The sequence below is a fragment of the Myotis daubentonii genome, chromosome 9 (assembly GCF_963259705.1).
Source record: "Myotis daubentonii chromosome 9, mMyoDau2.1, whole genome shotgun sequence".
NCBI lineage: Eukaryota > Metazoa > Chordata > Mammalia > Chiroptera > Vespertilionidae > Myotis > Myotis daubentonii.
Genome location: NC_081848.1, coordinates 76,871,220 through 77,014,776, shown reverse-complemented (window position 1 = coordinate 77,014,776; position 143,557 = coordinate 76,871,220). Strand labels below are relative to the sequence as shown.

At 45.9% G+C, this 143,557-nt stretch overlaps 2 protein-coding genes and 2 long non-coding RNA genes across 9 annotated transcripts; 3 read left to right on the top strand and 1 right to left on the bottom strand.

The window, feature by feature from the left end:
• Nucleotides 1-31,476: 31,476 nt before the first annotated feature.
• Nucleotides 31,477-36,841, top strand: LOC132241961 (spermatogenesis-associated protein 31E1-like). Its single transcript, XM_059710909.1, has 5 exons — nt 31,477-31,734; nt 32,493-32,568; nt 33,013-33,073; nt 33,316-34,168; nt 34,631-36,841. Exons 1-5 carry the CDS (start codon nt 31,477-31,479, stop codon nt 36,839-36,841), a joined length of 3,459 nt encoding a protein of 1,152 aa, XP_059566892.1.
• A 27,705-nt stretch (nt 36,842-64,546) lies between these two features.
• On the bottom strand, nt 64,547-68,041 carry LOC132241270 (uncharacterized). 2 transcript variants are annotated; one of them, XR_009454474.1, is made up of 3 exons: nt 67,633-68,041; nt 65,453-65,668; nt 64,547-64,678 (listed from the first exon to the last, which is right to left on the bottom strand). It is a non-coding gene; the product is annotated as an uncharacterized LOC132241270 (long non-coding RNA). The 2 variants fall into 2 exon arrangements; XR_009454473.1 differs by lacking the exon at nt 67,633-68,041 and adding an exon at nt 66,926-67,300.
• EHF (ETS homologous factor) lies at nt 66,637-108,782 on the top strand. Of its 5 annotated transcripts, none has more exons than XM_059709709.1 (9): nt 66,637-66,789; nt 88,153-88,252; nt 92,271-92,516; nt 94,974-95,036; nt 97,628-97,696; nt 97,814-97,882; nt 102,855-102,917; nt 104,140-104,335; nt 104,436-108,782. In XM_059709709.1, exons 2-9 carry the CDS (start codon nt 88,156-88,158, stop codon nt 104,533-104,535), a joined length of 903 nt encoding a protein of 300 aa, XP_059565692.1. In that variant the 5' UTR covers nt 66,637-66,789; nt 88,153-88,155; the 3' UTR covers nt 104,536-108,782. The 5 variants fall into 5 exon arrangements, with proteins under 5 accessions (XP_059565692.1, XP_059565689.1, XP_059565694.1 ...); XM_059709706.1 differs by having other exon boundaries at nt 66,776-66,910; XM_059709708.1 differs by lacking the exon at nt 66,637-66,789 and adding an exon at nt 66,889-66,910 and having other exon boundaries at nt 102,858-102,917.
• Nucleotides 108,783-110,927: 2,145 nt separating this feature from the next.
• On the top strand, nt 110,928-123,263 carry LOC132241271 (uncharacterized). The gene is made up of 2 exons (XR_009454475.1): nt 110,928-118,914; nt 120,254-123,263. It is a non-coding gene; the product is annotated as an uncharacterized LOC132241271 (long non-coding RNA).
• Nucleotides 123,264-143,557: the final 20,294 nt, after the last annotated feature.

Here is a 143,557-nt window from a genome sequence, read left to right as displayed (position 1 = left end):
AATTCTGCATGGAACATCTTTGTAGATAATCATCGTGAGCTCATCTGGTTACCTTGAGATAACCCCCTAGAAATGAAACTGCTGGGCTGTAGGGGATGCACATTTTTTTAAAAAAAATTTTTTGATACATATCTTGACAGTCTTCCCATCCTGCTTCTAGTACTAGTGTCATTGCTTGGCTCTCACTCTGCTCCAGAGTGTCCTCATTCCCAGAGGCTGTCCCACCTTCAGGCTGCCCTCGCCTTCTCTATGTCCAGTAGTGCTAGTTTGTGGCAGGATGACATGTGACAAATTAACTTACGGGTTGTGACAACCTCCACTTTCCACTTGCTCACATCTTGAGGACCTTTTCTCGTTCTAGGCATGATGGAACTTCCAAACTGATGTGGCACAGTTTTAAGTTCAAGTGCCGAGGGTTCAGATGGAAGATTTCAGAAGCAGATGTGATCCGCCATTTCCTCCCCTCACTACCAACCTCTGGTCCTCAGGGAAGAAGAGAGGTGAAGACGATGTAACTGGGTAAGGCGTGAGTGCTAATGGCCCTGTCTCCGTGGTCGGCAAACTGCGGCGCGCGAGCCACATGGGGCTCTTTGGCCCCTTGAGTGTGGCTCTTCCTAAGCCTTAGGAGTACCCTAATTAAGTTAATAACAATGTACCGACCTATATAGTTTAAGTTTAAAAAATTTGGCTCTCAAAAGAAATTTCAATCGTTGTACTGTTGATATTTGGCTCTGTTGACTAATGAGTTTGCCGACCACTTGCCTATCTCATGTCTCCCTCCATCTTGCAGGATGAGACTTGGCAGGGGGGCATGATAGAATTTGCCTGGAGGTCACGAGGACCCGTGACAAGCATGCCAGAGTATAGTCTGGGGAGCCGTTAAGGAACAGGTAAGTTCTCTATTTATCAGAGAAAGGCTGCCATAGAGTAGAAATGTATAGTATAGTAGGTCTACTGGGGAGAAAAGGGTGTAAGGACAGAATTCCAATTTTCCCCAGGCCTAAGAGTATTGAGGATTAGACATCTGAATGTCCCTGTGGCATCAAGTTGGTGTACAGAGGAGAAGAGAGAGGAGGAAAAGGAGAGGAAGATGAGAGTATAGAAGAGAGAGAAATGAGAAATGAGAGCTGGGAGGCCTACATGAGCCCCTGACCGAATGTGTGTGGACCCCATGGCAGAGGTTGGAACGTGGGTCATGCTTCCAGGCATCTGAAGAGGACATGATTGCACCTCAGAAAATTTGCTTACATGGGACACAGGTAAGGACCAGCTGAGATGAGTTACATTTGGAGCCAAAGGCCACCATGGGACCAAGACATTTGCAGATAGTGAGGTAACTGTACACAGGGTGACGTTCTCTCTCTCTCTCTCTCTTTCTCTCTCTCTCTCTCTCTCTCTCATTTAAAAACACCAATTTTGACTTCGTTTACTTGAGAGTAATTAGATTAATTATTCTATTTGACCAGAATAGGGATCCCAGGTAGAAAGTATACTCATTTGAGAAAGAGCGGGGCGGGGGCGGGGGGGGGGGAGATTGAATTCTTGGTGATTGACAATTCTTAGCAACTCAACTTATTTCTTTAAACTATGTCCAAAGAAAATGTTTTTCAGATTTGAGCCTCAACATATCTCCAAACAAAAGCTCCTTTTGTTTATTTCTATGTTTTATATGCACAGTAGTTATCAAACTTTTTAAAGTCCCAGTTTGTTCAAACAAAAATTTTTATGGATGGCCATTATATAAAGCAAGTACAAATCAGCTGGTGGGGTGGTGGTGGGGGAGTGGGGATGATTTTCATCAATAATTTGAGGTTCATCAGGGGGATCTATAGAACCCCGAGGAACCAACAGACCCAGAGTTGCCGTGTATGGCTGTGCAGTGTGTATACTGCAAAAACCTGGTGGCCAAAACCTGTATGACGAGGCAGCTTAGTGCTAAAAGGCCATTGGTACAGAGACTGTAAATCCAGTCCGTGTTCTACTCAAGACGTGGGCTCTGGCACGGGGCTGTACGTACCTGGGGAGAGGAATGCATTTTCTTTGCACAGAGTACAGTCTGCTTATAAGCCATGTGTCCACAGAGCCGGGTGCATGCACAGGATATTTCTTTTCAAATACATCCACCCAGATGGGGCAACTCTTGCACACAGGCCACATACAGGCACATGGTGGTCCTGCATGAGCATGCTTTGAAAACCACAATAAGCGTTTACTGGTACATAGACTTTGACTTTGTAATTTTGAGTCTCCAGTTTGCTAGTAAATGTTAAAACAAGTTCAGTACATTTCCTTATCGCAGACTTAGGACATTACCGCGAGCCTGTGGGCAAGGGGACCACAGCCTATTGGAAGAGCTGTGACTGGCACTGTCATTGAACCGTGGAGAAATGTGTCAGGCAAGATTTTCTCTGGGAAGAATCCCTTGCTGTGATTTTTAGGGTAACTGTAAAAATCAGAACTAGGAGACCAACAGATCACTTTAGTGAAACATCCTTATTTTATGATCAGGGAATGGGGGGCCTGAGAAATTATGACTCATGCTCAAGGCCACAAGATTCTAGGTGGTGGAGCTGGAACTCAAATCTAAAGCTTCCTGGCTATGGCCCCAGGGCTCCTTAGTTGGGGTCCTGCTCACTGGCCTCCTCTTCCGAAGACAGATATTTACCTCTTGGAGATGCTCTGGGCATGGTCCTACTCTGAGGGAGAATGCCCCCCACCCCAAGGGGAGCCTAGCGAGGTGCTATCGTGTGGTGTCGATGAAATGGGTGGTCTCTGTACCAATGGCCTTTGTAGCGCTAAGCTGCCTCGTCATTCATCCCTGGTGCTGAATGCAGCCCTGTTTCCTGGGCTGCACCAGGGCCACCTCAAGCAACAATAATAACAAACTAATGATGGCGAGCACCATCATCATCATGCTTGTCTGGGCAGAGGACCTTTGATCTGGGGATCTCTAAGCATGTTGCCAACATAATCCAGCAGCTAGTGTCATTATACCCTTTTTACAGACAGAGAAAATAAGGCACACAATGTTTAAGCGAGAGGCTCAAGGTCACACGGGGCATCATTAGTGGAGACATGTGAGGAACTCAGGTTAACTCTGAAATAAAATCTCTAGGCACTTAACAGGCTTTGGTTGGCAAAGGCTGCTCTTTATGAGGGCTGTATATGTTTATAAACCACGCCGTAAAAGCGAATACTGATCATTAGATTTTATTGAAAGGGTGTCTTTCACAATCTTAAATGCTGTGAGCATGCGGCAGACGCTGCCCTGCTCCCAGCAGCCAGTGCCACATGTAGTCCTCTGTGATCCTCAGGTGGGTCCCCAGTGGATCAGGAAGGGGAGCTTTCTCTAGCAAGACTCAAAGCTGTCATCGTACGACAGAAGGACCATTGGTCAGAGTCTCCGGGGACCTCAATTTGTTTTCTCCTCCCCCTCAGCTTTAATGAGGTATAACTGACAAATAAAACTGTATTTATTTAGAGTGTTCAATGTGATGATTTGACATACTTTGCGAAATGGTTACCACAATCCTGTTAATTAGCTCATCCATCGCCTCACAGTTACCTTTGTGTGTGTGTGTGGTTTGAATGCTGAAGGTCTACTGTCTTAGCAAATTTCAAGTGCACAGCACAATATTATTAACTGTCCATCAGATCCCCAGAGATTATTCATTTTATACCTGAAGCTTATAATCCTTCGACTAGCTTCTGCCCATCTCCTTTGCTTTCCAGCCCCTGGTAACCATCATTCTACTTTCTGTTTCTGAGTTTGACTTTTTTTTTTTTTTTTTTTAAATCCACATATAAGTGAGATTATATGTATTTTTCTCTGTCTAGCTCAGGGGTGGGCAAACTTTTTGACTCGAGGGCCACAATGGGTTCTTAAACTGGATCGGAGGGCCGGAACAAAAGCATGGATGGAGGTTTGTGTGAACTAATATAAATTCAAAGTAAATATCATTACATAAAAGGGTACGGTCTTTTTTTTTAAGTTTTATTCATTTCAAACGGGCTGGATCCGGCCCGTGGGCCGTAGTTTGCCCACGGCTGGTCTAGCTCGTTTTATGTAGCATAATGTCCTCTAGGTTTATCCATTTTGTTGCAAATGGCAGAATTTCCTTCTTTCTTATGGTTGAATAAGATTAAAAAATAAGATTGTTTTCTAAATTTCTCTTTTTGATAGTTCATTGTTAGTGTGTAGAAATGCAATAGAGTTTTATAAATTGACTAGAGGCCCAGTGCATGAATTTGTGCATGGGTGGGGTCCCTCGGTCTGGCGGGCAATCGGGGCCTATTGGGGCCCTCTGGCGGTGGTGGGGGGTTGGGGGGGAGGGACTGCGGGAGGTTGGCCAGCCATGGGAGGTTAGCTGTGGGAGCGCACGGACCACCAGGGGGCAGCTCCTGCACTGAGTGCCTGCCCCCTGGTGGTCAGTGCACATCATTAGCGACCTGTTGACAGGGTCGTTTGGTCATTCAGTTGTTTGGCTGCTTAGGCTTTTACATATATAGATTTTGTATTCTGCAACTTAACTGAATTTGTTTATTCTAACTGTGTTTTGGTGGAGCCTTAATGGTTTTCTATATGTAAGATTATGCCAAATGCAAACAGATATAACTTTACTTCTTCCTTTCTGACTGAATAATTTTTATTTCCTTTTCTTGCCTGATTCCTCTGGCTAGGACTTCTAGTACTATGTTGATAGAGGTGGCAAAACTGTACATACTTGTCTTGTTCCTGATCTTAGAGGAAAAGTTTTTAGTTATTAACCATTGAGTATGTCATTACCTGTGGGCTTGTCATATATTGCCTCTATTATGTTGAGTTACATTCCTTTTATACTTAATTTGTTAAGAGTTCTTACTATGAAAGAATGTTGAATTTTGTCACTTGCTTTTTCTGCATCTATTGATGATCATACAACTTTTATTCTTCATTGTTTTAATATGATGTATCACATTTATTAATTTGCATATGTTGAATTGTCCTTGCATTCCAAGGATAAATCAAAATTGATAATGATGTATGATTCTTTTAATGTGCTGTTGAATTCTGGAAGCTAGTGTTTTGTTGAGGATTTTTGCATCTATATTCATCAGGGATATTGAAATGTAGTTTTCTTTTCTTGTAGCATTCTTATCTGGCTTTGGTATCAGGGGCATGCTGGCCTTGTAAAATGAGATTGCAAGTGGTCCCTCAGGTTGTAACTTTTGGAAGGTTTTAAGAGGAATGAGTAGTAATTGTTCTTATAATGATAGAATTCATCAGTAAATCTGTCAGGTTATAGCCATCATATACATTTCATTGTTCAGCAGGTATTTGTGAAGAAACTGCTATGCAGATTCCATTTGGTCCTTACAACAACCCTGGTGAATGGGAAGTAAAGGGTGCTAGTAAGAGATGGCTGCACACCTGGGGACCTGCAAGAGTGAGAAGTTCCTTTCCACCCCTAGGCAGTATTTTGACCCCATGTGAACATTGGGGCCATGGGATAGGGACTGCTACATGGGAACTGTGACTATAGCTCAGGGGACACGGCTACTGCCACAGTAGGAAGGGAGTGGGGGAAATAGATCACCTGTCTCTCTCTCCTCTGTCTCCCAGTCTCCTCCTAGCACTGCCCATTGGCCGAGTGTAACTAGAGGGCAGAGGGCAAAGGAGGCTGGTAATGCAGTACATAGTGGCTGCCCTTTGAGGCCCAGAGCAGGAGAGTTTTCAGAGCTGGAAAGCAGAGCAGAATCAATACCAAGCAAGAGGCTCTTCACCTGCAGAGCCTGGGGACCAAGAATCAAAGTCCCCACCAGGGATTTGCTTAAACACATGCCCCTGGCCTCTCTTACTGTCTCTCCCACAGCAGCAGTAAAAGACCCAAGGACCAAGGGCTGGTGGGCAGAGAAATGCCTGCCAGAAGCCTGATTTCTTTGACCTGTATTTCCCAGAAGATGAGGGGGCAGGCACGGACCAGCCCTTTCTCCCAAGACAAATATATCTTTCCATTCGAGGGAAGGGTAGGGTGGACAGACATTTGTCAGATGTCCACTACATGCGGGGCACGGAGTTTGCCTGTGTGCATTCAGGTTGCCTCTGAATCCTTTGGTGATTAACTTAAGAAAATCACCAGCTACGGAGACAGCTGCCTTTGGAGGAAGCAGGCAGGTCGAGCTCTAGGAAAGCTGGTGACGCTAACGCAATTTGCCTGGGAAGCCTTCCCTGCTCTTTCACTCCTGTGAGGCCCAGCCCAACACCATGGGCCAAGCACCCACACATCTCTCCCATGAGGAGAAAAACAAATGTCTGATGGAGTTATTCACTCCAGGTGTTAGGGACTTAATGTGTTACCCCTCCCAGGAGAATCCGTGGTTTCCAGCATGGCCAGAGCGTGGGTGGTGCTGAGCCCAAAGGAGTGAATCACTAATAGTGGAATCCCAGGCATTTGAGGAGGTCATCTTTCTGGGGTGGGTTCCTTCCTGACATTGTTCATCTTATACAAAGGCGGCAGCCACACATATTGTCCTCCAAGAAGATATTGTCCCTGTGGGTGTAGTGATGGTGGTCTGGCTTTCAAAACCAAATCCATCCCTTTGCATGAGAGGTCGCTTAAACATCCGCACGGCCTGCCCCAGAGTAGAGGCGAGTCCCTGCCCTCCTCTCTCTCTGAAACTGGGTTCCTGTCACCCGGAACCCCACGCTGTTGTTATGCAACAGCCCTGTTGGCAGCAGTGTGTGGGCCCCTTGTTTTCAGGGCCAGGCCATTTCCAAGAAGAGCCGTGGCCTTTGAGTAGGACTGGGCCACTGAATAGGGACCCTGGTGCCAAGGGAAGGAGCCAAGAAAAGGCAGAGAGGAGGAAAGTCCTGATTTTTACACGAAGATGAGACAGCTGCCCCCGTGGCAGCCAGATGGCACCCCTGTGTCCTGCAGCAACCCTGGGGTCAGACTGGGGCCCGGGAGGGCTGCGAGCAGGACAGAAGAGCAAAGTCTCCAGCATCTCGGTGGGAGGGTTCTGAGAAAAGCCACCCTCATCAGGGGCTGGAGGCTTGGGAGAGAATGCCCCTTGGCATTCAAGTCCAGCACCCCATGGATTTCTAAAAGCCAGGCTCATGGGAAAAGTTTTTCCTATTATATTCAGCAACATCATCAACAACAATAATCACTACTCCCATTTATTGAGCACTTACTCCAAAGCCTTCACCTATTTACATAAGTTCTTACAAAGGTCTTATTCATTCACCAAACACATATTTATTGAGTTCCTACTTGGAGTCACGCACAAATCTAAGCACTTAAGGCAGATCAAGGGACGGTGCGGACAGAATCCCTATCCTCATGGCAAGAACATCATGTGCAATTAGCAATGCACAACTCTAGGCTATTTTAGGAATTAAGGTGCCCTGACATTGGGCAGCCTGGCAACCCCTCTCTGTGGCGCTCCCATTCTAGTGGAGGTCACAGAATACCAGTGAGGTAGGTGTTACTACCCTCTGGTTACAGTGTGAGACATAGAGGAGGTAAGCAACTTGCTGAGTTTTTCAGCCAAAAATGACCGAGCCATGATTTATTCCCTAAGTCAGCCTGACCTAAAGCTCTTGCAATGTACCCATGTCGTGTACGTGCCATTCTCTCCCTGGGGGTACAAGAATGGGGCAAACACTTCGTAAAGCACGTGATTGTCTAACCACTCTGCCGTGCAGTGTGAAACGAATACAAAATAATATTGAATGTAAACGGTAACTGAAAAATTAAAATAAATTAAAGAAAAATACAAGAAATGAGTACATCCTTAAGACAGTTTGTCATAAGCTCCCTGGAGGAAATGGAGGGCTGAAATACTAGTGAGGGAAGAGAGAGCTACTTGGGTGCTGGAGACGGGGCTGGGGGGCTGGGGGCGAGCAGGGAGATGTCAGAGGAAAGCTTGGTTTGCTCCTGGCAAGTTTCACCTTCCTCTCCATGTTGCCTTAGACTGAGTTTACCTACACAGCCTCCCTTTTTTGGAAAAATAATTTTCATGACAGTTTGGGCAAGGGATGGCAAATGCCTGGCACAGTTACTGCCACCCCCCTTGTCCCCACACGTTCGCACAGACACCGCTTTTCCTGCTTGGTGGGATTGTAGCCTCAGATCCTCCTCAAGGCAGCATTCCGTGCAGCCGCTGCCAATCAGAGCTGACGTTGGAGATAAAGCCCGTTCCCTCTGCTGGTTCAGACATTTCGCTGACTCCTGTATACTTGCTCATGCCCGAGGCAGCCCATCTCATTGCGGAGACCTCCACAGAACTTGGGAACTCAGAGCACAGTTCTGTGTTGATTCCCTGAGTGTCCCCTGGATCGATGGCTTTCGGTGTGGACTACCCTTGACTGACTCATGGTATCTATTTGTCTCCTCCACTGACCAAGCTGGTTCTCAGGGCTCTGCCGAGATCTCTCATTGCTCCACGTTCTATTACTAATGAGGCGTTGCTCCTTAATTACTAGGTGTTGGACACCAGCATTAATTTCCTTTATTTCAGTGCATTTAACAAAGAACTCATGAGTAGTTCCGCGCTTCACACGAACTGCCCGATTTTTCATTTCCAGGAGTGCGAAGGTCCCGTGGCTGGCAATCAGGGCAAACGAAAGACAGCTGGGAATCGGAGTGACGGGGGACTAGGCGAAGGGATGCTATAGCATCAGCAGATGTGAAACCCATCTTCATCCTGGGAGCACTCGGACTCTTTGATACAAGGACTCTCCGCTGCCTTATTTAAAGTGGAAATCAACCAGGATGTGGGAGTAGCAGGTGCTGCGGGTAACACCATATTCTAATGGGTGAAAATGAGCAAAACTATGATAGTAAATGGCTAATAGCTCTCCTATAAAAAGTCATTCCAACCTAGATGAGTCTAAATTTTCTACCCGAGGCTGTTCTACCTCCTGAGCATAGCTGAGCCCTTAATGATTCAGAGTTTCAAGGCCCCAGGGTCCCAATTCTGAGAAGCGCAGAGTGGGGAATGTTTGCTGCAATGTGTTTTCTGGTTACAAAATCCACCAAGAAATTGTCTGTTTGGATTAAATCCAAGATTTAAAAACAAAACTAAAACGAATGGTTTCTTTCCCATGAAAGCCAAAAAGTTAAGGAAGGTAGAGACTCGTTGGATGCTAATGAATGAAAGGGCTCTTTCTCTCCGCTTTGGAGAAACTCTGCTCTTGGTGATTAGCGTTGGGCATGTTCAGCATAAAGAGCCCGAGGCTGCGGTGGTCATTATCATCGATACTCTCAGTGATCCTGAGTGGCCACCGCACCTCTCTGAGCCTCAGTTTCCCCCTCTAGAAAATGGGCAGAGATATCAGGCAAGGTAGAGTATTAACCTAAGTGTATCATTGTTACCCTAAACATCTTTAGAAAGACATTGAACATGCTTTTTATTCAATCACATGTTTACATTTGTTTTTTTAAAATGTGGTTTATTGGATTTTCCATGATGGACTAACTATATTCATTGTATACATTTTAGAGAATACGAAAAAGCAGAAATAAGAAAAGTCACACAGAGTTCTTCCGCCCATATACAGCTTCTCTTAAATTGTAGTTTATCTCCTTCTAGCCTATTTTTGTGTATTTTTATTGCAGCAAAATTTACATACCATCAAACTTACCATTTTAACTGTTACTAAGTATATACAGTTCAGTGGCATTAAGTATATCACATTGTTATGCAACCATTACCACCATCCATCTCCAGAACGTTTTCATCCCAAAATGAAACTCTGCACCCACTAACCAATAACTCTCCATTACCCCCGTCCCTTGCCCCTGATGGCCACTATTGTAATTTTTGTCTCTATAACTTGGACAATTCTAGACGCCTCCGATAAATAGGATCATTTCCAGTAATTTTAAGAATAGGTCTTCTTAAAAGATATGAATTGAACATAATAAATATGGAATTCAGTGTCCCAATTTCTTAACATTTTTAATATTATAAACATCTTTTTGTATTGCTTCATTCTTGATACGAAAATATTTTTAATGGCTGAGCATTATCAAATCGAGCGAATGCCTCACCCATCATTAATCTTCCGCAATTTCCAATCGTTGGCCATTTGAAAGAATGTTGTGGAAACATGGTTTTGAGTAGAACTTTTGTCATAGTGAGGGTCACCTTCTTTGTGCAGATTCAAGAAATTCATCTCTGGCTTCAGCGGAATGAGAATGTTTTCAGGCTCACGGCCTCTAGTACCAAATGGCTAGGGAGAGCTTTTCAGGCAGTGCCATTCACAGCTGGCCTGGGCTTTCTCCCGGGACTTAGGGATGCTGATCTCTTCATCAGGGCTGACTAGCGTTTTCCTTGAAGCAGCATTTGCAGAGCAAGCCTTGTTTTCCCTTTAGATTGTGTGTTTACTTGGGGTGACCTGGATGTTTGCTGATGAAGGTTATGAAGTGCTAAAGCCACCCCCCTAAACCACACCTTGGCTCCTCCATCAGGGCCCCAGGGACCTTTGAAACCTCTCCCACCTGAGTTTCTGTGATTCCAGGGCTCTGCCACCACACAGCCCACCAGCTGGACCCAACTTCAGCTTTCTCACGTCAGCTTTCTCATCCATACCTCCCAGAGTCAGGGAGTGTGGACCCGTGCTCGCCCTTCCCAGGGAAGCCCATTCGCAATGAGCACTGCTGTGCATCCCCCCAATGCTTTCTTGGTAGCACCGTCTGCTAACACTGCTCCCTCCCGTGCCCTCAGCTGCTCTCCAAGAAGATGTCACGGAGGCCAGAGATCCCAATCTGCCTCGTTCTCCCTGCGGCACTGTGTGCTCCGGCCCTGCCAGAAAGCCGGCCTATTTTTACCTATCATTCTGATACCATCTCGGGGTGTAATTGGAATTGAGCTCTCTGTGTGGAAACTCTTAGTCAGAACACAAAGGATTGAAGAGCGCTCGGAGGCTGAACTCCGGGAGGACTCTTGCTGGAGGCCACTTGGCAGGGGCGGCTCTGGTTTCTTGGAGCCACAGTATGGCCCACAGGTGGATGTTTCCTTCGGGAGAGATTTCCTGGTGTCTCAGTAGCTATGGGCCATGGTGAGCACAGCCACCTCCTGCCTTTTCTGCATTATTTGATGACTATGTGGGTGGGCTGTCCTGTGGTTTAATTCCAATGGCAGAGCACTCACCGTATGTTGGTTCTTCTTGTCCCCGTGGGAGCCCTGGTCTGCATGGCAATGTGTTTCCCTGGAGATGTTGTCTGGGGTCCTTCAAACTGCATCAGGCCCCTCTGACTGAGGACACCCGGATGTCAACCAGATTCTAAGTCCACGGTCTTACCCTGGAGAGCCACCTGGGTGTGAAAAGTTTTATGAGTTTTACCCACACCAGTAACATCCGCTCAAAATTGTTCTCTAAGAATATTTATTTCAATGATTCAGGAGGTTTCTTTCCTGAGTTTTTCCCTGCACAGTACATATGCAATGATTTTTAAAATCAGATCCAGTGTAGTCCTCCTCTTAATTGTATTTCTCCTGTGAGGTCGATTCCAGCACAATAGCAAACAAATGGATGCTCATTTACTGGACAACGAGTGATTTCACGGATGGAAGGGAACACCGTGATTTCTACGGATCCACATTGGATCCGTCTTTTTATTTCTCAGGTGAGATGTCAGTTCTGACAGTGCTCAGTAGAAAAAATCAAGTCGTGACTTTTATTTTTCTTTTTTCTTTTTACATTTAACTGTGATGGAACTAGAGCATGCACAGAAGTTGGCAGAAAAACAAATAGAGTTCTATCTTCAAGCTTCAGGAATGATCAATTCTCGGCCAACGGGGCCCCTTTTCTGAGCTTCTCCCTGACAGTGTCTGATCCCCAATCCACTCCCTGACTGCAGATTCTTCTGAAGCATATCTTAGACATCATGTCATTTCACACCTAAGTATTGCATTATTATCTCGAAGAGGTAAGCATTACCTTTAAAAATAGATATACTGGTATCTACTTTGTAAATGAAGAAAAATTCGAGACATTTCACAGAGGACTCAGGAAGGGATGGGACTCTATTTCTTTCATTAAAACATGTATGAGACAGCGAATCTATGTTTATTGTTTCCAACCTACGCGCCTTTGTAATTTGTTAGATAAAATTAAAGAGGGGCTGTTATGAAAGGCATTATTATAATTTTTGTTGAAACCAAGAATTTAATTCTGCAGAACACAATTATTATCATGATTCAGAATTATACACATGAAATGTATTTTCCCAGAGGTAAGCTCAGATCCGGTCGATTTAATTTTCCGTTTGCCCAGCTGGGTGGTTAACCATGTTAGTTTGGTCCAGATGGGTGGTCTCTAAGATTTTTTGACTGCACATTTTTTTCAATCAAAAATGAAGCGTGTATTCATAATATGAACTATTTATTTTTAAATTGAATATAAACTCTATTATGGTGGTAAATGAAGTTTACTATAGAACATAAAGTAGAGACTAAAGGATAAAATGATAAGCAAAAATGAATAGCAGTTCTAACATTTTCTTCCTGCTCTCAATGAAAGTACTCCAATTTGAAAACCACTGGGAAAAGCAGTGAGAGGCAACATACCCCACACAGAGGCATCATCACAAAGCTGGGCTGTCTGGGTTCAAATCCTGCTTCACCACGCCTTAGCTGTGTGCTCTTAGGCACATCGCTTAACCTCTCTAAATCTGTCTTCCTGTCAATCATATGAGGGCGTTAATACCTCACAGGGTTTTGTAAGGCTTAATCCTTATGCAGGGCCTGGTACATGGTAAGCATTTGATTCATTGTAGTTAATGATAATTATGATCATAATAATGACAATAGTAGAGGGCTGGGCTGTATCTAAGTTTTTATTGATTTTTGAAAAAGTTCTCTTTATTGTTGAGAGTATTACAGATGCCCTCCTCTTCCCTCCCACCACACACACACTGACTCCCTTCATCCCACTATTGTCTGTGTCCGTGTATTGGTTATGCATATATGTATACACGTTCTTTGTAGGTTTTTATTGATTTTTATAGAGTACACAGCATGATGCACACATTGGCCCTTATTCAAGTGTTGTGGTGCTGGTGATGCTGTGATGATCGGTACAGGGCTGGTCATGCTGAGTGTGATCAATAGCACAGTGTACATATCCTCACTCACTCAGTTTTATTTGCGCTGATGATAGAGGTGACAGTGTGATGACGGTTACAGGGATGGTCACATTGGGGTGGATGAATATGACCAAAAGAGGAAGTCAGTCCCTACCGGATCTACGTCATCAAACTTGCACCCGCCTTTCCTAAGAACCCTTCCCTTAGCCACCCGACAAAAATGCTGACTAACTTGTTTGGCCGTGTCTCCCTTCCTGGCCTCTGGTTCTTGCTGATCTGTTTTGCTGCTGGGCCCTCCTGCTGTGTTCCTGATTCTCTGTCTTTCTCTGCTGCGCTTGCCTGAACACAGGCTTCATAGATGGAGCGGAGCTCTGCGCACTGCAGGGCCATTCATCAGCCAGTGGCTATGTGGTACTCACGTGGAGGAGCCTGCCTCTCCAACCCTCAGGACGATGGGTAGAGTGCCGGAAACCTGCCCCGTGTGGCCCTCTGTGGCCTCATGCAAGTCGTGGCTCATGTCTTTCCTGTTGAGAGAGAGAGCAGACATTGTAGGGAGCAAACTCATATACTTGGGCAAACTGAGGGCAAATGCCCAAACCTGGTCAGGCGGGAGCACCTGGAATGCACTTGTCCAGGGAATCTGCCACTCAGCTCTGCAGCTTCCACTGCCCAGGGGTCTCAGGGGCCTCCTGGGAGGGGCTGAATCCCCAGTGATATGGATCCCCAGAAAGCTTTCTCCTTTCCAAAATCAGGACAAAGGAAGGCTAGTGTTGTGCCCAGTGGTGCCAAAAGGTAAGGCTGAATTAAAATAAAAATGCGCCTTCAGCTCTTTGTCTAGGGACTTGCGTTGTTCCGTTAACCCTGTCTGCTGGGCTTTAGGGAAGTGTACCCCCCGCCTTCTCCAGATTGTATATTTTGAAGAAATTTAAGAGTCTGAGGTTGATCCATCAGCGGAAGCACCCAAACTCTTTTGTTCTAGACATTGATTTGGGAATTAATCTCTTTAGCAAATTCCAACCCAGTGGCACCTCATGACCTCTCATTTTTTATTTTTACTTTTCTGTAGACCACTTTGTGTCCACCCAGGGCGTCTGAAAATGAGCTGTGACACCTAACAATATATGCTTATTTCTTTAAATCAATTTTCCAACTGGGGTGTTGCCCAAGCCTCAAAATTACCAGGTTCCAATTCTAGGGGGTGGAGTAGCCATTCTATAGAATGAGATGACATGTTCTTAGAATTCTAACTGTACACGGATTATTCTTTAACACAAAAATATTATTCTATGGATTTTAAATAGTTTATCAGTTCTATACTTAACTCTAAATATTCTTGGGGCTAAAACACACCTATCTAATAATAATCAAACAGTCATGCGATTCCAAACAAGTTGGAATTGCCTTCCCAAACTTTTTTGTGGGGGGTGGGAGGGTTGGGGGGGGGGGGTTCCTCAGCTGGCTGAGAGACCCCAGGCAAGGGAAGAGGAAGAAATTTCTTTTTGTGACTCTAATGGAATGGACTACATCATTTTTTAAAAAAAAATATTTTTATTGATTTCAGAGAGGAAGAGAGAGGGAGAGAGAGATAGAAACATCAAGCATGAGAGAGAATCATTTATCGGCTGCCTCCTGCACGCCCTTACTGGGGGTTGAGCCTACAACCTGGGCATGTGCCCTGACCAGGAATTGACCCATGACCTATGAACCATGGTTCATAGGTTGATGCTCAACCACTGAGCCACACCGGCTGGGCACAGAGCTTATTTTTTAAACTGAGGTAAGAACGAGTGCCAGGCTGCTGCCTGGCTGGTGAGCTGGAGCTTCCACCAGGACTTAGTGGCATTGTTTTGGCTAAACGTGCTCGCCTCTGGGAACAGGACCTGAGCTGTTTTGGTTGGTTGGTTTGCCTCTTTGTAGTTATTGTAAGCCTTTTAGTCCCAGGAACTGCTTTGAACAATGTTGAAAAGAAAAATATCAGTTAAAGACAAAAACGAGTTAAAAACGTGTCCGTGTGGAGTGCGTCGATGGCATGCGTATGTGCCAAGACTGACCGGTTGTGGTGACCTTTCCGTAGTCACGCCACAAACGAGTGCAGGTCCTCAAAGTCGTTGCTGGGCATTGGACATGTAGTGTGTGCCAGGCGCCCCGCGTTATCTCAGGGAATCTTCACAACAACCCGGTGATGGAGGCTCTTAACCTGCTCTTTGCAGACAAGTAAACAGAGAGGGAAGTGCCCTGCCCGGGTCCTGCAGCCAGCCAGCAGCTCGTAGGTGTGGAGCGAGGACTCAGAGCGGGTCTACGAGACTCAGCAGCTCACATGCATCACCTGACAGGTTTACTGCCTTTCCTCTGCATCTTCATTAGGTATTTTTAGCACCTAATTGCCCCTGCCCTGAGCTGGGTGCTGTGAAGGGGAGTTACACAGGCGCACAGGCCCTGTGACTGTGTGGACACCCACTGACTCAGCCCTGGGACACAGCGAGGCGGAGGTGCAGAGAGTCCCCAAGGTCCTATTGTTGGGGGGACCTGGATGCTAACGTGCTTCAGGGATGGGGGGCTGGTGGGCAGGGATGTAGAGGAAGGAAGGGGCCCATTCCTCTTCCTCTTCAAGCCTGGTGTTCTTCTTTAGGTCTCAAAAGCTGATTTTGTTTTCCTTTCGTATGAAAGAGCCAGGTGGACACCCAAACACATTTGAGAAATATAGAAATAGAAAAATAAATGACTCCAACACTGCTTGCCATTTCTCAGCCTTGGTTACTTTCAATGTATTGTTATTTGTTTTACCAAACAAATACGTGTTCATAGTTTAAGACATTCAAAGAGTACTTCCTATAGGCCAGTGGTTCTCAACCTTCCTAATGCTGCGACCCTTTCATACAGTTCCTCATGTTGTGGTGACCCCCAACCATAAAATTATTTTCGTTGCTACTTCATAACTGTAATTTTGCTACTGTTCTGAATCGTAATGTAAATATCTGATATGCTATATGTGTTTTTCGATGGTCGCGACCCACAGGTTGAGAACCGCTGCTATAGGCTTAGAATGGCCAACAGTGGCCCGAACTCCCTTTCTTCCCGCCCTGTACCCTTCAGTCTCTCAGGTGCTGTTCTGGATTTGCACCTCCATGTTTCTAAAAAAAAAAAAAAAATGCTTAAGTGGCTTTATTAATTTAGTTTATTTATTTGATTGAGTTTGTTGAGTTTTGCCATTAAAAATGAGGACTTAGATCCTTTCCAGTGCCCTCTTCCCTCTGTGCCCACTCTCACCACTAAACATATAATCCCCCTTCCCCATCCTCCAGGTAGTAATGGCTCCATTTTTGGGTGAGTCTGGGGTCAGTGTTGACATAATAACTATACAAATAGTGCTCATAGCTGAGCCACATAATGTGCTAGGAGTATACTTTCTTTTACAACTCCTCCTCTCCTCCCTCACTCCCATCTCACCGTGGCATTCACAACTATCTCATTTTCCCTTCATTTCGTTTTCTAAATATCTCTCCTCAACTCTTTTTAAAAAATAGGTTTTATTGATTTTGAAGAGAGGAAGGGAGAGGGATAGGGAGATAGAAATATGATTGACTGCCTCCTGTATGACCCACAGAGGATCGAGCGAGCCCACAACCCAGGCATGTACCCTAACCAGGAATCAAACGACATTCAACCACTCAGCCACATTGGCTGAGCTTCTCCCATCTCTTTTCTTCCACTCTTCTCTCTGTACAGTCCTCCCATCAGATAGTCTAGTAGCTGTATCATCTCCCCTGGTGCCATCTCTCCCAGAATCCTCCACCCTGATCAGTGGCCCTTCCTGCCAGCTGCTCCACTATCTTCCTGGGTTTTCCCATCTCCTCTCTGTCTCCCCACAATTTCAGTCGCCCAGTTTCTGTGTTGGAACAACTGGGTCCATATCCCATGCCATTCTGTTCCTTGCTTTGATTGAATTCACCATCTACAAACTTCCTGAGAAAGAGCAAGAGGTAAATTATTAGAGTCCTGGACTGAGTTTTGAAGTCACCAGCCTAGAGGCATCATTGTGCCTTTCTTTGTACACCAGGACTCCCCTGGCACTTCCCAACCAAAGAGAACCCCCCTTCTGCCCACCTCCCAGCTCGTGGTGAACCCATCCCCTAGGACAACAGTACTGCATGTCCTCAGCTGGCATGAGGCCACGGCCCATGCCTGACAAGTGCCAATCAACAGCACTGTCGTAATAATACCTTAGCCTCAACACCCAAGGTTTAGGCTGCATTAATCACCTAATAAAGAAACCTTCACAGGTTTCTAATTACCAGCCTCGTCTTCACACTAGGCCCATTTCAAGAGGTGCCATTTTATACGCTGGAGTGCTTATAGTCACTCAACAAACATTTATTGTCTACCGTATACAAGACACCATGGCAGGGCTTTACCATGGTGTTTCTGATTCAGTCTTTACGGCAATCTTGTGAAGTGGGCATTATTGCCGTTTGTAAATGAGGAGACAGTTTCAGAGATTAAAGCTTCTCCGGCGATTCATTCAACGCACTTCCTGAGCACCTACTGTGTGCTAGGTGTTGGGGACCCTGGCCTTTCGAAGTGTCTGGTCCAGCCAAGAGCAACGGGCATGAAACACATGATTTTGTAAATAGTTTATGAAATACATTTGAGACAGTGCTGTGAAAAAGAAGTGTGAGCTGCCGTGTCCCGGGCTGAGGAGTCAGAGGCGAATTTCGGGAGGCCCTGCCTTAGGAATGAAGATCAGTCGGAAGGGAGAGAGGAGGAAGAGCACAAGCGAAGGCTCAGAGGCAGAGAGGGGCTCTGAGTGAGGGAGGGACGGAAGGGCAGGTGTGGCCAGAGCCGTGTGTGAGGCAGGCAGCTGGACGGGCCCCAGGTCAGGAAGCAGGTCACGGAGGGCCTGTGTGCTCCGTTATGGAGCCTGCACATGACCTCCGAGAACACGAGGGCGCGATGGACTGAAAGGATGAGATTTGCTTTGTCAAAACACATTCTGGTTGTTGTGGGGGCACAACCGTGGAGGGGATGGACGTGGACACAGGCAAAGCCAAGAGGAGGCTGCTCCAGACATTACACCCGAGGTGATGGCTGCTTCGCACGAGGGGTGCAGGTGGGGACAGGGAAAAGTGGGTGGTGGAGGGGGGGCCAGGAGGCGTTTGGCAAGAGGGCTTGCTCAAGGTCATGGGGAGCAGAGCCGGGGCCTGAAGCCAGCTCTGGTGGTGACAGAGCTAACACAAAAGCTGCGTTTTCCTCTGTGCCAGGGCGCCTCTTCTCTCCCAGCGCGGTAGCTGGGATGCGAAGTCACCACCCAGTAATTATGAGGAACCTCTGTCTTCCCGGTGCCATGCTCGCTCCTACAACACCCGTGCAGTATGTCAGTCATTTGGGATGTGAGAAGGAAAAGCAGTCACTGCCTTTGAGGGCTCACAGCCTAATAAAGACAGTAGGAAGGTAAACAAGGCCCCAAGCCAAAATGAAACTCGAGGAAGTCATAGAAGCTCTGGAAGCATACCAGTTCTCCCCGACTCCAGGGCTGCAGTTCTTGACTTTGACTCCAACCCCCCTTCCCACCCCACCCCCACCCCCAAGCAAGGCCTTTAACGGTCCTAGAACTAGGTTGCATTTTCCTAAAACAGACTTAGATTCGCCCGATTCTCATCCTGGCCAGACATTGTCTTTCTCAGGAGCAATAGAAACACATTTGAAGTTATTTTTATTATTTTTTCAGTCCAAATAATCTGTCCAAATAAGTAATTGATCTTCATGAATTTTATCGGTCAATGTTTTTAAACCGTCTCATGAATGAACTTGGTCCTGGGGGCAGACGTTATGCAGTTGGAGAATATGACCTACATTTCCTGCAACATTATTAGTTTCCACGTGTACCAACATTGTGTGACCATGTACCCAGATTTGGTTTGAAAATAGGATTTGCCTCCCACGAGGGGTAGGTAGGGACTTGAGGGTGCGTGTCTCCAAGGGTAGCTCTGAGGTTCAGTTTGCAAAGGGGATTCAGGGACCTGCAGATCTCGTGGCTTCTAGACAAGGGACTCCCTTGGGAATGCGGGCTGTGTTCCTCGGGGACCTTCTCTGAGCTGCCATAGGGAGAGGGCTGGGGTAAATGGGGGCGGGGGATGGGGAACGGGGGACGGGGCTGGGGGGAGAAGAACAACTGTTGCTTATGGCACATTGTTCTCAAAGGTTGCAAAATCCCGTGTTCCCTCGTCCAGATTTTAACAAATAGTTTGAAGTACATAAAGAAAGTGGTGTTCAGGTAAGTATTTATTTCACATAAATAATGTGTACACACAATTTACAAATAACTCCAGATGATAAAATATTCTTTATTGTAAATTCCTGATAGCCATTGGATTCCCACAGAATGCTTTGACTTTTGCTCTGGGCTCTTGTATCCGGAGTGTAGCCAATCTATGATTTCAATCCATGAAGAAGTGTAGTTTTTCACATGAGCTTAAGTTGATCTTTCCCTTTGTAACGAAGTAAGAGAAAAGTGAAACGGGAAAGCTGTAGGTCAGGCCTTCAATCATTTGTCTGTGACGTGAGCACTGTCTTTGCTAAACGGAAAGACAGTTTTCGAATATCAGGATTTTTTGCACTCAGTTGTCTGCGCTATTCACAACAGGTTGATGATAGGCACAGGTTAAAATTTAATCTGAATTTTTAACATTTCTCCATCACTACGTTAAAAGTCTCGACCAGGGCCGAAACCGGTTTGGCTCAGTGGATAGAGCGTCGGCCTGTGGACTGAGGGGTCCCAGGTTCGATTCCGGTCAGGGGCATGTAGCTGGGTTGCGGTTACATCCCCAGTGGGAGATGTGCAGGAGGCAGCTGATCGACGTTTCTCTCTCATCGATGTTTCTAACTCTCTATCTCTCTCCCTTCCTCTCTGTAAAAAATCAATAAAATATATTTTATTAAAAAAAAAGTCTCGACGAGGGATCAATAATCCATGGTCCGTGGGCCCGATCTGTTGTTGTGAGCAAAGTTTTTGGCACATAGCCTGCCCATTGGCTTCCCGTGTTGCCTGTGGTTATTTTTTCACATCTGCTGGTTAGACACAGACTTATGAACACAAAGCTGAAAACATTCATTATCTGGCTCTTTACAGAATAACGTTTGCCAACCCTAGGTCAACAAAACAATAAACCAAGCCTTGATCTGCGGTGCTTGGTTTGTAATGTTTGCTGATTTGTAGTGTTTGGGGAAAACCCAGAGTTTTGAAGTGGACATGCTAGTTTGATGCCCGAGACGTTGGGGTGTGGAGTAGACAGCTGCATATATGAGTCCGAAATGCATATGGAGAGGCTAGGTTGTGGGCGCATAATTTAGGAATCACCAGTAGGTAGATGGCATTTGAAGGCATGAGACTGGATTACCCCATTGTTGAGGGAGATCAGATACAGAGGAGAAGTGCCCGAGGATTAGGTTTTGGTGTATTTATAAAATGAGGAGGCACAGCCCTGGCCGGTTTGGCTCAGTGGGTAGAGCGTCGGCCTGCGGACTGAAGGGTCCCGGGTTTGATTCTAGTCAAGGGCACATGCCTGGGTTTCGGGCTTGATCCCCAGTAGGGGGCGTGCTGGAGGCAGCCGATCAATGATTCTCATCCTTGATGTTTCTATCTCTCTCTCCCTCTCCCTCCCTGAAATCAATAAAAATATTTTTAAACAGCGAGGAGGCACAAAGACTCTTCTTTGTCGGGGCATTTATAAAAGCATTACTTGAAATGGTTTGGGTAGTAAATGACAAAAAGCCCTCTTACTAGTCCCATGGACACAGGCTCGTGGCCGCTGCTACAGTGAGTGCTTCTTGCTGTGTCACTCTTTCTCAGAGAAGCCATGGTGATATTTGGCAAACTTTCTTCACACCAGTTTTAAATTAAAATGTAAGTCATATGGCTTTCTAGTGCAGTGATGGCGAACCTTTTGAGCTTGGCGCGTCAGCATTTTGAAAAACCCTAACTTAACTCTGGTGCCGTGTCACATAGAGAAATTTTTTGATATTTGCAACCATAGTAAAACAAAGATTTATATTTTTGATATTTATTTTATATATTTAAATGCCATTTAACAAAGAAAAATCAAAAAAATGAGTTCGCGTGTCACCTCTGACACACGTGTCATAGGTTCGCCATCACTGTTCTAGTGTGTTCTACAGCCAAGCAAATAGCAATGGCGGCCACGGGAACACTGGGTGCTTCTGCAGTGGCCAGGCTGGAAGAATAAGAACCGAGTGAACTTGCTCCTCCCCAGCGGAGAGCCCTGGAGAGCTGTGTCACAAGCACCACGGTAGCTTCAATGTAAGTGTCTTCCCTTCTTTCGAGTGTCAGTGTTCTCTTTGGTAGCTGTGTGGCCTCAGGAAAATTGCTTAACTTCTCTGAGCCTCCATTTCCTTATCAGTAATGACTAATTATTCCCACCATAGGGTGTTTATAAAGATTAAATAATTTTAAATAGATTAAAGCAAAGTGAGATGCAAATATAGAAGCGGAAATGACCGCGCCGATAATAAGATGGCTCCATTGGCACAATAATGGATGTTCACCCTTTGTATAAACAGTCAGGATTTCTATTCATACTCAACGCCCTTACTACCTTCAGGACCCCCACATCCCAAACAGACGTGAGAGCATCCCCCACGATGATGTCATACGCTTCCTGTTGGCCTGAAGAATTAGGAGGACGAGCTGACTGATCAAGCACATGAAGTTGATGAACAGCAAGCGGGAACGTGCAGGGTGAAAATGATTATGACCATGCTAGTCTTGATTCTGAATTCATTTTAGGCTAACACATGGGGTAAGCGTATGTTGAGGCGGTTACAGAGATGGGAGAGGGCTGGATTTCTCACTTACAGGGTCCGTGGATCTGGGTTCTAGCCTTGACATTCACAGACCATCTCTGTACAACACTTCCATTGCTCAATAAAGAAGTGGGATCCAAGCTCCACGGAGCCTTCTAGTTCTTTCTTGATGGGATTCTGTGACTTCACCTTTTTGGAGACTAGAAAGCCATTGGTCTCAGTCTAATTATTTCAATGTCATTCCACCAGGTGGCGATGTTTCCTTAACCCCAAAGCAAGCTTTCACTGTGGGGGAGGGGGTGGGAGCCAAGTTTTATTGCCTGAACCTACAAAAGAATGATTCTCCAAGGCTGTGGAGTAAAAAAGGAAAATTGTTTTCCGAGCAACGTGGGCAGTTTCTGCTGGAAACCGACAGGTACCTTGTTTAGAGATTTCTCCTCTCTTCAGGGAACACCAGGAGGGATTTTATCTCCTGTGGTTACATACTAGTACATAGGGAGCTGGGAGAGGTTGGAACTGGTGGGCCCTAGGGCGGCTTAGTAGGTAGTGCAGATGTACCCTAGCCGGTGGGCATGCATGAGTCCCGCAAAACTCCATCCAGAGAGGGGCACCAGGTGTTCCCAGGCCACGCAGGACTAGGAGTTGCTGGGGGAACGCATGAGCAAAGATGGTTCTGTCAGAATCAGATTGCTTTACCTGAAGGTCAGAGATGCAAGAGAGCAGCATGTGGGCCCAGCGCCCTTCTCATGCAGACGGGGAAACTGAGGCCCGGGGTGAGTCAGTTCTCCTGATTCTACCTCCTTGCCAAATTACTTTTTACTTGCACATTTCAAATCGGCTTTTCCAATGCCTCACCTCATGTTCTGGGCTAGCACACCTTGTTTAAACTGCTGGCCTTGGGGTGCCAAGCCCCTGCACATATGCACACCGGACACGCTCGCTGAACAAGACTCCAAGAGCTGACTGATTTGTTAAAGACAGCAGGGAAGAAAAGTCTTTTAAGATAATTGCTTATTCCTATAAGACAAATCTCATAATAGGGATTGCTGTTTTTATTTTTGCATGTAATAATAATAATGAGCATTTAGTATTTCCTATGGACTAGGCTCTGTGTTAAGCTCTTGACATCATTATATCATAGAGTAATCTTCCTAACGAAGCTGTGAAGTAGCTATTACTATTCAGTTATTTATACAGGCCCAGAGAGGTGAAGTAACCCTCCCAAGGTCACACAGCTGGAAAGGGCAGCGCTAACCTTCACACCCTGATTTACCTAACGCCAAATTCGCCTCCACGTTGTATTTCATGACGCTGTCTCCTGGATAGGACCTGAGATAGAAACTTACTGGCGTTTCTTACTGAAACACCAGTCGCTATCTCATCATTTTCCTGTTGTGGCATGAAGGCTTGGTGATAGTGAGCCAGCTCAGAGCCTGGAGACTTGGTGACATCGGTGACACGCCCACAGGACACTCCGAACATGGACACCTGGGTGATGAGAGATACTCCTGAAAGCTGTCAGCTTCAGAATCGAGGACTCAATTAGAATCAGTTTGTTTGGAAATTCTGGAGGCATGATCTCATTTGGTCCCCATGACTACTGTGTCCCCACCTCACAGGGGAGGACAATGTAGCAAATACAGGAAATTGTCCTAAAGACATGGATGCCAGACACAAATGGTCTTCTGAAATCGAGGTTCCTGATTTCCCTCCACAGGGTGTGAAATGGAAATAAGATGTAGAGGAACTTAACAGTCAGCGCCAGAGCAGTGCTTACTGTCACAGAAGAAGAGACCAGGATTTCCAGTCTGACAGAGTTGGATTCCCGAACCAATCCCATCCCCTTCTAACCATGGGGCCTCAGGCAAATTACCTCACCTCTTCTGAGGCTCAATTTCATCATCTTCCAGAAGGGGACGATTTTATACAGTACATCCCAGGGCTGCTGTGACATTAAATGACATCGTGTATGTCGAGGCCTGGCGTAGTTTCGGCAGCATAGTCCGCGTTCAGTAAATACCCGTGATGACGAGGAAGGTGGCTGCTCTCAATGCTCTTCCAGCTCACGGCCCAGCCTTAGCCCAGATCCTTCTTTATGAACACCGGGGGCCCCTTTCGAATCTCTGAACCCATTTAAAGGCCAATTACCTCGAAGGCCCTTCTGTGTCTGCTTGTTGAGAGCTCATTTGTCTCTGGAAGACCTTCATCCTCCACGTTTCTGTTGCATTTAAAAAATTTTTTACACCCTGGTGGGTGGGGCTCAGTTGGTTGGACATTGTCCTGTGCACTGAAAGGTCGCCAGTTTGATTCCTGGTTGGGGCACATGCCAGTGTTGCAGGCTCTGTCCCCAGTAGGGGGCGTGCAGGAGGCAACCGATCAATGATTCTCTCTCATCATTGATGTTTCTATCTCTCCCTCTTCCTCAATTTAATGAAAAAGATTTAAATTTTACTATTTATTCATTCATTTATTTAATTTTTATTAAATTGATTGGGGCAACATTGGTTAATAACATTATATACGTTTCAGGGGTGCAAACTTATAATACAACATCTGTATATGGTTTTGCCAGACTCTAGAATTGAGGTAGTGAATTCTCAGGGCGTCAGCAGCCACGGTCTATGATGCGTTTATTCCCCATGCCCAATAAATGTTCAATGAATAAATAAGAGACAATAACACTATAAAAACCAAGAGTAAAAATAAGTAGCCTTACATATGCTTTAGATCTTAAATTCATATTCAGGCTGCTGAGAGCCAAATGTGTGTCTGAGAAAGATTTTACAAAGGACTGGAGTGGTGTGACCGAAGGAAAGGGGAAGTATCCATAACGGGGAGGCCGGATGGACAGCCACCTGGGTCAAAGGCAGGTCCATTTTCCATTTTTTGAGGAAACCACCAGTTCGCATTCCCACCAACAGTGCACCAGGGTTTCCTTTTCTCCACATCCTCGCCACCACTTGTTTGTTGATTTTATTTATGATAGCCGTTCTGGCAGGTGTGAGGTGATGTCTCATTGTGATTTTAATTTGCATCTCTGATAATTAGTAATGTTTAGCAGTTTTTCATATGTCCATTGGCCATCTGTATGTTCTCTGTGATGAAGTGTCTATTCAGGTCCTTTACCCATTTTTTAATTGGATTGTTTGTCTTCCTGGTGTTGTATGAGTTCTTTATAAATTTTGGAAATCAACCCTTTATCAGATGCATCATTGGCCTATATGTTCTCCCCTACGGTGGGCTCTCTTTCATTTGGTTGATGGTTTCTTTTGCTGTCCAGAAGCTTTTTAGTTTGATGTAGTCCCATTGTTCCATTTTCCTTACCCAAGGAGACATATCAGAAAAAATACTGCTATGAGACATGTCTGAGATTTTAATGCCCATAGTTTCTTCTAGGATTTTTATGGTTTTGCGACTTATATTTATGTCTTTTATCCATTTTGAGTTTATTCTTGTGTATGGTGTCAGTTGGTGGTCTAGTTTCATATTTTTTCCATGTACCTGCCCAATTCTTTCAACATCATCTACTTTTTTTAATGTTTTATTTTTTTTAATTAAATCTTTATTGTTCAGATTATTACAGTTGTTCCTCTTTTCCCCCCCATAGCTCCCCTCCACCCAGTTCCCACCCCACCCTCTACCCTTACCACCCCCCCCCCCCCCGCCACTGTCCTCATCCATAGGTGTACGATTTTGGCCAGTCTCTTCCTGCACTCCCACAACCCTTTCCCCCCGAGAATAGTCAGTCCACTCCCTTTCTATGCCCCTGATTCTATTATATTCACCAGTTTATTCTGTTCATCAGATTATTTATTAACACCATCTATTGATGAGACTCTTCATCCCATTATATGTTCTTGCCACCTTTGTTAAGTATGAATTGATCTGGGTTGATTTCTGGGCTCTATGTTCTGTTTGATTGATCTTATATGCCTGTTCTTAAGCTAATACCCAGCTGTTTTGACTACTAGGGCCTTGTATTATAGTTTGATATCATGTATTGTGCTATCTCTAATGTTGTTCTTGCTCAAGATTGGTGAGATTATTTGGGATCTTTTTGGGTTCCATATAAATTTTTGCAATATTAGTTCTAGATCCGTGAAATATGCCATTGTATTTTAATGGGAATTGTGTTGAATCTATGGGTTGCTTTGGGTAGTAGGAACATTTCATTGATGTTAATTCTTCCAATCCATGAACATGGTATATGCTTGCACTTACTTGTATCTCCCTCAATTTCTTTCTTCAATGTACTATAGTTTTTTGAATGCATGTCTTTTACCTTCTCAGTTAAATATATCCCTAGGTACATTATTCTTTTTTGCACAGCATCAGTAAATTGTATTGTTTTCTTACTTTCTCTTGCTGATAGTTTATTATTGGTGTATAGAAATGCCTCTGATTTCTGAATATTAATTTTGTATCCTGCTATCTTGCCAGAATTATTTCTTAGATCTGGTACTTTGTTTTGGTGGTGTCTTTAGGGTTTTCTATGTACAATATTGTGTCATCTGTGAATAGTGACAGTTATATTTCCTCCCTTCCAATTGGGATGCCTTTTATTTCTTCTTCTTGTCTGATGGCTGTGGATAGGATTTCCACTTCTATGTTAAATAAGAGTGGTGAAAGCGGACATCCATGTTTTGGTCCTAATCTTAAGGGAAACACTTTTACTTTTTGCCCATTGAGTATGATGTTTGCTGTGGTTTTGTCACATATGGCATTTATTACATTTATTACAATATGCCCTCTATTCCCAATGGCATATTCCCACTTTGCTGAGTTTTTATCATAAATGGGTGCTGGATTTTATTAAGTGTTTTTCTGCATCTACTGATATGCTCATGTGGTTTTTATTTTCCATTTTGTTTATGTGGTGCATCACGTTTCTTGATTTGCAGATATTTTACCAATCTTGCCTCCCCAGAATAAATAATAAATCTCACTTGGTCATGGTATATGATCTTTATATATATATATATATATATATATATATATATATATATATATATATTTGATTTTTTACAGAGAGGAAGGGAGAGCGATAGAGAGTTAGAAACATTGATGAGAGAGAAGCATCGATCAGTTGCTTCCTGCACACCCCCCACTGGGGATGTGCCTGCAACCAAGGTACATGCCCTTGACTGGAATCAAACCTGGGACCCTTCAGTCCCCAGCCTGACGCTCTATCCAGTGAGCCAAACTGGCCAGGGCATGATCTTTTTAATGTATTGCTAGATCTGGTTTGCTAACATTTTGCTGAGAATTTTAGCAGCTATATTCATCAGGGATATTGGTTTATAATTTTCTTTCTTTGTAGTGTATTTATCTTGTTTTGGAATTAGGGTAATTCTGGCCTCATAAAATGAGCTTGGGAGTTGTCCCTCCTCTTGGATTTTCTGGAATAGTTTGAGAAAAATAAGTGTTAGTTGGTCTTTGAATGTTTGATGAAATTCACCGGTGACGCCATCCAGTCCAGAACTTTTATTTGTTGGGAGTTTTTAAATTACTGTTTCAATTTCACTAGTTGTAATCTGCCCATTCAGATTCTCTGATTCTTCCTGATTCAGTTTTAAAAGATTATGCTTGTAGAAATTTATCCATTTCCTCTCCATTGTCAAATTTGTTGGCATATAGTTCTTTTTAATATGTTCTTAAAATCCTTTGTATTTATCTGGTGTCAATGGTTACTTCTCTCTCATTTCTGATTTTATCTATTTGGGTCCTCTTCCCCCCACCCCGAGGTGTCTGGTTAAAGGTTTGTCAATCTTATTTAAATTTTTAAAAAGCCTGTTCTTGGTTTCATTGATCTTTTGTATTTTTTTTAAACTCTATTTATTTCTGCTCTAATGTAATAAATAGGGAGTCACTATGGTCTCCTGCCTCCAAATCCTTTAAGTATAAAATTAAAGTGCTATTTGAGATTTTTCTTGTTTCTTGAGGTAGGCCTGTAATGCCGTGAATTTTCCTCCTAGGACGTCTTTCGCAGTGTCCCATAGATTTGGGGTTGTTGTGTTCTCATTTTTATTTGTTTCAAGGTAATTTCTGATTTCTGTCTTGATCTCATTGTTAACCCATTCATTATTTAGTAACATGTTATTTAGTCTCCATGACTGTGTCTTTTTCAATTATTTTCTTTGGTTGATTTCTAGTTTTGTTCCATTATGGTCAGAGAAGATGCTTGATATGATTTCAATCTTCTTAAATTTATTGAGGCTTGTTTTGTGTCCTAACATGTGGTCTATCCTGGGAAACATTCCATGTACACTTGAATAGAATGTATATTCTGCTGCTTTGGGGTGAAATGCTCTGAAGATATCAATTACTAGAAAATCCATTTGATCTAGTGTGTCATTTAAGGCTGCTGTCTCCTCGTTGATTTTGTCTGGGAGATCTATCCATTGATGTCAATGGGGTGTTAAAATTCCGTACTATGACTGTGTTACTGTCAATATCTCCCTTTATGTCCATCAGGATTTGCTTTACATATTAAGTGCTCCTACATTGGCTGCATGAAAGTTTATAGTTATATCCTCTTGTGAGATTGCTCTTTTTATCATTACGTAGTGTCCTTTTTTGTCTCTTACTATAGCCTTTGTTTTAAAGTCTATTTTGTCAGATATAAGTATTGCTACCCAAACTTTTAAAAAAATTTCCATTTGCATGAAATATCTTTTTTCCATCCTTTTACTTTTAGTCTTTGTATATCTTTCCTTCCGTGGTAGGTCTCTTATAGACAACATATAAATGGGTCTTGCTTTCTTATTCATTCAGCTACCCTATGTCTTTTGATTGGAGGATTTAAGCCATTTATATTTAAAATGATTATTGACAGGTACATATTTCTTGGCATTTTTTTAAACTATGTTTTTCTTCTTCCTCTTCTTTTTTTTTTCTTCTTCTTCTTAAAGCAAGCCCTATAACATTTCTTATAATACTGGTTTGGTGGTACCAAACTCCTTCAGCCCCCTGGGAAGCTCCTCCCTGGGAAGCTTTTTATTTCTCCTTCAATTTTAAATGATAGCCTTGCTGGGTTAGGGGTTAGGGTTAGAGTTATAAGGCCCCCTAAAAATGAAGCAGACATCAGGGCCCACCATGTTCCCCGTTGATCTTAGTTGTCCAGATTTGGACTCACCATGCTCCCCAGGTATCCTAGTTGTCCATACTGGGGACTGTCATGACCCACTGACAATATCATAAAGGGTGAAGAGACTGTAGACAGATAAAAACCACCACTGAGGCTGAAGATATGCTCTTGAACTGAACATTCATGACAGTTTAGCCAAATACATGAAATGCTCTCATTTCCTTAAAGCTTTATAAATGACCAACAGAGAACATATATTATTTTTAAGCCTATATTTCAAGTATTAAGAAAAAGTAACCATGATGTGATTATAAAGTACCAGCCCTAAGTAAATCCCCAGTTCCCGCTGCCAAAAGGGATATTCAGTGATGTCACAAGGGAATTTCCTATAGGACTCAAAGTGCCGCTCTCTCTGTGGTACAGGCAAAGCCTGAGGTTCCAGAGGTCTGCAGGGGGCAGGAGGAGGAAGGCAGGGCATACTCTGAAAAAGTGAATAGGTATAGAACTCACTAGGAATATCAGAAAAGACTGCTTATGAGCACAATTTACAATAGCCGAGATCTGGAAACAGCTCAAATGCCCATCAGTAGATGAGTGGATAAAAAAAAGCTGTGGTACATTTATACCATGGAATACTAGGCAGCAGTAAAAAAGGAAAATCTCTTACCTTTTAAGACAGCATGGAGAGACCTGGAGAGTATCATGCTAAGTGAAATAAGTCAGAGAAAGGCATGTATCACATGATGGCACTCAAATGTGGAACCTAAGTAACAAAATAAACTGATGAACGGACTGGACCCAGAGACATGGCAGCATGGAACAGAGTGAGGAATCTCAGAGGGAAGGAGGGAGAGGGTGGGTGGGTGGGAGGTAATCAACCAAAGACCTTGTATGCATATATTCATAACCCATGGACACAGACAATAGGGTGCTGAAGGCCTGGGGCGGGGTGGGGGGTGGATTGAAGGGGGTTACTGGAGGGTAAGGGGGGCCTGTGTAATAGTTTCAACAATAAATATTTAAAAAGATAAAAAAGAAAGGACTGCTTAAGACTAGACTTCCACCCAAGCCTTTGTCCCCCAGTCCCAATGCCCACTCCTAAGATCAGAACTTGACCGCCACTAACCCATTCCTGGCTTCTGGGTGTAACATACATGCTTCTAACTTCTGGAGAATGGAGACTGTCTATTTGGGGCACATAGAACAGGTAGGGTCAAGACAAAACATAAAAGATTTAAAGAAAATGAGGAAGTGCTCAATTCTTGAGTGTGAAACTACTGAACTGGTCTGTCAAAATGTGTGTGTGCAATGTATGTGTGTGTATGTGTAGACGGCATGTATCATAAGTCTCTGAAGTTTTTCTAACTTTAGAAGTGTAAATGCTATCATAAAACATATCACTTGGAGCTTTAATTTTTATATTTTTATTATACTTATTTCATTTTGTGAATTTTAAATAACAAATCATTATTTCCAAGAGAAAATGGCAAAGGTTGATGAAAACAATAACAAATTATAGAGACACATTTAAATACTTAGATAAGTATAAAGTAAGGGTCTACTTCTGCATGATGAAAGTAAAACTTATTACCAGGGGAAAATAGGTTGAGATTGTAACAACGTGGATGAAACTGAAGGGCATTATGCTAAGTGAAATAAGCCAGACAGACAAAGACAAATAGTGCATATTGTCACTTACATGGGGAAGTAAAACACACACACAAATGTGAACTCACAGAAAGAATAAAAAGTGCCTGCCAGAGGCTGGGGCTGGTGGAATCAGCAGAGAGAGGCTGGTCACAGGGTACACATTTTCAGTTACAAGATGAAGAAGACCTGGGGATCTAATAGTTGATCACACTGCATCGTATCTGAAATCTGCTGAGAGTAGAACTTAAATATTCCCCCCCAAAAAAAATAAAAAATAAAAGTAAACATGTGCGGTGAAAAAAAAAATGGAGTTGAGGACAGAGGAGATTCTGAGAGTATCAATCCCTGTGAAATAGCCCAAATTCCCAAGAGAACTTCAGACTTTCAAAAGCTATGAAATTGGAGTTTGGTGGATTCCAGCCAAGAGCGCCAAGAGACACAGAAACCAGGCAATGCCTGGCTTCCAAGTGGAATACATAGAAATTGATGAAGGTCTAGAACAGTGGTTCTCAACCTTCCTAATGCCGCGACCCTTTTACACAGTTCCTCATGTTGTGGTGACCCCCAATTTCATTGTTACAAATTGGACATAATTAAAGCATAGTGATTAATCACAAAAACAATATATAATTATATATGTGTTTTCCGATGGTCTTAGGTGACCCCTGTGAAAGGGTTGTTTGACCCCCAAAGGGGTCGCGACCCACAGGTTGAGAACCGCTGGTCTAGAAGGTCCAGGAGAGTGGAGGGGTGGAGCTGCTAGGCCTGGAGCGGGGAGGGGCTGGACTCCCTTCTGCCCCCTCCCCCACACTCAGGAGCCCTTTGTGACCAGACCACAGCCCTCTGATGCGAACCTGGGCCTCTAGGCCACAAGCCACTCCCAGCGCTCAGTTGCCTGAGGGCAGCAGTACAATTCAGATGATGGAGAACCCCCTCTTTTCTCTTAAAAGTGTTATTGCTACCTGGCAGAACACCAGTCCTTCCTGGGTATTGGATACCATCTTTGGCCTCCTGTGTGGACTGCTGCTCTTCCTTGTGACAGTCCATTTCTGGGAGAGAGATCAGTCCTTACCACCTCCAACGAAACATAGAAACAGCAGGAAGGTAAGGCGCCCTGGGCCCAGAAAAAACAGAGGTGATCTTTTTTCCAACCTTATATCCACTTTTCTGAATCACCTAGAGAGACTCCCCAGACGGGAAGGGATAGAATGCCTGTTCTCAAGAGAGAATCGAACTTCATCCTTCAAGGAACAAGACATGTGGAGCAGGGGTTAGAGCAGGAGGGAGGATTTCTGTGCAAAGATCTCCGACCAGGAGGCCAGGCATGGTGGAGGGCTCTAGGGCACAGCCCCAAAAGCAGTGACCAGCGGCCAAGGATTGGATACTAAGAGTTGGGTCGCTGTGAGGGACAGGCCCAGAGCCCTGGTTCACCAGCCTCCTTCCCACAGCAGGCATCTCGGGTGAGCCTCCCCTCTGTTGGGGGCTGGTCAGAGCACTGGGCAGAGACCCTGAGAGCGGGGAGCAGAGGCTGGGGTGGGGCTAGGGCCACAGGAAGCAGAGTCGTGGCGCAGGGAGCTCCGACGGGCCTGCAGGTCTCAGTTTCTCAGTGTGTTTCTTGGGTGGAGGAACAGTGATGGAGGAAGTCCATGGTTGGTCTCAAATAGAAAATCTTTACTTTTTGCAAAGAAGAAAACCTGCGATGATGCTGATCCACTTCAAAAATAAAAGGGGGAAACCCAGAGAGCCCCAGTAGTTCCATGTAGAAGGTCATATTGTTCATGAACTCTGAGTGCCTGCTGCTTGTCTAGAGAGAGGAGGGTGAGCACAGGGTCCCAGCCCCTCGTTTGTGTCTTGTCCCCCAGCGTTCAATGGAGCCTAAAAGGAGGAGCAGGAGCAGGAGCAGGAGCAGGAGCAGGAAGAAAAGTGGAATTTTGAAAGGTGAGCTGCCCCTCAGCCCTGTGCCCGAGAGTTGGCCTCCATCTGCCCTGTCCCGTCCCCGACGGCCCAGGGCCAGGGCCTGGAGGATGCCAACGGCTGAGCTGGGGAAGGAGGTCAGAAAGCGGATACTTCCCAGCAGGATGTTCGGGCCAATGGTGCCCGATGGGGAGGTGGGACCTCCAGGTCCGACTGTGGGCACGGTGTTGACCTTCGCTCAGATTCCTCCGAGGTGCCCCCTGCCTCCCCCCACCCTCAGGGATGTAGAGGATGTGAAAGCACTTTGTAAGTGACAAAGCACCTCCTGTCACAAGCCTTGCCATCACTGCCAGGGTTCATGTGACCTTGGCCCTGATACTTGGGCTCCGGAGTCCACTCTCCCAGGTGTCTCTCTTAAAGGGCCACCAGGCCCTGCTCCATCATGTGACCCAGTCTCCTGCTTTGCAGCCTGCAGAGAGTGCCTGCAAGAACTGGAGGAGGCTCGGAGCCTCATTTCTCTCCTTGGAAGGTAAAGCATCTCCCCCTTCTTCCTGAATCTCTAATGGACCCGGGCTTACAGGCCGCCTTGGACTCACCTGGTTGGGGGCGAGGGGCCATGGGTTTGGGTTTGGCTATGGCCCTGGGGGAGGGACAGCGGGAGCATGGGGAAGTCAGCCTGGGGGCCATGGAGCACCCTGCGCCCCAGGTGCCCGCCACCGCCAGGCCTGCCCACCTGCTCCTGGCTGCAGCCTGTGCCTCCATCTCCTGCAGCCACCTGGGCAGGCCCCCCGAACAGGGTGGCCTTCATCAGTTCTCCTGTCAAGACTCTCCTGATGAGGTGTGCAAAGCAGCGCCCGCTGAAGCCCACCTGCCGGACGGAGCCCACCTGCCCGGCGGGGAGCCTGCGGAAGATGCTGCTCCCGCCATATCCCCGTCGGCTTCTCCGGCTCCTCTGACACTGTGTCCTCTACCTCTGGCCTCTACCCTGTCAGCGGAACATCAAGACCAGTCTGACTTGAAGGGAACCCCACTGGGTACCATTGTAAAGAGCTCACCTCCCAGTAACTCCATTGTGGCACTGCCCAACCGAGCCATCTCCCGCGTTGGCCGCTCAAGCTGTCCCCTTCCAGCCCTGTCCTGGTGGCAGGAGGCTGCCAGAGCCTTGTACCTCTCAACCTCATCACAGCGCAAGTCCCAGCGAGAGCACTTGTCCCACCACCCGCCCAAGGCCTCATTCCGGGGAGGCCCCACAGACAGGCAGGTAGAGCCTGGTAGCCTCTCATTTGTCAACCCTGGAGTCCAGAGGCTGCTGGAGATTCTGCTCACCAAGAGGGCAGAACTGAAGATGTGGAAGGAGAAGGAAAAGGAGGGGTCACTTTCAAAGCAAATGGTCCCAGAATGCCACCTGCGCTCTTTGGGGAGTATGTGGAAGTCCCTGGGTGCTGAGCAGGACACCCCAACCCCCCAACCCTTCTGGAGCCTGAGGGACAAACAAGAGCAGGTGCCGGGTCCTCAGCAGTTGTCACATATCAAGTTCCTGGAGGAGCATCTCCAGCAGAAATGCAGCCAGCTCTTCTGGGGTCTCCCCTCTCTGCACAGCGAGTCCCTGGTGGCTACTGCCTGGGTTCCAAAGAGCTCTTCTTACCTACAGCCTCTTTCAGTTTTATTCAATGGAAACTCTAACGACTTCCCAGTTCCAGTGCAGCTTAGAGCACCGGCAGGGCTTTCCCAGGCTCCACCCTTGCCCCTTCCTGGGGCCCAACCCCTACCTTCCCAGCCCCCACCTCTGGCTCCGATCCAGACCCAGACCCAGAATCTCACATCCTCCCTCTCAATCCGACCACCTTCTCCGCACCAGATGGGGACCTCTGGGGTGTCTTGCCCTACAGCCCAGAACAAAAATATCCCTTGCATCCCAAATGAAACTCAACATCTGGAAAGTTCCTTGTTGCAGAAGCAACAGAAAAGGGAGGCGGCTTTACCCTCTGTGACCAAAGGTTCTCAGGACGTCTTTAGCCAACCCACTCCCAACCTTCCCCAGCATAGTGAGGTCTCCCAAGGCCCCGGGTCAGTTTCTGGTTTTCAGAGGGACTTTATCAGGCCTAATCTCCAGAAGCTACATCTTCAAAAGAGGCTCGTGGAGGATGAGCAGCGTGGCGGTCTGCACTTCAAGGTCCAGGTGTCTCTGGAATTGAGGCAGCCTCAAGGCCAAATCCCCCAGGTGTGTCAGGTACAAGATAAGCAGGGGCCCTTGCATCTCTCTGTGTTTGCAAGTAAAAGCAGCCAGGACCCACAGAAGATGGAGTCCAGGCACCAGAGAAAGTCCCAAGGGAAAGGCCAACCAAGGGAAGACTTCAGTAGGTGTCTACAGCAATGTAGGAGGAAGAGGAGCCCAAAAGGTTTCTCCAGAGACTCAGCTACCTTTGTAGTGAAGGCTCTGGGAATCAGCTCCAAAAAGAAGTCAGAAAGAGACTTGAAGCCCTCAAAGAGTGACTCAGGAACTTGCTTACCCAGAAGCACAGATCAGAACCATTTGGTCCGGAAGTCAGAGCAGATCGATCAGGACTTGGACCCTCTGAGAGTGGATCAACCCTGGCTTGCTGACAACCATTCTTTTCCCAAGGGCAACACTCACATGGAAACCAGAAATCTAGCAACTTCAGAGAGTCGGGAACATTACGTGAACACCTCTTGCGAGCTTTCCTTCCTCAGTCCCAGCACTCGACAGATGCTGGAAGAACATTTTCTAAAGTTTCAGGTGAGGTGCGAGTGTGGCCTGTCCCTCCAGGCCTTTGAGCCCATAAATCTCAAGCTACATGAGGCTCAATATTTGCACCTTCCACAGTCCCCTTTGCCCAGTTCAGCTGCTTGTGTACCTGAGGTCCACTCAAAAGCCAAGTTCACCAAGGCCTTGGGAAAACCTCCTCAGGCCTTTTCAGAAGAGGTGATAACAAAAGAGTCAGGTCGCCTCCCCACCACCTCTGTGAATGCAAGTAAAAGCAGCCAGGGGTCATTTGAGAAAAGCCAGAAGTCCATTGAAGGGACACTGTCTGGTTCTGGCCATGGGCTCTCAGAGGCCCCTCGGATTAAAAAAGAGAACAGGCCGTCTTCTCAGTCCCTCACACCTATCCTCCATGGAAAAACCCAGCAGAACCGTACTGCCATGGATGTTAAGAAAAAGAGCCCGAAGTCAAATCCAAGTTCAACAATAGCCAGGAAGGAGGCAAAGCAGGAGAAAGGGACTCAGACTCCAGAAGATCCCTGCCAGAGGCCAGCGATACTAGAAAAGAAGGTATCATCCCACTCTTCAAGGGCTGAAGAGTCCAGGAAGGCAGAGGAGGCTGAGATGGACCCTGCTTGGGAAGTCATTGTGGGACCCAGCGTGCTGGGCAATATTCAGACCACTAATACGGAGATGAAGAGATCAGGGTCTCCAGGACCCATTCAAAGGTCCTCACCACTTGCAAACTCAGTTGCCCAAGATCTAAAAGAGCCATGCCTTACAACAAAGATGGCCAGTAAGTTTGAGCTCCAAGGGAAGGTAGAGCCAGGGAGCCAGCTTCCAGGCCACGCCCCTGGCTTGCTTCTTCCAGACTGTTACAGTGACGTCCTCCTGCAAGACTACACCACCGGCATGCTCATTCAAGACGACGTCACCAACGTGCTCCTGCAAGACCCTCACACGGATGTGCTGCTCGCTGCCGACCTCTTGGCTTCTCACTGGGCACTGTGCGGTTCCCAGGGGAAAAAAACCAGTGGGGACATGCCAGCTGCCCAGGGGCCATATAACCTCATATGGAGTAGACAGAGCAGCCAGGGGCAGCAGGCACCCGGGATATCAAAAGTTAAGGCCCCTTGGCAGAGCCAAAGAAAAATGTTGGTCCCCACTGATCAGAGGGAGGACAAGAGGAGGCCCAAACCAGGACAGCACAAAGAAGGGCTGGCAGAACGGAGGACCTCACAAGCCAGAGGGATGAGCCACCCCCCTCAGGTGAGGGGTAAAGGAGACACCCTCCGGAGGAAATACCTCCAACGCCTGCCAGAGGAAGAATTGGTTTTTGTAGAATGCAACTGTACAAAAAAGATGAGGCACTCTCTACAGGACAAAGGACCAAAAGACCCCCTTCAAAAAGGCCTGCCTGCCTCAGCCATTGGCCGGAGCCAGGAACCAGTCAAAAGCAGATCGTGTGTGGACACTAGGCCTGTTGAAGCTCAGGCGATCATGACAGCTGTGGGGCAGATCCTGGTGGAGAAGTTAGCATGTCACCAAGAACTTCATGCCCAGGAGTTCAATTAGCACGCAAAACAATTCCAGGCCCCAGGAGGTGGGCATGGCCACAGCGTCTCTCCTCTCCAAAGCAGAGAAGAGTGAGGAGAGGGCCTCCAGTCACCGAGCCTGGAGGTGGAAGAGGACATAGTGGGGATAAATGGTGATGGAAAAAAATAATTTAAAAATTAAATTTAAAAAAGTCGTCTCTCCTCTAGTCAATTGCAATGTGCTTCTCACTTTTTTCCTGGTAGAAGAATTTTAAAAAAATCAGTTCATAGAAAACCTGTTTTTTTCTTAGCACATCCTCTGCACTAATGGCTTCTTCCTACCACATGTTTGTTTCTGAAATATATGATTTTCCTCAGAGCTGGTGGCCTCCATCTGTGCCCTGCAGGGAGAAGAGAAGGGATCAGGGTTCGTTCTTCCTGGAGGAAGGGGGCCATGGAGGGAGGTGGACAACACTGAGGCACACCCACCCTCACCCCCATTCCCTCCATACACCTGTTTCCATAATTCATCATCACAAAGATAAGTAAATGAAAGCTTTCAGGGGTTGTTACGATGAGCAAAACGTTTAAGATCTGGCTCAGCCGTCCTCTCCTGCCTTCTCTCTACTTGAACTTGTGCGCTACAGGGGAAGGGATGACAGAGGCCGAAATACCCCCAGGCCCTAGGAAGGGTCACAATGTGGGAAGGGGCCTTTGGCAGCTGTGCTGGCCCTGAGTCCAGAGGTGAGAATCCCGCAGCCCTGCCTCCCTCAGTCTCTAGCTGGAGGCTTCACTAGCTGAGCTGATCCAAACAGCAGTGTCAACAGAGTGGTGACCAGACACGTAGAGCAATGCACTTGGAAAAAAGCAAAGGCAGCTCAGATGATGCAAGATCACCCAGATGTCAAGTACCCTGTGCTTGCACACTTGCCCATTCATGTCAGTAACTTTTTAAACATTTGTGATAACAATACCAATTGGGCTTCTTCCCTTGGGGCCTCCCTGGATGGATTAATGCAGACAGCTGCTGCTTTAGGCTTTCTGATTGGTTCCTACTGGCTTGGGGCAAAACCCAAAGCTTCTGAGCCAAGAGCAACGTTCTTCCAAGAGCCCCTGGGGCGATGGAGAAGGACAATCAAGAAACCACTGGGAACCTCATCTGCCAAGAGACTTTCCTAGCACCTGGAGGGTTAGAAAGGGGCAGGGGAGGGGGGCCTCCATTCACATGCACCCTTTGCAGCTCACTGGCACCTCATTCAGGTGCAAGCAGGAAAAAACTCAGACCTCTGGAACAGAATGCCCCTCAGGGAGCCAGCTCAGCATATATTATCCCCATGATTGTTTGGAGATGAAGCAGGCTCCATTCTGGGAAGGGTGACGTGGACGACAGAGCCTGGCTTTGTAGCCAAGCAGAACTGGATTGGAATTTGGGTCATAGCTAGGGGACCCAGTGGCACCTTTTAATCCGAGTCTCAGATTTCTCATGTATCAAATGGGAACTATAATATCTACTCGTAGGGTAAATGGAACCATGTACATGTAGCGTCAGAAACTAAGCCTGACTCATAGTTGGGTGTCATAAGTGGTACCTCATAGGGGGACAGAAGCCTGAGGGGCTGGGCCTTTTTTGATTGGCCAGAAACCAGCCCTCTTATCACCTTGCTGATATCGCCTCATCTGTGGACAATGACTATTTTTCTCTTTCTCATGGAACGGTGACCCTCAAAAAAATTTTTTTTCATGAGAATCATCTGAATTGCTAGTTAAAAATACACCTTCCCAGTGTCCCTTATCCAAAATTTCTATTTCAGTAGGTGAGGGTGGGGTCCAGGAATTGCAGTTTTTTACCAAGAATGCCCCTCCCCACCCCCACTCCAAATGCAATTCTGAGAAACTGCTAGTGTTTATCATCTAGGATTTACAGAATGCTGACAAAGCCTGGTTGATGTAAATGCAAAATATTCTTCTAAAGCCCCAAATAGAAATGAATACTCCCTAACCCCTCTGGGTGTGCAATTTGCATAGTTATAGCACCTTTTCACCACATGCAAATGAGACCCAAATGAATCCTTATTTTGACCCCTAAAGAATGTCTTCTGGTGGTGAGGTTGGGAAGAGAGAGAAGGGCCTGGATGCCATAGGGAAATTACCACCAGCCCGCAAGACACCTGGCTCCTACCTTTTGGTCTGTAGTTCGCTAGCTGTGCAACCTTGTCATATCACGTTAGCATCTCTAGATCCATTTTCTCTTCTGTAAAGTGACAATGGTAATCCCTGTCCTGTCTACGTCTCAGGGATACTGTGGGCTTAAGTGAGATGAACAGGTTTTGCAAAGGGCAAACTGGTTGGTGAGTATGGAGGACGTAAGTGTTAGAGTATTGACTGGGCTGGACAGTAGAGCCCAGTTAGGTATCAGTTGGAGGCTAACCAGGAAAGCAGGAAGGAACTCACTTGTTTTCAACAGAGAGAATTGAATGCAGGGGATGGGTCACACTAGTGTTGGAAGAGCTGCAAAGCCAAAGAGAGGATGACAAAGTAATTAGCAGGTTAGCAAGAGCAGAAAGTCACTAGTAGGTATAGACTGAAGAGAGAAAAAGAGGAGGTATGCTGCTAGAGTCCCTGCTGGGTTTGTCGAGGGAGAAATGGAGTGGCCGCAGTGGGAAGAAATACTTGTCTCTCCGGACTCCTGTTGGCATTTCCACTGGCTGAACCCAGGTTGGAGCTGGCTGGCAGGAGAGCTGGAGAAACTTCTACACCTTCAGCCATCAGACCTGAAGGAAGAGAGCAGAAAGGTAGCAGGGCTGAGAGGGGAAAAGGGTAGGGAGTGGATCTCAGGGCAAACAGACCAGAAAAAGCACATCTTTCCATCATCTGCCTGGACACAGGTCTACCCACAGGTCCTTGTTAGCTGAGTTGTCTTGGAGCTGAGAAAGCTATGCTACTTTATCCTGCACCTCGGCAGCACTTAATGACTCAATTAAAAAGTTAAAAATGGCCCAAAGGCTAAGATTCTAGGTCAGGCGCTGCCTCCACAATGACCAAGACTCATGAGAAAAGATATGGCATGGAATCAAGTTTTTATTTGAACTTTTGGTCAATACTGTTTTCCCTTGTCCACAGAGACAGTAAGTATACGTAGGGAATCTGGCCAACGTTTGCCTGAACCCTACCTAGTTTAATAACAGTCAACTAATTAATCAGATCTCCTGAGTTTTATAGTTAATCTACCATGCGTGTGTTGAAATTTTCAGGTCATTAGAATCCCATTATCTCTGTTCATTGGGAAATGGCCTCTAAACATAACTTAATGCTTCTCTGATGAAGATGCCTTAGGATTGTGCAGGGACCACATGGGAATGGAAGGAGCCGAAGGTACCTGTTAACAGGGATTTCTGGTTAAAGGAGCGCTGTTGACTGTAGAGGTGGTGCTGTGGGCTCCTTTAGAAAACTGCCTCCTTACTGGGCAGCACACCCCTCCAGGGAGAGGACGAAAGTGAGAAAGGGAAGGAAACACTGAGCCACCCTCTGCTCTGGCTTCCTCATTATACGAGCAGACTGAGTCCTATAGAGTCCCCTATCCTGCCTTTGCAGAACTCTCCCTAAGCAACCAGAGACCACATGTGGCCCGTCTAGATTTGCAATCCATCTTGAATGACAATGTCAGGATGCATGATCAGCTACAACGTGACTCCAAGACCACACGCATTGGCATCACATGTCACACTAGCACGCACCCCCTTCCTCAGACCCCTTCCCAGACTCAAGCTCAGACTCTGAGGATGCGGCTAGGAAGTCTGCCATTTTCACAGACTTTCCTACATGGTTCTTACACACATTAATAAGAGCACATGAACATGCGTTGAATGAAAAATAAAGGAAAGAATGAATGAAACAACCAATGTGGACGCTATCCACAATTTAGCCACTCTTCTACCGAAGGACATGACTGTTTCCACTCGTCCATTTTACAAACAGCGACGCAATGGATATCTTGTCCTGTCACGTCGTGAGCCTGTGCAGAAGTTTCCGGGACTTGAATCTGGAGGTGGATTTGCTGGGTCACCAGCATGTGTATCTTCCTCTTTACGGGAATTAACAACTCACTCTCCAAAGGGTTCACAACAATCCACAGTCCTGAACCAGCAGTGGGTTGGCGTTCTTTCCTGTTACCTTCTGGCTAACATTCATTCTCACTGGACTTTTCAGTGTTGCCAGTTTGGAGGATATGGGGCAGCCTCTCACATAGTGTTTCTCTGATTAGTGAGGCTGAGCATCTTTTCATGCGTTTAAAGATGCTCATTTTAAAATTGACTTTTTAAAAAGATTTTTAGCGAGCTTAAGTTGTGAGGAGATATATGTCTTTTAACCTGGTACTGCCCTCAATAAAGTAAATTTTATTTGCAAGAAAAAGACAATATGTTGTGCACACGTTTGTATTTTCTTCCTGGATTTCACCGGTGCAAAAACAGCTGCTCACCCCGGAAGAGATCGGGGCCTTTTGTGAAATGAAGGCGCAGATGGGGAAATCCTTAGGAAGGGCCTGCTCTACCCTGGAAAAGACGGGTCACTTCTGAAAGTCAGGGCAGTCCACCCGGGGCCAGCTTTCTTCTCCCGGGCCTCTGAGGACTGATCTTCCTGTTTCTTCTCTGGGACTGCCGCCTGTTTTTCTTCCTCCAGAGGGGACCTTCCTGTTGCCTGCAAAGAGGGACTTTGTGACGCAGAGTCTTTGTCCCCCCTCCAATCTTGGGGCCCTCTGGGAGTTATCGGTACTTGTCACTAGAAGCCGCTCTAACAAATGCGGGGCAGGCACAAGGGGATGGAGAGTCTTCAGCCGATGGTGTCATCAAAAGCAAACAAAGGAACCAGGCCAAGTTAGGGTTAGGCCTCTTCCAGTTGGCTTCACTAATGCATCAGTCATATTTCTTCTGAAATAAACCTGTCCCCATCTCCACACCCTCCCCGTCTCTCTCTGTGAATTCCCAGGACTAGTGTTTGTGAGTTTCTCTCTTCTCTTGTATAAGGAGGCCTGTCCTCTTTCTCAAACCAGCCACCAAAGGAAGAGTCATCACCACTCACAGGAAATACCAGAAAGATGTGTTGTCACCTCTTATCACGCAGGGAGGTCACCGGGACAGGTTTCTGAAGGAGCCTGCTGGCTTGGTTGGTCCTACTCCTGTTTTAGAGCAACCATGATGGGGGGAGGGAGGAGGGTGTGTGCAGTTTCTAATTATAATCCCTCCTTTCTGCTGTATTGTCCACCTTTGCCAACACTCATTCTGTTACTTGTTTTACTGCTGGACCAGTCAAGTGCCTAGAGCAGTGATAGGACAAGCAGAGGGACAGGGCTTTGGGCAGCTCCACGGAGGGGCAGCAGGGCAGGGAGGTGGGGGAGTGGGCTGAGGGCCCTCAGGTCTCTTTTGGGGGGATTGCCACATCGCTGACAAGGATCTACTTGATGCCACCCATCTTTCTGACAGAAGTGCCCCCACTGGGGTCCTCTACCCTGAAACACGATGGCTTACCAAGCTGAGGTTCTGCGTGGTTGATTGTCTACTTTAGTCCTTCAGCAAATATTTACTGAGTTCCTACGATGTGTCGTATATCGTGCTGGGTAACATGGGTGGTGGTGAAAGTAATACAGAGAAAACTTGTCTTCATCCCCCCTGTCACTTAGTAGAGAGCAGGACTTTAAGGGACTAGAAGGGACAAGCTAGCTTTGATCTCTGCAGAGAGAAATGTCTGGAACAGAAGATGCTATGGGAAAGGGGTCAGAGCTGATGCCTTAATGACAGGAGAGGGGGCTGGATGGTCAACAAGCAACAGGTACTCAGAGGTAGCACAGAATCTGGGAATGAAGGCTTCCTGACCAACGAGTTTGCCTCTCCTTGGCGTTTTATCTAGAGCTGAGAACTAAGGTAGGAAAAGCACCAAATACAGAGCATGGTACATAATAGGTGCTCAATAAAGTGTTATTTTTCTTTTTTAAAAATATATGTTTTTATTGATTTTTTAGAAAAAGAAACATCAATGTGAGAGAGAAACATCAATCAGTTGCCTTCCGCATGCATCATGGCTGGGGATTGAATCTGGACGTGTGCCCTGACTGGGAATCGAACCAGCCACCCTGTGATGCATGGGACCATGCTCAACCAACTGAGCCACACTGGCCAGGGCTACAACGTTATTTTTCTTTTCTCCTTATTGTCTCTCTTTTCCTTTCTACCTTCTCTTTTACTTTTATTTCTTTCCTGTCCTCCCTTCATTTCTGTATGTGATTGGATTCCACCTCTAGCCCCCTTCTTGGCATGAGTTAGAGCAGTGGTTGGCAAGCGTCTTTGTAAAGGCCCAGGCTTTGCAGGCCAGACAGTCTCTGGCACAGCTGCTCAGCTCTGCTGCTGGGGTGTGAGAGCAGCCATAGAAAATACACAAGTGGATGATTCCGATGTAACTTGTTATGGGCACTGAAATTTGAATTTCATATATTTTTTGCATGTTACTACATATCTTTCTTTTGATCTTTTCAATCATTTCAAAACATAGAAGACATTCTTAGCTTGCCAGCTGTACAAAAACAGCGTCTCAGAGGCTCTAGTTTGACTTAGAACAATAGTTCTTAATTTGGGGGTTTACAACCAACCCCCCTGAGGATCTGAGAAAGTTTCACATTCATTCATTCATTCATCCATCCTTCATTCATTCATCATCTATCCTTCATTCATTCATCATCTATCCTTCATTCATTCATCCATCTATCCTGCAAGGTGTGTGAGGTCTCCTGTGCCCCTGCCACTGGAGCTGTAGCAGTGAGCGCCAGGAAGTCCCGCCCTCAAGAAGCTTGCGTTCTAAACACTAAATAAGAAAGCAAAGCAAGACCTCGTGGCGATATGAAGATATAAACGGTGCTGCAGGGAACTGGGGGCAGGAGGGAGTGAAGCCGATTCAGGCGGGGCTGGTGGAGCAGGCCTCTCTGAGGGTGAGGCACTGGAGTTGAACCTGAGTTGTGAGAAGGGGCATCTGTGAGAAGAGCAGGAGGAAAGCTAGAGGCAGAGAAGGGAGCCAGAGGGGCCCGAGTGCTGGGATCCAGGCTGGGGCCGAAGGAGAGGGGGGCAAGGACAGGCAGGGGCCTCTATGTCATGATAAAGGTCTTCCTCCACTCCTCCCCCCAAGCAATGGAATAAACAGGAAGTGGTAAAAGGGATTTGGGCTGAGAGGTGACAAGGTCTGATTCAGATCATTTTGGCTGAGCATGGAAGCCCATTTCTAGAAGCAAGTACTTAGGAGCACATACCCAATCGTTTTGCTAATTGTGTATATTTTTAGGGTTTCAAAGGTCTTCCTGAAAGTCCATCTAAGGGAGTCCAAACCTCAACTCAAAAATCCTGGCATTAAAGAAAGGAAAAGGCGGAGCCCACACTCTGAAAGGAAATGGTCTTCATGCCCCTGGAAGGTCCTGGTGTCCCTGCTGGCCTACCTGACTTGGGGCCTGCAGTAGGGGGGCGGGCGGGGGGGGGCAGGGGGCTGCTCCAGCTCATGTACTAACCCTGACCTGTGTCGCTGCCATCAGGTTGCAGCTCTTATCTGATGCCAGCGACACAGGTCAGGGTCTGTGCAGAAACCCTTGGAGTGGGGTGGAGGCAGGTGGTGAAAGTCAACCTTCTTTCTCCCAGGTCCTGATTGTCACCCCCCCAAGCCCCAAACACACACACACACACACACACACACACACACGTGCTTTCAAGGAAACAGCACCCGCAGAAGCCCTCCCTGGTGCCCTTCCCAGCAGCACCCCTGCCAGTTACTGCATTGCCAAATGTCTTGGCTCCGCCCTGCTGGGCCCATGACCCCGGGGCTGTGCCTCTGGGTGCTCCTGGTCTTGCAGAGAGAAATGGGCCCTGAGTCAGGCCCTCTGCTCCAACCCGGTGGCCACCTGTGCTTCTGGGGAACTTTGGAGGCTGGGAAACGTCAAAGAGCAGTTAATCACTAACTAGCTGGAGATAAGAGAGGGAGAGGGAAACAATGGGGAGCATGCCCAACCCAGAGCTTAGAGCCTCCCTGCCTGCACATGCCAGGACCTCACCCGCGGGGGGAGCTGGGATCAATTGGAGGTTGTTCACGAGGGAGAAGTGACATGCAGTCTTGGCAGGACTGCAACAACCCGGGACTGAGGGTCTGACAGGGGCCACGGCCCCTTCCCCACAGGCCCTTTCCTCCAGCCAAGCCTGAGCCCCAGGGACAAAGGGGCAGGTACCCAGGGAGGCTTCCTTTATCTGTATGGTGAGGCTCTGAAGTGCGGACGGGGCCATCTGTTATGGCAGCCGGTGCCGGACACGGAGATCAAAGATAAATCAGTCTCCCTTCCCTCCCCTGCCTGTGGTGGGAAGAGGGGGAAAGAAACAGACACGAATGACACGGTTTCCACTACCTGCTAAGCTGGGAGAGGGGAAGACAGACAGGCTGGGATCTAGGAGGGAAGGGCCAGCCCTCCCTGGGGAGGTCGGGAAGGACACTCACCGTCATTCACCCAGGAATTGCCAATGTCAGCCTCAGGCATTGTCCTAGGCCAGCGGTTCTCAACCTGTGGGTCGCGACCCCTCTGGCGGTCGAACGACCTTTTCACAGGGGTCGCCTAAGACCATCCTGCATATCAGATATTTACATTATGATTCATAACAGTAGCAACATTACAGTTATGAAGTAGCAACGAAAATAATTTGATGGTTGGGTCACAACATGAGGAACTGTATTTAAAGGGCCAGAAGGTTGAGAACCACTGTCCTAGGCGCTTTCTATACCCCTGCATGGGAGCTGTTAGCCCTCCTTTGCACATGGATACACACAGCTGGTAAATGCTGGAGCTGAGATTGGAACTCGGGGCTTCCTGACCTTAAACTACATCACTCTCCTTCCAACGACTTGGATGCTGGGGAAAAGCAAAGTTCCAGACTTCCGCTCCAGCGGCTGGCAGCCATTCCTGCCTTCGTATGACTGATGTGGATGCTTCTGTGGCTTTAGGGCGGGAAGGTGGTGGTGGCGGGGGGTGCTTGCTGAGAATAGAGTAAAAGGGTCCCCCGGCCAGAGGAAAAGGAGCCGACCTGTGGGCACCTGGTTCCCTTTTTTGCACTTTTCTTACCCCTGCTGACCTGATAGTTTTTCATTTCTGTCTTCTGGGAAACATGCCTGCCTTTCCCCAGATGGTATCAGGGTTCCGAAGTTACCTCATCACCTTTGTTACCTCCTGGCTCTTCGGGATCTCGGAGATAAAGACGCCCTGCCTCCTGAGAGCTCTGAGAGGCTTGTAGAGAAACACCCAAAGGACCGCCAGCTGGAGCCTGACCTCCACCCACCCAGCCCTCCCAGCTGCACCTCCGCTGGGGCGGGGGCGGGGGTGGGAGTCGGGGGGAGTGTCCTGGGCTGCTCCCACCGCCATTTGGCCAGGTGAACTCCTTCCTTTGGGTCTCAGGGCCAAGCTAGCCGGATGCGGGAGGAAAACGTGTTGACTCTTCCAGGGTGGGGGCCCAGGACCGAAAGCAGGAGGACTGCCTTCCCTACTACAAGGTAGGCTCTCCTTCTACCTGCTGACAACAGCCAAAGCTTTGGAGCGCCTGATATGTAGCAAGCATTCGGCAGAGTGCTTAGCACCTGTGAATGAATTAAACCTCCCAATAACTCCATCAAACGCTGACTGTTATCATCCCCTCCCCCCTCTATAGGCAAGCAAACCTGGGACCCGTAACTGGCTCAAGGCTACACTGCTGGTGAGCAGCAGAGCTGGGCTTTGAATCCAGGAGATCAGGCTCCAGGTTATGGTCTGAGGCCAGCTGTGTCAGAATCACCCAGAAGCCTGCCAGGAAAGCAGAATCCCAGTCCATCCCAAACTCCCTGAATCGGCACCTCCGTGGCATACACCATCCCTAGGTGAGTCCTGCGGCATGGCAGTCTGAGCGGCGCTGCCCCTGCTAAACCCTATGCTCTCCTCCCGGTAGGAGAGTTGGTTCATTTAATAGAGTGGTGAATGATTCCCCAGCTCTGGACACTGTCCCAGGCAAGTGATGGAGGCCAAGAGACAACATCGTCACCGAACTGTTGGCCGTGCCCTCCGTGTGGAGTGGGGTGAGGTGGTGCGAGCCGGGATGCTGGCAGTGAGACCGTGGCTGAGTCATTTCGCCTTCCTTGGTCCCAGGTTAAAAGGACTCCAGTGTAAGGGAGACAGGAGTACCTCCCCCTCTGCAGCCAAGAGACAGGGCTTTCCCAAACCCCTCATCCTAGATAGCTCGCAGGCGGGGAGGGGGGGGGGGGTCCATCCTCATTTATTTCTCTTGGTGAAATCCCGCTCACAGCTGTGAGTGGGTAACTTCGGCCACACGTCCAGTGTGGGTAGAAATCAGATAGGGCGAGTGGTGAGGAGAGGCCGAGGATCTCGGCCTCTGACGTTAGGGACCTGGTGTTTCGAAGGGAAAGGGGCAGACACGACCTGGACAATGTGGATTGTGTTGGGGCTCCCTCTTTTCCCTTGTCCTCTTGTCTCCCTGCAAAACCCTTAGAGACCCTTTCAGTTACCAAGATAAAAACCAACCCTAGCCAGCATTTCTCTAGCTCCTAGTCCCAGCACAAGGCACTTGACATACATAATGCGACGGAGTCTTTCAAACGAGCCAAGGACACATATGAATCATCGTTACTCCCACCTGAGAGCCGAGAGGGCTGGGGCTGAGCGGGTAAGCCACTTGCCTGGCCCTCAGCCGCTCCCTCCTCCTGGGCAGCCCAGATTTGAAGCCAGGGTTGAGGGATGCCAAAGCCCAAGTACTAGAGCAGTGCACCCACTGCCCTGATAAGATAGCTGTGGGCAGTTACTCAGCCACGTGGGAAGGGGACTGAGCAGGCGTTTCCAAGCAAGAAGGTTGGCTCCCAGAGCCAGCTGACCCTCAGACTCTCGGAAGGAGCACAGTATTCAGCGTTCCGGGCCCCATCTCTCAGTGACTCTGGCTGCCGCGTCTGCGTGGGGCCCAGGTGCCTTGCACTTTGGCACTGCCCCTCCGGTGCTCCCGATGCTGAGCCTGTGAGGGCCTCATGGAGCTGGGGACAGACGGGAGCAGTGGGGGCTGGACGAGTCCTTCCTCACTCAGTGCAGGAGAGCTTGTTGGCTTCTGAGAGTGAAGGGTAATTAACGCGGAGGGAGCTTCCAGCCAGTGACCTTTGCCCTCAGAGAAAGTGTGGAGACTGAGATAAGGGAGATAGCCACTGGCGGAAGCAGGAGGGTTACCATCTGAGCTCCTGTGGCCTCTCTCCCCGAGAGTGTGGGGCGGCCCCAGGGGTGCTGGAGGGTGGGTGGGGGAATGAAGGTGGCAGGTGTGGGATGAAGGAAAGCATTAAGCAGTGAACCTTTGGGCTATATCCCCATTCTGGTGCTTAAAAGCCCAGGAACAAGGTGACCCAAGCTTTTCGGGTGTTGAGATGCAACGCTGCCCTTGGCCACACTCTTGGCACAGCGCAGGTCAAGTCTCCCAGACACCAGGTGCTTTGCCACATCCATTGACCACCTGTCCTGTTAGTCTCTTAGATCCTTGTTTAAAATGACTCACTGATGAAAAGACTTTAAAAAGTGATTATATCACTATCTTTAATGGACTATTAGCATCACTTGTGTGCATAGACATAAACTGTTAATAAACAGGATGAAAGCCCAACAATGAGATTAACGTCACACTGGATCCTGCAACTACGCCCATCCTGGGGAAACAGGGTAGCAGTGGACTGAGGTCTTCTGTAAAGTCTGTGAAGGATTGAAAGACCTGGAAAGGGTGCGTATTTGTCACTATGTGAGTCAATATGGTGAAATCCAGGCCCATGTATCATCTGACAGCCCCTTTATAAATATAGCACCAGCCCTAGCTGGTTTGGCTCAGTGGATAGAGCGTCAGCTTGCAGACTGAAGGGTCCCAGGTTCGATTCCTGTCAAGGGCACATGCCTGGGTTCCAGCTCGATCCCCAGTGCGGGGCGTGTAGGAGACAGCCAATCAATGGTTCTCCGTCATCATTGATGTTTCTCTCTCTCCCTCTCCCTTCCTCTCTGAAATCAGTAAAATATATATTTAAAAAACAAACAAATAAATAAATAAATACAGCACCAGAATGTAACATCCATGAGGACAGGCTTTTGTTTGTTTAAATCTGTTGTAGTTCCTGCTCTATTCCTAGAGCCTGCAGCAGTGCCTGGGACACAATAGGTGCTCATGTACCTATTGAAAGCATGAACTGTGGGGCACATGGACTGGGTTGTTCCTTTCCCTCCCTCTCTTCTTTCCAGACTGAGAAGCAGGATGTCAAAATGTGGAGGGCATCCAACTGGTAACCAAATATCTTGGTTCCTTGATCCTAGTCCAGACACTCACGTAGGACTCAGAACTCTAGGAAAATGACCCAGAATCCGTTTCTGTCCCAGCCTCAGCTTCCCACAACCTGGCTGCCAATGTCACCTGGTGGTGTGGTGAGGACCCAATGGAATCCTGGGTGGGTGAGGACTTTGTGTGCTGTAAAGCTCTGTGCACAGGGGAAGGGTTGAGTAAATGGCGGGGGAGATGCCTGAGTGTGATCCCAATGACTCTACCCCCAAACCTGCCCCTAGAACATTTTCTCTGCCCTCGTCTTAGGAAAAACCCACTTGCTTTCCTTCTCTTAGCATTGGACAATCATGCTGACATGGGGGTCACAGTCAGACCTTACACTGCTGAGATCGAGACCGGTTTCTGTGTTCTACTGACTCCTGGGAAGGGTGGCCCAGGAAGGATGTTGAGTGCTTATTTTTAGTGGAACCATTATTATACTGCTAATAATATTAATAACAATATAATCCTACTAATCATGCAAGGAGACACCCACTTGTCTGTGATCGAGCCAACCTTGCCTGAAGGCAGGGAATGGCCTCCTGGCCTCCTGAGCCTGGTCACAGCCCTCCGGTTCTATTACCACCTTGTAAACCTGAGGATGTTCTGCTTTTTCACTAAGACATTGTGGTTAGAACCTGCCAGAAATTTCTCACAATGTTTCTCCCAAGAGTCACTGCCTTTTGTCACATGTCTTGTCATTTAAGGCTTAAGAGTTCCCAGCCAGGGGCAGAGAGGAACTGGCCCCGTAGATGAAGGCAGCAGCCTTTATGTGACACCTGGCAGGGCTGTGAGGCTATGTTCTATTGCTGAAGTCTGGTACCTCTCTTCTACCGTAGGGTGACAGACATACTGCATCATTCTCCTTTCATTGATTACACATTCAGGGGGTCCACTGTGCTGGTTCAGCCAGAGAGAGAGAGAAGCAACGAAGCCGTTACAATGCAGTGCAGTAAGTGCCAGAGAGAGAAAGACCAAGGGAGAGGGGAGGCAACAACTCAGGAGTGGGGGAAATGGTGGCAGGGTGAGCTAATTGATCAGGAAAGCCCCCTCCCACCTCCCCCCCCCACTCGCCCCCAAGAAGCCAAGCCATGTTTGGGCTGAGATCTGAAGGATGTGTAGCAGTGAGCCAGGGAAGAAAGGAAGAGCAGGTGGAACAAGTGTGCTCTGGATGAATGGTTTAGCACAGGTAATGGATTAGCACAGGGGTGGGGAACATCCGTCCTGTGGGCCTTATAAGACCCATGAAATCATTTGGTCTGGCCCTACCAAGGCATTAGGGGTGAGTTAATTAACGTTTGACCATATATAGCAGGCTAATTTTTAAATTGATAATTTTGTGGGGCCCTCAAATGATGTTATAAATATCCAAATGACCCTTGGCAGAAAAAAGGTTCCCCACCCCTGCTATAAGCAGAAAGAGAAAGAGGGGGGGGGAGATTGGCTGGCCTGTTTGGGGTCCTGAATGGAGTCAATATGTAGAATGACAGGCAAGAAATAACTGAAGATGAGGCTGAAAAAATAGGTGCCAGATCCCATGGGGCCTTGCACTTCACCATGCCTTTCACCTCCCTCTGTCTCTCCTCGACCCTCAACGTTCTCAGCCATGCCCAGGTATTCTGGGTTTCACCTGTGCCAGAGGACTTGTGAGGCAGGCGTCATATGATTTGGGCCATGGAAGAAATATTGTAGGTATCCGCTGGGAGGGCTAGAAAGGTGCCTAGTGGTGCTGGAGGCGGACAACCTGGGCTCCTCGTCCTGGCTCTATCAACCACCAGCCATTGATGTGGGGGAGAACGTGTTTCCTTTCTGAGTTTCTCTTCTGTAAACTAGGATAGTCTTATGGGATGGTGTGGGATTTAAAGGAGGTTTTACTTGTGAAAATGCTTTATACACAGCAAAGCTCTGAATACATGTTTATTTGGGACTATTACACTTTATTAGAGGATTCTACTGGAGGGATGGCAGGGAGAGAAATGGAGAGATCTGTTGTGTTAGGATGTTTTAGTCCTGTAGGTATAAATATAGGTAAATATATGCCTGTGACAAAATTTGTACAAAGAATGTGAACTTTCCTCCCAACCCTGTTCCCAGCAACAATATTCATTTTTTTGCTGTATATTCTCTCAGATACACACAAAATATATATGTTTAACCAAAAATACTACCACATGATAAGCCTTGTTTTTAACTTTTTTTTTTACTGAATATGGACATTTTTTAATATCATAACACATAGATGTAACTCTATCTTCCTATATTACTTCACTAGAGGTCTGGTGCACAAATTCGTGCACGGGTGGGCTCCCGAGGGGCCTGGGGAGAGGCGGGGATGTGATCGGCTGGCTGTGGGCCAACCTTGCCGGCCAGGGTTCTCGATCTATCCTGCTGACATTCGCGTTGGTTGTCGGGAGCCACCTGGTGGCTGCTTTTATAGTGTTTCGTCCTTGCGGAGCTCCTAGGGAGGGGAGGCGGCTGACTTCCAGGAGGCAGATGACGCTATTGGGATTGTGCTGGTGGCGCTGGTCCATCGGTTCCTTGGTTGGTTCTCTGGAGATTGGACCTGCAGGACTACTGAGGGAGTGAGCAGCTGCAGGCAGGCTGGTTGGCTGCCTGGGACAGGTCTCAGCTGAGCAGTGCTCCTGCTGTGTGAGCACACTGACCACCAGGGGGCAGCTTCTGCATTGAGCATCTTCCCCCTGGTGGTCAGTGCGCATCATAGCAACCGGTTGTTCCGGTCGTTTGGTCACTTAAGCTTTTACATATATAGACTAGTGTCCTGGTGCACGGATCCGTGCACATTGAAAGGAAATTAATTAGAAGAAATATTTTAATAGTGCTATTTGCCCTTTCTCTATAATAGAAGTGTCAACCAAATTCACAATCGACAATGACAGATTGAAACACACATGTGTGCGATTGGTGCCAGTGAGAGCTTTAAATGTATCTTGCAAGCATGAGTCACCTTAGCCTTTTATATATATAGATGGTATGTAGTCCACAGTTTTATGTAAGTATTATCTCTATTGATGGGCTCTAGTGTTATTTTCAGCAAATATTTCTGTGGTCTTGTGTACATATATCTAGGGGGAAATTCTGAGAAGTGGGGTTTTCAAGGATATGAACATTCACATTTTGATAAGATACCACCAAATTACTCTCCGTAAAGATTGTGCACACATACCCTCCCTCAAGTGGTATGCCTGCCTCCCCAGTCCCCAACCAACCGTGGTGTCATCAGTTCTGGTGGGGCTTTAATGATGAAATTCTCTTCCTCCCTCCACTGGCCATGCGGCCACTGAACAGCTTTGTCTCACTGCTCCTGTGCCGAACAAGCAGAGTGCTCTGTGACATAGGAGGCAGGAGCCCTCTGAGAAATGGTTACCCAACAAGATGGTAGGAATCCGGCCTGAGGCTATATGGAAAAATTGCTTTGATGTTTAAATGGCATAGCACAGATTTTTGTTGTGTTTGGAGGGATGGTAGTTTGAGATGGGAGAAGGGTGTGGACAAGATGGAAGTTGTTAGTTTGAAAAAGTATGACTTTGGCCTGACGGATGTGGCTCAGTGGTTGAGCATCAACCTATGAAGCAGGAGGTCATGGTTCAATTCCTGATCAGGGCACATGCTCGGGTTGCGGGCTTGACCCCCAGAGTGGGGTGTGCAGGAGGCAGCTGATCAATGATTCCCTTTCATCACTGATGTTTCTATCTTTCTCCCTCTCCCTTCCTCTCTGAAATCAATAAAATATATATATATATATATATATATATATATATATATATATATATATATATTTATTTATTTATTTATTTATTTATTTAAAAAGTGTGACTTTGTTATTGTCAAGCTGTGGCTGGTCACATGTCCTGGTCACATCAGGCCTTGGGTGTTACAACATGCAAAACACCAGGTAATCAAATAGCATTTCCGTGGAAAGAGCCCATGACCTTTGGTGCCGTGTGCAGGTGAGACTCTCAGAAAGTGGGGGGGTGGGGGTGGGGGAGTTGAGAGGGAGGGGAAGGAGCCTCTCTAGCCTCTGTAACCTAAAACAAGGGGCCATTGGAAAGTTCCAGAACCTGATTACAGACAACACAGGCCCCACTGCTGGCAAGTCTGGGGTAACCTGAGTTTGCAGTTGGTCACCAACTCAACTGGCCACATTTTATTTTATTTTATTTTTTTAAAAATATATTTTATTGATTTTTTTACAGAGAGGAAGGGAGAGAGATAGAGTTAGAAACATCGATCAGCTGCCTCCTGCACACTCCCTACTGGAGATGTGTCTGCAACCAAGGTACATGCCCTTGACCGGAATCAAACCTGGGACCCTTCAGTCCGCAGGCTGACGCTCTATCCACTGAGCCAAACCGTTTACGGCATCTGGCCACATTTTAAAGCTCCTGTAAGTAGGGCAGGGAGTCAACCCCAACGAACCATGAGGAGATGGTGATCAATGAAAATCGTGAAAGACAGAAGGCTGAGCACCAGGGAAGGAGGATGCAGAATTCAGATTATGGAAGTAATAAATCAAATAACTGACAAAAGTTTCCCTTTGCATGTATTATCTAATTTAATCCCCTTAAATGACCCTACAGAGTTAGTATTGTTATAGCCTACATTTAATAAACGAGGAAGTGGAAACTCAGAGAGGTAAGTCACTTGGCCAAGTCACACAGCCAGATGTGGAACACAAACTTAGGTCTATCTGACCCTAACCCAAAACGCTGCCATAAATTGCTGGGTTTGACAGTGGTAGGTTTTTATTTTCTATCTCAATGAAAAAGGACCTATTTATAACCGGTTGTAGGACACCACGAGGAGCCATGAATTCCATTTTCCAACCACATTGCTGTTTCCTGTATATTTGATAATTCTAGCACACCCTCCTCCCATCCTTTTTGAGAGAATTGGGCTAGTGGGGGCAGTCTTGGGGGACTTAGGCACGGAGTTACGGAGAGAGGAAAGGCAAGGAGATCATGTGAGGTGGTAGCTGGATGGCGAATGGGGAGTTTCTTGTACTTCTGTTTAAAAAGTTCTAGTTGGGTCCCCAGTGGCCTGGTGGAGCCTGTAGACCTCCTCAAAAACTTTGAGGTTGTTACTCATCTTCAAAGTTCTATAAATCCGCCAGCCCTTTGCCTCCTGCTGCCTCTCTGCCTGTAATTACCTTTGCCACAGGTTACTGCCTGGCTTTGTTCTTGTGGTGAGATGCTCTTGCCTTGGTCCCCGGGGGTTGCTGAGTCATTCTTAGGTTCACAAATGCTTATCGGGACTGCTGAATAATCTGCTATCACCTCAAAGGGCAATACTGTTAGGGAAGGAGGGGGTGCTCCCATGGAGGGACTGTGCCCACCCAGAGTCCCTCACTGTCCTTTTCAGCCACTGCTAAGAAGCAGGACTCTGAGAACTGTGGACGGGTACGTTCCTGTGAGTTGGGCATGTTCACATGTGTGATCTCATTGAAAGCTTTACAGAATATGTTACAAGAGATAGTACACAGGGTAACGAAGGAGAGAGGGTAGAGAGCAAGGTTCTTCTGTTGGACCACCTGGGTTTCAGACCCAGCTCTGCCACTTTAGATGTAGGACGTTGGCCAAATTTTCGACCTCCTCTGAGCCTCAATTTTCTCAATTGTAAAATACAGATAAAAATAGTAACTGCATCGATGGGCTTTTGAGAGGATTTGATGTGAAGATGGGAGTGCTGAGCACACTGTACGTCCCAAGGGGTGACGATGATGATGATGATGATGATGATGATGATACTGGATGGACATTCTGCCCATTTTGCAGATGGGAGAACTGAGCCCTGAGTTGTCCGAAGTGGCATTGCTTGTCAGCGGTAGAGCTGGGATGAAAGCCTGTCTGTTTCCAAGTGAGGAGCCCTTTCCTCTGTGCTGGACAGTTTGCAGGAAGGGGTCTACATAATAGACTGTTGAAAAAATATATATGTTCAAACTTCAGTGGTTCACAGGCCTGGGTGGGTTCTATGCTTTCTCCTCAGTCTGCAGCTGAGGAGCAGTGTAATATGATTATGTAAATACTTATGCAGGGTTCTGGGAAACCCAGCAGGGTTTCAGGGTAAGCCATCTCCCAGCAAGCAAGGACTCGCCTGCTAATTCCTCTTCTCTCCAAGGCTGATCAGATTGCCCTGTGCCCCATCAAATGCCAGTTTCCTTCTATTCGAAGGGGGGGGGGCGCGGGGGGAAAGTGGTCGGCTTCTACCGAGGCACGGGGAGAGAGTGGCTTCTGCATATGGTTAGGTGGTGGTTGGGGCTAGAGGCCCTGAGGTCTGTCCTTCCCAGCAGTGTGACCTTGGGCAAGTTATTAACTCTCTCTCAGCTTCAGTTTCCTCATCCTTGAAATTGGGGATTAGATTGCTACGTGGAGGGGCTGTTGTGAGGACTAACTGCACACACAGTATCTGGCACATAGTAAGTGCTTGATAAAAGCAGTAACACAGAGCTGGGCGAATGGTGGGTTTCTTTTGCTTTGCTGGCAAGTCTCTTGTTTGCTGCCATTCAGAGACCCTGGTGGAGACCACCTCTGTTGTGGCTACATGATCCTTGGCATGTCGGCTCCAAAAAGAGATATTCAGCAGGCATTCACCAGCTCATAGGTCCTTTGCCACTGTGGCAATCTTTCTACACTGTTCTCAGTCTAGCCTCCAAAGGTATTACGAACAGAACTACTTAGGATGCCCTGGCCAACTCCCTAAACATACATTCCCTCTTTTATCCCCACCGCAGCCCTGGGGGGTGGTGGTGTTATCTCCATTTGCAGATGAGAAAATAGGAACTCAGAGATGGTAGGTAACTGCCCAAGGACACACAGCTGTTAGAAAAGATCAGATGGGAGCACAGCCTACGTGACCTACAGCCAGATCAACAGCCCTTTCTGGTTTGCTTGGGATCACGGAGTTCCCCAGGAGATGGGACGTTCAGTACTAAAGCTGGGCAAGTTTAGGTGAGTTGGTTACTCATTGCAGCCAGTTTCGGCTGTGCTTCTGGAAGAGAGATGGTGAGAGGGAGCTGCAAGGAGAGGACAGCAGGACAACTCTGCACTGTTTCTTTCTGAAAAGAGGTCCAGGCTTTTCCCATCCCTGCCAGAGTTTTTGGGGGTCCTCCTCTCTTCAGTAGTAGCTACAGAGCCTTGCACCTGTAGGTGCTCAATATATTCTGTGGGTCTGATTCCTGTTGGGAATCAGAGTTGTCTGTGCTGAAGGTGTCTCCCTGTTGCTCACCACGGAGGCAGAGGAGCCACTGGGAACCATGGACTTGACCACTAATGCGTGGCCTCTGGAAAGACAGGAAGATCAGTGGGGGCATCCTTGAAACCATTTCGTGTGCATCACACATTGCAGGGACGTGGGGAGGATCTCAGGAGATGCACAGAGGAAACAATTTCTCAAGAGTCATAGACACACAGGATATGTGGGTTATGAGACCAGGCACCAGAGCCCCGACTCTGGACTTTCAATCTCTGAGCAATGTCCATTCTCAGGAGTCATGCCAGGCTTTTCTGGGGATAGGACAATGAAGACCCTGTCTGCCTGGGCACCCAGGTTCACTGGGCAAAGCCACACCCCAAAGTGGCCCCACACAGCAGAATAGGACACGTGCTGATGTCTTACTTCATTAGAATCTTTGTTTCATGACAACAGAATTTTCATCCTTTCTTTCCTCCTAAGGCTGAATTCTCGTCGCCTGGCACGGCAGAAGCTCAATGAATATTTGTAGAATGTTGACAATTGAATGGCTCCAAGTCCCAACACACTGTTCTGGGAGATTTAAATTCTGATGAAGCAATTGGGATTGACTGATGAGGAAATGGGTTGGGTTCCACTGAGCAAAGATAGGAAAGGACAGTCCACATGGTGGGAGGAGCAGGAAGCCGGGAAGCAGGTGATAACTGTGCAGAAATGACCTGGTACACTATGTCTGGGATGTAGCTTTTGGGTCCATTGGAGACCAGGGGACTTAGGACGTGGGTGAAGAGCAGTTGGTGGAGGATGAGTAAATGGCACATCCCCAGGGAGTCTGCCCTGTCTGTCTTTGAGCCACTGTTTCTAAAACTTCACATTTCATTGCCACTACTTTTGCAATCTCTGTGTACCCACATCTATTATTTACTTAATGATTTTCACATTGATTCTCTCTTTTACTTTACTAAGTTTGTTTTCATGTCAGAATGATATAACTGTTAAAATAAAAATTATTAATTGCATTTAAAATCATCTTGCGCCACAGCCTTGGTAGGTGTACTTCCCTCTGAGGAGTACAGCCCTAAGGAAGGGAGAGTTGGCAAAGATTTGTGAACAAGGGAATGATCTAGTTGCTTTTTGAGAAGGCAGCCAAGGGATGGGCGTGTGTGTATAAAATTCTGGCACAGTTGTGACTACAAGGAAAAGAAATATTACCAAGGTGGGTTTTAGGGGCACTGGGATAAAACATACAGAAACTCCCCAACGCCCCCCCTCTTCTGTCTGTTTCCTTCTTGGTCTCACTTTACCCTCTTTCCCAGCAACTTTCTCTACTGCTGTGCTTGATGCCAGCTGCTCTGCGGGATGGAGAGGATCTGCAGACAGAGGAATGAACAGTCCACTCCGAGTGAGGTTGTGGGCCACGCAGTGACCTATGGTGGATCTGGATACCTAGTCATCGTGTTTATTTTGGCACAGTACTGTGGCTTCCTAGGCATCTTACCTTTCCACAAATGTTACCCCCAGCCAAGGCTCAAGTTCTCAGCGCATTGACCCAACCCCTAATAAACCCATTTTCCCAGCTGCCCATTCAGTTTCCAAGTTAAGGTGACCTGCCAAGCTAGAAAGAAAAGGGATTAGCAAATCTCAGACATTTGCCAAGGGTAACCTCCTCCACCACAACCACACACAATTGTGAGATCGAAGGTGGGACTCCCTGAAGTTTTCTGCTCTAGTGGTCTGGCAACTCGTGGAGAATCACAAACTGGTGACTCTGAGAATAGTAAACCCAGGGTAGACTTTGAAGTCTTCAAGTGTTGATGGGAAAAGTCCATCAGAGTCGGACTTCGGTGTTGGTGGAGAGTGTCCACAGCAAGCTGACCATGCCCTTCATGCACACTCACCTTGTCAGGGGTGGCTCCTGACCCTTGCCCTCTGCATCCCGTTCTTTCCAGCATAACAGAGTTCAAGGGCCTCCTTGTTTTCCACTGTAAGGAAGGGGTAGACTGTGGCTGGTCCCTTTCACAGCTGGGCTGTCCTCCCAGAAGTTTTCAGATTAACCGACTGTAGATTTGGGGCTGGGTTTGCAGAGGAGTTCCTTATTTCACTTTTACTGTACACCCACCTACACAATATTTTTTGGTTCCCAGAATTTCAGAGCTATTAACCTCCAACCTTAAATCAGGATTCTCATAAAACTTTCCTGGGGCCTGTCATAAAAGAAACTAGGTCTCAAAATGGGACTGTTCTGTATGCAGTCCTTGTTCAGGAAAACAGGATGACTAATTCCAAACCCTGAACTCACATGTGGTCACCAAGAATGGGGGTGGGGGAGAGAAAGGGGAAACAATCATATACATATCATGATACACGTGGGGAGATTCATCTGGACTTCCCCCCCCAATAAGGAATTATTCTGAAATAACTCCAAGGGCTTCTTTCTTGACATGCCACCAGCCTACAGGTGTGTATGTTTTGACTGGACCCAATGGATCATTTATTTATGCAAATGAGTTTGTTTGTTTGTTTGTTTGCATAGTCCCAGCACTTGTCAATTCTCTGATATCATTTCTAGGAGGTTTCTAGATGCATTCTTTCCAGAGGAATGATCAGGTCCAGAATTCCTGATTTCTATCTGGAGGGCATTTAGGAGCAGAATCTGGTTGATGATCATTTTACATTTCCTTGAGGCACTCTCAATTGTTTATGAAAAATGGGGATTGAGAAACTGATTTAGTGGGGGGCAGCCCCACTCCCAACAAGGTTCCCCTGCTGCTCTCAACCTTCATACTTCATGCCTTCATCATCACTCCATCTCTTTGCTCTATTCCTCTGCTGTTTCTGGATCCAGGTGCCGAAGGATTTCTCACTGCGGTATTTAACCTGCTTCAGCGCCATGAGGTCTGGGGGGGAAGAGGAGGACAGGGTGACCTTTGTGTTAAAAGAGTCTCATGACTTCCCAGGCAAGACCAAGTCACAGCTTCTTCCAATGGGTTTCCCCTCAATTCTTATTCTAATCATTTAATGTTTAAAATATTTGGTGTTGAAGGACAAGGGCCGAAGACTGTCCTAGGAGATCCACCACACGTCTATTTCCCCATTTCAGACATTTTTTTCAACTTTACAATCTGTCTTCTAAGAAAGATTTACATTTCTAATTGCCTTCCAGAACTCAGCTTGGTTCTCCATGTCAGTGTAAGATATTATAGTTTAAATTTCAACAGGCTGTTAAGCTTCTCTTTTTTGAAGAGGGTTGTGGTTAAGAAATCTTCTTTTGGAATGACAGTAACCCTGGCTACTTGCTCCACTGTGTGACCTTGGCCAAGTTACTTACCAAGCCTGTGAGGCTCAGTTTCCTCATCTCTAATGTGAGAATAGTAATGGCACCTTCCTGATGGAGTCGGGTAAGGATTAAAGGAGGTGATGTGGGTTAAATTCCTAGTCTAGGGACTGGGATGTGGTTAAAGCTTAATATATGTGTAAATGGTCATGATTACTCTTCCTTTTTTCCTAGAACTTTTCCACTTTTGCCCCCTTCTCCTGTTTTGTATTTTGAAATGTGGAGTTACCTAACCGCCTGTAGGTGACTTCATATACTGTCGGGGGGGGGGGGGGGGTCTCTTGGGATTTAAGTTCTATACTTGGAGGATGAGATCAACATTTCCCAAGACCCCACCAAGTGCCAGGCACTCTGCAAGCGCTTTATGCAATTTCCCACTTAACTTTCCAAAAGGAGAACATTCATATTCCCAACACACAGATGGAGAAACTGAGACTTCCATTTTAAGTAAATGTGACAAGTTTTTCCTGGTCTGTTTGGCTTCAGAACCAATGTTCTTTCTACCGCACAGGCTATTTCTGAGAAAGCTGAGCCAGCCTGTTTTTTTTTTAGGGTAAAGAAATAGGTTCTGAGCACCCCTAGTCTTCCAATACCAAGGTTCTCCCAAGTCATTTGACATTTAGATGGTGATTTTAAACATTTTCTAGATGGGTTGAGAGTTTGCTATCTCGTGGTCTCTGGGTGAGAGACCAAGCACTGAGACCCACACCCAAGGTCAGCTCAGTTAAAATGTCTCCTGAGATGGTAGCAACCACGTCTTCTGGTTTATCAGCCGTGGAATGCTATGGGAGTCCACACCATCTAAATGGTTGGTGATGGGCACAACATTGATTATTATCTCTGCGATCACTCCACCCCTGGAGGTGCCCATTATGTGGTGAGAAACTCAAGAATCAGAACCTGTAAAAGGGATTCTGATGCTCCATTAGCGTGGAGCGAGGACACAGAGTCCAAAGGATGATATAGTAGAAAAGGCTGAGCGCTGATGGGTGAGGGGAAGGGTGACTGATTAAAGGAGACTGCAGCTGACTCACCTCCATTCCCTATGCAGCCACAGCTCTCTAATCTGCGTTATATTTGGGGGTTCCATGATCATGGAAAAGGAATTCTGCTAAAATAATGTGTAAAAAAACAACTGCTGTAATGACAAGAAACTCTTTCCCACACAAAAAAGAAAATACTGGCTGTAGGAAGTTTGCTTGGACGTGGCCAACTTTGGCCTGGCCTTCCCTCCCGCTTAGGGAATGAGAACTGAGCCTTCCTAAAGACCCGATGGAAACATTGTTTAGAATCCCAAATGGTTTCATGGAAAATGAGGTCTGCAGTGAAGTTGGCGTTAAGTCAGGGCACTCTGTACAGCGATTTGTGAGGAAAGATAAGGCCACAAAGAGAACAATAAGATACGGTGAGGCAGATGGAGTATCGCAGAGGTGAGCTAAGTTAGGCATGAATGGAAGTATCTTGAGAATAATTAAAATATGAAAGGGAGTTCAGAAAATCCATCTTTGGCACATAGGTAAGATTGGTGACATATTAAGATTGCGTGTCTGTGTGTGTGCGCACGCGCAGTGGGTCATTCTTTCCAAACATGGTGAGCCACCTGCCCCACTCCAGCACTGAGGTTGCCTCCCACCTCAGCAGTTCGGTGGTATGTGCCTTTGGCAGAGGATTTGCTCAGCGTGTAGGCCTGGATGTGATGGCAAAGACACAATCAGAGGATGCCCCGCAAATCTGTTAGGATAGCTGTCGATGTCAGACCTCCCAAACAGAACTCGGGGCACCTTTATGTGCCATGCTTCTCCTAAGAGGATTTTTAAAGGACCAGGCATCTAATCTAAGCCCAAATATAAAGATTTTGAAAATGTGGCTTTTAGTGGTTGAGTAGGAGAGTAAGAAGCAAGATTATATTTGTTAACCTTAATTCCTTACTTGACTCTATCCAAAGTAATGGATGATAATATAGTGGGACCTCGGTTCTGAAGACTGTTCAAGAAGTGATTTGTCCAAAAACTGAAGAACTTTTCCCCCTTTAGAAATAATGTAAATTCAATGAATGATTCTGTCTAAATGATTCTGTCTTAACCTTTTTTTGTATACAATACATGTTGAATGTACTGTTTAATTTATTAAAAAACAACAACAACCCTCCTTTTTCTTTTTTTTTCTTTTTTTTAAAAATATATTTTATTGATTTTTTTTACAGAGAGGAAGGGAGAGAGATAGAGAGTTAGAAACATTGATGAGAGAGAAACATTGATCAGCTGCCTCCTGCACACTCCCCACTGGGGATGTGCCCGCAACCCAGGTACATGCCCTTGACCGGAATCGAACCTGGGACCTTTCAGTCCGCAGGCCGACGCTCTATCCACTGAGCCAAACCGGTTTCGGCAACCCTCCTTTTTCTTAAATTTATTGACCCGCACCCTACTAGCCTTAGAAGGATCACTTTCAGGACTCATTCCATAGCTGTCTTTTAAGAAGTCAGTTTTTGGCATCAGGAAGTGGCTCGTTTTTCCATGGATACTTTTTTAGAGCGAATAGAGGGGAGAAAGAAGGGGGAAAAGAGAGAGAAACATTGATGTGAAAGAGACACACCGATGGGGTGCCTCCAGTTCATACCCTAACTGACCAAGCCTTTGACCCAGAATCAAACCTCGACCCTTCAATCCATGGGCCAATGCTCCAACCAATGAGCAAAACTGGCCAGGGCTTGGCATCGTCACTTTTTCACATATCATTGCCTCTGAACAGCTTTTCTACCTCTTCAATTGCTTGTTATCATTGCTTCTTTCACACCCTCAGCAACATTAGCACTCTTGTGGCCTCTTTATGTTTTGAAATTGTGCTAATCTCCTTTGTCTGTTGCCCGAGAGACGTTTTTTGTCATGCTGAGGTATCAGCATGAGAGGGTGGTCAGGTAGAAAACAGAACTTTGGTTTGACAACCGAGAAATTTTTTGGTGAACAACTTGGTCAAGAACTGAATTGTTTGAGATGGGAGACGTTGGAGAACTGAGGTTTGACTGTCTTCTGCTCTGTGTAATCCCTTCCCCAACACTAGATAGAGGTCCTTGTTCCTGTCAGTCCTGCAGTTATATTCGTAGGTGTTGCTCACTAAATAGTCAGGTTCTGCCCTGGAGGTAACTCCATGTCATCAGGAGGGGATGATAGACAGAAACATATATAAACACACACTTGCTTTCAAAAATAAATATAGGGCTTCTAAAAGGCGCTGCGTAAAGTAAGCAAGCATTCTCTTCCTTGCAAAGCAGGCACACACTCTCATCGACCTTGTAACCACAGCCTGTGTTGGTCTTAAGACTCAGCCCCCTTAGGGCTTGATACTTGGCTTAGAGTGATTCTTTGTCTTGGCCTTGATTTCGGAATTAAGGTCTTTGGGCTTCTTTGGTTCTGTAATGTATATCTTCTAGCAGACAATCCAACCAAAAGCAGGATCCCCAGGCTGCTGCTCACAACCTCCTCTGGTTGGCTCCGCCCCCTTTTCCTCCATGGGAACCAGCGTCAGGACTCCATTCAAATCCTCCATGTTTTTGTGTGGGTCTGAGGCAGTAATAGGGAGGACCAGGAAGATCTCTCTGCAGAGCAATTGGGTCTGTAAAGTTGGTTCCAGTTCCCAGAGTTATCTTGATCTTGGCTTGAGGATACAAAGGCTCTGGTGTGTTTGATATTTTTGTGATTATACCTTTAAACTTCTGATCCATGAGAGACAGGGTTGACTATTTGAGACTCACGCGATAGAAGTCCTCAGCCTCAAATCCAACTTTTAGCATTCTCAGTTAAATATCAGAACTTTATCCATTCTATCTATCTATCTATCTATCTATCTATCTATCTATCTATCTACCTATCATTGGTCTATCTATCTCTGTCATCTATCTTTGATGCAAGTACTATCTTCTTGAAGTTGATCATAGGGTAAAAGACCACATCTATACATATAAAGAGGAAATATGCAAATTAGGCTGGGACACTGTAATGGGTCACTACTGGACAAGAGGAGGGTGCGCACGCAGGTGAGGCCTGGAGTGGAGACGAAGGCAAAGACGGGGGAGCTGGTGAGCCACCACGCCTGGCTCGGGCTGGCCCCCCCGGAGCTGGAGCGGACACAGACAGGGACAGGGGGGCCGGCCTGCAGCCTCTGCAGTCGAGCTCAGGCCCAGAGAGGAGATGGCGAGCCCACCTCCCACGGAGCAGAGTGGCTCCCTCCCACCTCCCGCAGAATGGGCGTGGGTCCGGGTCCCTCCTGGCTCCTGCGGAAGCGGCTTGGCTCACTCCTGGCTCCCATGGGCACCGGCGGCTTGCTTCCGCCTCCTGCGGAAGCCACATGGCTCCTGTGGAAGCAGTGCGGCTCCCGGCAGTGTGCCACGGTTCCCACCGGCTCCTGGTGGCACGCTGCGGGTCCTGCTGGCTTCCACAGAAGTGGCAGGCGGCCTACTGCATGCGATATCGCACAATGGGCTACTAGTCTATAATAATAAAAGTGTAATATGCTAATTAGACCTGATAGCCAAATGACCTTCTGGATAACCTTCTGGACAAAGCCAGGGCTGTAAGGGCTGAAACAACCACCACGGCTGTGAGGGGTGAGCCCCTTGCATGAATTTTGTGCATCGGGCCTCTAGTACATACATACTCTGAAGGAATTTCTCTATACATGCAACATGTCTAAAAATCTAGTTTTTGGGGGGAGTGAGGAGGAGATGGGGGGTATTATTTTTGTTTTTCTTCTGGGTAGTTCAACTAAGTCCCAAGTAAAGAAGAGAACCAATAGTAAGTACCCACTAAATACCAGACACATTGTTAAGTACTTTATAGACATAAAAACTCCACAAATACGGTGGCTCATGAGTATGAGGTGACATCTTTCCATCCCCTTTTGTCTCTACCATCCCAAAATGATTCTTCTCAAGAGTGTCTTAAGGGAGCTGTCCTCTGATCTAAAATGGGCAGGATAAAGAAATAGAGATGTTACTGGAACTTTTCAGCTAGAAAATAAAGGGCTTACAATTAAAGGTGGTTGGCACTGACCCAGAGAGTGACGTCACTTTTGGAGTTGCTTTTGAAGTTCACCACCTCTTGACCACACAACCCCTATCCACCTCCCCTCTGTGCCCTCTGTTGTCTTCAGGCTGATCTCAGACAAAACTGTAAAAGGAGTCCCACTGGCACTAATAATTCCCTGCTTCTCCAACACACACACACATGTACATGCACACACACATGCCCTGTAGTGGGTGGAGTGCTACTTCAGTTGCTACTCCTGATTCATCACTCAAGAAAAAAAAACAAACAAAACACCAAACAAACAAACAAAAAAACCCCACACATCACCAGGCTGTTCCTTCAGGCCCTGCTCTCAGATCTGGAGCTGATAGACTAATTGGGGCTAATGTGATAATGGGCAATAATGACAGTTACTGTTTTTTATCAGACATTTATATTTTAACAAGGCCCTTGGGAAAGACATGATTGAAGAGAGGGAATGGTGGGGGATGTTTAGTGAAGGAAAGGAAGCAGAGGGGCTTTTCGGAGCCTCCCTAAGTGGTATCCCTAACCTCAAAAACCTTCCCCACCTGCCTGAGCTCCAAGACCCCACCAAACCCACCCGAACCCTCCCACCAAGTCTTCTCCACCGTCACAAACCTTGGCATTCATGTAGCATTAAACTAGGCAAACAACCAAGAAAAGGAATGTTACTACTGCTCACTCACCTGAACATGACAACCACTTAGTTTTTGTTCGATTCAGCCTTTGCTCATACACAGACTTTTCTTTTTCACACAAGGAACTTCTTGGTTTCAATCACAGAATCTTTGTGTCTTTGCCAAAACTCAATTTCCCTTTCCTCTCCCAGAGAGGGGCGGCCTGGTGAGTTAAAGAAATCTCCTTGGACGCTTAGCTCATGCCAGGCCAGTGGCCAGAAAGACCTGGGAGAAAGTTAATGGTTAGGGGAGGGAACGTTTTTCGTGCCAAGAACAGTCCCTCACCTGTGTGCCCTGGGGGCCCAGGGAAGCAGGCCCTTGCCCACGGGGATTGCATGGGTATTTAAAATCCAAAGAACCTCCCCAGGGGGCTCTTGCCCAAAAGGTGTTTTATTTCTGGTTTCAGCATCTTGGCATTTTCCTCTGTCAATACATAGTTAAAAAGACCATGTAAGTGTCAGGAGGAAGGAAAGATTCTGGGTAACCCACCAACCAGATAGTCAGCTGTTCCACATGAAAGGACGCAGGGGGTCCTCTCTCCTGGGATCCCCCCTTTAACCTTTCTCTCTAGGCTGTTACCTGGGGGTGGGGGAGAGGGGCTTTTCAAAGTCCATTGAAATTGCCACTGCCCAACAGGTGATTGTGGTGCCTAAGAAGAGAACCCATGTGTGTATGTGTGTGTGTGTGTGCGGGGGGGGGGGGGGGGGGTACCTAGCTGGGAGTCCCTTCAGAACCTGCTACCTGCATAGCCAGGGCAAAGATCTTGATGCCAAAGCAGAGGAGACTAAATATAAGTTAGTACACGAGACAGATGTCACTCCCCTATCCCATCGTCTCCTCCAGACTTGAATTTCTGCTCACTTTGCTTTTACATCCTCCCTTCCTGATGGGAAGGGAGTGCACAGGTACTTTTCACCTGAAACAGCCGAAAAGAACAGTCACCACCAAATCAATTCCTCACCCATTAATAGGTTGTCTCTCTGCTCCTGAGACACAGGCATAACCTGGTTAGACCTGTTTTGTTTGAACACTAACGTGTGAGTTGGCCAAATGCAAATGAGCCAATGTTTGTAATCCTTTATTTTATTTTTTTAAAGGGCCCGGCAGCCAATCAGAAGAGGAGGAAGTGACTTAGGGAATTCCCGGTTGGTGGCTTATTGCTTAACATCCTACAAAATGATTTAAAATTATTGTCATATGCATTTATCTTCACTCTGATGAGGGCTCAGACGTGATAACAGCCCAGGTTCCCCATCCCCGCAGGAGCTGGCGTGACGGCTGCCGGCCGCCTCCCCTCCATTAGCCACAGCTATTGGATTTCCCACCCAGAATCTTTAGCAAATGAGGTAAGTCCTTATTTTTAAACCTTCTTTGGAATCTGGAATTCAACCACCTGAGTGGAAAGAGAAGCCTGCTGGAATCAGACAGATGAAACTAAAGCAGACTCCCGGAGGCAGCAGGCAGGAAGTAAGCTCCACTCACCTGTGCTTGCCTCACTGGGTCTTAACAGAAGTGTATGTTGGGGGGCAGGCGGGCTATATTGGATGTGCGCTGTGAATTCCTTGTATTCAGCCGGACGTCTAGTCACTGTGAATTTAGAAGCCCCTGGTTTCCGTCTATCTGTGTGACAAAGCCATTTCCCTGGGTTGAATTCTGAACCCAATAGGCAGCTAGCTCGGTGCAGAACTGGTTGGCTCAATAGCTGTTGGGGCTCATGTTCTCACGTTCTAGAGATGTCTGCTGTTGGTAATTTTTCTGACTCAGTTGTAGGGAAAGGCAGAGTCCTTTTTAGTATATTCGGTGGTGGAAGATGGCCGGAAATAAGCAAGGGCGTTCCTGGCCACACCGGGAAAAGTGGCCAGGCAGCCCAGGTAGGCAAGGGCATTGGGGAGAGCTGCTTGCCTAAAAATGACTTTGTCCAGAAAAAAAAAATTGGCAAAGAGTTTCGCCATATCACAAGGTGACAAAATAACCGAAATATTGGCCCCAGGGTGGACGCAGCTAGGAACAGTGAGGAATTAATCTCCTTGTTGGTAAATAACAACATCGAGTTGGGAAGGGGACGTGTTCGCCATCTGCCTTTGGCAAGGTTCAGTATACTCCTGGTATTGAGGGAGCATGTGTCTTTTTTAGATGAAGTGCACAATCCTGTGAGCCTATGTACACAGGTGTGTGTGCCGCTCACTTACCTTAGGGGCAGGTAGAGTGTGAGTGTGTGGATTCGGAGAACTTCCAGACGGAAGGTCTAATTCAGGCATTGATTCTGTAGACATGGGTGTGAGGATGTGGTCAGAGACAGCCTTTCCCTGTATAAAAGGGCAGCTGGGGATCATGAGTGGACGTGTGCTAATTTCTGAGGTCAAAGGAAGAGCCAGTTTCCAACAGGAGCAATGAAGTTCTGTTGTTAGGAAGAACTGCACGGAGAAGCAACACTATCCGAAAAGGCTCTTCGGAGAGTGGAAGAGTGACATTAATCGCTGCATTTGGAGTTTAGACAAGACCCCCTGGTCCTCTTTTGGAGGCCCAGAATCCTCAGACTGTCAAATAACTTGAAAGCCATTTTTTAATCTGAAGTCCTGTAGGATCACGCCACTTCCACACCAGTGGCTGATGGCTTATGTGGCTAGATATTAAAAACGTTTGGAACCTGGAAACGAGAAATGAGAGTCATTTGGGAGTTTGTAATCACATTTGAAAAAAATGAATACAATGGAGACGACCCTTTTCCATGTTTCCAAAGGATTTTACAAAGGCATGTTAAAAAAAAAAAAAAGGAACTTTGAGGGAACCACTGTGCTGTAAGTTCTCTCGTGTTACTATGTGAGATGGCGGCCCAGTCTGGGGTGGCTATGGATAGGGTGATGCCTTTGATCCAGGTGCCATATGTACAAAAGAGCTCAAATTCAATTATATATTTTCTTTTTGTGCTAATAAGCCTCTATTTGTTAAATTCAAACGATCCTTTTTGTGACATTCTTATTTCTTTTAAAAAATACATTGTGAGCGCCCCAGCATGGAAATGCCTTGTTCCTTCCTGAACCTCTGAGAAGCCTGGTTCCTTCACACTTCCCATCCCATGTTAATGCACCCATTCATTCACCAACTTTACCCAGATCCTCTTTCAATGCCTTTCGACTCCCCGAGAGGCTGAGACAAAATGAAAACCGAGAGGTTAAACTATTTGCTCAACTGCATTCAATTCGTGAATTGGAAACTGGAAGGAATTCATAGCAGGTCTCAGGTCAGAATGTGAGTGCTTTGGGCCACCGTCCCCTGCTAGGAAGTGGAATTTAGCTTTTGTGAATCTTGTACTGCTTTATTTCCTCCTCATACCCCTCACCCCCTCCTCCAAATTAGGGGATTTTAGCTCTGGGTTGTGTTCTTGAGACCATCTTGCTTTTCTGAAAGCCCAGCGCTAAGAATCTTGTTCAATGTTAAAGCATCAAACACAGACACAGAGATTTATACAAGTCATTAAAAGGTTATTCAGTCTCCCCGACCTCAGATGCAGTCATTTCTAAGTCCTTTCAAAGAGAGGTGATTTTCAAAGGCCTCTGGGTGGGGTGACAGCCATGGCAGAACCTGCTAACACACTGGAGAAGCAATGCCACAGTTTTAAGGAACCAGATACTATAAAGTTGGAACCTGATTTTTTGGTGACACCCTTTTGCTGCGTTTCAGCTCATTTCTCTTGTAAAGATGGCTTTCTGGTAGAATTAAAGTGACAATCACTTCTGTTGTGGGTGGGGCCCTGGTCGGGAGGTATTGACTGCACTGCAGGCTTGATGTTTAGAGACCATGTGTTCTCACCCTGGCGTGGTTACGGGGGGTAACCGGCCGAGTGGGTCAGCCGATCGTCATCTGAAGACAGTGTCAGGATGGCAGCCGTATCTTGCCAGGATTCCCTTAAATCTGTTGGATGACTGCAGAGGTGGGAAAGATAAACTTTATTTAGTGTCTTCTGATTGCAGTTTTAAAAAGATTTTTAAATAATATGATTTGTCCTAAGGGATAGGCAATTGTGCTCTTATTAGAAATATGTGACTGCTATGTTTTTATTTAAATTGGACAGGGTGTTAAAGGGCCAGACCATTAAGCTGTGCAGGAAATAAACAATGTGGTAGGGAGAATGGTGATAATATTGAATGGGGCATGTGTTCAAGCTGAATAGCACTGATGTCAGGAAGCTGGGATGTGCTGGAGGAGAAATTTCCATGGATCCCTCAGAGTTATTGGATAAAAAATGTATTGGACTTCAGCAGGGAAAAACACACATTTCTTTAAGAATTGTCCCTGAAGAATTTCAGGTTCACCTTGTGAGTGATTGGAGCACAGCGTGGACAGGGGGTGCGCAGGACAGCGCCCAGGACTGGCAGTCAGAAGGCCTGCTTTTCTAGCTCCAGCAAAGCTACGTGCTCGGAGCCACACACTCCACCTCTCTGGAATTTAGTCTCTCATCAGGACAAAGGAGCTTGACTCTGATTGTCTCTAAGATCCATTTCAACCCCTGGAGTCTGATGACCAGGAAAGAATGGAAGGTCAGCGCAATCCATTCCAACCCCTAGATTCTGATGACCTTCCTATGCCTGGAGGCCAGTAGGTTTTCCTGGAGTCTGTGAAAGCTGAGAATGGGGTAGAGACGCCCTCTCTCCTCAGGATGAGACAGGAAAGACAACCAGTAGGTGCCTTACATGGCTTCCTTGGGGTCTTCAGAATGCTGGCTAAGGGATACAGGTGGCGGTTCCAAGACCGGATACCTGGAGCCTCTATTGGGGTGTTAGAGTCTGTTCCCACGACAGCATCCCATCTTGATCAATCTGCCTCCTGTGTCCAAGGTTGGTGGGAGTGTCGAGGTGGATGAAGCTGACTGTTTTGTGACCACAGGGAACAGTGGGTGTACACGAGAAGGCACTCTACTGACGTCTTCTATAAAACACCAAAGCCGTCTGTTGGAAAGTGAACATACAGACACTCATGGAGCCACTCAGCTTGCGTGGTGCTGATCAGCTCGCTTGACTGACAGTCCATGGATTATTGGGTAGATTGGATGGACAGGGACTCACTTCTAGAGGAAGACCCTGGGGGTAGCAGAAGGGGCGCATGATTGGCTGAGCCACTGGGCAGCCAACCTGGGGATGTGGGTGTTCCCAGGGGGCCTCAGCCTATGTCTGCAGCAACCAGGCCTGCACCAGGGTGAAGCAGGGTGGCCCATGTAAAGAGGCTCCCAGGGTTGTAATTGGCCCTGTTTTAAAAGAGACCTGTTGTAAAAATACTCTTTTAAAAATTGATTTCACTAGCACCTAACCACACTCTGTCTCCAGTTTGTTTTACAGGGCTGGGCCCCTCTCTTGTAGTTCATTAGATCCACATTATCTTTTTTTCTCTCTACAATCTTCTTCCACTCCCTGACCCTCAGAGCCCCCCTCCTTCCTTTCTCAGAAGCATCTTCATTATTATTAAAGTTGTCTGCCTGCTTATTTAAAATCTGGCCAGCATAGGTTCATTCAAATCATGCTCTCTGATGAAAACAAAGCCAAAGACAAAAAGGAGCCCCAATGCCTATGATAGTATTTTGATTATTAGACTAATAGACCACCTCATGAACCCCACTGTTTTAACACAAGGACTTACTTTTGTACGACCTTATCTAGATGCACACGTCCTGTGATACTGTTGTAATTGCGGTGAACTTAAACTTTCATATCCTGCCACTCCCCCCTCACTCTATATTACAGACACAAACAATCTTGGGGGTTAGCCGTCATTTACCCAATTATGGATTTGAGAAATTTCCACCACCCCGCTGGCTCTTTCTCGGCTGGATGTAAGCTTCTTCTAACTGTCCGAATAGTCTTTCCTGGAACATGAAGAAGGCCTTCTATTTTTTGCTGATGACAAAGGATCTTGGAGAATGTGGCTGTCTTGTAGAGATTACTTTGGAATCCCTCTCAGGACCCTTTTCAATAGTTCCCTTAGTGGAGATAGTGATGTGTTCTGGTGGCTCAGGTAAGTGTGGTTGAAAAGGTGAGGCTGTTTTCAGCCGTGTCTGCATGCCGACTACCAACAAGACTTATTTGGTCTTTGCAGTGGGTGTTAGATTTGGCCCAAATCCAGCCTCAGTCTCAATTGTGTCCACTTGTGAAATTAGAAGCACCTCGGTTCCATTGTAATTCCACTGGTCAGAGGTGATGGCTTGAGGAACGCAGATGAAGGGCAGGCTTTGCTTGTATATTAAAGGGGCAGGAGGCTATGAGTTTTGGTTGGAAACAGCTGGAAGGGTACAAAGAACATTAGGTTTAGTCAAAATACCTGGGTTCAAATCTGACCGCGCTGTGGGTAGCTGAGTGGCTCTGCGTGAGTTATATAAGCCCTAGGATCTAAGTTTCCTTTCCTGGGAAATGGGGTTAATGACATCTGCACAGGACTGCCGTTGGGATTAAGTTAGACACAGAATCTGAAAGCACCGAGACAAATGCTTGTGAGTAAATATTTGGTAATATGTGGAGTGGCAATCGAGGATAGAGCCTCGACATGAGTGTGTTCAGTGAATCTCTGTTGGGTTGAAGTGTATGAATAATTCTGGGGTTTTGTTTTTTGAAATGATCGATGTTGGTTCTGCACTGTGACCTTGGGAAAGAAATGCGATAGGTTTTCACTGGGGAAGGGGGGTGGCAGGGAGATGGGCTAAATCATCGTAACTGAGCCCTGTCTCGAGCTGGCTGCAAACCATACCCCATGGGGGTGCAGAAGCCCTTAAGGGGCTTGGCGGGGGGGCAGGGGGGAGAGAGGAGAGCACAGTTCGTTCTGATCCCTGTCTCCGGATGCCTGGCAAGCAGGAGCCTCCGGAAGAAACGGACCCCCCTCCAGGCAGTGCACATGACTAACTGCAACTTCACCTACCATTGCCCACCCCTACAATTCTGGAGCATGCTTCCACATACCTACTGCCGGCTGCAGTGAAGGCATTGCCCTGGGTGTTCCAGAGTCTTCAGAAAAAATTCCTTTACTTACTTATTATGGGGCCTGCCTCCTGTAATTTGTTCAAATGAGGCTTCTGGCCACGTGGAAGTGGTTTCTAGAAGCTGTCTGAGTTGAACAAGCAGTCTTTGCTGTTAATGAAACAGGAAGCGTTCGTAATCTGGGATCCGAGGGTCTCTTGGTGTCCATGGAGAGAATCCAGGGAATTCGTGAGCTTGGATGTGAAGAAATTGTTTTTATGTTCAGCAAGCTAACTAGAATTGAGCGTTTTCCTGTGACATGAATGTAGGCAAAACTTCACGGTAGCATGAGCTGTAACTGTGACTGTGGCCCGGAGACGTTACAGGCGTGTTCCTGTCACATTACACTTGTCACAAACTGTCTCCAAATAGTGACATTCAGCACTCCTATATTTCATGGAGGTTATTAGACCTGCACGACATTATCTTAGTTTATGTCTTAATAAAGATGTACATATCTTGTTATAACGCACATTTATTTTAAAAAGTGCTTTGATCATTGTATTTCAATAGAAACTTGCTTTCTACTCTTATGTAATTGATTTTGCCATTTAAAACAGTTTTGAGGAGGGGTCCATAGGTTTCATCAGACTTCAAAAATGGGGTCTATGTTATAAATCAAGGGTGAGGAACCCCTAATTGAGAGCATTCCCTCGCACAGGGCTACTGAAAAGACGTCTGAGCAGCATCAGCTAATGGATGGTCTCTGTCAAAACACGAGTATGTTTTTCCCACGCATTGTTCCTGCCTATGGGGAGCTTTAGAGTTGCGGTGGGACATCGGCATAATGAGAATCATGGCAACAGCAATAATAATAATGGTGGTAACAGCTAACTTTTGCGGAGGGCCTGCTGTAAGCCATAGGCACGCTCAGTGTCATCTTTAGTTTATCTTTTTATTTTATTTTTTGGTGTCATATTTAGTTTAACTTCCCCAACAACGTCAGGTGGTCATTGATGGGGCAAAGGTAGAATAGATCTCCCTCCTGCCCTCCATGGTGAGAGAGCACGGGTGCAGGTGAAGGCCAAAGTGGGGACCGGCCTCCGGACCAGTCAGTGTCCAGATCTGCAACCTGTGCCGTCACGCAGGGCCCCTCCCTTCGAAAGACCCTGTGCTCGCTTTCCTGCCGGTTGTCGCTGCCTTGCAATTCTCAATACACTGTGAACAGGGGCCCTGCGTTTCCCTTTTGCAAGTTATGGAGCTGAGCCTGCCTCTGGATGCGGTGAAACTGTTCCAACAGGTGACGACTCCCGAGGCAGGCACACTCCTGTGGAGAGCCAGCCCCTGCTCCTTCTCCTCTGGCCCGTCTGGCTGAGCACCGGGGGAAAGCTGACGCCTGGCCAGCAGGATGCTGTGGGTTTTTTGAGTTGGTGCGTCTTCCAATGTTGTTTGAGCACCAGAGACTTCCTGGAGGAATGGGAGAATAGCTGGAAGGAATTTGATTCCTTGGAAAACCTTTCTGGTGAGGAGTTGCTTGCATTGCAGGTGATTCTTCCCCACCCCCAGCTTTTAAAATAATTTTAAAAATTTCAATTACAGTTGACATACAATATTATATTAGTTTCAGGCGTATAACATAATGGTTAGACATTTATATACCTTACAAAGTGACCCCCCTCAATAAGTCTAGCACTCACCTGCCACCATGCACAGTTATGACAATATTATTGACTCTCTTCCCTTTGCATTTTTTATTTCCCAGAGGGTTTACTGCGTAGCCCAGTGAGCTGGGAGAGGCAGAGTAAAGTGTGTTCCGGGAGGGAAAATGGGACACAGTGAGCCAAGCCTATCCTTCTTGTGTGAAGGCACTAAAAAGAAACTTGAGCTTTCTTGCTGTCATTTAGTGATTATCGGTACAAAAAACACCCCAATTCTTCTAAATAGGATATCCTCTGATCTGTGAGCAAAAATTCAGATATTGCCCTAGCCAGTTTTGCTCAGTGGATAGAGCGTCAGCCTGTGGACCAAGGGGTCCTGGGTTCGATTCCAGTCAAGGGCACGTATGTTGGTTGCAGATTCCTCCCCCACTTGGGCCCTGGTCAGGGCTTGTGCAAGAGGCAAAAAATCGATGTGTTTCTCTCACATTGATGTTTCTCTCTGTCTTTCCCTCTCTCTTCCACTCTCCCTGAAAATCAATAGAAAAATATCCTCGGGTGAGGATTAAAAAAAGAAAAAAGAAAAGAAAACTCAAATATTATTTGCTTCCTAAACTGCAAAGACGATCATGGAATACGCCTGGCGAGGTTCTAAGTTTTTACAAACTGTTCCAATGTTTCAAACAGGGTTGTGGACTTGGTGGAGGAGGGTTGGAGTGATGGATTTATTTATTCAGGCTCCTAGAATGACACAGCCACGGTCTTTCTCTCATCGCTGTGATGTCCACAACACGGCAGGTCTGTCATCAGGACCTGTGGCAGCTCAGTCATCAGATGCTTTTCCAAAGAAGCCTTAGTTCCCCCTTAATTTTTCAGTAACAATACCTGCTCTTTGGTCGTGGCTAAGAAGTCAGAGGCGGCTGCAGGCAGCCAAGCCCAACCCCTGTGTCAATCAGAGGCCTTCAGCAGGAAGCCAGGCTGAAGTTTTGATGGACGGGTGTGAGTGGCCATGAAACAGTGCTCCTGTAGCGCCCGCACTGATGTATGCTGGAGGGAACTTTTATACTAGGGCACAAGGATGGTTAGTATGCCTCCTCCTCACATGTAGGGGGAAAATTATAGGAGCTGTACTTAAAGGAATCTCCACTTCCAAAATAAATGTATGAAATGCTAAGAGACATCCCGCTCCCCTCTTTAGAAATATAAGAATTCGTTTTCAAAGCTACGAAGAATTATGTGGCACGCCCCCCTCCGATATATTTATGGTAATAAATCCAGTTCATTTACTAGCTCTGTGTCTTTGGGCAAGTTGCTTAGCCTCTCTGTGCCTCCTCATCTATAAAATGAATAATATTAGTACCGATGTCCAGGGTTATTGCAAGGAGTCAATGAGGTCATTCCTGTCAAGCCTAGCTCAATTCCTACCACACTGAGAATGCTCAGTAAATATGAACTGTCATCACTGTCATAGTTTGAGTTGTTGTTTTGTAATTATACAGTCTTTGAGATTCCAAATTAGTGGCTGTTGACCTTTCCTTAGATAGAGTGTCTTGATCTTTCCTTGGGACGAAACGTGAATCTTAAAATGGTCAAATCCATTATCCCAGTCCATCCCAGCCCCTCCCTGACTCCATTCCCCCACTCTCACCTCCCTCCACCCTTTCTGCATTCCTACGCGGTTGATCTTATTTATTTTTCAGTCGACTGAGGGTGTTGTTAAATCTTTTCTTTTTCGGGCTGCCCGATTTGGTTCTGAGGCACTCCACTCCCTACCCTGCTCATGACAAGAATGCTTGGGAATGCTCAGCCAGCCACATCCCTCCCCTGTTGGAACACCCTGTTCTTAACGCTCCTTGAGAAGCGGTGTTTCTGAGGCCTTCCCCACTGCCCTGACCCCCCACTGAGCCAGTGGTCTGGTGGTAATGAAGGTCAAGGGCACAGAGACAGCTGGGGAAGGTGGTCACCTAGGGAAACATCGTGCGTTGCCCACGCCCTCTGCTTTCTTGTCAAAGCTTAAAAAGAGATATTAAGAGGCTTCTGCTCTCTGGGTGATGATGCCATTGCTTAATTGGTGTTGTCATGATCTCCATTTGAGTGATTTGTTTAGCTCTCTGTGGCCTTTTTTGGCTTGAGCTCATCATGTGATATTGACAAAGTGATGAAAAATGAGAGTGTGATGATGCTCGGAATAATGCAGAAATCACACCTTGAGCTTAGGTCCTTTCTACCTGGGACGTGGGACCTCAAGTCACTTGGCAGGACATGGGTGAGTCTGCACAGCCCGCCTTTGAGGTAGGTATGGGTAACTTCATTTCCCCAGTGGGAAAGCTATGGTCTGGGGACTGGGGTTTTCAAATTATACTGTTTGCCCAGGGCTGGACTTAGGAAGTCTGTGGGAGAGGCCAGACTGCGTTCAGGCACTCCCAGGCTCTGTTTCAGGAGGTAACCTGCAGACCACACCTACTCCCAGGACCATATTGACTTTCGGAAGTCGACAACTTGGAGGAGTGTGGTTTGGTTTTGATCCTATCTCAGCAGCCCCTTCTCTGCCCATGTTAATCTGATTCATGATCTTACCCTGGGCTGGCTGGAGGCTGGCCATGTCATTCTGCAGATCTTGGACACCCCTCAGTGCCACCACGGAGCCAGCCAATGGAAAAGTACAGTGTCTTCTGGCCTCTAGGCCCGACCAGCTCTGGCTGGCCTACCTGATTCCCTCTTACTTCCGAGGGAGTGGGAGGGTAGCATCTGAACTGAAAATGCAGGGTTTTGTGTGTGTGTTGGTTTTTTTGTGTGTGTTTTTTTAATTTTGGTTTTTATAGGAAAAACAAATTGGCATGAATGCTCAGTCAAACCAGCTCAGGCTGTTTGGGCAGATGCCTTTCTTTGCTTTTTTTTTTCCTGTTTATTTTCCAACAAATCAATGCTTAACTGGTTGTTATCGGAGCAGAGCAACAGGTGCAAAAAAATAACTCTGCTGCCAACTCAAATGAAAAGGTAGGGCTTATACCCTCTGGGGGGTATTCCGAAGATAACAGAAGCCCCTGCCAGCACCCGAATTCACTGCTCTGTTTACGGTGGGTTTCATGTTAACAACCTGCTCCTAACCCTCCTACACATAAACACGCCATTGTCTCGGGGAGAGACATTCAGCCATCCAGACAACCGACGGCTTTATTCTGCCCCAGTGGTGATTGGTTTTGGCTGAGGCTGCTCTGTGAAACTCAGGGGCCTTACCCTGCCTGCCAACTTGATGACTGCGTAAGGGTTTCCTTGTGAAGGCAAGGGCATGGGGTTGCCGGAGAGAAGAGAACCGGTCCTGCTTTTAAACGTAGTTCAAGTTCTTTTCAAGGTTGGTCATTTCCAAATGCCAGAGAAGGTTGTCTGTCTCTCTCTGCTCTTGCTCCCCTCTGTCCCCAGCCGGAGGTGGGGACTGAGCTCAGATGACTTTGGAGAGAGCTACCATTGTTTTGGAAGTGCTGTGCTTGCTGAAGAGTCTACTGGGGGAGGATAGCGTCTGTGTTTTGTCCCCAGCACCCAGCATAGTGCCCAGCATCTAGTAGACACTATATGTATACAGATGTCATATATGTATGCAAATGGATAAATATTTATAGTAGCATGACAAGAATTTCTGGATGGTCATTTCTCTCCCCTGAAGGTTAAAAGGCTGAGACCCCACTCTTCCTGGATATGAGGCCTCAAATCCAGGGTGGTTAAAGTAACCTTTTAAAAGGCTAAGGTGGGGGTGGGATCAGGTAAGGGGTGACTCAGCCCGCCACGAGATTCTCTTCGTGGGAGGAACCATCATAAAAATCCTCTGCAAATGCTGTGCTCTGGGGCCGGGTTTGTTTGTTCAGGCTTCAGAGACTCATCCTCATACGCAGCTGAGCCCTGCTGAATTTCCCGGCTAGGTGGTACCGGGCATTGGGACCTGCTTTGGGTCAAGTTGACAGACAACGTGGTGATAGAATCACACAGACAGATTGGAGGTTAAGTTCTCCGGAGTGAATGTGTCGTCTCTGACTTTTTCAAGGATTTCCTGGCATTTATGGATGTTTCCTTCAAGACTGAGATCTCCTTATTGTGGGAAATGAGGGAAGGCAAGGAAGTGAACCTATGGCCAGAAGTTCTTACCCAAGAGAGGGCTTAAGCATTGGTGAAGGGAGGTTGGTAAAAATGCAGGTCCTGCTTCCGAGATCATGGATAAGATCCCAGGAAACTTCAAGTTTAACTCCTCCTCAGGTGATGAGGATGCAGGTGGTCTATTGAAATACCTGTGTGGCCTCTTAGCTAAGCAGGAAAGTAAGGTCACAAAGTAAGGGTCATCCTAAATGCAACAGTCCCTCTGCCTCTCCAAAGACCTGCAAAGGCCTTTGGTTGTAATAAGAGGTGAGGCCGTTTTTGTTTTGTTTTGTTTTGCTATACTTTCTTTACTTTGGGATCATTTTGTTTTTGGAATGGAGAAAGAGGGTTAGTGGGAAGACAGATGGAAGTTCAGGATTGTAGAAAGTTTGCTGAATTCTTCACTTCATTGCCAAACAGAGGTCCAGGGCGACCTTGCTGAATGCGTGGCTCCCACATCAGTTGCTGAAGGAGAGGGCCAGCGGGGCCCTTCTGGTGTCCCTGTAGGGGAACAAGGCAACGAGGCCGAGTAAGAGAGAAGAAGAGAATCTCTCAGGCCTTCTCTTGTCGGTTGGAATAAAGGTGTCTCCCAACCCTGACTCCACTAAAAAGTCTTCTTTAAATTTCAATCCAGCCTGAGTGCAAAAGAGAATTCTTAAAGATCCTTGGTGTCCATAGACCTGTAGGGGTCAATGGAAGGTCTTTGGAAAGCCCAGGCCCCACAGAATACATGCAAAGCCAGGTTTGGACGTGCAGTTTTGGTAAAAGGGGAGAGCCTGGCTTCTACTGAGATCTTGAAAGGCGCTGTGACCTTTAGATTCAAAGCTTGCCTTATTCTTCTCAGTTTGTTACATCTGAATGGGACTGATAAAGGCTCCGGAGGCCATGTACGGTCATCTTGCCTTTCAATCAACTTCAGTGCTTGTCTGCTGTCAGTATCTTCGTCTTGTCTGAGTCTGGCACCAAGGATGATAAAGATCAGCATAATATGTATATTTATTTCCAAATGGCTTACAGTCAGTAAAGTGTATCTATAATGGATCGACACTTGGCCTCCCAAATCTGCATCATTGCTCACGAAAACGCTTGAAAGCCCAGGACTAGTACTTCAGATGTTGCCCCTGGGAGCATGAAATGTCTGCTTCAAAACACATTACAGGGTTATGAAATGACCTGTGATGTCATCCCGAGAGGATCAAATACATTCCCCAAGCTTGATTCACATTTTGATTCACTTGAAAAACATGAATTTTGCCTGTATTACGTTCAGCGAGACTTCACACGTATGTGAACTTTCTTCCCTCCTGGTTGGGCGTGTAGTTCCTTTGAAATGACAGTCATATTGAAACGGGAAGTCAGGACACTGTTGCAACATCCGTAAGGCAAAGACTTGGACTTCACCTGCTGGCAACTGATTAAGGACCGAGAATGGTCTGGATATTGTTGTCATTGCCACAGCAATTGTTCAAAATGCCAACTTGCTCTTCTGGCTGGAGGAGTAAAATTACCCAGTTTCCTGGCAATTTGGGGATGGTGTGGTTGAATGAATACAGGAGCTGGGACAACAGCAGACCATGGCTTTGATTCCAGTCCTCTGGGGCTGGGGACAGAGAATACAGTGGGGCCTTGACTTACGAGTGTAATTCGTTCTGAGACCGAGCCCGTTAAGGAGCTCGTTAACTCAAATTACTCTGTCAACTCAATGCAAAAAATCAGCCGAGAGATAGCTGGTATCTCAAAAAACTCGTTAGTCGGGACACTCGTAAGTCAAGGCCCCACTGTATAGTCACAAGCCCTGCTTCAAGTCTGCTCTGTGGCCCTTAGCGCCCCCATTCTGTCTTAGCCTTGCAGCAGGAGCAAACTGTGCTTTTGGGCCTGAAGTCTCATTCAGGTAAAGCACAAATAATTATGGGCTAGTTTAAATCCAAAATATAAAAGAAAATGACTTTATAGAGTCATAGAGAAAGTATTTTGCCAGGATATGGCAAAAGTAGGTTTACAGTTGTGAGTACCTAAAGCACAGAGTTTATTCTTGTATTATTATTATTTATTAGTTATTGTATTGTTTGCCCTACGAACAACTAAACCTACATTTGCCCTATCCTGTGTGTATGTATGTATACACGTATGTGTATATGTATGCCTGTAAGTGTGTACCTATATATATGTGCATAGTTCTGCTTTAATGGCTAAAAGAGTATCATGGATGAAACTGTCCCAGCTTTGGAACCACTAGCATATTCCTGCCTAAGCATATTGTAGGAGAGGCAAAATGAAGGCAGCTTTCTATTCTTTTCATCCTGAAAGGAGCTTTTGGATATATTAGAATGTGAGATGGTCTGAGATTGCTCTGGCAAAAGGGAAAGAGGGTCTCAAACAGGGTCCTGCATGATTGATGGGCCAGAGAATTTTATCACCTTGGAGAAGTGTGGCAAAGGCGTGAGGCCCCAAATGGCACAGGGAGAATGCATGACTATGTATGGAAGGGTGTGGGGGTGAGGATGAGCTGAGGGCAACATTCTTCTCTGGGAAATACCTTCTTCTCAGCAGAAAGTGGCTAAATTCCCAGGGTTTGTTGCTAGACAGTCCAAAATTGAATTCTCTTCTAGCTCCAATTCTTGCTAAGCTGTGCAACCTTGGACAAGTTTCCTAACTTCTCTGAGCCTCAGGTTGGCCATCTGTGAAATATCTGAATATTAGCCTTATGGAGTTATTGTCTCGACTGAGGTAATGCATTTAAAACTATTAACAAAGAGCTGGCATATTTTAAGTGTCCAGTCAGCTCTAGATACTTTAATGTAATCTATATAATAAAAGCATAATATGCTAATTAGACTGGACAGCTGAACGACCTTCCGGATGTCATTCCGGACGTCCTTTCAGACGAAGCCACCATGGTGGGAACCAAGGCAGTAGCAGTTAGGGGCGACCAGGCAGGCAGGCAGAGGCAGTTAGGGGTGATCAGACAGGCAGGCAGGTGAGCCATTAGGAGCCAGCGGTCCCAGATTACGAGAGGAATGTCCCGGATTGTGAGAGGGTGCAGGCTGGGCTGAGGGACCCCACCATGCATGAATTTCATGCACTGGGCCTCTAGTAATAATGATAATGATAATTATCATTATTTTTATAGCATTCAGTCCCAGGTCTCAGTAACCCCACCATGGAGCAAAAGACATTCCCTCCAGCTGAGCAAGCCCAGCTGGGCTGTATTTGTCTTTGCTGGGAGGTTCTCTCTCGGTATTTAAGAGGAAAAGCCTGTTGAGCAATCCTTGGCCTTGATAGGAGTCCTGAGACTGGACATAGCCTCCTGGGTTCGGGGGTACATGGCCCCAGCTCCCTGCCAGAGTCCCAGTGGTGCCTCCTTCCTCTTGCTTTCTTGTCTCTATTCGCTCTAATCCCAGACCCTATGCTTTGTGGTGACTGAGCATTCCTCATGCGAAGGGGCCCTGTGGGTGAAAGGGGCCCTGTGGCCACTCTCTGGCAGGAGCTCCCATTTAGACATGATGCTCTCCTTTGCACCTGTACACCAGCTGTGGTGTGGGAGTGCCACGCAGAGCGATACCCGGGGTCTGTGGAGGTGTGCCCTCCCACTGCTGCTGGCAGCCTCGGGCACAGTGTGTCTTGTGGGAGGAATGGGGGCAGGAGGAATGGCTTGCAGTCCCCTAGGCAGGCACCATGCCCACGGGGGCATAGCACGGCTTCTGTGAGCAATGGCTGAGAGATGCTGCTCATAGCTCGGCCATTATGGTGCATCCACACAGCAGCCCGAATGGGGGATGAGGAGGCGGAAAATCCAGCTCTAGGCTCCATGGTGCCAGCTAGTAGATTGTGTAGATGGAAGAGGCTACAGGCCTTGCTTGAAATTAACTTGGCCCTCAATTTCCTCCTTGGATATTCAACAAAATAGTAACAACACAACAAATAACAAGTATTATGATAAGAACCAGCTAACATTGACAAGTGCTTACTATCTATGCATCAAACACTTCTCTATGCATTTTACAGTATCCTCTCATTTTATCTTTCAACAACCCTTTTCATATTGTTCATATCATAAATGAGGAAGCTAAGGCCCAGAGAAGTTGAATTCCTTGTCCAAACTTGCCCCTTCAGCAAATTGGCAAAGCCAGGCAGGATTTGAACTGTGGCTCTCTGACTCCTGAGTCGGAGGGATGCGGGGGGGGGGGGGGGGGGAGGAGAGGGAGGGGCTAACCATTATATCATCCTGCTTCTGATGAGTCTGCCCTGGCTCCAAGGATGTCTCCAACTCAAACCACCAGAGTTTAAGGAGACTCGGGGGCAGGCCCTGTGACAATCACTAACATTTCCTGGCACTTGCCATGTACGAGATGACATGCTGAGGATTTTACAGACATTCTCGTTGAATCTGCACATCAACTCCATCCCCTCCCTGCTTTTTGTCATCTGGGGAAACTGAGGCTTTAGAGAGGGTAGTACTTCCCTAAGGTCAGCACAGCCAGCTGGCTGGCGGAATTGAGATTTCCACCCTCTCTTCCGATCTGAGGCATGAGCTCTGGCTCTGCCCTGAGAAACACAGCGACACCGGGCTGGTGTGAAGCTCCTCTCACCTTGAATTTGTTCTTTCAACTCAGATGCCAGTGAGCTCCCGTCTCTGTGGCCAGGCTCACCCTCTCCCATGTGTGCCACTGAGCCGCGGGCAAAATATGAGACTCTTAAACGTTAGGGTCATGCCAAGTGTGGCGGTCCCTGCTCCCCAGGCGTGGGGGTGGTAGAGCTGGGGCCGGAAGGGACTCTAACTTCGATGAAGACCTAGAAGAGGTGTGGGCACAAGGTGGTGGGTCATCTCTATGTGTGGGTGGCACAGAAGCAACTTGGGGCTGTGTGGGAATTTGTGTTTAACCTGAAACTTCCCATTAACAAAGTGGGGAGCAGAGAGTGGCCTCGCTCTCCCACCACCACGCAGGCAGGGGACACCCCAGCAAAGCACAGCGCTGCTTCTGCAAAAAACGAGTTTCAGGTTGGCCAAGCCCTCCTGGCCCATCGTCATTTGCCGGGTGGCTGCTGCCTAAGAGGTGTGAGGCTCTCATCCATACATACTCTAGTCCAGGGGTCCTCAAACTTTTTAAACAGGGGGCCAGTTCACTGTCCCTCAGACCGTTGGAGGGCTGGACTATAGTTTAAAAAAAAAAAACTATGAACAAATTCCTATGCACACTGCACATATCTTATTTTGAAGTAAAAAAACAAAACGGGAACAAATGCAATATTTGTATTTGCATGTGGCCCGCGGGCCGTAGTTTGAGGACCCCTGCTCTAGTCTACTGGGCAGGAGCATGGCTCCTCCCCTTCCAAGAAATTGTACATGTCTGTCTCCAAAAGTGTTTGTCTTAGAAGCTTTTGCACGGAGGTAACGTCTTGGTCAGTGTGAAAGTGTGGATGATGAATGGGAGTCTGGAGCCAAATACTGTTCCTCCCATTTTTCTTATATGTGAAGGGGGATAAGAGAATGGAGATGAACCCCCCCCTGGATAACCTACCTTGCATTTCAGTCCTTGGGTTTGAAGTGCAATTTACAGTTTGCGTGTGTGTGTGTGTGTGTGTGTGTGTGTGTGTGTATAATTTTTAGTAGCCCAAGCAACAATTTATGCTATATTTCCAGAATGCCACCTGGGAATAGACAAAGTTGGCCTTGATACCCAGTGCATTTTCTTAAACCTCCACTTAGGACACCGTGACTTGGATTACTTGGTTTGGGCCAGGCACTGTACTGGGGCCTTACTGTCCCCTATCTCATTTCATCCTCCCACGGGCCTACGTGGTAGGTAGTAATGCCATGTCTGTTTCCCAGGAGAGAATAGAGACACTCACAAAGGGTAGAGGACAGCCCAAGGTCATCACACTAGGAAGATCAAAGTCAGAGCTGTCACTGCCATAGGCTCTACTTTTAATCCGGTGTTCTCAACTGGGGATGGTTTAGCTTTAGGGGACATTTTGGGGGGTTGGGGATGCTACTAGATTCTAGAGGCCAGGGATGCAGCTAGACATCCTGCAATGCACAGCATGATCCTGCAGCAAAGAACCACCCCATCCCAAGACATCAGTCATGCAGAGGTTGGAAAATGCTGCTTTTCACCTACTGCACATGACTGAGGACCACCTCCCAGAATTCCCCCTTGAGCTAGAGATGAGGAGCGGTGAGTCCTTTCTCCAGCTTGCTTTTGACTCCAAGGGTGGAGTCAGCCTTACTTTAGGCTCTGAATTTACTTCTTCAGTCCTGGAAAAAGTAAAGTGTGTTAGAGAAATGTCTTGAGAATGGATGTTTAAAGAAAGAAAAGGAAACTGATTTTTATTGGGGGCACGTGTGCTGGTGCTGGGTTAGACCCCTTTAAACCTATTAGACTACTTATCCTTCAAAGCAGTCCTAGGCTTAAGGGACATCAACGTTTTCCCAGACTCCCCCTTTTAAACCAGGGAAGAAATAAGGTAACATACTCAAAGTCACCTGGCTCAGAATGGAGCCTGAATTCTAACCCAGGCTTCAAAGATCCCAAGTCTCCACCTCACATCCTAGATGCTTTGCTGGTTTTTTGTTGTGTGTGTGTTTTTTTTTTAATTTTTCTTTTGGTAGAAAACAATAAAAGCGATGATGAAGGTAAAGCAGGAAGCTTAAAGAAGGGCATTAAACGATCCCCCTACTTTTAAATGAAAAACATTGCTTTTCGTACCCCATAAAGGAATCACAAGGTACCACAGAAATTCTGTATTAGTAAATGGGAGTGTGGGTGTGTTGGTTATAATAACGCCTTAAAAAAATAAATTTCAAGGCACATTTATTATCCATGATCTCATTTGATCTCCACAACAGTCCTTGAGGCTGTTGGGGTGCAAATGCCCTTGTTTTACACCTGAAGGGATTAGGCCCTGGAGTGGGGGATGGAGGGAGGGGGTAGGGCTTGGTGAAAGGCCTTCAGCTGTGTGAGCCCGGGGCCTTCTGTGCCCACTCCAGGGGCACTGTCCCTGCAGTGACATGCTGGACTAGAGACACTGACCTCCTTTTCTCACAAGCCTGGGTGAGCTCAAGTGAACTCTGACTCACTAAGGATTAAGTCACATAAACTCTTTTATGAGTAGTAACCATTTACTGCGCCCTGTAAAAAAGGGGCCCTCGCTATGCTGGCTGCTTTCCCTACGAAAGGGGGTGCCAGCAGGGAGCAGTGCTCATGCATGCCAGCCTCTTTGCGGGGGGAGGGGGGGGGCAGGTGGTGATAGGCAGCTGCGACCTTGTAGCCCTCAAGGTTCTTCTGTGGGTTGAGGAGTTCTGGATGCCGCCTGAAGGTCATGGCAAGAAATGATGTCTGCCCCGAGGAAAGGGGCTTGTGGCACCAGATCTCCAGGGGAGAACTGGTCCACGTTGTCCTGTGACATTCACTGAATTCTTTTTTGCTGCCTGCTAAGTTCTCTCAATGGCCTCCTAGTATTTTGAGTGTGGGATTGTTCCCATTTTGCAGGTGGAGAAAGTGAACATCAGAAAGTGTTTGGCTAAAGAGACTTGGAAGCGGCTCAAGGTCAGGCACAGTAACCGGGGGAACTAGGATCTGAGTCTGCGTCTCCCCAGCTCCAAAACCAGGGAGCTTAGCCCTTACATCACCCTGCCTCCTGGGGTTTTCTTTTGGGAAGTGGTGACAGATCTGAGCCAACCAAGGAGGTAACTCAGAATTGGCCAGGCAGGTCTTGCTTCCACTGAAATGGCCACTTAGAAACAGCCCTGCAGGCAGATCCTTGTGAAATAATAGTTTCAGGGAAGTCTTCCCTGCCCATCCCCCCAGCCTGGAGGGCCCATTCCTCCCTGCAGATGGGCTGGGCTCTGAGCTTCAGCCCTTTCAGGGTTAAACAGTAACCTTTTTACTGCTTGTGGTTGAGCACATTTTGGCGAGGAACAAGCCCCGGCCTTGAGCAAACAGGAGACCGGCCATGCCCCTTCCCTTCCCCAGGCACCTTCTGGGGACTGAGAGGTTTTCTTTTGCCTTGAAGTCCCTCACCTGATTTCTTAGCTTTACGGCGATTGTTCTAAAAAGTTGGATGGGAAAAGGCCCAGTTATTGTGAAAAGGGGAAAGCTTTCAGTTGTTTTTTGGTTTTTTTGTTTGTTTTGTTTTTTCCTTCTCTGAGGGTAAGAATCAAAGAGGTTTCTGTAAGGGAACTTAAAAATCAATTTGGTCGCCCTGGCCAGGGTGGCTCAGTTGGTTGAGCGTCATCCTGTATATGGAAAGGGCTCTGTTTCGATTCCCAGTCAGGGCACATGCCCAGGTTGTGGGTTCAATCCCTGGTCAGGGGGCATGCGGGAGACAACGGATTGATGTTTCTCTCTGAGTTTTTCCCTCTCCCTTCCTCTCTCTCTAAAAAGCAATAACATATTTTTTAAAAAATCAATTTAGTCACTTTCTTTAGGTGTTTGCGTCAGAGAACTGAAACCCATGGCTGTTTCTGGTTCAGGGTATCCAAAAAGATTGCGTCTCTCCTCATAGTGACACCTTCATGGAGCCGTGCCCTATTTTGTGCCAAGTGCTTAAAGTGTAGGAACTAATTTAATCTCCAATCAAGGCCCTTTCTCACCTTCTATATAGACTGGATTCAGGCCCAATTTTTGCCAAACAACTGTGATGACGATAAAAACAGGCTCAGATCTAGTTAGTTATAATCACCATAAAATTTTCTGTCTAACCTAATTAACTCCTCATCACTGCTCTGTCCCCAGTACCTAAGACAATGCCCAGACTATTATAGGGCTGATACATTTTTGTTGAATAAATGAATACACGAATGATTTTGTATTCCTTTTCCCAGTCCCTCCCCTCCCCTCTCAGGCCCTCCACAGAACCAAGGGAGCAGTGGCTAAATCAGAGCAAGGGGTTTTGAGGGCTGGAACCACTCTGGGTGGGCACTTTGATCCTGGGGGACACTTAAGGATGCAAACAGGCAGAAAATTTTCCATGATCTGCTGCTGTGAAGCTGGCTCCCTGTCCCTACCCCAACGTTTAGGGAGTGCAGGTTACATTCCAGATCCCAGTAAGGGTCAAGCACCTCTGGAACCTGGCTGATCTCCTTTTGAATGACTGAGCATTCATTCATTCACATGGGGCTGAGGTCTGAAGGTGGAGGGTGCCTGGCTTGGGGTGAGAACATGATAGATGCTGGAGAAGTGAAGAAGTATTTTCAAAGTGTAAAATTTGTACATTGTTTAACAAATTCAAGCAAGCCCATGGAAGACAGGCTCTTCTCCTAGGCCCTTTACTGAGCAAATGAGCCCTCAGACTGAAAAAGTCACCGCTCGGTCACTTTCAGAGCTTTTGATAGTCTAAGAGGAGAGAGAAAGCTGGTCAGAATTCGTATCGGGAAGGAAGGGGAGGGGCAGTATCTTGTCAGGGAAACCAATGGATTCCTGATATTATCATGCAGCCAGATGCTGGAGGAGCTCTGGATGAAATATAACCGAGGCCCTCTGACCCCTGCCCACCCATGGCAGATACACTTGCTGGGTGCCCGGGTGAGGGCCTGCCTGGTGGGCTAGGACTCCCACGCAGGTGCCAGGTCTGTGCCTCTACCAGCTTGGATTTTCACTGTTTGCAGTTCCACTTTAAACAAAATCTCTTTGGCATTTTCACTATTGTTAAAAAAAAAAAAAAAAAAAAAAAAAAGCTTGGCTTCTGGCCAGACGCGCCCTGTGAGCAGGTATTGCATTTTCCCTTCGCTTCATTCCCGATCGGAGATTATTCATTTATGAATGGGTGGCTGTAAAAACTTGCCTTGTGCATATGAAAACTGAACCTGGAAATTTTTAATCGCCAGTGAGTTTTGCTTTTACGGAAGGGGCCGTAGCAATAGGCTTTGGAGGCAATGGTGGGAAGGGCAAATGCTTTTTCCTTTCTTCCTAAATTAACTCTCTGACCTGTACTCTCCAGTGACGATTGTCCAAGAGGCACTGACTGAACAGGTTGTTTGATCGCCTTACAGATCATGATTCTGGAAGGAAGTGGTGTAATGAATCTCAACCCCAGCAACAACCTCCTCCACCAGCAGCCCGCCTGGACAGACAGCTACCCCATGTGCAATGGTAAGCCCCTCCCTGCCCCCCTCCTGTGGGTGTTGAGTCTCAGGGGGGTTTTGCTTTACTTTCATTAGGCTTCGTTTTCCAACTTAAGGTATGAGATGCAGCAGGAGATGTGAGGAACCGCGGGGATGGGGGAAAGTCTTCGTGCTGGAGTTCTCTCTAGGCCCCCGGTGCTGCAGGCTGAAGCCCACTTGATAGATTTCATGGTTTCCTCCCAAGATTCAAGATTCTGGGTGGGCAGCCTGGCAGATAGGGTTGTAGAGGAGATGCCCAAAGGGAAGGCCACCTGTTGAAACTTTTAACAGTATTTGGCTTAGGATATCCAGATAGGATAGGAGAGAAAGGTGTGTGTGCGTGTGCGTGTGCATGTGCGACTGTGTGTGTGTGTGTGTGTGTGTGTGTGTTGCACGGAAGCATGGAATTCAGGGAGGAGAGGGTTTAGCGGCTTCAACTTTTTATTTCATGCTCCAGTGACCTACCTTTGTCAGGGGAGAAGAGACTTGCCAGGAGACCGTGGCCCCTCTTTGGTGCTTTAATCTAGAACCTATTGATTAGAAGAGGGAGGGGTTGGTGGTGGGGCTTAGAGAGGGTTTGGTGACCAAGCCCGTGGCTTACTGTAGAAGCGAAACTGAATAAAGTGGTTGCTGAATCAGGGCCCCACACCCCGTGTGAAGGCTTTCAGTTTGGGCAGACTGCTGGGCGGTGAACTGCGGGGCTTTAAGGAGCTCTCAGTCTTCTCCTACCCCCGCACCTGCTTCTGATCTCCACTCCAGAGACGGCTGCTCCGACTCCCCTAAAAAATGGAAAAGGCCTGTTGTGAGCAGAGTCCGAGGAAGAGTGGGAGGATAATGGAAGGATTATGCTCTCCAATTGCAGCTGGTCCATGTGCAGCTCCGCCTCTTAACGCGGAACCCAGCCAAACATGGTTGAAAGCGTGCACAGGTGACCTTCCCTTGCTTGGTCACCTGGCCCACCACACTGCTGCCTTTTCAGAGCAGTGACGTTTTCTGTTGCTGTGGGACCTCCAAGGAGGACTCTAAACAGAGCAGGAAGGGTCTTCAGACTGGACCCTCCATTAAACAGCATTTTTCCTGTTTGCTTAGTTGAAAGCTGGGGCCATTTGTTTAGCAGGGAGTGAAATGTAGGTGCCACTTTTATTTCTTAATTTCCAGAGGCCTCCCAGAAGGCCCAGCTCCTGGTCATGATTGATGGGGTGGGGGAAGTCCTTTGAAAGACCGAGAAGACCTGAACTCTTAGGAATCTAAAATTTCAGGAATCTGACCAGTCCACTGGCCGATGGGGAGAATTTTCCAGTCAAGTTCATATAAAATTCTCTGGTGCTTTCAAGTTCCGACAGGATGGACTGTCAGGAACGATCCTTTCATCTGGGTCATGTGCAGTTGAGAGAAGAAATTACTGCAGGCCGGTTGTTGGGTTATGGAGAGCGACTGCCTCTTGTTTGCACTCCCAGAGCTGCACTATCATAACAACACAATTATTTTAGAAAAAAGGGAACAAAGACTCGTGGAACCACACAAAAACATCCCCTCCTTAAACAGCTGTATTGTGAGACCTCCAAAATGAAGAGGAATTGGAAATATCCAGTCTAAGCTCTGTGTGTTTATATATCTGGAAATATTTCTATGTAATTTAATTTTTGGACTAGATTTTCCCAATCCTTGTCCCCATTCCTCTCTACCACTGGCTTCTGCTTCAGTGCCCACGCTGAGGGTGTAGGGCTGCGTTTGTCTGGCCGTGAGGTATGAGGGATAAAGTACCCACTGTGAGTGGCAGCTGTTACCCAAGCAGCCACCTTCATGCCTAAATCATCTGGACCTCCTGGTCTTAGTGCTCCTGAAATCTGGAAGCGGGGGATGGATTCTGAAGGTGTGAGCAAAAGTGGGATTGGGTTGGGAACATTCCCCCTTCAGCCTCTCCTGAGAGCTAGGCCGTGGGCATTATGGGAATCCAATCTTTAGGGGTTCCTTAGCTCCTTGCAACTCAAACTGTATCTACAGATGATCACCATTACCATCACCACCACCACCACCACCATCATCATCATCATCATCATCCAGTGGAAGCTTGTTAGGAATGCAGAAGCTCAGGATTCTGTGTAATCAGAATCTGCATTTGAACTACATTCCCTGGTGATTCATATTTACATCAGGGTTTGAGAAGTACTGGTGTACGATGACCTTGAAGCAAAAGTTAGGGACAGTTTTCTTGTGCTACACATTCCACCCTTGAGTTTGTGGGAATATCTGTGTATCATGTTCAGCTAGATTTCCCCCGCTTCAGCTTAGTTGGCGGCAACAGTGTATTCCCCTGGCCCAGTGATGGCGAACCTTTTGAGCTCGGCGTGTCAGCATTTTGAAAAACCCTAACTTAACTCTGGTGCCGTGTCACATAGAGAAATTTTTTGATATTTGCAACCATAGTAAAACAAAGACTTATATTTTTGATATTTATTTTATATATTTAAATGCCATTTAACAAAGAAAAATCAACTGAAAAAATGAGTTCGCGTGTCACCTCTGACACGCGTGTCATAGGTTCGCCATCACTGCCCTAGCCCCTGCCCCCCACCTTTCCAGAAGAGAGCTATTCCCCCTAGATCTCTGTTTACAAGGAAACCATAAGACCTCTCAGCCCTGTTACATGCCCCCCCAAAGGCTGGCTGGCTCTCTCTTCTCCATCCCCTAGGACTTTGGGCTGATGATGTTCTCTTAAGAGAGCATGAGATGGTAACCATACACAGATGGTTAGCCTATACTAAACGTAGCAACTCTTATTGGCTTGAATGAAATTTTCTTCACTGGTATTTGAACTAACCATCTTGTGAATGCACCTCACAACTCTTTCAGGTTCCCACATTATTTTTTTTTTCCAGCAACAAATGCCACTGAAGAAATCTATCGCGAGTGCCTAAGATGGCAAGGCCTCTAAGATAGTTTTCATTGGAGGCACAAAGATGCGTGAGACAGGGCCCATGACCTTGAGCATTACAATTTACAGAGGAGAATAAGACAGTACTTAGATACTCCTAAAGGAAAGCAGAACACGATAAAAGTCATTATGAGAAATACCCAACACGCCTCCTGGCGATTCACAGGACAGCAGCCCGCACAGTAAATGGGAGTCTGTGATGACTTCCCTCGTGGGGTGGTCAGAGTTTGAAAGCTGGGTAGGAATTCAACAGGGAGTGATTGGTAAAATAGAAACTTGCCTGAAAGGACAACATAGAAAAAAGGCCATAGAAGAATCAATAGCTAGTGAAGAGCCTCAATGCGTGGCTTGGCAGTTTGGTACCTAATTTCAGTGGATGATGGGAAGCGACCTAAGTTAAGGTAACTGTGTAAGGAGATGACCTCACAGTAGCTATCGTAACCAGTGTGGGGCAGGGATGGGTCAGCATAGTTAGCGGATGAGGAACCTGGACCACTGTGAGGAGAAGCAAAGGCAGCATAGAGAAAAGAACCTTACTCTCTGGCCTCACTTTTGGCTGCAAATGGTCTGAATTTGAGATGTGGATGTGTATATGTGTGTGTAAGAGAGAGAAGAAGATGGGAGGGAGACAGGGGGAGGAAGAGAGAAAGAGAACTATGTAGGGGTGAACCATACCTAATAAGTTGCTGAAACCAGCAATGCTTTTTCTTTCATGGAACTTTGGGGGAAGGTGGGGAATAAACTCAAGATCTCAGGGTATTTCAGGTCTCCTGTCCTCATCCAGCTCCCAGGGGTAAGTATTTGATACGGAAGAGGACATCAAGATGCACAGGGCTAAATGCATGGCCCCATCACAACCAGAAAAAGGACCACACTTCCAAGGGCCTCCTCTACAGAGCTTGTCTCCTGCTCCGGGCCCCTCTGGTGCACAGGGACTGTGGTTGTGATCCCATCCTCACGACTTCCGGCCGCCAGTGATGCATCCCCACCCCACCCCACCCCACCCCACCCCTGCCTGGGATTATGCCCAGGAACAACCATGGGTCACTCAGAACCACCCCCTGTTTTGCAGTTTCCAGTGGATTTTTTGGAGGCCAGTGGCATGAAATCCATCCTCAGTATTGGACCAAGTACCAGGTGTGGGAATGGCTCCAGCACCTGCTGGACACCAACCAGCTGGACGCCAGCTGCATCCCTTTCCAGGAGTTCGACATCAACGGCGAGCACCTGTGCAACATGGGTTTGCAGGAGTTTATCCGGGCGGCGGGAACGGCGGGGCAGCTCCTTTACAGCAACTTGCAGCATCTCAAGTGGAACGGTGATTGTCTTTCTTTCCATCTCGCCAGGAGTCAGCTGAGAAGAGCAAAGCCTCTGCAGCCAGCAGGGATCCTAGTGAGGGGCCTCAAAGGATGGTCTCACCTCCAAATTACTGTTTCCAAGACAGGGAAGTAGAAGGGAGGGGAGAGAACAAGCAGAAAAACTAGGCTGCGAGTGTGTCACGACCCATACAAACCCAGTGTAATTTAACTCTCTCCTGTGGCCGATGATCCAGGAGATGTGCTAGCAGGGTATTCACAGAATACTCGCTCCTCTCAGAAAACCTTTCCTCTGTGACTTGCAAACAGGGTTTGACAGCTTAATTCCCAATTACTTGCTTGCTAAGATCATCATGGCTATTTTTTTTTTCGAAACTTCCAGACCGAGGTTCTTAAGGTGGAACCTAAGATAGTAAGAAGATATGCAAAATTAGGTCTATGTTTGTGTTTTGGGAGGGAAGGGGAGCAGACTTACAATAGTTCAGCTAATTCTTAAAAGTTCTGTTAAGTAACAACAACAAAAAAGGGAGTTAGAGCTAATGGCCTGGACACGTGTAGGAAGTTTCTGCAGTGATTTCTGGAGTTGGTGCTGCCCTTAGATCCAAATGTCTTTCTTAAAAAAATTATATATATATATTTCAGAGAGGAAGGGAGAGGGAGAGAGAGATAGAAACATCAATGATGAGAGAGTCATTGATCTGCTGCCTCCTACACACCCCACACTGGGGTTTGAGCCTGCAACCCGGGCATGTGCCCTGACTGGGAATCAAACTGTGACCTCCTGGCTCACAAGTTGATGCTCAACCATTGAGCCATTCAGGCCAGGTCAAATGTCTCTCTTTCAAGGTCTCACCTAGCCCGCTGCCAGCCACCATTTAAACACTGTGCATCGCGATAGCTTATACGCACGCGCACACATTCTATACTGGCTTGTAAGACATAGTGGGCAGACAACTTGTCTTGCAGAATGTATTTGACACTGGCATAAAGTTGCCCTGCTAATGGCTGTAAAAAAAACATGGCTCCTCTGAGAACGACAGCTATTTTGGAAAGCAGTGATAGACAACAAGAGTGAGCTGGCCTGTCCACATCAGAATGGTCAAGTCTGTCTTAGCAGAACCTGTATGTAGGCAGGTAGCTGGGGCTTTGGAAAGCATGAGACCCAGGGCTATGTGCCATATTTGGTCCCTGACAGCTGCCATCAACGCTGAGCAGGTCCCCGTCTGGGCACAGAGCCGGCTCCGGTGCTGGCCATTTTGGATGACCTCATTCAGCTCCTGGGCACTTCCTTCTTCCCCCCCACCTCACAGACATGGTTGCACATTTTCTTTTACTAGAACCAAACCAAACAAGGCTCTATAAATAATCCCCAGGAATCTTCAGAAAGAGCAGACTTACACTTGAGGAATTAAAAATATTTACCTTCCCACCTCCAATTAAATCCAGACCTTCAAAGCTTCGCCCTGATTGAAGCCCAAGGTGGGGAGTCCTGGGAGGTGATGTGGCTGTCTTTGACCTTCCATCTCTGACCTTCCATGACTTGTTTGGTCCCACTGGATGCTGCTGGTGCCCCTGGAAGTGGCTAATGACCAGATTTCTCACCTTTGATTGTTGTTTGCCTTTTTGTAGACATTCCATTAACTTACATATATTAAGTGTTTACGTATCCTAGGCATGCTAAGTGAGTTGATTCATTTAATGACTTTCTGAGAAAATAAATATTGTACCCATTTTACAGATGGGACGACTGAAGGCCAGAGAGGTTAGAGCATGACCCCTGCTCCTGAGATATTTATAATCGGGCTAGGGAGAAAAATCATATGACCTTTATTCATCTGTATATACATGCTTTTTTACTTATGACACACCCAGAGAGGAATTGCAAGGCATAAAGAAGGGAAGAATCACTGCATTTACCCAGCCATAGCTCATAGATTGGAGCTAATAAGAATAAATTTGATTACTTTTAAGATCAAAGAAGAATAAAGCCAGTTAAATTAAACTGGTTTTCCTTATATTTGCGTTTTCATGTCGTGTCATATCTTAGCTGGGAAAGCACCTTAGATACCATCTAGTAATGACTTTATCTAGTTTAATCCCCTAAATTTACAGATGAGGAAACCAAGACCCAGGAAGACGAAGTGTCTTGCAGTTCTTAGTGGAACACTGATCTTCTGACTTCTGAAGTTCTATTGCCACCAGACTGGATGCCTTCCCTAGACAAGGCCACATAATTCCATCCGATGTGGATGCCTGAGCTACTGATTTTTCTGTGCCAGGAAGTTCAAGCTTGAGTTTGAAGATCCAGAGAGGGAAGCCCCCTCCCATAAGCAAACAGAGGTGGTCAGGGGATCAGGCAGTGGGACTGGCAGAAGCTCTTCCCAGAAGTCGGCTCTGTCCTTGTTTAAGTTTTGGCTCCCTGCGGGCCTGCTCTGACTTTCCCAATCTGCCCTTCACAGGCCAGTGCAGCAGTGACCTGTTCCAGTCCACACACAATGTCATTGTCAAGACTGAACAAACGGGTGAGTAGTAGCAAAGAGAGCCAACTTGGTAGGCAAATCCCTGAGGGGGGACAATGGGGAGTGAGTGCAAGGGAGTGTGGGAGCAGGAAGGAGCCAGTATTTTGGCAGGAAACCCAGGGACGCCTCTTCCCTGGCTGTCTCCAAGGGGCCACCCTCTGTGAGCCTCATCCCCTGGGCTTGGGACCAGTGACTGCCAACTATTTCTGATTTCTAGACTGATGGTGAGACCAATTCTGCCCACACTTCTCTGCTTCCCACTACTGGTCAGGACATCATCCAGGCTCCGCTCCAGGAGCTGGGAAAATTGCAAAGTCTATGTGGGCCTCCTTCTCACCACAGAGTCAGGGGACTTGACCTAGTTAGGAGAAGCAAGGGGAGAGAAGAGGAAGGGTCTATGTTTCTCCCTCTCCCCCTCCCTTGGTAGGAGTGTTACACAAAAAGGACGAAGACGCAGACTTGCTGTTGTACTTACTGTGGTTTCTAGGGCTCTCAGAGGTTCTGTAGGAATGTCAAAGGCAGCTATGGAACCCAACTTCTGCTTTCTGTGCATTTAGGTAAAAGATTATTCTGGGCTCTCAATGGGGTCTGCAGTCCCACGGTATCCCTATTCATGTTTGTTCTCCTTCCCCCATCCTAATCTCTCACCTGGGGACTCTCGGTCACCCCTGGAGACTTGCAAGGGGCAATAACTGCCTCAAGAAGTTTTGCCCAATGGCCTTGCACAAATCGGATTTCCTTGCACCTTGACCTTTGGCCTATGGCCTCTTGGTCTAAGGGGAGCTATGCAAGTCCCTGAAAGTCCACTGGCCATGATGAGACTGTGCAGCTGCCACTGCTCCAGGTCCTCATCGGTGAGGCTGCAAGCCATGAGAGCCCGCAGGCCTGCCCGAGGGTTGCGTGCCAGTCATTAAGGGCAGAATTGCACCTAGGAGTGATTTGTGAGCCACCCAGAGCCCAAATTGGCCCCATGCAATTATTTGCTCTTTTATAAGGGGGCTAGTCTACTATTATTGAAGCCAAAAACAATAGCTGCTAAGCATGTTAATTAGCGTTTCCTAGCTCTGCCTTCTCCCACAGACCAGGGGTTGGGTTACCTGGATGGTCTGTGCTTTATGGGTCTGGCTGTCGTAGAGGCAGGTACACGGGGTTAGTAGGGAGATGGTGTGCCCCACCCCCACAGTGACTGGGCAGATAGCCCCACCATAGCCAGGATGGCATGCAGAGGTCCCAAGTAACTCGATAATTCGAGTTGACCATCCAGACATTCTTGTGTTGCCAGTTCAGAAAAGCTAAGCCAAAGGGTGGAGGAGAAGGTCCGCCCAGGGAGGAGGGGAGAAGAGGCTCAGAGAGGGGCCGGCACCTCCAAACCTTTTGGTTCAGTTTGTTTTCAGAGGCAACAACAGGTGTACGAGGTGACCCAACAAGGAGAGAGGGTGTAACCCCAAGAGATTGGGCTTGGAGTGCCCAAACACGTAGCTATTAGTTAAAATACCAGCTAAATCCCTGTGTCGTAAACAAGCGGACTTAGCCAGTGACTCAGGTTTTATACCTTTTATGTTGTAAAAACAAAATGAAACTCGGCCAGTGACTTACCACCCGGCCCAGAAATTCAGAAGCTGGGCAGGAGGGGAGCCGAGGGCAGCCGTGATCTGTGAAGAGAAGAAAGCAGGAAGTTCCTGGTAGGGACGAGCGAGGTGAGCACTCCTTGCCAGATCTTGCAGCTCTCGGCCAGCCAGGAAAGAAAATGCTTCTGTTGGAGACTAGCCCAGATGTGGGGGTTGCGTAGGAGCTGGGCTTCATTTGGGGTAGGTAGAGGGGAGTTTCCTTTGAATCTGAAATCCGAAGAGTCAATCAGAGTCAGACATGCTTGCTGAGAGAGAGAGAGAGAGAGAGAGAGAGAGAGAGAGAGAGAGAGGCTTTTGCAAGATGAGGCAATGGGGCCCTACTCTTAAAAGTTGTTGGATTTGTGTTTTGAGAATTTCATGTTGTCCCTTAAGCTAATTGGAGAAATCCTAGAGGGAGGGGGCTGTTGCCAACTTGAGGAGAGATCTCTCTGGATTGCAGCAATGAAGACACTATGATGAAAATGACTAGACTTTTTTTTTCTGACGGAAACATCATTAATTCTCCCAGGAACATATTACTGGAAAAAGTTGTTCATTAATCATGAATTTATTTGTCTCTAACAATGTCTTTTTCTAGTGTAAACATATTCTGGTCCCTGTGTAGTAGAATGCAAGACAAGGTCAGGCTCCTGAACCCACCCCCCTGCCGTGTGCAGTCTGAGAAAATTCCCAGGAAACCCAAGCATTGATCTAGGTCAGAATTCCACTGTTGCAACTTCCCCCACAATGCAACAGGTGCAGAACACATGGATAGAGCTATAGCAAAGTCCATTTCCCCAGGACACTGGAAGAAACAGAGGGTAACATTATTATAAAGTAACAGGTGGCTGGAGTAGCAGTGTCTCCCTACACTCTGGAGACCACCCCCTAGCTCCTATGCCTCCCTAATGAGCCGTGAGTTAGAAAAGGGAGGCTCCTCCCCAGAGATGATGATTGCTGACTGTTCCCATTTTCTGTCCTTTGTAGACCCTTCCATCATGAACACCTGGAAAGAAGAAAACTATTTATACGACACCAACTATGGTAGCACAGTAGGTAACTAACTCCCCAGCACTGCACGCCCTTTTACATTCTGATTTTGCTATCCTAATAGCCAAAAAGTTCTGTCGTCAGAGGGGGCTCTCAATGTCCTTTATCTTTTCATGGCTACAGATTTGTTGGACAGCAAAACATTCTGCCGAGCCCAGATCTCCATGACAACCACCAATCACCTTCCTGTAGGTAAGTTGTCCTGACATCAGAGGCTGTGTGCCTCATGTAAGTTGCTTAATGAGAATTGCCAACATCCTATGTTTCCATTTTGCTGGAGTCTTTCTCATTAAAAAGTGAGGAAAGGGACAGAGTTACTATTCATAAAAGATCTGCTTTTGAGCCAATATTTGTACATGGAATATGACCAGTGCGGGTGCCTCTAGGAAAAGTGTTTGTCTCCTGTGAAACCACGTCACTCTTCTTGTGATAACAAAAACTCTCTTTTCAACAAAATCCGGCTCTTAGGAAACTGTCTGATAAAATTATTCATATTTGAGTATACTTATGGGGGAAGAAGGCTATATTTGATTTTCGATAAACTATTTGGCTTTAGAGAAAGAAGGTCTAACGGAGGTCCGTGAACCTGTGGCAATGGTCTTTGGGTAGAGGGGGAGCAATTGGAAATTTTCAGAACCCCAGAAATTACATTATTTTGTCAGTTCTTGAAGCCTGGCTCATCAGGACTCTCCAGTCACTTTTTGAATTCTGTTCATGTTAGTTGTATTTGGTTAAGATTAGATGCACCTGTGGCTATCCATGACTCAATCAAGGTTACATTGAATGAGAGGGTTGGTCTGCTCAAAGTCTGAGAGAGGGCCTTTCAGATTATGCTCCCCCCTCCATTTACAAATAGGTACCTTGGCATGTACCAGGTAGGACTGAGTGCATTGGGGAGATGAATAGAGGGTTTCACGTTGACCTTCAATCTGGGTGCGCACTTGTGGATCTGTCTGGGTCTGTGAAACGGAACTTAGACTTGTCGCAAGTGAATTGCCCTTTCTTGGAATTGAATTTGGGACAACTTCAGACCTTGGATTTAAAGATTTAAATGAGTGTTTGGGGAAGAAAGCACAGAATCAAACAACAACCCCTCCTCCCTCTTTTTTTTTTTCTTCTTTTTTCTTTTGCTGAGTATGTTTTTGAGAACTGAAATAATGAAAGCTTTTGGTATGAGGTTTTGTACGGTCAAGCCCCTGGAACAGGACAGGGCTGGGAGCCAGTGTCAATGCTTCTGGGATTGAGGTTAAGAACTGAGGCCAATTCATTTCTCTACTTCCCCCTCCCCCCAGTGACCATACTTTGTGTCACTCTACATATCTGTGGAAATTAAGAAACAGATCCAACACTGGATCTGCCCTTCTGGGGGAACTGAGCCAATCGAGGTAACACTTCTGTGCAATCGTTGCCACCCCGTCCTGAGCAAGGTTTCAGAGCCGAGGAAACCACCCGCCTGCTCCCCCTCTGACTTCCTCTCACACTTCCTAAGGTGTCGCCGCCCACGTCCTTCCGGTTGGCTCTTTGGCTTATGGCAAAAGATTCCAACCAGAAGTAAGGTGGAACCAACCACTTCTTGAGCCTCGGGGGGTTGGTAGGTCTTGAGGCGCCTAGGAAACCTAAAAGCCATAATCACAGCCCTGCTGCCCGCCCCGCCAGGCCTCTCTCGTGTCCTGACTTCTGAACCAAAGAGTCTGCGGGGCCCCAGAGGCCAGTTCCTGCTTTCAGATTGGCAGCGGCAGAAAACTCACAGTCTCCTAATTCTGAAAAGGCCTTCCTTTAAATGGGCTTTACAAATCTGCTCCCCATGATCTCCCCTAATCCTTGACACCCCCTGCCCCTCATCCCTACCCCACGAGTGTAGAGTGTAACACAGGCTGGAAAATGAGATCATCAGTTTGGGCCTTCTACCAGAATTATCCCTTAAAGAACCAATTGAGTGTCAGGGGTTGCCAAATTCTTTGGCATAACAGCCCTCCAGTAGGATATTTGATTATTAATTCCTTTCAGTATAGTTTAGTGTCTGTTCTATTGGATGGGCCCAGAGCCCCTCCCCCAGGGGAAAAAAACAAAAGGAGCGAGCGTGGTCCTTTGTCTGAGTCTTTACCTTTCATGCTCCCATTAGACTGAATGCAGTTAAGCACCTTTCTATGTCTTAATGCAAGCTACCCGTGGAGCGAAGGCGAGGCCGGGTAAACTGATGCCCTCGGTGATAAAGGCGGGCGGGGCAGCGGCCTTTGTTTTGATTTCCCTGCCATCTGCCCATTTCATAAAATGGCTGCCGCCAGTGTTCCTGATCTGCCCGATAGTCCTCGAGCCAATCACGCCAACTCGGGCCTGATGTGTTTATTCACCGACTTGCTGAGCCTAAAGCTAGGGTGGCACGGTCTATTCTAACACTGAAATTTGTATATCCCGTAAAGAAATGGCTCACAGCTGAATCATATGCAAATGCTTCTAATCTTCTCTTCTTGCGAAGCAGCTTAGCTGAAGTCACCATCTGGCTCTTGCATCATAAACCTGGGGCTTTGTGCCGCCCTTGCCCTGGCCAGACCTTGGCCGGAGAGGCCTGGGCGCCCAGCGAGAGAAAGCCAAGCTGGACCACTGCCCCAGAGCGAGCCCTCCTTTTATAAGCATGAGTCACCTAACCACATGGCTGCCTTCAAAGGTTCTGACTTTTATTGGGGGTGAGGGGCATAGGAGGGGGAGAGGCCATCATATTAAAGGGAGGTTTCAGATCAAAAGATTTTAGTGTGAAGGCAGCTCAGGGATTCCAGAGCTTGCCCTCACGCTCGGGACTGCACAAGGAGGCTGGGAGAATGAGGGTTTCCTTTAGCTTTGGGCTGCATAATCCTCCGTATGATGATGGAAACATTTGTATTGGGGAATAATTTTTATTTGGTCTTTTCCAAACTGGACAGAGAGCTAGCCTAGGTAAATGGCTGACATCTCATCGTCTATCTGGCCTGGGGTTTTTTAATCTGGAGTCCATGGGCTCCCAAGTGAGCCACGAACCCCTGGGATTGTCCACAGATTTTCACAAGTGAACAATATGTGCATTTTTTCTGGGGAGAAGGGTCTAAGGTTTCCGTCTGATTCACAAAGTTACCTTAACCCCAAAGTAATTGATTCGACACCAGCGTGGAACCCATACGCAATGATTGGGGCCAATAAACTGGGAGACACTGGTTTTTTGTGTGTTTTTTTTTCTGAATTCAACCTTGGCTTTGAAATAAAGGCCCTGCCATTTGAAGACGAGCCTTGCTTGTGGCCTGCTGGGTAAATGCCACTCTTTGTCTGAAGAACAACGTGGCCCTGTCAGAGTGATGTGTACTTGGAAACCGGGGTGAGCGCCAGACCTGTGGCAATATTGTCACATCCTGATGGGATGTTGCAACCTCACCCTGAAACCTACAGGGAGGGAGAGTGAAGTCTCCTTGCATTTCCTGTGAATTTGTCCTTCTGGATTTCAGAGAAACACAAGGCAGGTGCGGGTCTCTGGCTGACAAAGCCAGGGGAGGAATTCTGACCCAGAACAAGAGGTTCCTTTTCTGACCAGATCTTATTAAACCCCTCTCCCCCAACTTACCACGGCTCTCAGGGAAACTGCTGGAAGCCCCGCGTCCGGGCAGGCTGGGTGATCAGAGAGGCGAGTGTGTCCCTGCGCACTGGGAAATACGGAATTACTTTTCCCCACTAACTAGAGCATGATTAGAGAACTGGCCCTGATTCTCGGCAGGGGAGACTTTCGTCACACCTGTTATGTGCCACCAGCTTAAGAAATGGCAGAGACTAGTGGTTATAGTAAAGGCTCTGGGTTCAAACTGGCCGTGTTAGCATCTTGGCTCCCCTCTCAGGCTGTATGACTTTAGACAAGTCATCTGACCTCTCTGTGTCTCAGCTCCTTCGTTGCTGTGAACGCTGGGTCTTAATAGTACCTGCCTCACAGGGTTATTGTGTGAATGAAATAAAGTGAGTCATGTAATATGCCTAGCTCCGTGCCTTTTACATAGTAAGCGCTCAACATCAGTAGCTGTTCTTCTTAACTGCTTAAAATAGGAGCGAATGGTTATTCAAACTTTTTTTTTTTTTGAATAATGGCCCACTCTTGACAATTGAATGAATGCTTCAGCCCCTCTCCCTTTGCATATATTTTCAGCCAGTCTTAAACGCTCTTGAAGGCCACACCTACAATACTGAAGCCTAGGTTAAGAAGTCCCAATGTAACACACGCAGAAGCGATGCATTTTGCCGGCCCAGTTTCTTAACAAAACTGGCTTGCATTTAGGGACTACTCTATTAAAACTGGTGGATTTTTTATTGTGTGACTTTTTGTGTGTGTTAAGATCTGCCTTGGACATGGGAAGTACCCACTCTCTCACACACACACACACACACACAGAGCTAGATCATTTATTTTTCTTTTCAAGAAGTTTTATTCCGCCTCTGTCATCTCCTCGCTGGTGATAGTCACAGGGTTACCATAATGAGTCATTTGTTAAACTAATCTGTGTTTCCATAGCCCGCGTGGCCCTCTGTACTGAGCTCAGGCCAGTCAATGGCCTCTTTGTCAGGCTGATTAAAATGTAAACTTGCATGCCAAAAAAGGCCCTCCTTTGGCTTAAAAGCCGTCTTTCTTTGTTATAAATGTTTACATTTTTGTATCATGAAAAACAAAACCCCTTTCAATGACCTAAATCCTTCAGTGGCTCAACAGATCTCTCAGAAAACAGGCTAAGATCCCACCAAGCCTTAATGGTATGGACCTCCTCCCCTCTGCCCCTTGCTCACTGGCACACTGGCTTCTTGCTGCTCTGTGGACATAGCAAACTCCCACTGACCTCAGGGCCTTTGTACTTACTATTCTCATTCTTGGAAGACTCTTGCACAAGCTCTCTGCATGGCTGTCTCCCTGACGCCCTTCTGGTCTCTTCTATAACCACCACCTTATATGAAATTGCCAATTAGTCCCATCTTCATACTTCTATCCTCAGTTCTTACCCTGCAGTATTTTTTTCCAGAGCAGTTATCCTCTCTGTTTTGTATTGGAAATGTGCCAGGCATGTAGTAGGTGCTCAATAAATATTGGTTACATGGGTAGATGAAGAAATGAAACTGACAATTGAAGGGAAGAGGGAAATCAAACAGCTCTTGTTTTTCTCTTCAGCAGAGTCACCTGATGTGAAGAAGGAGCAAGACCACCCTGCCAAGTCCCACACCAAAAAGCACAGTAAGTCGGCTGGCTTTCAGATGGCACTTAGCCCGTCCTTCAACTTAGGTATAATTGGAGGCCACTAGTTTCTAGACAAATGTTGCCTCTGCCTGCTGCCTCCAATGCTTCACCTCAGACTGGGGAGGGTGAGAAAATAGAGGCAACACTTACTGCCAGAGTAACCCCCTGAAGGAACCCCCAATGAATATATGGCCTCATTCTGTTCTTTGTTCTTAAAAAACAGATTTCCTATAGGCATGGGGCTAGCAGGTTCCTTTTCTCCAGAAAAAAAAAGCGGGGGAGGAGGAGAAAGATAGAGAGAAACAGCTGAGATGCAGTATTATTTGCTTTTGCTGAATGTTGGCTTCCTACCTTTATAGACTGGTTGTTCCAAGAAATGACTTTATTCTTAAGATTCAACCGTGCTCCTTGGGGGTTGTATGTCCCCCAATAATAAAACCTTATGAAAGTGTACAAAATATCAGAGATAAGGTGTGTGTGTGTAGGGCCGGGGGGTTGTGTAGAAATAAATGAAGATGGTGTAATCAAAAATTGCAGGGAACTGGCCATCTTCCTTATCTGCTACTCCAGGTCATCCCACAGAGCCCCTCAAACTGGTAGGCGTGGGTGGGTTTGTGTGTCACAAGTCTACTGGGGGATATAATTGAATTTGCTAATCTTATTACAGTTACCCCTTCATTTTTAAATTGGCCCCCTCAACCTCAGGGAGACCTCACCCCCATCTGTTCTAGGAGTTACAATACTAGAACCCAGTCGGTGTGCACAGTTGCTGGGTGGGAGTGATTTAACGGGTGAAGTACTTGCTAAATAAAAGTGGTTGAAAGTTGCCTTCTGGGGAAGGAACACGTTGAAACGAATCCCAGAACAGTTGTCAACAATACTTAGAAGACACTCTAAAAATAGGCCACCTAACACCTATTCTTTCCTCTTGATTTTGCCACTGGTTAACTATGTAACCGTGGTCAAGTCACTTAAATTCTGTGTCCCAGGTTCCTGTTTTGCAAACTAAAAACAAAATAAAAAAAAACTGTGCTAGTTCATTGTCAAACATCTTGTTAATGTGTACAATATTTGGGAATTCTGTGATCTGGCTTCGCGGGTGGGCAGGGGGAGAATTGAGGATCTCCCGACGGATGGAAGATGTTCCAACTCTATGCTTGCTTGGCACCTGGTTCGCTGTGACGTCGGCCATCACTAAACTCCCCTTTCTGCTTCTCAGACCCGCGAGGGACTCACTTATGGGAATTCATCCGGGACATCCTCCTGAACCCAGACAAGAATCCAGGGTTAATCAAGTGGGAAGACAGGTCGGAGGGCATCTTCAGGTTCTTGAAGTCGGAGGCGGTGGCGCAGCTGTGGGGCAAAAAGAAGAACAACAGCAGCATGACCTACGAGAAACTCAGCCGGGCCATGAGGTGAGGGGGTGCTGGTCTCTGCACACGAGACGGCCGCACGACCAGGGAGTCCCCGGCAGGCTCATCTGAGCAGCCACCTTACCAATGTCCTCTGTTACAGATATTACTACAAAAGAGAGATCCTGGAGCGGGTGGACGGACGGAGACTGGTGTATAAATTCGGGAAGAACGCACGTGGATGGAGAGAAAATGAAAACTGACCCTTGGAACACAACCCAAAACAGACCCCACATCCCAGCAAGCCGGGAACTCCTGGGTGTAAATATGTCCAAGACGACTTTTCTCTGCTATTTATGTACCATGAGGGAGAGAGGGAGGAAAAAAAAAAAATGGACTTCTAACGGGAAGAAGGAACACTACAGTTGATAAACTCATTTTGTTACTTCGAAGTACATCCTGTTTGGGGAGCCAGCGTACACAGTGTTCTGTGAATTATGATGCTGTATGTGGTTGTGATGGGTGTTTGCCTTTGTTGTGAAGTTCGTTTCCACTTGCAAGAAGAATGGGTCTGCGGCCTTCATGCTTCTTGCCGAGAGAAGGGGGAAAAAATTGGAGGGCATTAAATATTTTTATATGCAAGTGATTTAGGAAAAGGTGACGTGTGTCCTTCGCACCTAAGCAACTACATGGCCTCATTAAGAGAGGTGGGCGTGGTCGCAAGGATGAGCTCCATCCGGGGTCTCCTATTGACGGCATGAACTGGAGGCTGCTGGGAAGTTTCACCTGACCCTTAGGAGCCACTGCGTGGAGAAGGAGGACCTCCAAAAATCCAGGAGGACTGTACTCACTGCATGATCACATGACTTACAATCTGTAAATCAGCCAGAAGAATAAGGGTGGGGGCTTTTTGTTTCTCACTCAGCAATGATTCTGATGCCAAGGCTGCCTTCCTCCCTTCCCCGTGGATGATTGGTGGAACAAACTTCAATCACCACCTCTGCTCACTTCTAGTTACTTAAGAAAGGGTCCAGTCTTGGTTATTTTTATCCCAATTGCTAAGAAACTGCATGGGAAAAAGGAGGTGGCAATGAGTTTGCTCTTGTATTCCTATCGTCCATGGTTTCTCAGTGAACACAGTTGACAGTTTGGGCTGAATAATTCTTTGTTGTCCATTATTCGACTCTCCTGTGCATTGTAGGATGTGTGGCACTGTCCATGACCTCTACCCTCTAGAGGCCAGTAGCCCTCCTGTTCCGAGGTTGTGACAACCAAATATGTCTTCAGATATTTTCAAGTGTCCCCCATGGCGGAGTGGGGGAGGAGGGGGGCAAAATTGCACTTGATTGAGAACCACCGATTTAGCCAGTCAAGATGACAATGGTGACTTATTCTCAGAAGAATAAGATATCTAAGATCTTTTAGTCCCTAAGAAGAAGCAGAAGCAAGATTCAAAGTCCAGCTTCTTTTTAATTTTTAAAATATTAAGGAAAGTGGGCTTAAGTAATTAGAGGGACTTCTTTTCAGAACCCCAGATGAGAGACAAAGTCAGACAAATTGAACAAAGTAATGTAGCAAGAACAAAAAGAACACATTTTCTCTGGGATCACAAAGCAGACTAAAAATTATATTGTAGAAAGAAATGCTGAGAGAAAATTTGTGTGTGTGTGTGTGTGTGTGTGTGTGTGTGTGTGTGTGTGTGAGAGAGAGAGAGAGAGAGAGAGAGAGAGAAGTTTAAAAAGAAAAAAAGACATAGAAAAAAAAGGATGAAAGAGAAAAACAGAGAAGAGCTTAGGAGCTATAGTCAGTAAGGAGTTGGAGACTTCAATGGTGGGGTTGTTTGGGGGCACCTGGGGACTTATCACTGGGTCTTGTAATCTGGGAGGTCTGTGAGCCTGTAGACACTTTGCAAATGGATTTGAACATCCACCCTTTTGCAACTTTTCTTTTGGGATCCCCATGTCCTTGGCTTTCTCCTCCCTCCTGCCTCTCTTGAGCAATACTATGGGGCGGAAGACACGTACCAATAAGAGGGAGTGCTCTTCATCAACGAATGGACCGCCTGCCACCGTGTCTTAGCCAGCAGAGGTGAGCAATTCTTAGTCAAAGATTGCAAAGTGTTTGTAATGTATCTAGAAGGCTAGGAGTAAGAAGAATTAACAATTTGTCTTCCTTATAATGACAACCATTAGGAATGGTGATCTTTGCACACCAGGGTAGTGAGATGAATGACCTTCTGAAGGTACAACCAAGTTCATTTTTGTTTCTGCCTGGCTTGGTCACCTCTACAAAGGTGTTACTTAGTGTTGTTAAGTAGCAGTTACTGAGGGAACCGAGAGAAATAACAGTGAGCAACCCAGCTCCGACACATTCCTGTAAAAGGCACACCTTGTTTTCCAAGCCAGGCTAAGAACTGTGAGGCCTTCCCAGCATTTGACTATACTTCACACAGAATGAATTAAACATCCAGATATTTGAATTGGTGTCAACACATGACTGTTTGAGTGTCTGTGTGCGTCCGAATTGTGTGAAGATATTAGGGGCACCTGCTAATCCTCTCTCTGCTATTCCTCCCTTGGCTTTGCTTACTTGTCACTTAAGGTGACTAGATTGTTCTCTGTTTTTGCCCTTCCCCTGTAAGTTTCTTACATTCCTCCAAATTGGCTCTTTCTGCACCTTCTCTGTTGAAGAGCAATCTTTGCTAGGTAGTAAGTGAGACTGGGGAGTACCGACTGGAACAGTTCTGCAGATAATTAGCAGATTGTGTTATTTCTTGAGAATGATGGTTTCTTGGCACCCAGTTCCTACTTAAATAGGCTGGAGTATTAAGTTCTCAGATTATCTCTTTATTGTCTTGGCTTGAGTTTGATGCATTTTCTCTGTGCTGTTCGTGACTTGGAGAACTCAAGGTAATCGAGCCATGCCAACTTGGGGTGTGAACAGAATACTTCCCACCACAGTGTTGAAACGGAGAGTAAAATCCCAGAGATAAGCCAGCATCAAGTGAAGCAACCCCTTCTTTGCGGGGGACACACAGCTTCTCCCTTGAGAAGCTCGTCTGTGCTGGGTGCTCACATGGTCACCTTCCTTAAGCGAAAGGCTTAGACTCTTACATGTAGTTTTCATGGGAACCCGAGGCAGGAGATGTATGGCTAAGACGTTACCAGACTCAGGTTATCCATGGTGCCTAGTTATTTGACTTGACGAAACTTGAGTACGGCCCTGGCTCCCAGGGCCATACTGACAGCTTCTTGAACTTGCCTTCTGAGCCAGGCAGACCCAGGTTATGAGTTTTCCTTTAGACAAGCTAGTCCTTTCTCAAAGTGTTTGCCTTTCTAGACTGTAAGCTCTTTGTGGGCAGGGACTACATCTTATCAATATTTCCCCCCTGCACCTAGCATGAGATAGGTGCTAAATACATATTTGTTCAGTTAACAAATGAATGTCTTCTGGAAGACTCCTTGGATTGGGAGGCCAGACCCAGAATTGGGATGTGAATCATTTCTTCACCGGAATAAGAGCACAACAGCCATAACTTCAAGGACATGTGACCCTATTAGCTGAACATTTTATTGTGAGACTCCTTACTTTGCCTTCCAACCTTCGCTGAAATGAAACCAAAACAGGCCGTTTGCTCCCGAAAGTCATGTGTTGGATGGGAATTCTGTTGCTTTATTAGGAACTGTGAGATTTGTCTGGTATAACAAACCAGGAATGTACCTTTGACCTGTTTTAACCAATGAAGATTATGAATGTGTTTATATGATGTAAATTGCTATTTAAGTGTAAAGCAATTCTAAGTTTTAGTATTTGGGGATTGGTTTATATATATTTTTTTCCTTTTGAAAAATATGGAGGGATCTTTTGATAAGGTGAGTCATGCATGTTAGATTTTAGTTTTGCAAGTGTGATGTTTTCCAAATGTATAAAAGATAGGAAAAATAGTAAGAGGGAAAGCAATCATATTATTCTTCTGTAGTTTAAAAAAAACATTTGTCAAGTGCCTACTATATGCACCGCATGAAACCAAGTATGTGAAAAGTTTATCTAATTATATGGGGTGTAATAGATGCTCCATATGAACCTAATGGATGACCTCTTACTGTCTGAAAGGAAGAACAACCTAGCAGTCACAATATCAGAGCTGAATTAACCTCATTTCTGCAATAAGAGATACAGCGTTTAATAAAAACACATTGAAGCTGTGTGCCTTATGAACCACTAAAATGTGTAAACGGTCACAAATTTAGCTGAATTGGGATTAATCTCTCCATAGCTGTCTGCATAACCCTTGCTTTTCTTCCCATCTGATTTCTGGGTAGACAATTTGTAGGAAATGACCCTATTACAACTATTTTTTAAAGATCAGAAATCTTTCCCTTTTAACTATGTTAAATTCAAATTGAGTATTCCTCTTCTATGAAAGAATTATATTTTTCAAAATATGTTTGTTTTGGTTTTTTTGTTTGCTGGGTCCCAGGAAGCACTAATAAAAACCACATAGACCATCTTGTAGCTGTGTGTTCCGTGCTCCCACAAGCCATCCACAGCTGGGCTTAGGGGAAATGCACGCAGTCTACAGCAGCAAAACCTATGCAGTTTCCGCATTTATTTATTCAATAAGCGTTTATTGAACATCCACTCTGTGCCAGGCACTGTCCTAGGCACTGAGTTATGGCACAGAATGAGAGACAAAACACACTGCTCTTGTGAAGCTTATGTTCTATCAAATGGAAATGGACAAGAAACGAAGCACTAATGGACAAAACAGAGCATGTCCGATGTGTAGTCAAGAAATGAGCAAGGAAGAGGAGAGTGCTGGAGTATGTAGGATATATTGCAAGTTTAGGCAGGATTAAGAATGAAACATTCCAGTAAATATCTGAAGGATATAAGGGAAGGAGCCATGATAATAACTGGGGAAATGATTCTTTATTAAAGGGACCAGCAAGTGCAAAGGTCCTGAGGTAAGTGTGTTTCTAACATATCCAAGGAACAGCAAGAAAATCTGTTTATCAGAGTAGATAGACTAAGCAATAGAAGGAAATAGCATAAAAGAGGCCCCAGTCAACCAGATCACGTAGAACTTAGAGGCCATTAATGAAGGCTCTAGGTTTTCTTTTGAGTGAGATGGGACGGGGGATGAGGAGGGGACGAGGGGAGAGACATGCTCCAACTTCTGGTTTAAAAAGACCCCCTCTGGCTTTGTGTTGAGAATGAATGCAAGAAGGCATTCAATGCCGAGTGTACATTCTTAGTGAAGGATATACAAAGGAAGGTAGAAAAGATTGCTCTCACATTCAAGCTTCCAATACAATACTTAAAAATATTTCAAAGCAGCAATTCATAACATATTTCTCCCAGGCCCAGAAAGTCCCAGCCAATCAGTCACTTGACTTCATAAATAATAATCTACACTAATAAAAGAGAAAAATGGTAATTGGCGTACGACGATACCCTTTTCATTGGCTAATCAGGGCTATATGCAAATTAACTGCCAACTATGATTGGCAGTTAACTGCCAACTAAGATTGGCAGTTAACTGCCAACAAGATGGCGGTTAATTTGCATATGTAGGCACAATGCAGGGAGGCGAAAGGGAAAGCAGGAAGAAGCCCCCTGCCACTGACAGTGATTGGAAACCCAGGGGGGAGCTAAGAGCTGGGGGGCAGGGCAAAGGCGGTCCTGGGGCCGCCTTTGCCCTGCCCCCCAGCCATGATCAGAGAATCAGGCACCTTTGCTGCCCTGGCCAGTGATAGCAGGAAGTAGGGGTGGAGCCAGCGATGGGAGCTGGAAACGGTCGAAGCTGGCAGTCCCGGGAGCTAGGGGTCCCTTGCCTGGGCCTAAAGCGGAGCCCACGATCGCAGGGCCGCTGCAGCTGTGGGTCCCCGCTGCCTGAGCTGGACGCCTCAGCCAGAGGCGTTAGGCCTGGGCAGGGGCGGAGCCTGCAACCGCGGGGAGCTGGGGGTCCCCTGCCCAGGCCTGACACCTCTGCCGGAGGCCTCAGGCCTGGTCAAGGGGCCGATCCGGTGATTGGTGATCGGAGGGTGATGAGGGTCAACTCCTCTGGCTGAGGCATCAGGCCTGGGCGGGGGCTGAGCCGGGGACTGGGGGGATATGATGGTCCCCTTGCCCAGGCCTGAAGCCTGGGTCAGAGGTGTCAGGCTTGGGCGGGGGGTGGAGCAAGCGATCAGAGGGAGATGGGGGTCCCCTGCCCAGGCATGATTCCTGGGCCAGCGGCCTCAGGCCTGGGCGGGGGCCAGAGCCAGTGATCGGGGGGAGATGGGGGTCCCCTGTCCAAGCCTGACACCTCTGGCAGAGGCGTCAGGCCTGGGCAAGGGGCCAATCAGGTGATCAGAGGGTGATGGGGGTCTATGCCTCTGGCTGAGGCATCAGGCCTGGGCAAGGGGCAGAGCCAGCAATTGGAGGGGGCTGGGGGCAGAACCAGTGATGGGGGGAAATGAGGGTCCCCTGCCCAGGCCTGACACCTCTGTCAGAGGCATCAGGCCTGGGCAAGGGGCCGATCCTGCGATTGGAGGGTGATGGGGGTCAACGCCTGAGGGCTCCCAGTATGTGAGAGGGGGCAGGCTGGGCTGAGGGACACTCCCCCCCACACACACCCAGTGCACGAATTTCGTGCACCGGGCCCCTAGTGAAAATAATAATAGCCAACCATTTTGGGAAGATCCCCTTGGTCCCAGAATCTGTGATATATTCTTGACATCCATTTGATCTTCATGGAAGGCTGTGATAGAGAGATATTACTCCCAATTTTTAAAAGAGGGAAAAATGAAGGTCAGAAAAGGTTAAATGACTTTCTCAAGGTTGAACAGCTAGAAATATGTGGGACTTTCCCAAAGTCCATACACTTAACCCTAATATTCTCTAGTTTGCCATGATACTAATATCACATACACACATGCACATGCACACACAGTTGCATGGTTAATACTGAGTTAAACAATGTATTTCAGAGTTACCTACTGTTAGAATTTCTCAGAGCCTTTATTGTGACAATGCGCATTGTGAACCTATGAGAGAGGAAAAGTGCTCCCAATTTCCCAAGCCCATTTGACAACAAATTCTTTTCATCAAAGACATTTTTATGAAACCAGTTCCCTTTAAAATAAAACACACTTATGGAAATGATGTTCTTTAAAGACTACTTCTCTGATGTAGAAGAAGCAATATTTTCATATCGGGCCAAATTAGTATGCTGAAAATATTCATGCGCATCAAACTTGGCCAACTTTGTATATATTCCTTTTCTTTTATTCTCAATGAAAAGAAATCCCCTCACTGCCTTGGGCATTACTTATTTTCATTAATGCATTTCTCAGAAATCACCATGAACTTGCAAAGTGACTTCTTTGGGAACTATAAACTCTCCTGATTTTTTAAAAACATATTTTTATTGATTTCAGAAAGGAAAGGAGAGGGAGAGAGAGATGGAAACATCAATGATGAGCGCGAATCATTGATTGGTTGCCTCCTGCATGCCCCACATTGGGGATTGAGCCTGCAACCCGGGCATATGCCCTGACCAGGAATTGAACCTGGTCAAGGCTGTACAGCTAGAAATACAGCTAGGTCGATGCTCAACCACTGAGCCACGCTGTCCAGGCTCTCCTGAATGTTAACTCTTTATAACCATCTGTGCAAAACTACAGGGACTAGCCACATTTGGCTATTTAAGCTTAAACTAGTTCAAATTATATTAATAAAAAATGTAGTTTCTTAATTGCACTATCCACATCCCAAATGCTGAATAGCCACATGTAGCTGGTGGTTACTGTATTGGACAGTGCAGATATAGAACATTTCCATAGTCAACGAAAGTTCTATTGGACAGAACTACTCTAGAATCTAGTCTGGGAGGATGGGGTAAGGGTGGGAAAGTAGTGAGCAAAACTAACCAACAGTGAAATAAGATCCAGTTAGCCATAGAAACCAAAGGTGACCCTGAATCATAGAGAACAAAAAAATAAAGACCCAAAGCAAATATCTCTGTGTTTGCTGGAATGGTGACAGCATCTACCAGTGCAAACAAGTTTGATGCTGTCAGTGGAGTCTTGGTGTGGGAGGATTTGATTATTCTTATCTCCAAACCCCACAAATACCCTACAGTCATTAATATGAATGTTCCTTCCAAGGAGGTGGCTTTCAGGTTGAGAATACTGGCAGTGGGGGGGAGATCATGAAATGGTAAGGGAAAGGCAAGATCCCCAAATAGGAATGGCTGGCACTGCCCACTCTCTGCTCCAAAAGGCAGTAGTACCATTTTCTTCCTTCTTTTTAAGACCACCTTCCTGAATAAGTAGTTCACCCATAGGCAACCTATTTCCCTATAAGTCAGTTGTTGTCTATCACAATCTGGCTTCTGTTCACATCAACGCACTGAAAATGCCCTTAAAGGACATAGTCAAATTCATCCTGGCCTCCGGGACTTTGCTTTAGTGGTTCCTTCTTTCTAAAATGCACTTTGTATCTTTATGAGGCTGGCTCCTTCCAGTCATGTGGGTCTCAGTTCAAGAAGTCGCCTTTGCTAACTGATCACACTGGCTCCAGTGGCTCACCTGCCTCCCATCACTTCCCAGTGCATTATCTTCCTTTTATCTTCTTCTCAGAACTTACACTGTCTGAAATTACTGAAATTATATTTTTAATTTATTAGTTTACTTTTCTAGTATTTTACTTTTCCTGCCAAATAGTAAGCTCCAGGGGAGCGGGGACCGAATCTGCCATGTGCACCAACATATTCCTAGAGCTAGGAGGTGCCTAACGTATGTATGTGACTCCATAAATATTTGTTGAATTAAATATATTCAGATTCCAAAACCTTTTATTTGACTTTATGATTTTTGACACAGGTGACCCGCTCTCTACTTTTGGAAAAGATCTATTCCCTTGTTTTCTGTAATAGTTTTCTTCTTCTGCTTTCCTGAGTACTCACTCTTCAGTTCTTATTCTCCCCATCCTTCTAACTGTGTGTGCTTCCCAAGATTAAATCTCAGCTCTCCTCTCTCTTTACATGATCTGCCCAAAGCTTAGCCCCTTGAACGCTCAGTTCAGAGATGTCATAAGGATACAGGTAGATACAGGTTGTTTTCTTTCTGGTCCTGGCTTCAGACTGTGAACATGTCACTCAAATTCTCTATTCTTTAGTTTCTTCACCTTTTAGATGGAGACAAATACCAACTTCCTATTGGTATTGTGGGAATGGAGTGGAGAGATTCAAATATTTAATAATTCTATAATTTATGGATGGTTTATACATAAAGGCACTGTGCTAAGCACTTCGCTTTTTTTTTTTTTTTTTTTTTTTTACTTTTAATGCTCATTCTAACCCCATGAGACAGTTACTACTGTTATCTCCATTTTGCAGATGAGGAAACTGAGGTTCACAGAGGTAGAGACTCTTGCTTGAACTCACCTTCCTGGTATGGGTCTGAGCTGAGATTTGAACTGCTGTCTGGCTGAGAACAGAGTTTGGGTCTTTATCATGATACTCTATTGTCTTTTTTGGACAGTGTTATGAAAAGAATGAGGCACTGAATGAAGTAAAGGAATCATTACTAAATTTGTGACAACTCAAAGAGAAGTATTTAGAGTGGTTAGTCTGGGAGCACAATGATACCTAGCCAACAGGGGTGTTTTCAAGCCATTTTACCCTGAGTTAAAGTCATACCTGATCGTTTCTAACCAGGGACTAAAATTCAAAGAGGATTTGGTGTCTGATCCAAATACTTTTTAGTCTAAGAGATGCTCATTTGGTGCAAACTCCCATCATAAGAGCACAGAGAGCTCAATGCACAGACTCCAGGTCACCCAGGCTCTTAGCTAGGAGGGGAGCTCCCGTTCATGCATCCTTTCATCCACATGTGAGCTTTTTGAGTCCTGTGTTTCTCATAATCACATGGATCTTCCATCACCAACATAGAGACATCCCCAAAAAGGGTCCTTTTCCTCCTGGCCTTCCTGGTGACGCCCTGCAACCTTCTTAGGCTGATTCTTCTAATCCAGCCAACATCAACTCCCATCTGGGTCCCAGACATGTCTGGGAGAAAAAATTGTACATCCTAGATGTTAGTGGAAGCAGGTGTGGAGCCAGAAAGAACAAGGCGAGAGCTGCTGAGAAATGATGCATGCAGAGGTCCGTAGCAGTGCTAAGGAAGGAGCACATGAGAGTGTGTATCTGGCAAAAGATCCCATTAAGCATCAAATCATCAGCTCTCTGACGTCTTTGCGCTGCTTCATTGAGCACGTCTGTGTGTGTGTGTGTGCACGCACGCACGTGTGCACGCGGTTGTGTGCATGCCTGTCCTCTCTCTGCCCTGCTCTCTGTGTCTCATTCAGTGTCCAGGTTTCTTTCTCATACCCTTCCTTCCCCTTACTCAGACTCCCAGTCCCTTTCAGACTCCCTTTTTCTTCAAACCCGTCTTTCCAGGTTGCTGAAAGACAGAACTGACAAGAGGACAGTCCCGGACCAGGAATGGTGCCACCTCTCTGAAAGCCTCATAGTGACAATAACAAGTGGTATTTACCTAAGAGCTATAAACACACCAACTGTTCTCTCCTTGACTGTTTAGTCATGTCATTCATAATGAATGGACTTTTCCAATGGCAAACAGACAGAGAAGAAGAAAAACAAACAGTGTATTCACGTAAGATAGAGTCTGGGATCCCTGCTGAAGCTGTGAAAACAGAGGACATCTCTTAAATTTGACCTGAGGACACTTCTCACCTTAATGGGGGTACACGGGATTCTGGGCCCATGTTGGACTCTGTCCTGAGGTTCCCCGTGAGAGAGAAAGCAAAAAGTAAAGGATGTGGCTATCTGGCATGTACAGGGGGAAAAGTGCTCCACCTATTCAACAGCTGTTAGCTATGTGTTGATCACAACCCAGGCACCTAGCACTGCACCAGCTGCTGCCACAGTGCCCACGACAGAGTAAAGGCAAAGTCAAGTGACAGGTCCAAGTTCACATGGCAGGTCAGTGTGAGAGCCCGCTTGACTTCCAGTACTACCTCACCATGCTGCCTCCATCCCTGATGCCCATTCTTTCTTTGGGAAGGAGATATCTTTAAGTCCCAGGACTGAAAAACAGGCTCATGGAGTAAAAAATCACACCATTTTAGTTGGAACAACCCCAGTTCCAAATCTCACACCTTCACTTACAAGCTGGGTGGCCTTGGACAACTGACTTAACTTCTTTAAGCCTCAGCTTCCTCATGAACAAGCAGGCATTCTAAGTTGGGACTTATGCTTTGTGGGGGAGAAGCCCAATAACCAGGTAATGCATGGCAGTGTGATCAATAATAGAAAAATGCAGGCAGATGGAACTTGGGTTCCAGTCATAGCTCCGCCATTGAGTGGCCGTGGGCCCTTAGGCAAGTTTCTTAAACTCTCTTGCTTTGGTTTCTTCATCTGTAAATCAACAGGTTAGACCGGGTCATCTCTGAGGTTGTTCCAAATAGAAAGTTCCAGAAATTTATGAAAATAAGTTTGGATCTAGCCCAGCATTTATTTCAATCTTTATAATTTTGTCAAACTATTTATTTATTTTGAGAATCAATTAAATTATATTTATTAAAGTGACTTGTAAATTCTTTCTATTTTATTTTTTAATTGAGAGAGAGAGAGAGAGAGAGAGAGAGAGAAAGAGAGAAAGAGAGATTTGTTGTTCTATTTATTTATGCATTCATTGGTTGATTTAGTATGTGTGTGCCCTGAATGGGATCAAACCCTCAACTATGGTATACTGGGACAACTCTAACCCACTGAGCTACCTGGACAGGGCTAAATTCTTTTTTCTATTAAATGAATTTTATGACTTTTGAATTTCAAATTATACTCAATGCCCCAGGGACCTGTTTATTTTTGTGTTTTCAGCAAAATACTACTTCCTGATTCTAAGAAAGCTTACTCAAAGAAGGAACTTCATTCATCTGTTCAAACCTTCCTTCTTTGAGTAAGCTTTCTTAGAAATAGGAAGTAGAATTTTGCCCCAAACACAAGATTCAAGACTCATGAGAGGTACTGACTTTTCTTGAGTCTGATTGGTCCCAGTAATAATAATGGTGGAACCACACATTGGAGTCTGTCCAGCCCCTGCAGCAGGAATGCATGCATGTCCACAAATAGCACTGGTCTTAGGGAGTATTTATGTGGTGTGTGAGTGGTGCAGAGTAAGGGATTCGTACACAGAGAAGAGAAAGGTTAATTTTTGGTTCCGACAACCAGGAAACTCTTCACAAAGGCGTGGGATAGTCATTGGCTCTGGAAGGAAAGATGAAATGAGACCATGCATATACAGTGCCAGCAGCTACCGTTTGTTGAGCACTTACTAGATGCCAGGGGCTCTATTAAGGGTTTTATATATGATGCCCTTTTGCAACTTCACAACCACCTTGTGAAGTTGGATATTTGGTCTGTGACTGGCCACACGAGAAGCAGTCAGCACGTGGGAGTTGTCATTACATGGTTTTGCTTTTACAGAGACATGGTGTTGGGTGGGCTGTGCCAGGTGACTGCTGCGAGCGCCCATCAGTGATGCTGGGCTGGACCCTCCGGGTGCTGCCTCTGCCTCATTCTCTCGCTGGAGAAGATACCACCACCACAGAGCGAAGTGCTTCTCCCAGTGAGCTCTCCCTGTCGGGGTTTTCTTCTCTCTCCATCCAAAGAACTTGTGTTCCCCTCTTCAATCTCAGTCCCAACGGATGTTTGGTAGGCGAGAAGGCAAAAAGAATTTCCAAAAAATGCATTAAATTTTAAATCAGAAAACTAACTAGACTTGAGCTCCAGTTCTCCCACTTTCCAGACAGAGAATGGATGTCCATTTTTCACCATTGATGCGTGAAATTCTTTGGCAAATCATCGAATCTCTCCAAGCCTAACTTCCTATATCTGAAACAACTGGAAAGAGAATGAATAAGGAATGAAATGTTCACTGAGCACCTACTACACACCAGGAGATTCACATAAGCTGTCTCGACGTTTCATCTCGTACCCTATAATTATTGTCACAGTTGATAAAATGGAGGGTCGGGGGAGTTAAGAGACTCACCCGAGATTATATGGCCATGAAGAACTTGAAGGCAGGTTTTCTGAAACCAAGTTATATGTTCTTTCTATTATATCAACCAGCAATTTCAAAGGCTGCCCTAGAATCGCCTCCCACCTGCCCCCCTGGATATATGGAAGGACAAAATCTCCTTTTTTCATAGGTAAACATCTCTTTGCAAATTGCCCACTACAATGGGGACAGGTACTTTTCAATAAAGTTTCAAAGTCTATCCTATCTCCATCCTCAGGAAACTTAGCACCTACCTTTTGTGGATAATTTGGAGTAATGTGAGCCTCTGGCTTTTTCCTGAGATTGTTTCTTCCCTAAATCCATAAGCTTGAATGGACACAAATACAGCTTTGGTCCCTGTAAGCAAACGCAGTGACATAACCACATGACTCACCCACCAGTCATTTCCAGTGGCTTTCCAAAGCATGGGCGTGGCATGGCCCTGACCACCTGTTCTGTTATTCTGTTTCCCTGGAAACTGGCTCTTAGGACATACGTGGGAGGACTAGTCTACATGTCAGTCACACACTGTGTCATTCTGGTTGGGTAGATTGGAGGAAGTGGGAGAGGGGGATTCATGACTGCTGGGAAAGAAGGAGATCTTTTTGCTAGGAAAATTGATCATTGGGCAACCAATTGATTTGCCATAAAATCTGTTGAGAGCCAGGTCCCTGAAACATAAAAAGCGATGAGTACATGGGACCTTAGAGGCAAAACCAAGGTTGGAACACATTGCCTGACCAGCATAAGTGGTGAAATAGTTGCTATTATGACTGTTTAGAAAAACCTGGAGTTCTGCCATAGGTTTAAAACATGGGTCTCTGCCATTAATCCTATCTTTTGGTAAAGGACATTGAAGTTGTTGAGATTGAAAGGCACCTCTTTCCAGATCTCCTATCCCATATATTGGGAATTCCACCTTGAGTTTTTGTCTTTAGCCTAAAGCTTTTGATCTCGTGATCAAATATATTAGCAGTTAACATGTAAATAGCCCAGGTAGGAATAATGCATGAAAGCAGAGATAGGCTTCACCGTTGTAATACTTCAATTGATAAGAAGGAAAAAATCGGGCTACTGTATTGAGAAGAATTCTAAGTTTCAGGTAGGATTCAGGGGGAAAGTCACGGGGGCTGTGACTGATTAGCAGTGTCCTTGATAAGAAGTGATAGGACAGATACTTTGCAGACACATTGGTTGACCCTCCAAGCGGTGCATTTGTTTACTCATTCAGTGGTGGTACCCAACTTGATTTCTTATCACTATTGCTCCTCAGGGCACCTTTCACTCCCACCTGACAGTCACTATTATTGTAGTCTATACCTTACCCAGCTAGTTTCTACTTGATATTTCTAATCAGTCCAGCCCACATCCCCGTTCATGGAGCAGCATTGGTAGCTTCGATGGTCTATTTCAGATCCTGCTGGAAGGAAACAGGGGTAGGCCTCGCAAGACAGTGTTTGTAAAGTCTAAAGTTGTGTCCAGGAATCTCCTAGGCCTTCACGTTCACTCATCACTTACTCACTGACTCACTAAGAGCAACTTCCAATCCTACAAAATACACCCATGGTAAGTGCTCTATACAGCTAACACTTTTATGCTATAGTTTTACTGTACCTTTTCTTTTATGTTTCAATATGTTTTGATACACATATACTTGCCATTGTGTTACCAACTGCTTACAGTTTCCAGTGCAGTAACATGTGGCACAGGTTTGTAGCCTAGAAGCAATAGCCTGTACCATCTGTAGGTGTGTAGTAGACAGTAGCATCTAGGTTCATGTAAGTGCACTCTATGAGGTTCACACAACCATGAAATAGCGTCACGTCACATTTCTCAAAGTGTATCGTTAAGCGACGCGTGACTGTATATTTATACCTAATCCATTGTTTCTCAATGCTACTTAATGCCCAAGGTAAGTGTCTCCACAATTTACTTCCCTCCTCTTCCACCCATGAATACGCTGCCTGTCCCCAGTGCTCTGCCGGCTCTGTGATAACACTGCAAGACGTGGTGTCTTATGGGATTTGGTAAAGAATTCATGTACGATGTACACTTAGGGGTGGAATTGCTGGATCTAAACTCCCACCCGTAGTGCATGAAAGTTCTGTGGCTCCTTGTCCTCACCAAGACTTCATCGTCCAGCTTTGGGAAACTTGTCGATGAAATGATATCTTATCTCAAACTGCTTTTCTCTGGTTACTAATAATTTTGAGTGCATTTCATATACTAAATAACCTTCTGTATTTCCTCTTCTGTATACTGCCTTTTAGCACCCTCTGCTCATTTTTCTATTAGGGTTATATTGAATTTCCTTGAGATTTTTAGATATTGGTTTTAGAGATCGTTCTTTTCTTATTCTGTTATTCACCTATTACTTTTGTTCATGGTGTCCTTCAGGGAACAAAAAATACTTAGTTTTGTTATAGTAAAATTCATTGTTTTTTTCTTGTCATAGTATTAGTGTTCTGGAAGTTTTATGAAACTTCACTAACTCCTAGGTCACAAAGGTATTCTACATTTTCTCTATTAATTCTATAGTTTTGCTGTCCACATTTGGGTTTTCAATCCATGTAATTAGATAGAAATCTAGTTTTTATTTTCTTCCCGTAATAGTCAGTTTTCCAGTTTCCCAATGCTATTTATTACTCAAGTGTCCCTCTCAATTATCTGTGGGCCTACCTATCTATCTATCTGTCATCAAACTTATCTAGACACTAATTTCTTCTCTACCATTGGCTGATTTGTCTGCGTCTGAACCAAGATCACACTGTTTTTATTACTGTTTTTTTAAATATGTCTTAAAATAATGATGTCTTGATTAGTTGTGAGCCAATATAAATGTTAGATCAAGTTCCTGAAAAACAATCCAACTGGAATTTCTATTGGGGTTGCATTAATGTTACAGGTCCTCATCTGGAGCCCAAAAGTGTTTTTGGCTGTTGGTGACCTTGTGACCGTTGGCAAGGGGCTGGATGTGGCGCTCGGTGTGAGGCGAAGGCTTGGTGATGCCAGCACATCTGGTGAAGCCAGCACTTCAAGGCACTCCTCAGACTCCTGGAAATCCTCACCAGTAGAGATGACTCATGGTTTCGTAAAAAGCTGCTGATCTCATTAGTTTCAGAAACAATTGCATGACTGGGCAGGGCCTCTTAGTAGATACAGTGCTGACTGGGGCCCCCAGAACAACACCTCCACTTCTCCGAAGGTGGTGAAATAGCCAGAAACTGGTTCCTATCCAAACCCTGGAAACCACCGTTGGTGAGGTCATTCCATACATGCCAAGACCTTTATGAGATTACCATCTGCAAGTCTGAAAAAAATCACTTTTCCACCAAATGTTCTAGATGATTGATGGAGAAAAAAATTCTCCAATTGTGTCAACTGTCACTGTTATTATTAAAGGAATATGTGCTATGTCATACCTATACACATATACACACATTCAAATTATTCAGATGGAGGAAAATCTTAGTCTTCCATATTCAGTAAAAAATGCCCTTCTGAACAACAAAAAGATGAAATAAAGGAAAAGAAATCCTAAAACAACAACAACATTAATTCACAGACCCAGCGATGATCACTGTTAAAAAACTTTGATTTTACTTTCCCTTCTGGTTTTTTTAAATGATTGTGAAATATTCTAGACATAAAAAAAATGTGGTTTTTTTCCTTATTGAGAAATAAAGAATGACAATAACAAATACAGTTGGAGACCACTGGGTGCCCTACCCTGAGTCCTATTACCTCCCTTCTCTTCTGAAAGATAATTATACACTCCTGAATTCTCATGCTTAATTTTATTTTTTAAAATTTTTTTTTTATTGATTTCAGAGAGGAAAGAGAGGGAGAGAGAAACATTAATGATGTGAGAGAATCATTGATTGGCTGCCTGCTGCACACCCACCACTGGGAATTGAGCCCACAGGCCAGGCATGTGCCTTGACCGGGAATCGAACCATGACCTCCTGGTCCATAAATTGATGTTCAACCACAGCCATGCCGGTCAGGCTCATGCTTAATTTTATACTTTTGCTACCTATGTATCTACCCCTAAGTTGTAAGTAGCCAAGTTTTGCACATTTTAAAACTTTATGTAGGTGGTTTTATGCTGTCTGTAACATTATGTAATTTAAGTTTTACCAATATTCACATATGCTCCTCTCTTACCTTCATTTTAAGTGCTAAATGGTATTCTATAATATACATACGTCTCAATTTATCCATTCTTCTACTGATAGATAATTAAATCCTTTCCAAATGTTTGTTCCTATGAAAAAGCTGCACTTTTTTCTTGTGCACATGTTGGAATTTCTCCAGAATTCTGTATTGAAGAGTACGAGTGTCTTCTGTGCTCCGAGATAATGCCAACATGTTTCCCAAAGCAGTGGTGTCAATTTAAACCTCCCACCAGCAGGCGTGAGGGTCACCATTGTTCAGTGTCCTCACAAACACTTGGCATGCCTTTACTTTGAATTGTTATTGATATGATGGAGGTGAAATGGTATCCCATTGTTAAAAGTTACATTCCACAAAAATTAATGAGGTTGAGCACATTTTCACTTATTTTTCATCTTTTCAATTTTTCTTTACTGCAAATTGCCTGTTAATATACTTGTTCCATTTTTCATAACATGGATTTTTTGTAAACATTTTTAGTATACTCTGGATATGAACCATTTGGCTATATATTTTGTAAGTACCTATACTTTGTACATAGTTTGTCTTTTAAAAAAACCAAGAGTGTTTTTTAGAGCAGTTTTAGGTTCACAGCAAAATTGAGGGGAAGATATGGAGATTTTCCAGATATTCCTTGCCCCCATACATGTATAGTCTCCTCCACCATCAACATTCTTTACCAGAGTGTATACATGTTCCAACTGATGAACCTACATTGACACATCATTATCACCAAAGCCCATAGTTTACCTTAGGGTTCACTCTTGGTGTTGTACATTCTATGGGTTTAGACAAAGGTATAATAGCATATAACCCTGATCTTTTTACTGCCTCTTCTAGTGTTGCTTTTTCCAGATGTCACGTACTTGGAATCATATAGTATATCACCTTTTCAAATTATCTTCTTTCATTTAGTAAGTGCATTAAACTCTCTTCCATATCTTTCCATGGTTTCATAGCTCATTTCTTTTTACCTCTGAATAATGTTCCATTGTTTGGCTATACCACAGTTTCTACATGCACCCACTGAAGCACATCTGGGTTGCTTCCAACTTTTGGCAATTGTGAATAAAACAGCTATCAACATCTATGAGCAGGTTTTTGTGTAGACTCCTTTGAGTAAATACCAAGATACATGATTGCTGGATCATGTGGTAAAAATATATTTACTTTGGTAAGAAATTGCCAAACTTACTTCCAAAGTGGCTGTACCATTTTGCATTCCCATTGGCAATGAACGAGAGTCTCTGTCCACACCCTTACCAACATTTGGTGCTATTGGTGTTCTGGATTTTGGCGATTCTAATAGGTTTGTAGTGGTATCTTACTGCTTTAATTTGCATTGCCCTGATGACTTATGATGTGGAGCATCTTTACATATATTTATTTACCATTCCTATATCTTCTTTGACTTGGACTTTGACCCATTTTTAAGTCAGGTTATTTGTTTTCTTATTTTGTTTTAAGAGTTCTTTGTGTATTTTGAATAACAGTCCTTTATCAGATGGGTTTTTTGCAAATATTTTCTCCCAGTCTGTGACTTATCTTCTCATTCTTTTTTTTAATTAAATCTTTATTGTTCAGATTATTACAGTTGTTCCTCTTTTTTCCCCCCATAGCTCCCCTCCACCCGGTTCCCACCCCACCCTCTGCCCTTACCCCCCCCTCCACTGTCCTCATCCACAGGTGTACGATTTTTGTTCAGTCTCTTCCCGCACCCCCCACACCCCTTTCCCCCCCGAGAATAGTCAGTCCACTCCCTTTCTATGCCCCTGATTCTATTATATTCACCAGTTTATTCTGTTCATTAGATTATTTATTCACTTGATTTTTAGATTCACTTGTTGATAGATGTGTATTTGTTGTTCATAATTCGTATTTTTACCTTTTTCTTCTTCTTCCTCTTCTTAAAGGATACCTTTCAGCATTTCATATAATACTGGTTTGGTGGTGATGAACTCCTTTAGGTTTTTCTTATCTGTGAAGCTCTTTATCTGATCTTCAATTCTGAATGATAGCTTTGCTGGGTAAAGTAATCTTGGTTGTAGGTTCTTGCTATTCAACACTTTGAATATTTCTTGCCACTCCCTACTGGCCTGCATAGTTTCTGTTGAGAAATCAGCTGACAGTCGTATGGGTATTCCCTTGTTGGTAACTGATTGTTTTTCTCTTGCTGCTTTTAAGATTCTCTCTTTGTCTTTTGCTCTTGGCATTTTAATTATGATGTGTCTTGGTATGGTCCTCTTTGGATTCCTTTTGTTTGGGGTTCTCTGTGCTTCCTGGAGTTGTAAGTCTATTTCTTTCACCAGGTAGGGGAAGTTTTCTGTCATTATTTCTTCAAATAGGTTTTCAATATCTTGCTCTCTCTCTTCTTCTGGCACCCCCATAATTCAGATGTTGGTGTGCTTGAAGTTGTCCCAGAGGCTCCTTACACTATCTTCATATATTTGGATTCTTTTTTCTTTTTGTTTTTCCAGTTGGGTGTTTTTTGCTTCTTTGTTTTTCAAATCATTGACTTGATTCTTGCGATCCTCTAGTCTGCTGTTGGAACTCTGTATAATATTCTTTATTTCAGTCAGTATATGCTTAATTTCTGGTTGGTCCTTTTTCATATCCTCGAGGGTCTCACTAGATTTCTTGAGGGTCTCACTAAATTTATTGGCAGTTTCTAGAAAATTCTTGAAAAACCTTATGTGTGGTTTTGAACTCTATATCCAGTAGTTTGCTTTCCTCCATTTCTGTCATTTGTGACTTGTTTCTTTGTCTCCACATTTTTTATGCTTCCCTGTGTTAATAGAGTGGCTTTCTGTGCTAGGTGTCCTATAGGTCCCAATGGCTCAGCCTCCCCAATTACCGGAGGTGGACACTCTTGGTGCACCCCTTTGTGGGCTGTGTGCACAGTCTTGTTGTAGGTAAGCCTTGATTGTTGTAGGTATCACTGGGAGGAATTGACCTCCAGGCCAATTGGCTGTGAGAATCAGCTATGTCTGCAGTGGGAGAACTTCTGTGCTGGAGACACCCTTCTGGGGCAAGACTTGCTTCAGTGGGGCTTTGGTGCTCACTGAGTCTGCCCCCTGAGTGTGTCCCTTATGGATCTGAGAAGTTGTAATCTGGATGGTCCCACTCTCACCACTGGGTACACTGGTTCTTGGATCTAAGGAGGTGCTAATTTAGCCTCTTCCTGAGGCTACCTAGCAGGAGCTACAAAGGGATCTGCAGATTCCCCTTCCTTGTTTGAGGTTTGGAGGTGCCCAAATGAGGCCCAGCTGTGAAGCAATGCAAGCTGCTGTGGCGCCTTGGGCCTTCTCTTGGAAGTTCTGGGTCTATCTGGCCCAGCTGCAGTTTGTTAGGTAATTTTCAGATTGCAAAGGGCTAGGACATTCATATGCAAAAGCCTCTGCTGCAGCTTGGGTGGGGTGGGGTCTCAGGGAATCAACAGGGAGGAGCAAGCAGCTATGGCTGATCCTCAGCCCTGCCCTAAGGGGCCCTGCGTCTCAGTGTCCCGGTAATCTCTGCAAGTACCTTTGAGAGAAAGCCGCCCTCGAGTTCCAAGTTCTGCCCACTGCCAGACAGTCCAGTATCTCCCTGTATGAGTCTGGGTCCCCAGAGACTTCCTGGAACTGGAGTTCAGAGCAGTTGGAGGCTTGTGACTCCCTCCCGATTCAAAAAGACAGCTGCCTCCTCAGTTGCCAGCCCTTGCCGCGTGCGCCTCCATACCTCTGCACATCTGCACCTCTTCTGAGTTTCAGTGTGCTTTTCTCTTTCCTTCTAGTTGTAGAGTTACCACTCAGCCAGCCTTCCTGTGGTTCTGGATGATGTCTGTTTTGTCTTTTAGTTGTATTTTTGAATTTGTTGTGAGAAGCAGCAATTTCCGGTGTTTACCTATGCCACCATCTTGGTTTCCTCCCGAAAACTGCATTTTAGAGAAAAAAAATTCTTATATAGGAAATCCTCTTAAAAATCCATAAAATCATCATTAAAATTAATGTGAATTTAGCAAAGTTACAAGATATAGGTTGACATACAAAAAACAATTGTATTCTATATACTAGGAGCTGATAGCATAGGCTCTGGGGCAGGAGACAACTTGATGTATTCAAATAAAAGGAGACCCGTGTGGCTGGAGCAGAGTAGGAGAGGGAGGCGGTACATAGGAATAAAAGCAGGCAGGTAGCTGCGCTGATTACACAGGACTTGGTTGGCTATTGCTAAGTCTTACTTTGAATGAGAGACAAAGCTGATACTTTGAGCATGTTTTTCAAACATACTCTAATGTTTGAAAAAAAATGAATTTGGCAGCTGTGTTGAGAAAAATGTGTGGTGATGGGGGAGTGGGGAAATGGAGGGTGTAAGGTAGAAACAAGATCAGCTAGAGCAGTGGTTCTCAACTTTCTGGCCCTTTAAATGAAGTTCCTCATGTTGTGACCCAACCATAAAATTATTTTCGTTGCTACTTCATCACTATAATGTTGCTACTGTTATGAATCATAATGTAAATATCTGATATGCAGGATGGTCTTAGGCAACCCCTGTGAAAGGGTCGTTAGACCGCCAAAGGGGTCGTGACCCACAGGTTGAGAACCGCTGAGCTAGAGGCTATTGCAACAATCCAGGGAACAGATGATGGTGGCTTGAACCACAAGGAGTAGCAGTGAAGGTGATAAATGATTGGATACATTATCATAATCTGGATATATTTTGAGGATAAAATGTCATAATTTGCCTCACCAGTGTGGCTTAGTGGTTGAGCATTGACCCATGAACCAGAAGGTCATGGTTTGATTCCTAGTCAGGGCACATGCCCAGGTTGTGGGTTAGATCCCCACCCAGTTGGGGGCGTGCAGAAGGCAGCCGATCGGTGATTCTCATCATTGATATTTTTATCTCTTGCTCCCTCTCCTTTCCTCTCTCTGAAATCAATAAAAACATATTACAAAAAATGTTTTTTTAAATTTCATAATTTGTAGTGGGGTATAAGGAAAAAGAGAAGTCAGGGATGGTGAGGATTTTGGCCTGAGAAGATGAAAAGATGGAGTCATCAATACCTGAATAGGGAGTCTTCCTGAGGGCAGATCTAGAGGGGAAAAGGAAGGAGCTCAGGTTTGAGCATGTTAAATGAGATGATTATCAGACATTCAAATGGAGATACTAAGTAGGCAGGTTGATATACAAGTCTGGGGTCAGGGAGAAGTGTGAGCTACTGGTAAAAACTTGGGCGCTGTCAGCATGGAGATAATACTGACATTTATAAAACTGGATCATCTAAGTGAGTGTAAATACAGCAGATATTTTAAGATGTATTGGCCTTACTACCTTCAAGTGTTAGAAGCTGCCTTCCTCTTTGTTACCACTATTTAGCACCCAGATCACAGTCCCTTTCCATGCAAATAAGAGGGGGTCCTGAGCCAGGCCCCACCCTTCAGAAGGTTCCACTGTGGCTATTCTCTTACTAGGCTTCTCCCAATAAGGTGAAGGGTCCATGGGAGCAAAGGAAGAGGCTCACCTGGAGCCCATATCCTTCCTTCAAGAACATGCTTCTAAACCCAATAATTTCCCTGTTCAAATGATCTTGAACTTGCTTGTTGGGTTTGTATAGGCTTCTTCCCTAGGTCTATTCTCCTGAGGACCACTGTGCCTCTAGGAGAGTTAGTCGTCAGGCACCAATTTGTGAGAGGTATGGTGGAGGTTGGATGTGTGGGCTATGATATCTACATATGTGCGCGTGTAGGACTCTCTTAGTGTAGGTTGGTATCAGGGGTGGGACAAGAAGAAGGGTTCTCAGAAAATGCCAGGAGCTGGTTCTTCCCAAATGGAAACCTGACCTTTTATGTTGTTTTCAAGGTGTATTTGTCAAGGTAGGAGGCTAGAACATGCTTTATTTAACTGTGTGAACTTAGTTTATAATTTTTAAATATTTTAAAATATGGTATGTGGGTCTTCATTTTAACTCTTGCTTTGAGCTCACCTAAATGTCCTCTCATCCCAGACACCTCGTCCTCCAATCCAGCATGATTTGGGGCAGGTAGTCCTTGGAGTCCATTCCTTATAGAAGGAGCAGGTGGCTAAACATACCACCCCAACTCTCTGCCTGGAGAGCTGGATAGTTGGTGTTATTTGGCATGGCCAGATTAATATTTCAGGACATTTTATTTCATTCCAAATCGACAGGTTCACAGAGCTAAGAAAGCTTGAAAAGTTCCTAAGCCTTGCCTACCTGTCCACAACCTCATGAACTTGTGGTTTGGCTTGGTTGATTTTTCAAAAAACACTTCTCTTGGTAAACCAGTTTGAAGTTCTTTTCTGACGTCATTGCGGTTTCTGGTCTGGCACAACAAGCTGGATGTAACTTCGCCACAGAAATAAATTGTGGCCAAACTGAGATTCTTCACAGCAGAAAGTTACCAAGCTGAAAAGTATCCCTTGCCCTCACGTAGCTCACATACACAGACAGCTGACTTGGGAGATAAATGCCAGCATGGAAATGCCAAGTGGGAGCAAAGAGCAGCCAAATGAATTCCAAAGGAGACTTGCTGGGTAACACCTTTGGGAAAGAAGTGGGATCTTGATATTTTGACAAAAGTGTTAGGAGATAGGCAACTGATAAGGATAGGTCAGACAGAGGGGACAAGTTGAACCGAGACGTCATTGTAGACCTATTCAGGGGACAGTGATTGGTTCATTGCTATTGTTGCAGAGTGCGTGAGAGGAAAGAGTGGGTGAACTCACTGGGCCCTTTCTTGCCTAAGAACCTTCCAGCTATCCAGTTTGCCTGGGATGCTCTTCCCACCAGCACATCACCACGTTTTGCTGAGTATCTCATAAGAGTTTCTATCTCTCCTTCATAACACTTATCACAATTAATTAAATATTTATGTAGTTCCTTGTTAATATTTGTTCCTCTTTACTAGCATACTCTATGAAGAGGAAGGTCATATTTGTCTTATTCAGGGAGATATTCCCACTATTTGGCATAGAGTCTTTCACATAATAGTTACTCCAAAAATACCTGGATAACGAATAAATGTGTGAATAAATGAGTTAGTAGATAAACTATACATGAATTAACAATGCATTAATTGAGTAATAAGGGTGGAAGAGTAGGTTGTAGTTAGATTGTGGAGGTACCAGAGTGACATGCTAATGAGTTTGGGCTTCATTTGGCAAACAATGATGTTTTATTCATGTATGTATTCAAGTTCAAATAAATATGTTTATTTTGTGTCCTGCACTTCGTTAAATGTCCAACTTAGAATGATAATTAAAACAGTCCACCAGGAATTTGCAGACTAGTAAGAGGAAACAGATAAGCAAATAACTACAATAAAAAATGTGGGAGGTCTTTATTCTAGGTATGTTTTAAGTACATGAGAACATGGACAATGGACTAGCTTATTCTGCTTTCTAGGGGACAGTGAATGTTCCCCAGAGGGGACAAGTTGGGATTTTAAGGATGGACTTTAAGGATGAGTGAGAGTTTTCCAGGTGGGAAAAAAAATGGGAGCAAGAACATTCGGGGGGTTTCTATTTTCAGCAATATAGAGGACTGGATAGTGTAAAATTCTTCTGGGGGAAAAAAAAGAAAGACTGAAAAAGTAAGGAGGAAAACTACAAATGCTAGGTAAAATGTTAAGCAAAAAGCTTTTAAGCAACCTAAGTGATAGTGGGAGAAGAGAACCCTTCAGATACTAAATCCAAAATTGGGATGCAAACCCGAGAGAAGTACTACATCTGGACGCTTCTCCAGTAACCTATAACCTTGTTTGTTTTGTTTTTATTTATTTATTTTTTGTTTATCTAATCATTTATTTTATTATTTTTCTCCCCTTTATTGATTAAGGTATTACAAATGTGTCTTTACCCCCTTATTGGCCCCCCCCGCCCAATCCTGCCCTCACCCTCACCCCCTGTTGTCTGCATCCATTGCTTATGCTTCTATGCATCCATACAAGTCTTCTGGTTGATCTCTCCTCCTTACCCCCACCCTCTCCTACTTGTTTTGTTTTTGACAACTACCCTTGTAACAAATGAAGACAAGGAGCAGGGCTTGAATCCTCCAGGTGGGGGTCAGAACAGAGATTCTACAACGTTGAGACTTTGAGAGGACTACTTCCTCAGTGAAACAATGTCTAAGAAAACAAGGTCCGCCCAGAAAGAGGGCTGGTGAGGAGAGGGGTGTGTGTCAGTTTGGGCTCTGAGGAGAGGAGAATGGCTTCCTCCAAGAGTTCCTATCTACAAGCACGCCCTCATATGAACTTAGATCTAAAACCCAGGCTGCCTGTGTGGTACAAAACCCTCCAACCCAAATGTCAAAAGTAGTTCCTGAGTGAACTCTCTCAAGTAACTGGCAGGTGCAAACAGGAGTCCTCTCTGGTGAGTTGCCATTTAAACCCAACCACAAAGAATGCCCATAGGTAATGTCTTAATGATCACATAAATAAAAATCCAATATACATGAAAAAACAAGCCACAATCTATGAGAAATAGATCCCCCAAAATGAAGCTACCTGATTCACAGATAAAGCATAAAAATTGAATAGTAAAAATATGACGAATAAATAGGGCCAGGCAGATTTAAATAATAATCAAATAGAACATCTAGTAATGAAAACACACACAACAGTAATAGGAGTGAAGATCTTTCTAGAAATCAAAATCTCCTGGCCGAAGGATTAATTATTGACTTGAAGATACATCTGAAGAAATTACCCAAATATGTAGCATATTGAGATCAAGAAATGGAAAATCTGGAAAAAAAAATTGAAAGACATGGAAGGATGAAAGAAAAAACTGGGTTGGTGATACACTAAGAAAAGCTAACATATCTAATTGGAGTTGCAGAAGGAGGGAATAGAAAGATTTGGAGAAAACAATGTTGAGAAGATACATACTAAGAATTTTCCAGATTTTAAGAAATATACAGATTAGAAAGTCCAACAAATGACAAGCAGGGTAAATTTAACGAAATCAATAGCCATTGTAGTGAAATGTACATCACCTAAGAAAAAGAAAAGACAATATGGATAAAAAAAATCATTGCAGCATTATTTACAATAGGCAAGATTTGGAAGTAGCCCAAGTGCCCCTTAGTAGATGAGTGGATAGAAAAGCTGTGGTACATTTACACGATGGAATACTACTGTGCTGTAAAAAGAAGGAAATCTTATCTTTTGCAACAGCATGGATGGACCTGGAGATTATTATGCTAAGTGAAATATGCAAGTCAGAGAACGACAAATACCATGTGATTTCACTTATACGTGGAATCTAATGAACAAAATAAACAAACAAAATAGAAAGAGACTGGTAGGTACAGAGAACAGATTGACAGCTGTCTGAGGGGAGTGGGGCTGGGGGGCTGGATGAAATAGGTGAAGGGATTAAATAAAACAAAACAAACCAGCAACACAAACCTCATAGATACAGACAACAGTACCGTATATCACATGCAAAACACCCAGCCCTTAGTAATGTTCAGATGCCAACTAACAGACAGCCTTACTACCTGATAATTAACCATTCCCGTGCCATGAAACAGGTCGCACAGTGACCTACAAAACGAAAAAGAGAGGATGGGAGCCAGCTGCTTGCTGAGCATCTCAAACCTCTCGGTCACTCCCCAAAAGAAGGGCAGATAAAATCTGTAGGGCGGCAACTCCAAATTAGAAGAGTATTCCCTCCAGGTAGAATGTGAAGCCCGGTATGAGGGTGTGGTGGAAAGAACGCAGGACTGAGAGACGAGGCCTGCATCTGAGTCCTGCCTTCACCACGTATCAGATCTGTAACTTGTGGCGAGGCATTTAAGCTCTTTAAGTCTCAGTTTATTCTCCATAAAAAAGAAAGGCTGCTGTGAGGATTTGGAGAGAAAATATGCACAAAAGGCCCAATCTGCAAAGGCACGAAAGTCTTAGTAACATCAATAGTATTTTTCACCCTTCTTTGCAAAATTCTCCTCTCTGAAACTTTTTGGTACCCAGCATCCTATTGCTGATTCCAAGGCTCCTGCTTCCTTGAATTCTCCCAACTATTTATCAAAACCACTCCCCCCAAGTCCCATAGCTCAGGGTCTTGCTAGAGAACAGGCTGACCTGATGATAAATATACTGTATATGGATCTACCGGTAGATAACCATGGATTCCTCCATACCTCCCCATCTATTTATTGTATGTCAGCTGTCATGTAGGCACTTTTTAAAAAAATGTTTAAAAACATTTTTTAAAAAATTTGAATATGAAACATATTTTAAAAATATGTTTTTATTGATTTTTAGAGAGAGGAAGGGAGAAAGATAGAGAGAAACATCAATGAGAGAGGAACATCATTGATCAACTGCCTCCTGCACAGCCCCTACTGGGGATTGAGCCTTCAACCCAGGCATTTGCCCTGACCAGCACTCAGACCTGCAACCTCTTGATTCCTGGGTCAATGTTCAATCACTGAGCCACATCGGCTAGGCTCATGTAGGCACTTTAAAGGTGAACCCTCAGGAGGGAAAATTCTTTAATGAAAACACTGACAACTGCTCAAAATTTTAGGTGCTTGTGGCCGACTGTTGGGTGAGACACACGGGTCATGTAAGGCTTCCTCACATGACACCCCGAGGCATCTTCTTCCTCATTGATTCATATGTCAAACTTAAGATATTTCTATCCCCAAGTGAAGTCTAAACAAGTGTCTGGGAGACATAGATACAGTTCAGACTCTGACACTGAAGATCATAATTATAGAGATAATAGTTAACTAGCATTTTATGCTGCACAAAGAACTTTGATATCTGTTGTCTCATTCAATATTTACATCAATCCTTGAAGGATAAAACTGTGATAGGGTGTGTGACCCCCAGTTTTTTAGATGAAAGGATGGAGGCTAAGAAGTTTAAGGAATAATTTGCACAAAATCACACACCTGTCTAGTGGCTAAGTTTAGCCTCACCTTTCTTGAGTTCGTCCCCCCTACCTGGTCTGTAGAACACTTTTTAACAGCTACCTACAGTAGGTATGGAGCCACCACAGACCAGTTCCTCTTATTAGTGCTTGGTAGTCCCAATTCCTGCAAGAGCTAATTGTCGGGGAGGATCCTGGTGAAAAGACCAACAGCCCAGTCAGAAGCCCAGAAAACCCATTACAGATACCACTCTTCATATATCCTAACACATGCCGTTATTGTTCCATGGGTAGTAGAAAGACCAGGTTTTCCAGCACAGGCTGAGAACAAGTGGTGAGGGCTACACCTCTGTCCCTTCCACCGTCCCCACCCTTTTCCACAGCTCCCTCAAGTTTTCCCCATCTAGAGCAACAGGTAGTTGCCCCCTTCCATTAGCAACTCTTGAAATGATAATTAACAAGTCCTAATAACTTAATAGCCATGCCTTGCATATCAGTGGGCTTGTGTTTCAAGCTTCTTCATAGTCATTAATTAATTCTGCACCCAGATGCCCCAAGCTGTAGGTCACCTTGATTACCTTCAGGGTGTGGCTGAGTCACCAAGATAGTCCAGGGATTGGCTAAGGTCACCAACAGTGTCTGCAGCCTTCACTTCACCAGCCAGTGGGAATCAAGGTTAGGAAGGCAGCCCTGCTCTCACACATACCTTCCCAGGATCCAGTATGTCCCTACTGCCTTTCTCCCCAATTTACTTGTCTCCAGAGAGCCTCCCATCCAACTTATGTGTCCTGGTTCATGTAAAATAAGGAGAGAGTCCAATGCAATAATTTACATGAAAGCATTACTGATCAATATGCCTTATTTTATTTCCTCCACCCCCCCCCCCAAGCATGTGCATTTTAACAGAGGGTCTTCCGAAGCTCTGAAGCTGTAACCCTAGAGATGAAGTTCTAACGGTGGAATGCCAGGCACTTGTCACTTTCAGTAGACAAGCTACACTAGCAATGGTGCTCTTCGGGGAGAAGTTTCTCACACAGTCCTGCAGGCCATGTAAGCTTGAGGATCTTGCTGACGCTGCCCCCAAGCCCCTTGTCTTGCTTGAGTTTCATCATTAGCTCCCTCTGTAGGAACTGAAGAGGAACAACCAACCTAGATGTAGGAGGAACACATTAATTAAGAGCTGGAAGCCAGTTCGTCCTTAATTAACTCCACCTGGATCCACATCCCTCAGACAGCCAAGCTGTGTGCCAAGCCAACCTTTGCCCTGGTGTGATCTGGGCCGGCCCAGCATATGGTGCCAGATTTGGGGATATTCAAATACATGACTCACAGTGGCCCACTGCGTGCATGCATGTGTGAGTGCGCGTGTGTATGTATGTGCATGTGTCTGCCTGTGTGTGAGACAGAGCAGCAAAGGTGACCCCTAGAAGCATGATTCCTACTCAAGTCACTCTAGCTGGGAGGCCTGTGGGAACCAAATGAATGAAGTACATCTAATAAAGTACAGATGAATGACAAATTGAACTTTGTTTAAGTCAGTTCTCAATTATGACTCTAATGAGGATCTAGAGAAGCACAGGGGTGCAATGGCCAATCTCAAAGTATTGATAAGGGTTTAGGAATAACCAGTTGGTTGCTGGAAGACTTCCGATTTATAGTTGGGCTATTATTATTAACAAGGAATTGACTGATTGGAAATAAAGACAGTGAGGGAGGATTGGTGGTGCCCAGGGTTTGGGAAGTCCATCTTGAATAGTTGTGGTTTACTTGCAGGTCATTATCCAAAGGGAACTTTTGGAGCAAAAATCTGGATTGAAACTATTGACTACAAATCAGTTTAGTTGATGGCACTGAGAAGGTTCGTCTTATCCCAGACTAAAAACCCTATGGAAACTTTGCTCTCTCTCTTTGTTCACCTTTTTGGGGCAGCACTGATATTGGGCTTTGAATGAAATAAATCTGGTTTCAAATCCGAATTCACGCCTTATAATTTATGTAGACTGAGTAAATGACTTAATTATCTGAGCCTCAGTTGTTGTTGTTGTGTGTGTTTTTTTTCATCTGTAATCATTTGGCAGTGTTTCTGTGATGGTTAAGCAAGATAATAATAATTATGATTCTGGTTTATGATAACGATAATTGTTAACATGTATGGAATATGTTTACATTTATATTACCAGTTTACAAATACCTTGTGAGATATATAGCAGGAAACTAGAGTTCAGAGAGGTGACATACAGGTGCTTAATAAATATTCATTTTCTCAAGATAGCATATGCACCATCATTTCATTTTGGTTAAATCGAAAAGTGCTTGTGTGGGTATAAAATGAAAAGGAAATTACAAAATTAACGGTTTTATCTAGGAGGTGGGTCTGTACCTGAACCTTCTTGTTTAGTAATCTGTATTTTCTGAAATTATTACTTGTCACCTTGGCCATATGAAAAAACGATCATAGTTGGGGTGGAGGTTGTGGTGGTGAGAATAGCAGGCATTCCTCTGATCCACTGCCTGCCTTGTCAAGGGCAATTAGAGCTTCAAGTTCTGTGCTGTTCTCTTAGCAGGGCTTGTACTAGCTCTAGAGCCCTGCAGAGAAAATTAAGAATTGAAAACTTATTGTTAATTCTGATACACGTGTTTCTCCTCCTTCATTTGCTTTTTAGCTTAGAGTTACAAAGTGCTTCTGAATCAACTATTCTGAGAAGTATATTTATTGATGTACACATGCATACATACTATCTTCCTATTGGTGTCCTCCCCCAAATCCTCTGAAGATGGGTTCTAAAAACTTGACTCCAATTCAATTATGTGGAACACCCACGTCATGGTAGGTAGAGCCCAGAATGTGTAGACTGAGAAACGGAGATCTGGACATACCAAGCTCACTACCTGGGGCAGGGGTGGGCAAACTTTTTGACTCGAGGGCCACAATGGGTTCTTAAACTGGACCGGAGGGCCGGAACAAAAGCATGGATGGAGTGTTTGTGTGAACTAATATAAATTCAAAGTAAACATCATTACATAAAAGGGTACGGTCTTTTTTTTTTTTAGTTTTATTCATTTCAAACGGGCTGGATCCGGCCCGCGGGCCGTAGTTTGCCCATGGCTGACCTGGCGTCATAGAAGAATGTGTTGGTAAGATCACCTTGGAATTGAAGAGGTGCCCAGCCCCTTTTCAGGGCACAGGAACACAGTTTTGTCTGAGGATTGGTCTTGATACTGTCCCTTTGTCCCTCATGGTTAAGTGCAGTGCCAGGGCAAGTTCAGGGTGGGCAGCTTTTGTAGACTAAACCAGGCTCTCCCCTCGAGGCACAACAAAGGCATCTGGTGTGTGGGAAAGTCACCCATGCAACCCATGGAGTTAGCTCTGGAGGTGGGTGAGGAGGCTGGGCAGAATTCTCCTACAGACACCTGTCTTGTTCTCCCAGATTCTGTGCCTTCAGTGCAGGTGGCCCAACCACAGCAGGAAAGGCATGACTGGTGAATCTAATAGCAGCACCCTTCATTACATCTTAAGCATTTTGAATGTTATCTTAATTAAGCCTCCCAACAACCCTATGGGATAGGTACTATTGTTAGTAGTTTCTGGTCCCAGTCGAGGCAGTTGACATGCACAGAGGCTGTCAACTTGTCATCATCACACAGCTAAGTGGCAGAGCCGAGACTCAAACCGAGGTCTGTCTGACTGCACAGCCCCCACGGGCTCATCTCTAGCAACATGCTGCCTCGCCAAACTCACCAAGTCAAGCCGCCTCACCTTCATGTTCTGCCTAACCTCCCACGTCTCCACTCCCTCCATTGCAGGCACACTAGCCGACTCTCAGTTCCGTGAACACACCAGGCACAGACTCACTGTCTTCTTTATGCATGTTCCACCCTCAGCTTGCAATCCCCCCACTGATGTCTGTTCAAGTTTGAGTAAATTCCTTCTGGCCAGATCAGGTCTTCCTTGTCTTCCTATTGGGAATTAATCTTTCCCTTCTTGGCTCAATCACAATGATATATATGTACACAGACACCTACGCATAACACATACAATTCATACATATATGGTTTTAAAAACTCCCTTGGGAGGCAGAATAATGGTCCCCCAAGTATATCCATGCCCTAGTCCCTGGAATCTATAATTATGTTACCTTATGTGTCAAAAGGAACTTTGCAGATATGTTTAAGATTAAGGACCTTGAGAGGGGAGATTTCCCTGAGATATCTGGGTAGTCTAAATCTTATCACTGTGTCTTTAAAAGTAGAAGAGAAAGTAAAAAAAAAAAAAAAAAAAAAGAAAGAAAGAGGGTCAGAGAGATGAGAAGAACTAGACCCACTATTACTAGCTTTGAAGATAAAGGAGGGGTTTATGAGCCAAGGAATGTGGTGGCTTCTAGAAACTGGGAACAGCCCTCAGCTGACAGCCAGCAAAAAATGGGTTGACAGTCCTACAACCCCAAGGAACTGAATTCTTCCAACAAACTGAATGAGCAGGAAATGAATTTAAGAGCCTTCAGGAAGGAATATAGCCTGTCAGCACCTTGATTTTGGTTCAGCAAGACCTGTGTTAGACCTCTGACCTATGGAACTGTAAACTAATAAATCTGTTTGTTTTAAGCCACTAAATATGTGGTTATTTGTTACAGCAGCCATAGGAAACTAATACACTTTCATAGGGTGTTATAATTTTATTATACCATTTGTGTCACTGTACCCACTGTCATTGCTGGAGTATGTATATTTGTCTCTGGCTAACTTCTTATTAAATGGAGTAAGCCTTACTCACTTTCATATTTTCCTCCAGAGCCTCAAACAGTACCTGAATTCTACTGCATGGCATTAAACCATCTGTACTACCAGAGTGATCACGATGTGCCCAGCATTATCTCGAGTGGAGACATCCAGCTAAGCCAGTGGCATAGTCTGCCAAGTACTTCATAGATATCTGGACTCTCCTTCCTTCCAGGCACAAGAGAAGATTTCACCTCTCTGTACACTTGAAGTTCACCTTTACAAGGCCTTCTGATGGGAGATGACCTTTCTGAGAAGTTCAGTGTGGCCATGTCACTTACTTTGTCCAAGAGCTATGAGCAAAGGCTTTCTCCCTCTATCTTTCCCCTTCAACAGGCTCCCTGGTAACATTTGAGATGGCAGTGGTCTGGCAGCTTTGCATGTCAGCGACGTTGATGTGCAGAGCCAGCCAGAAGCACAGCGGACATGTACTTCCCACAAGTGAGGAATAACCTTGCTTTTCAGCACTGGGATTTTGAGGTAGTTACCACTGAATGATTAACCCATTGTAACTGAGAAAGTCAGCTTTTGCCTTACATACTTTTACGTACAAACAACTACTAAATAGAATACTCACAGTGGGATTAACTATAAGTGTTAATAGTTAAGTGTGTGTACTTCCAGACTTTATATCCATACTCACACACAAACAGATCTATAAGTCTGCAAATTTACAAAATTTATGAAAATGGGGTCCTGCTCTACACATTACTTTGTAATTTGACTCATTGCTGCTTGCGAGAAAGGGCACTTAGCTCTCATCATAACTTACTTGTAAGGTGGGGCATTGTCCCTTTTTAACAGATTAAGAAACTGAGCCTCCGAGAGGTTAAGCAACCTTCTCAAGATTACTCTGCTTGGAGGCGATGAATCGGGACTTGAAGCCAGTTCTCTCTGGCTCCAACGTCACTGAATAATGCAACACATTCCCTGCCTTCATGGTGAAGGACACACAAAACACCTTACACGTATAAGACAGCGCATGCTGAGTGGCAAACATGTGGTTTTACGTGTTCTACGTGTTGTGAGTGAACCACTCGCTCTGGGGCTGGGATGTTGGGGAAAAGGCTTCTCAGAGATGGTGGGGCTGGAGCTTGACCCTGGAGGAAGGGCAGGACTTAACTAGATGAAGTGGAAGGCATTCATGCATCCATTTGCCTTGCGTTGACTCATTCAACGACTATTTATTGCGTGCTTCCTCAGTGTCAGGCACTCCAGGCAGTGCACACACCGGGGACACAGCCTTGGAGGTGGGAATGTTCAGGGACAAAAGGCAGCCCTGGCTGACTGGCCTTGAGGACTGCGGTGAGGGAAGACAGGTGTCAAGGCAGGACAAGCAGGTAAAGAAACAACCAGAGGAGACCTGGGGGCCCTCCCCCACCACTGCCTGAGAATAACCTCAAGCTTTGGAAGAATTTTGAATATCACCATAGACGTTTAGGATGGGGCAGGGGTTGAGGGGAGGTGGAAGATGGGGGAAAAGTTGCAACTCTTCCTAACATGGTTTCACTAGCCCTGAACTTTGATGTCCCTCATTCACAATGGAACAGTACATGGCAGGGCACTCCGTGAGACCCAGAGGAAGGGAGACCCAGTTCCTGACACAGCTAAAAACAATAGGGTCCACCACAAGGCAGTCTATGGGTGATGCTAGACTGTGGGCAGAGGGATTGAAAGCAGCCTTGTGTGTGAAGTGACACAGACCCTGTTCAAATCCCAGCTCGGCTCCTTCATACGAGATGCTGGGCATGTCACCGAGTTCCCACCTTGAAAAGTAGAGACAATTATGTCTGGCTTGCAGACTTGCAAGGATTGGGAAACAATGTCTATAGACAAATCTAGCATAGTGTCTGGTGCATAGCTGGTGATCAATAGACGGCAGTGAATGGTCAATATCTTGTTCTGAGTATGAGCAGTTCGTTTGGGGCAGGTAGTGAGCATAGTTGCACCTAAGCTAAACGTTAACTAGAAGGCAGGTGAAAGGCAGTTCAGGGCTGTGGAGTTGCTTCCGGAATCTGCCCTAAGGAAAGGCTTCCTCTACCACATCGTCACCTTTGTAAGGGCTTCTGATGGGAGATGACCTTTCTGTGAACTCCAGGTTTGATGCTTGGATGCTTCTTGCAACAGCATAGAGCAAGCCCTGACTCACCAGCCTTACGTGGGTGGCCGGGACCCTTGTGGCCAAGGCCAACACCTAATCTCCCGGCCACCTGCAGCCTTGTCTGCTCAAGCATGTGCTACAGCAAGCCAGAAACCATAGGCTTCTGGAGTAAGGCTTGCAAAGAGGGGCTCCTGGGCAATCGTGCCTCTTGGGGGAGCCTCTTTCAAGATTACTGAAGCCCTTCCGGTTTTCTTTATCCTATATATTTAAAACACTTTACAGTGTTGTTTTCTTATTACAAAAGCAAAGTAGGATTATTATGGAAAATATAGATAAGAAAAAAAATGAAGAAAAGGAAAAAACAACCAACCATTATTCCATCAACCCAGAGATAACCATTCTTAACTCCTTGGTATTCGCACTATCTTTTTCTGAATATATGTGTGTATATACATACATATATATGTATATGTGCACATATGTATATATGTACATACACGTACAAAATAGTATACATCATAAACATCTTTCATGAGGGTACTGCCAAATTCTTAATCAGGGAGATGTTTAGGCTATTTTTAGTTTTTAATTTTATAGCCGTATTTCAGTAAATATCTTTAAGATTATATCCTTTCTCACATCTTTCATCCTTGCATATCTTTCATTATTTCCTTGGGATAAAGTCTAACAGTGGTGTTGCAAGGTCAGGAAAGAAATGCATTTTTAAGGACAGTAGCCCGTACTTTTGGTTGGGTCCCTTTCTTGGAAGTTCACTCACTGATAATGAGAAACATCTCTGGGAACTGAAGCAGAAGTGAGTGTTATAACTTAATGTTACTGAGCCCTTAGCATAGTGCTGGTGTTCTAAATCACCTATTAAAGTGGTATTTTCCTCTGGCTTCAACAGCAACAATAACAATGATTATTGTTGTTGTTGTTGTTTGTACACAGTTGTTACTATGTCCTGTGTTGTTATCCTTCTCTGAGATCCCCTCCATTTGGGCTCATGAGGAAGGAATGGGTCACCTACTGGAAGCTCCGTGGACTTCCCATGGAGCATAGCACAGAAGTTCTGGAACATTCTCTGTCTGAGCAGGGGAAGTAAGCTTTTTCTGACCCCTCAGAGCCCCTAAACTCTAGACAATAGATCTTCTATACTGTTTGCCCAGTGGCACCTGCAAGAGTCTGGTGTGCATTGTTATGCCCTCCTCTTGGCAGGCTCACCTATTGAGTTTGGCTTCTGCTGACTAAAATAAGGGAAGCTGACCTAGTTGAGAAGAGTCGCTTGAAAGAAAAGTCTTAGTGTTGCCATATGGCCCGAGGCCTCCATGTGAACCTGTCAAAATAAACGCATGTGGATTATGCATCCCAAATCAAAACAAGTCCCAGCATTGAGCACAGTCCAGGGCGCATAGTATCAGCACTATTCTCCAAGTGTTTGCCAAGTGAAAATTTGGATGGTAGGTGAGGGACAGTGCTAATTATCTCTTGCCTTATCTTGCTATAGAGGGCATGCCATGTCCCCAGAGTCAGATATTTATGTCTCCAGGAACCCTTTCACAAGAGAGGAGGAGGATCGTGCCTCATGTATAGAGTTAAACACGTACCTATTCAAGTCTTGGGCAGACAGAGCCAAATGCATGGGTCTAACAAGTCCCATTGAGTTTACAGTAAAGAAAAAGACTGACCTGCCAGCTAGAGAGCGTGTGAGCATGGTCTCAAAAAAGTCACTTCCCAAGCACCTTTTTTGGGGAACATTGCAAAGGAATTCATTTCACTGAAAAGGGGGGATTAAGCCAAGCCGTGAAATCTGGGAACCAGGGATCAGCCTAGGAGACAAGGCTTAGGGAATTCTCAGGATGTTGATGAGAAGTAGACCATACTATTAGCAGCACAGCAGACTTACAGAGCAACCAGCATAGACTGGGAGGAGGACTGAGGGTCCCCAGGAGGAATCTGTTCCCCCCCAAGAGAAAATGGAACCCTCCGACTACAGGAGGGTTTTGACTTCACTGGGAGAAGTTTTATAGCTTTGGTGAATTTGGGGGATGAATGTTAAGTACACAAAGCCACAAATGAAAAATGAGGCCATTGTTAACTACTGGAAAAAAATATACCAGAAAGGAAATATAACCATGGTATGTTGTGTGGCTCATCAGTGAACAATATTTTTTGGGATGTTAACATTGGATTAATGAACATTTGATGTAGTTATATGTGAGTGAACCGGGGAGGGAAAGTGTGTATGTGTTGGGGGATAGGACAGGAGCAAACAAAAGGTGGCTGGGTCCTAATACTCCAACACAGTAAGTCAAAAGATAAATGTCTAAGACTGAAAAATGAAGAACTAGCAGCATAAGCATGTCATTTCAAGACAGAGGGAAATTCCAAAGAAATCGCTGAATGGTGAGTGCTCTGTCTGAAAAGTCCTTGCCATTGGGAGAGCAGTTTAAGGGTGGGCAGAAATAGAGCAGGGACCACTGTTTTCCATTATAAGACTGACTTCTAAAAATGATGTCCATATGTGATTATTTTAATATATCATTTTTAATATGAAATTAACAAACAGAGGGTGAGTAACTGAGGGAATTGACGCAGACGTCTTCTCTCGGGGGCTTTTGGTCACTAAGGCTGCACTGGTGTTTCCTACAGTGGCTTCAGGACAGTCACTGAGAGAAAAGGGCTAACACTTGTGTTGGTTTTATTGGGGGTTCCTGGTGAGATTTCATTTGAATCAGTCAGTGGCTTTAGAAATCGTTTTGTGTGTTGTGTTTTTCTTCTTTTTTTAAAGTTTGAAAGCACAGACCTAGACACAACTTTCTGGGGATTAGATTTCTCTTGATAGCTCAGTGGGTCCAGGTGCCAAGCCCAGGGACTCACTTACAGGTGCAATACATTCCCCTTCAGGCCGGAGAAGGACCCTCCCTCTTGGCTATGGCCTTGAGCTTTTCTGTCCAGAAGGAAGGATGTATGTGTGATGCACTGTGTACACCTTTTGATTCACTCCCTTCTGGAACCAAACCTGTGTCCCTGAGCTTAGTGACTTGGATGAGGAGTGTGGTCTGATTCCAGAAAGAGGCTGAGCTCCCAGTCGGACCTGAGGTCCCACTGCTCAACCGCACCAAGCCACTGTCCGCGCAGAGCCGGGAGCTCGCCAACGCGGCTCCTTTAGTAGTAACAGCCAGCAGACGTTGCGACAGTATAATTTGCCAGGCACTGCTCTCAGCACCTCACATGTATGGCCCCCTTTAATCATCACAACCACACGAAAGGTGCTGCTACTTTTCACAGTGTACAGATGAGGAAACTGAGGCACAAAGATGATAAGTAACATGCTTGGATCACACGGCTAGCAAGGGACAGAGCCAGAATTTGAACCTAGACAGCTAAATCCAGAGCCTACACTCGCAGCAGCTTCATGGTCTCCCTAATACACACACACTCTAATATTCCTTTTCCTTAAACGCACCCATATACCCTTTCATGGAGACTTTCAACGAGGCATTCAATGCCCTTTTCATTCTCTCATTCATCTGTGTGTTTGTTTATGTCTGTGCTTTTTTTTTTTTTTTTTTTTTTAAATTAAACTGGAGTTTCAGCAAACACCAGACTCGCTAGAAACAAAAGCCAGGAGAGAAATCCTTCATTGACAAAATGTCTGGTGCACACAAGCAAACCATTTGAAGTAATCAGCAGCAATTGGATACCCATGTCGTAATGGATTGGAATTAAGAGTTTAAGTCTCACACCCAAGGGCTGACACCCAGAGAAATCGCTCACTAATCTCAGTGCTTGGTGCTTGGGCGAGGACATAGGGGGCTGGGTTTCTCCTGGGGAGGCCACATGGAGCCCTAAGTCCCCTCCATGCAACAGAAAGTAGAGACTTTCCAACCCAGCGCCAGGTACCCTTTAACTGGATGGACCCAGGCACAGTGTAAGGGGCAGGGCACTGTGGATGGGCCCAGTGGCTGAGGGGACAGGAAGGAGCCTGGAGGTGGACCCTGCCTCCATGACTTCCTGGAACACCCTCGATGCCCCTGTCACTCACTCTAGCCTCAATGAAACTTCTCTGTGTTTCTCCAACTTGCCAGGCTTGCGACTACCTCCAAGCCTTTGTACTTGCTATTCCCTGTGTCTGGAATGCTCTTCCGCTGCCTCCGTCTCCTCACATGGGTCTCATCTTAATGTTATCTCTTCAGAGATGGCATCTGTCCACCCTAATTTAAAGTAGTCACATATTTCCTATGTTTGTTTCTTTCCCGTATCCTGTTGTTG

Coding starts and splice junctions, on each gene's coding strand:
- LOC132241961 (XM_059710909.1), top strand. CDS start 31,477: ATGCGAACCTGGGCCTCTAGGCCACAAGCCACTCCCAGCGCTCAGTTG. Junction 31,735..32,492: donor AACATAGAAACAGCAGGAAG/GTAAGGCGCCCT, acceptor CTTGTCCCCCAG/CGTTCAATGGAGCCTAAAAG. Junction 32,569..33,012: donor GAAAAGTGGAATTTTGAAAG/GTGAGCTGCCCC, acceptor CCTGCTTTGCAG/CCTGCAGAGAGTGCCTGCAA.
- EHF (XM_059709706.1), top strand. CDS start 66,872: ATGAAACTAAAGCAGACTCCCGGAGGCAGCAGGCAGGAA. Junction 92,517..94,973: donor GCAGCATCTCAAGTGGAACG/GTGATTGTCTTT, acceptor TGCCCTTCACAG/GCCAGTGCAGCAGTGACCTG. Junction 102,918..104,139: donor GTCCCACACCAAAAAGCACA/GTAAGTCGGCTG, acceptor TCTGCTTCTCAG/ACCCGCGAGGGACTCACTTA.